The 107,722-nt window shown below is 43.8% G+C and overlaps 2 protein-coding genes, 1 non-coding gene and 2 pseudogenes across 31 annotated transcripts; 2 read left to right on the top strand and 3 right to left on the bottom strand.

The window, feature by feature from the left end:
• Positions 1 to 309: 309 nt before the first annotated feature.
• On the bottom strand, positions 310 to 39,215 carry CASP10 (caspase 10). Of its 6 annotated transcripts, none has more exons than XR_008677429.2 (11): positions 38,805 to 39,215; positions 35,991 to 36,344; positions 34,314 to 34,407; positions 28,987 to 29,122; positions 26,162 to 26,268; positions 18,303 to 18,339; positions 16,098 to 16,189; positions 13,892 to 14,000; positions 12,516 to 13,008; positions 3,657 to 4,515; positions 310 to 3,523 (listed from the first exon to the last, which is right to left on the bottom strand). XR_008677429.2 is itself a non-coding variant. In XM_019021821.3 (10 exons), exons 2-10 carry the CDS (start codon positions 36,335 to 36,337, stop codon positions 4,368 to 4,370), a joined length of 1,563 nt encoding a protein of 520 aa, XP_018877366.1. In that variant the 5' UTR covers positions 36,338 to 36,344; positions 38,805 to 39,133; the 3' UTR covers positions 310 to 4,367. The 6 variants fall into 6 exon arrangements, 3 of the variants coding, with proteins under 3 accessions (XP_018877366.1, XP_063551157.1, XP_055235364.1); XR_008677430.2 differs by having other exon boundaries at positions 18,303 to 18,336; XM_019021821.3 differs by having other exon boundaries at positions 310 to 4,515; positions 38,805 to 39,133.
• Positions 39,216 to 49,522: 10,307 nt separating this feature from the next.
• CFLAR (CASP8 and FADD like apoptosis regulator) lies at positions 49,523 to 106,587 on the bottom strand. Of its 24 annotated transcripts, none has more exons than XR_004069618.3 (11): positions 105,146 to 106,587; positions 91,467 to 91,884; positions 88,449 to 88,554; positions 85,523 to 85,658; positions 81,177 to 81,259; positions 76,206 to 76,260; positions 72,592 to 72,641; positions 71,809 to 71,890; positions 61,154 to 61,664; positions 58,013 to 59,102; positions 49,523 to 55,129 (listed from the first exon to the last, which is right to left on the bottom strand). XR_004069618.3 is itself a non-coding variant. In XM_055379372.2 (10 exons), the coding sequence occupies exons 2-10, from the start codon at positions 91,745 to 91,747 to the stop codon at positions 58,124 to 58,126; spliced, it is 1,443 nt and encodes a 480-aa protein (XP_055235347.1). In that variant the 5' UTR covers positions 91,748 to 91,884; positions 104,668 to 106,587; the 3' UTR covers positions 49,523 to 58,123. The 24 variants fall into 24 exon arrangements, 12 of the variants coding, with proteins under 12 accessions (XP_055235347.1, XP_004033076.1, XP_055235346.1 ...); XR_010129665.1 differs by having other exon boundaries at positions 49,523 to 50,890; XR_010129666.1 differs by having other exon boundaries at positions 58,045 to 59,102.
• On the top strand, positions 59,418 to 59,614 carry LOC101131771 (large ribosomal subunit protein eL38-like; annotated as a pseudogene).
• On the bottom strand, positions 79,678 to 79,740 carry LOC115933839 (U7 small nuclear RNA). Its single transcript, XR_004069687.1, has one exon. It is a non-coding gene; the product is annotated as a U7 small nuclear RNA (small nuclear RNA).
• LOC109025893 (inosine-5'-monophosphate dehydrogenase 1-like) lies at positions 82,665 to 84,108 on the top strand (annotated as a pseudogene).
• Positions 106,588 to 107,722: the final 1,135 nt, after the last annotated feature.

The following is a 107,722-nucleotide window of genomic DNA, read 5'->3' as shown; positions in this document are numbered from 1 at the left end:
TGGAGGGCACACTCTACCAACTGTGTACCCCTCCTACGGAGGAGGAATGAGCCAAGGATGACTATGTTCTGGTGTCTGGGTAGATCCACGACTCACAGCTGTGAACGTCCAGGGACCTCCGAAGCGCTTGCTGAAGGCCCCTAAAAACAACGTTTCCTGATTCTAGAATTTAACCTTGCACAAGCACTAAGTTCTAGCAAAACAGAAATATGAAATACACCAGAGGCCCAAAACTTAAACATCAAACCCCAAATGCTCCTGATGAAGGAGGTTTCACTCGCGTCCGTGTGAAGAGACCACCAAACAGGCTTTGTGTGAGCAATAAAGCTTTTTAATCACCTGGGTGCAGGTGGGCTGAGTCCGAAAAGAAAGTCAGTGAAGGGAGATAGGGGTGGGGCCGTTTTATAGGATTTGGGTAGGTAGTGGAAAATTACAGTCAAAGGGGGTTGTTCTCTGGCTGGCAGGGATGGGGGTCACAAGGTGCTCAGTGGGGGAGCTTTTGAGCCAGGATGAGCCAGGAGAAGGAATTTCACAAGGTAATGTCATCAGTTAAGGCAGGAACAGGCCATTTTCACTTCTTTTGTGATTCTTCAGTTACTTCAGGCCATCTGGATATATATGTGCAGGTCACAAGGGATATGGTGGCTTAACCTGGGCTCAGAGGCCTGACAGGAGGTTTTATCAACAGCATTTTGTCCAACTGAACTCAGAGCCAAGAGCTGGCCTTCTGCTGCGGTAGACATCACGAACCAGTGAGGGAAGAATTAGATCTTACTCAGAGTATGTCAGGGGTAATGCTAGTGCTGAGTTGCCGCTAATAAAGTCGGCTGGAATTACACACAAAGGAACTTAAGTCCTGCTATTTCTGTTGCAGTTACAACCGGAAGACTCTACCACCTAAAGGCATTTATGTGCACCTCAGCACAGTTAGATTTAAATAGATGCACACATAGGATACATTCTTTTTCGTCTTCCCAACAGCTAATGTTTTCTCTACTTTACAGACAAGGCTGAAAAAAGCTAGCTTGATTTAGTTAGTGTCTCTGAGCAAAGGAATCAGGACAAAATGGAAATGCAGAGCTTTGATCTCCAGATCCTTTGCTCTTTCCTCAGTATCTCACCATCCTTCACTTGCCTTCACATGTCAGTTCTGCCAACTGGACAAGGACTGTGACCACTAGCTTTTGGCCCTGATTGTTATGAACATGGTTTTGGGAGATCATCCTGACACATGTGTAAGAATTAAAGAAAGAGGAAAGAAACATGAAAGGTGGCTTGACAGCCAAGGACAGGTTTATTTTAGAGAAAACAAATTTGAAAGGGGCTTCTGGCTGAGTTAGGTCAGAGCCCACTCACTTACAGACTAAGAGTTTTTAAGGATTTAGGGTGGGAGAGTTTATCAGAGGCTTGGATTGCTTCTATGTCTCTTTGCTGTGCTTATCTGGGAGGGAGAGTTGTGTGTCTGTTCCCATACAATATTTCTGCAGCTGTAGGTATACCCCGCCCCCCTCCAGTCTGCTTTTAGCTTCCCCATCTTAGTGCACCTGAAGGGAAAGGAATGTGCTTATTAAGGCCCATTGTTTTACTGGAACCCATTGTATGAAGGCAAAGTTTGGCAGTTACCCAAGAGACTTCCCCCACCCCCCCACCTCCCTCTATGCCAGAGCTGTCTTATCTGTATTTTACTCTCTTCTCCTTCTGGCTGCTCGCTGTTAGAAAAGAAGTGATTTCCTTGAAATGCGTGAGGCTAGAAAGGGAACTGGAACTTAAAGTGGCGGTGTTTGTCCAAGATGACGGTGTTCCTGCCCTGTCAATATAGATTAGACATTCCCTCTGTCAAGCTACATTCAAATCCATGTGACAATCAGAGACATCAGAACAGTGTTCTTGTGAATATTCTTATAACAAATTTACTGTACATGAATTTGACTTTCACATAAATAATTATAAATGCAGGCACCACTGAGAGTTGTTGTTCTTCATTCCTTGACATTTTTTTATGAGCATTCACATATCAAATGAAACACTCCTAATGCCCTTCCACGCCCCAAGGCATTCCAGTTCACCTGGCTGAAGTCAAATCCAGTAAATGAGGACTGTGAGCAGGTTGTTTACATCCCCAGGACTCAGCTGCCTCATCTATAAATGAAGGCGTTAACCACAGGACTTTGGATCTCCCTATGAGGGCTCACCTTTAAGGATTCAAAATACAGTTCCAGGAATTAACAGAGAAAAAGTTCCTCTAGATATTGAAAAAAAAAAGCTCAAGTACGTAAAAATGCTCAAAATCTTAATGAAGAAAGCATCAAGGCGTCCTTACAGAGCCACTCCCTTCAGGCAAGCCAGACATCCCCTCTGCCAAGAAGAGCCCAGTGATCCTGAGAACAGCTTCAGTCTCTGACACAGCCTCTCTCCTCATCCCTTGGGCCAGAGGAGCAAAGCGTAGTAGCAGTAACAAGGTGGGGACTGTCCACTGCAGTCTACTGCATCTGCCAGCCCTGAGGACATCCGGCCAAGAGAAAGGTGCTGGCCTGTAGATTGAGTCCTGATTCAAGCTTTGCCTGAAGCCAGTGCTATCCACTCCTGGGTTTCAATGTGAAAGAGGCAATAAATTCCCATCTTTGCTTCAGTCAATTTGAATTGGGTGTTCTGTCAATGGCACCTGAAATGTTCCAACCCCAATATTGAATTTTTTTTTTTTAAACAAGGTCTCGCCCTGTTGCCCAAGCTGGAGTGCAGTTGTGTGATCTTGGCTCACCACAGCCTCTGCCTCCTGGATTCAAGAGATTCTCCTGTCTCAGCCTCCCGAGTAGCTGGGATTACAGGCGCTCGCCACCACACCTGGCTAATTTTTGTGTTTTTAGTAATGAAGCAGTTTTGCCGTATTGGCCAGGCTGGTCTCGAACTCCTGACCTCAAGTGATCTGCCTGCCTTGGCTCCCCAAAGTACTGGGATTACAGGCATGAGTCACCGCACCCAGTCCAAAATGGAATATGACATCGGGTTGTAAAGTTTCTGCTTGCAGAGCAGCTGAGCGTAAATGAGCCATCATCTTCCTACAGGGAAACCTGTCTCTAACCAAATAAAAACTTCCTATGTGAGCACCTTCCTTACACAAAAGCAGGAAATGGGCCTGGCATAGACCAAATTTTCACCTCACTAGATGTGCAGAAGAGAAGTCTTAGGAAGGGGGAGATCAGAGAGAGGGTGGGTGGACTGTGACCTCATTGTCCAATGTTCAAGGGCATGCAGAGGGGACACAGAATTATAACTAAGGGGTAGTTGTCTAGAGAGGCAATCTAGGCTCAATCTAGGCTAAGAACGTGGTTTTTGAACACCAAGGAACCTTAAAATGCACCTGGTCCCCAGGCCAGGCACAGTATTTCATGCCTGTAGTCCCAGAACTTTGAGAAGCTGAGGTGGGAGGATTGCTTGAGCCCAGGAGTTTGAGACCAGCTTAGGCAACATAGTGAAACCCCATCTCCACAAAAAAATAAAAAGTTAGCTGTGCATGGACACACACCTGTAGTCTCAGCTACTTGGGAGGCTGAGGTGGGAGGATCGCTTGAGCCCAGGAGTTTGAGACCAGCTTAGGCAACATAGTGAAACCCCATCTCCACAAAAAAATAAAAAGTTAGCTGTGCATGGACACACACCTGTAGTCTCAGCTACTTGGGAGGCTGAGGTGGGAGGATCGCTTGAACCTGGGAGGTCAAGGCTGCAGTGAACAGTGATCCCACCACTGCACTCCAGCCCAGGTGACGGAGCGACTCTGTCTCAAAGAAAAAGTACCTGCACAAACCAAAGCCAATTACTCTGTCTTCAGAGTAGACATCCAAAACCAAGGCTACAATCCAAGTCTTCAATAATGAAAGTTTTCTGGCCAGGTGTGGTGGCTCGTGCCTATAATCCCAGTATTTTGGGGACAGAGGTGGGAGGATCACTTGGGCCTAGGAGTTTGAAACCAGCCTGTGCAACAAAGTGAGATCCCTCCATCTCTACAAAAAATAAAGAATAAAAAAAATCCGGGCATGGTGGTACACACCTGTGGTCCCAGCTACCTGGGAAGCTGAGGTGGGAGGATAGCTTGAGCCTGGGAGGTCGAGACTACAGTGAGCCGTGATTGCCCCCCTGCACTCCAGTCTGGGTGACAGAATGAGACTATCTCCAAAAAAAAGAAAGTTTTCTAACATTTAGACTTGTCAAAAGAAAAAGAAAATCAGAATTGACTGTGTCGGAAAACACGGTGTTTCCTGTTTCTAGAATGACAGGTGGTGACCACCGATTCCTGTGCTGGGCAGGAGGCTGGAGGTTATAGCCAATGATTCGTTTGAGGTCTAAGAACCAACAAAAACTCTCTGCTATAATCAAAGTGCATCCAGGGGCACAGGGAATACTAGTTTTTTCCTTAGTGTGAAAGCAGGCTGGGGCATCTGTTTCTTTGTTCCCTGTTTGTCCACTCTTCGACTCACATCATCGTTGACAGCAGTGAGGATGGATAAGATGTCTTCATGTCTGCAACAAAGAAGAAAACAAAATTTTTTTTTACGGAGTCTCACTGTTGCCCAGGCTGGAGTGCAGTGGTGTGATCTCAGCTCGCTGCAGCCTCCACCTCCTGGATTCAAGTGATTCTCATGCCTCAGCCTCCCGAGTAGCTGGGATTACAGGCGCCTGTCACCACAATCGGCTAATTAGTAAAGATGGGGTTTCACCATATTGCTTGCCCAGGCTGGTCTCGAACCCCTGACCTCAGGTGATCAACACACCTCGGCCTCCCAAAGTGCTGGGATTACAGGCATGAGCCACTGTGCCTGGCCCAGAGGAGAAACTTTTTTCAGTCAGGAGGTAGAAACCACATACCAGGTCTTAGAAAAGACACCAGGTACCATGTACCAGGTCTTAGATCAACAAATATGCAGCAGATGCCACAGATACCAACAATGCCCTCTCTATCTGTAGTCTTGGGAGAGATACAAAGATAAACATGACACAATTCCTGAAGTTAACCACTTAGAATGCAGATATGAAACATTTACCGAGGATGGTATATACACAATATTCATAACACAAGGCAGAATGTGGTCAACACCAAATGAAAGGTCAAGGTTCCACTGCAAGTTCAGAGGAAAATGCATTTCTGGTTGGGGGGAGAGAGAAGGCTTCATGCAGATGGTAGCATTTGAGCCTGGGCTTGCAGGACATATAGCATTTAGCAGAACGTTCTCAGGGTGGGCAATACATATCACTGGAAGCAAGCACAGGTTCTGAAAACACATTCAATTTTAAATTGTGGCTCCATCATTCATTCATTGTGTGCTCTTAGGCTGGTTACTCACTGCTCCATGCCTCGGTTTTCCCAGCTCTAAAATAGGAATCATAACAGTCCCCATCTTAGGGGTTGCCGAGAGCATTAAAGGATGTATACTGGGTCAAGCACTTAGAACACTGGCTACACTGTTCTGCTGACCATCATTTTTAGTATTAGTATGACTACTCTCATCCCCTCATCCTTAACTATCACTATTTTTCAGGGAAGGGATGCAGGCCCTTACCTGCTCTCAATCCCTGCATCTTGCTTTGCACCTGCTCTCTATTCCTAAATCGTCCTGTGTCTGTTTCCTTCTTATCATTTAGTCTCACCTGAAATATTACCTCCACCAAGAAACTACCATTATCCTGTTTTGATTTGTTCATGGCAGGGATCACTTCCTGAAATTGCCTCTTTTTGTTAGAGACAGGATCTCGCTCTGTTGCCCAGGCTAGAATGCGGTAATGCAATTGTAGTTCACTACAGCCTCAAACTTCTGGGCTTAAGCAATCCTCCCACTTCAGACTCCCTAATAGCTAGGACTACAGGTGCATGCCACCACACCTGGCTAATTTTTTCTTATTAATTTAAACATTATTTAAATTAATATTAAATAATAATTGAATAATAAAATTATTAAATAAATATTAAACAATTAAAATATTATTAATTTAAATATTAAACACTGAAAACTATAAAACATTGATGAAAGAAAGTGAAGAGGACACAAATAAATGGAAAGATATCTCGTGTTCATGGGTTAGAAGAATTAATCTTGTTAAAATGACCATACTACCCAAGGTGCCCTACAGATTTAATGCAGTCCCTATCAAAATACCAGTGACAAGCCAAGTGCAGTGGCAAATGCCTGTAGTCCTAGCTACTCAGAAGTCTGAGGTGGGAGGATTGCTTGAGCCCAGGAGTTCAAGTCTAGCCTGGACAACATAACAAGACCCCATCTCTAAAACGAAACAAAACAAAAACAAACAAAAAAATTACATTCTTCACATAAATAGGGAAAAAAACCCTAAAATGTATATGGAACCACAAAAGACCCCAAATAGTGAAAGCAATGCTGAGCAAAAAGAACAAAACTGGAGGCATCCCACCACCTGACTTCAAAATATACTACAAATCTAGAGTTACCAAAACAGCATGGTACTGGTATAAAAACAGACACACAGATCAATAGAACAGAATATAGAGCCCAGAAATAAATTCACACACCTACAGCCAACTGATTTTTGACAAAGGTGCCCAGAACACACAATAGGTAAAAGAAAATCTCTTCAAAAAACGGTGCTGGGAAAATTGGATATCCATACGCAGAAAAATGAGACTAACCACTTACCTCTCACCATAAACAAAAACCGACTCAAAATGTGTAAGACTTAAATGTAAAACCTGAAACTATGAAGCTGCTGCAAGAAAACAGGGCAAACATATCATGACATTGGGTTGGGCAAGGATTTTTAAAATAAGACTTCAAAAGCACAGACAACAAAAGCAAAAATAGACAAATGAGATTACATCAAATTAAAACCCTTTTGCACGGCAAAAAAAAACAAAAAACAAAAAAAACCAAGTGAAGAGACAACCTACAAAATAGGAAAAAAATTTGCAAATTATACATCTCACAAGGAGTTAATATCTAGAATACATAAGGAACTTAAATAACTCAACAGCAAAAAAACAAATAACCCCATTTAAAAATGGGCAAAAGACTTTAATAGACATTTCTCAAAAGAAGACATACAAATGGTCCACAGGTATAAGAAAAAAATAAGTAGTTTAAGACAAAATAAATGACTTCATTAGATTATGATAGAACATACTTACCAAATGCCCTCTATTTACATAAGTATCATATTAGCATTTATCATATCACTTCTGGGGGTATTAATCTATCGGTCCCACCTAATATCATCCCTCCTATGCCTAGAAGGAATAATATTATCATTATTCATAGTAAATACCCTTATAGCTTTAAATATACACTTCACCCTAGCAAATGTAATACCCATTACTCTACCAGTATTTGCTGCCTGCAAAGCCAGGGTAGGCCTTGCTTTGCTACTTTCAATTTCCAACACATATGGCTTAGACTACGTACATAACCTAAATTTACTTCAATGCTAAAAATAACTATTCCTACAATTATACTACTACCAATAACATGACTCTCTAAAAATTATATAATTTGAATCAATATGGCTACCTACCCACAGCCTAATCACCAGCTTCATTGCCCTATTATTCTTTAACTAATTCAACGACAATCTATTCAACTTCTCATTAACTTTCTCCTCTGATCCGCTAACATCACCCCTTCTAATCTTAACAGCCTGACTACTACCTCTTGTAACTATAGCAAGCCAGTACCACCTCTCCAATGAATCACCCCTATGGAAAAAACTCTGTATTTCCATATTAATTTCCCTACAAATTTTTCTAATCATAGCATTTACAGCCACAGAACTAATTATATTTTATATTATCTTTGAAGCTACACTTATCCCTATCTTAATTATTATCACCCGATGGGGTAACCAACCAGAACACCTCAATGGAGGTACATATCTCTTATTTTACACACTAGTGGGATCCCTCCCCCTACTTATTACACTTATTTATGCCCAAAATATCCTAGGCTCACTGAGCATGATAATAATAACATTTAATATCAAGAACTACCAATCTCCTGATCCAACAATCTCATGTGATTGGCATGTATAATGGCCTTCATAGTAAAAATACCCCTATACCGACTTCACCTACGACTTCCCAAAGCCCATGTATAAGCACCTAAGGCTGGCTCAATAGTACTTGCAGCAGTGCTCCTAAAATTGGGCGGCTACACAAAATGCGACTTACCCTCATCCTCAGCCCTCTGACAGAACATATAGTCTATCCTTTCCTGATATTATCCTTATGAGGCATATTATGACAAGCTCCATCTGTCTACGACAAACTGATCTAAAGTCACTTATTGCATATTCCTCCGTAAGCCACATAGTACTTGTTATTGTGGCTATCCTCATTCAAACCCCCTGAAGTTTTTTTACCAGTGCGATTATCCTCATAATTCCCCATGGACTTACTTCGTCCCTACTATTCTGCCTAGCAAATTCAAACTACAAGTGAATCCACAGCTGAATCATATTCCTCTCTCGAGGACGTCAAACATTACTTCCACTAGTAACCTTTTGATGACTTACAGCAAATCTCACCAACCTTGCCCTACCCCCCACTATTAATCTAGTAGGAGAACTTGTAACAACGGCTTCATTCTCCTGATCAAACACTACCATCATGCTTATAGGACTTAATATATTAATCACAGCCCTTTATTCCCTCTATATACTTGTCACAACACAACAAGGAACACTAACATACTATGTTAACAGCATTAAACCTTCCTTTACATGAGAAAACATACTAATACTTATACACCTTTCACCAATTCTCTTACTATCTCTAAATCCTAAAATTATTATAGGACTTATACCTTGTAAATATAGTTTAATCAAAATGTTAGATTGTGGGTCTAATAATAGAAGTCCGCAACTTCTTATTTACCGATAAAGTTTGCAAGAACTGCTAACTCATGCCTCCATGCCTAACAACATAGTTTTCTCAACTTTTAGAGGATGAGAGTTATCCATTGGTCTTAGGAACCAAAAATATTGGTGCAACTCCAAATAAAAGTAATAATCATGTATTTTTCCATTACTATAATAACCTTAATCTCCTTAACCTTACCAATTATTATTACCTTTATCAACCCTCACAAAAAGAACTCATATCCATACTACGTAAAAATAGCTGTCGCATGCACTTTCACCATTAGCCTCATTCCCACAACATTTATGTGTACAGACCAAGAAACCATCATCTCAAACTGATATTGAATAACGATCCAAACCCTAAAACTCTCATTAAGCTTCAAACTAGACTAATTCTCCATAATGTTTATTCCAGTAGCACTATTTATCACTTGATCTATTATAGAATTCTCAATATGATATATGAAGGCAGATCTGAACATTAATCAGTTTTTCAAATACCTACTTATTTTCCTCACCACGATATTAATTCCAGTTACCGCCAACAACCTTTTCCAACTTTTTATCAGATGAGAGGGTGTAGGAATTATATCTTTTCTACTAATTGGCTGATGACATGGCCAAGCAGATGCTAACACAGCAGCCCTCCAAGCAATTCTATACAATCGCATTGGTGACATTGGCTTTATTTTAGCTATAGCATGATTCCTCTCATCATCCAATGCATGAGAGCCTCAACAAATACTTATCCTTAACCCTACCCCCAACCTTCTTCCATTAATTGGTTTTCTCTTAGCAGCAGCAGGAAAATCAGCCCAACTTGGCCTCCACCCCTGACTTCCTTCCGCCTTGGAAGGCCCAACCCCAGTCTCAGCCCTACTTCACTCTAGCACTATAGTTGTGGTGGGAGTTTTCCTACTTACCCGCTTCCACCCCTCAACATCACTAATCATCACGGAAATGCAAATCAAAACCACAGTGACAGCTGGGCGCCGTGGCTGACGCCTGTAATACCAGCACTTTGGGAGGCTGAGGTGGGTGGATCACTTGAGATCAGGAGTTCCAGACCAGCCTGGCCAACGTGGTAAAACCCTGTCTCTACTAAAAATACAAAAATTAGCCAGGCGTGGTGGCACATGCCTGTAATCCCAGCTACTCGGGAGACTGAGGCAGAAGAATTGCTTGAACGTAGGAGGCAGAGGCTGCAGTGAGCTGAGGTTGCGCCACTGCACTCCAGCCTGACAGAGCAAGATGTTGTCTAAAAAAAAATAAAAATTAAAATTAAAAACCCACAGTGAGATGCTACTTCACTCAAGTTAGAATGGCTATTATCGAAGAAACAAAAGAAAACACATATTGGCAAAGATCTGGAGAAAAGGGAACACTTACACACTGTTGGTGGTATTGAAAATTAGTACAGCCATTATGGAAAATAGTATGCCAGTTCCTCATAAAATTAAAAATAAAAATACTATATGATCCAGCAATCCCCATACTAAGTATATAGACAAAGAAAATGCAATCAATATGTCAGAGGGATATCTGCACTCCCAGTTTACTGCAGCATTATTTACAATAGCCAAGATATGGAATCAACCTAAGGGTCCAAAAATGGATATATGGATAAAGAAAATGTGATATTTATACACGACAGAATACCATTCAGCCATAAAAAAAGAAAATCCTGACATGTCTGACAACATGAATGAGCCCAGAGTGAAATAAGCAAGACACAGAAAAAATCTGCATGTTCTCACTCATGTGGAATCTTTGTTTAAAAAGTTGATGTCATAGAAGCAGTGATTAGAACAGCAATTACAGAGATGAGAGAGGGAAGGAGGGAAGGAAAGATGGGAGGTTAGTCAATGGGTACAAAGTTACAATTAGATAGGAGAAATAACCTCTGGTGTTCTGTTGCACAGTGGGGTGACTATGGTTAACAGTAAGGCATTCTGAGCTGGGCACTGTGGTTTGAGCATATAATCCTAGCTACTTACAAGGCTAAGGCAGGAAGATTGCTTGAGCCTAGGAGTTCAAGGCCAGCCTGGGCAACATGGTGAGATCCCATATTTAAATCAATCGATCAATCAGTAAGGTGTTGTATATTACAAAATAGCTACAAGAGAGGCTTTTAGAGGTTCTCACCACAAAGAAATGATAAATGCATGAGGTGATGGATACACTAACTACCCTGATTTGATCATTATACAACACATATATGTATTGAAACATCAAATTATAACCCTGAAATATGTAGTTATGAAGTATCAATTAAAAATAACAGAAATTTCTGGAGTACCAAAAAAAACCATACATTGCTTAATCATGCATGTATACTGTCTCCTTTTAATATTGTTGAATTTTTAAAATAATAATAATTTAAATATTCACTTATATTTTTATTATCTGTCCTTCCTTCACTGGACTTTTAGCTCCCTGGAGAGCAGATTTTGTCTCTCTTGTACACAGTTGCACCCCCTGTCCCCAGTTCGGCACCCAGTACAGTAAGCACATAGTACGCTCTCAATAAATATTGCCTTGTTCCTGAAGCCATAGACATTAGCCTCTGATGTCTGTGATGAGAATGGAGGGGCTGGTAAAGAAGAGAGAAAAGCAAAGTTGACTCAAGGTTCCAATCCTGAATTCCCAGAAGAGCACTATGGCCATTCCTTCAAATGGAAATTCAGGAGTAGGAGCTCCTGGAGAGAGCTGGGAAGATGAGCTCAGAAACATGCATGCTGAATGTGAGGTCCAAGGGCTAAACAGAGGTAGGATATCTAGCGGGATGTCAATGAGACAGGCTCAAGCAAGTCATTCATTGGCCCAGCAAATGTTTAACAAGCTCACAATATATCAGGTCAGGGGCTGAGGATATAAAGTTGAATGAAACAGGGTCTCTGCCCCCATGAATTCAGAGATGAGTGGGCCAGAGATGGCAACTTTGGAGACGTTTTCATGGAGGAGCCCATGGCCTCTAGGTATGGCTAAAGCTGCCAAGAGGACAGCATGTGGCAGAGACAGAAGGGAAGCTGTCAGAGCAGTGGCAAATAGAAGTCCAAAGATAGCACATAGGTGCTCAGGACATAGGAGTGAGTGATAAATAAACGAACAAATAAAAGGCCCCCATGCTTTTGTTCATGCTATTCCCTCTGCCCAGCACATCTTTCACCTGATTCTTTACCTAACATCTATTTGTCATTTCTAGAAGCCTCCTCTGATCCTTCAAATCTGGGCAAGGTACTCATTCTGCATGTTCCCATAACACCTATACTTCACAATGTGCACTTACCAGCTGGGGATGCCCTTCCCCATCTATTTGTTTGTCTATCCCTCTAGCTTGTAAGCAACCTGAGGGCAAGGACTCTGTCTTTTTTTAACTCTGTATCTTCCTTTCCAGGTCCAGGCTGGTACTCAATACAAGGTTGCTGGATGGATGGATGGATGGACAGATGGATGGATGGATAGATGAATGGGTGGATAGATGGATAAATAGATAAACAGGAGGGTAGGCAGATGGATGAACAGGTACATGGATAGAACAACTTAGAACTCTCACCCTTACCAAAGGTGTTGAATGAGAGTAAAATAAAAAATAAATAAAACTAATTAATTACAAATGGAAGAAAAAAAAGAGCTCTCACCTTGGGACCAATTTCTTCAGATGATTACACAGAGACTGAATATACCAGCTGCCTTCCTCCACATGCCGAAAGGATACATAGCCTGGGACAGTGGCCAGACCAAGTAGGAAGTCAGCCTCGGCAGGAATACTGTCCTGCAGGGAAGTGGGTGCCTGCTCAGGGTTCAGAGCATCTGCTTCGATGGATACGGAAGGCTGTATCTCTTCACCTTGGCAGGCCTGGATGAAAAAGAGTTTAGGTTTTTCAGCCAGTCTAGGGCACTGCAGGGCTGTGAAGTGAGACATGATCTCCCGAATGGGAATGAGGGCCTCATCCGAAGAGTAGACAGCTCCAAATCTCCCATGGGTCAGAATACAGAACACGAAGCAGTCCCCGTCGGCATGGGCTGGATTGCACTTCTGCTTCTGCAGGACCTCCTCCATTTCCACTTTCGTCACATTATTGTGTATATGCACTGTGAACCCAAGCCACTGGAACACATGACTCAGGATCTCTGTTTAACAACAAACAAAAAAAAGAGAGAGAGAGAGAGAAAGGGGAAATAATAAAATGATGCAAAACAAAATGAAGAACTGAAACAAGGCCGGGCGCAGTGGCTCACACCTATAATCTCAGCACTTTGGAAGGCCGAGACAGGCGGATCACTTGAGGTCAGGAGTTTGAGAACAGTCTGGCCAGATGGCAAAACCCCATCTCTACTGAAAACACAAAAAATAGCCAGGTGTGGTGGCTCACGCCTGTAATCCCTGCTACTCGGGAGGCTGAGGCACGAGAATGGCTTGAGCCTGGGAGGCAGAGGTTGCAGTGAGCTGGGACTGCACCACTGCACTCCAGCCTGGGCAACAGAGCAAGACTCTGTCTCAAAGAAAAAAAAAAACTGAAACAATGCTAATAGTTACAAAATTTGCACAGCAAATGGCCTAAAGCTTTGGATGATTTTTATTTTCATAACCATAAAATCTTACAATGAATCTCCTATCACGTAATACCCAGTGTTGTCACAACAGTCCTGAGAATCGGCAGTGGCCAGTGTTTCATCCTGTTTCACAGTTGAACAAGCCAAGGTCTCTTGACTCTCCCATGATCACACACCTAGTTAGTGGTGGAGCTGGAGCTCACGCCCAGGTTGTCTCGTGCCAATCCAGCAGGCTCTCCCCCAGTACATGCTCTCCTCTATTCAGAACTGTGAATGGTCAAAGATTCTTGCCACTCTTTAGCAGACTGATGACTCCCCAGGGATATATAAGAGGCTCAGAAACATGATATCATCCTTACACGTATATGGAAGATAAAAGTCACAGAAAGAAAATGTGAAAATAAAAAATAATTTTAAGATCCCCAATTTGCATTTGATAAACTATTCCAGACGTTCTTACCAGCATCTTTATGGGTTCCTTGTCTGTCCTTCAGGGAGGTAAAGCTGTGGTTGTTGACAATGACACAGAGGCCTCTGTGGTTCCGATTCATCCTGTACACAGCTGCCCTCTTGAAGAATAGATAGAGCCACTTAGTAGGAATCCTTATCTTAGGGCCTTAAGTGTTTCTAACCAACCACTCCAATGAATCCACTGTGAGGAAGAGCAGGATGTATCTCCCCATGCCAGTTGTTTAAACCATGTTTTTGTGGTTGTTGTTATTTTGTTGTTGCTGTTGTTGTTGTTTTGAGATGGAGTCTCACTCTTGTTGCCCACGCTGGAGTGAGTGACGCGATCTCGGCTCATTGCAACCTCTGCCTCCCGGATTCAAGGGATCCACCTGCCTCAGGTGCCCACCAACACCCCCAGATAATTTTTTTTTTTTTGAGACAGCGTCTCGCTCTGTCACCCAGGCTGGAATGCAATGGCGTGATCTCCGCTCACTGCAACCTCCGCCTCCTGGGTTCAAGCGAGTCTTCTGCCTCAGCCTCCCGAGTAGCTGGGACTACAGGCGCCCGCCACCACGCCCAGGTAATTTTTATACTTTTAATAGAGACGGGGTTTCACCATGTTGGCCAGGATGGTCTTGATCTCTTGACCTTGTGATCTGCCCACCTCGGCCTCCCAAAGTGCTGGGATTACAGGCATGAGCCACCGCGCCCAGCCGATAATTTTTGTATTTTTGGTTGAGGTAGAGTTTCACCATGTTGGCCAGGCTGGTCTTGAACTCCTGACCTCAAGTGATTCACCCACCTCAGCCTCCCAAAGTGCTAGGATTACAGGCATGAGCCACCATGCCTGTCCAAAACCATGTTTTTATACTCTAGTCTAAACCCCTTGGGGTATTTATGCCACATTATTTCTGAAGTCACATATTGAAAAACTGGGGATTCTGACTACTCTGCAACTCACTTTTACTGCACAATTGTGATCTGAATAAAATTTCAAAGATTCTTTTTTAAGTCCTAGAGCCCAGGACAAAGGATAAATCTCATTTGCACTAAAGATTAGACAGTTCCTTTCTTTCAAGATGCCACTCCCAGTATCAGAGGCAGAGAGTTCTCAAGATCCTGGCCCTAGTGTGGAATTAGCTAATTAATTCCAAGGTGAAATGCTAGATCCTGATTAAAATTCAGACTTCACCTGGTTTGGCTGGAGAAGCTCAATCATGACAGTTAAGAAAATGGAATATATATTTTAATATTGTCAAACCCAGGGTTTATGCAAAAGCATCTTCACTTTCATATTAGCAACATGAATGAAGAAAGCATACACAAGGATTTCATGAGACAACATAAATATCAAAGATTTTTGTCAGATGGTTCCTTTCTGGAGTGATCTAATGCCTTCAAAAAAGGGAAATCTCTTTTGTAATTTTATTTCTGAATATAAAAATAATATACAAGCTGGCATGGTGGTACTTGGGTGGCTGAGGCAGGAGAATTCCTTGAGCCTGAGAGTTCAGGACAAGCCTGGGCAACATAGTGAGACCGCCATCTTTATATATATATATGAATATATATATGTGTGTGTGTGTATATATATACACTTACTATATAAGTATATATATAAAGTATACTTATAAATAAAGTATATATATACACATATATATTCATATATATATAAAGATGGCTGACATATATTCATATGTATATAAAGATGGCTGTATATTCAATTTTTAAAATTCAGTATATATATTTTCACAGTAGGATTTTAAAAATATGTGCAATTATTTGTTAAGGCTATTGTAAACAGCATGTGATTGCAAATTAGCTGAGCTGGCTTTAGCAGAGCTTCTGTGCAGCTAAAATCATCCTTGAAATCGTGGTACATCTTTATCCAAGCAGAAAACAAGTGGCTTCAATGGATAAGAAAAGAAACTACCCCTCTCCAGAAATAACCCAAAGGGTATGCATGACTCAAAGTGCAACAGCATTTCCTCCATAGTCAAAGGGATCAATCACTTCTGATTGATACAGAAAAAGGTGGGAAGAACAGAGATAATTACAGAGAGAGGGAGAAACAAGTCGGAAACAAACAGCTCGGAGCCCTTAAAATCATCGAAGGCCAGACCCTAGGGAGAGAGCCCCTAAAGAAACCATCCTTTTGATTAAATTTGGGAAAAAAAATTTTTTATTAAAAAAGGAAAAAAAGAAACCATCCAGACCTTTGTGCTGGTTTCAGAGTTTAGAGTGTTAGCAGATGCTCCTTGCATCCCCCTGGAGACCAGGCTTGGTGCACCATTTGTGGCTCTGTTACCTAGAAAGAGAGGTACTCAGACTCCAAATATCTTCCCCAAGCACTTAGATTTCTTCACTGATAATTTTCGCATCTAATTCTGGAGAATTATGCTTCTCTCAAGGCCCTCCTGAGACAAATTCAGCCACCATGCCCTTCCTGATGGGAGAGACTGATGTGTCTTCGCATTCTTCTTTGCTTTGTCTGGGTTGGAGACTATGCTGCTGGCAGGGATTGGATGGGGAATTAATTAAGATCCCTTGGATCAGCTCAAGGGTTCCAGCTCAAGTATGGTTGGATTGAGTCAGCATTTATGTCACTGGATATAAAGAGGCTAGGTGGACCTCTTCCCTAGAGAAGGAAAAAGAGGGAGGCCGGGCGTTGTGGCTCATGCCTGTAATCCCAGCACTTTGGGAGGCCAAGACGGGCTGATTGCTTGAGCCCAGGAGTTCAAGACCAGCCTGGACAACTTAGTGAGACCCCCATCTCTAGAAAAAAAAATACAAAAAATTAGCTGGGCATGGTGACACATGCCTATAGCCCCAGCTTCCTGGGACGTTCAGGTGGGAGGATCACCTGAGTCCGAGAGGTCAAGGCTGCAGTGAGCTGTGAGTACACCACTGCACTCCAGCCTAGGCAACAGAGTGAGGCCCTGTCTCAAAAAAAAAAAAAAAGAAAAGAAAAGAAAAAAGAGGGGAAAAAGAAAGTTCTAGTTGGGCATCGACTGAGGATCACACTGCTTTGAAGTGTTCCTGCCAACTCCCTGATTCCTCTGGAAAAGACTCTATCACAGAGAGAAAGTCAGCAATGCATTATTTGTCACATGGCACTAACAGGAAAATGTAACATCAAACAGTTTTCTTTTTCCACTCACAGGAAGTTTGTAGTAGAACCCACCAAACTCTGTCCTTGTCTCTGGGGCATGAGTTAGTTATTAACTACTGCTAAGGGTCAGTCCTCAGGCTGAGCAAGTCCATATTCCCCAGACCAGAAAATACAGCAAAAGGGATCCAAGCTTCAGTGGCTCAGAGCACCTATAAATTCCTCCTCACCATGGGAGAAGGTAATGCTCCACGGGAAGTCACGTCTAAATGTTGGAACCGCAGAATTGTAAAGCTGAAAGAAACTGCTTTATTCTTCAGAGGGGTGAAGCAGTCACCCGAGCTCACATAAATAGACAGTGGGAGAGCCTGGCCTTAGGAGAGTAAGCTCTGGAATCAGACAGCTGCGTTCAAATCCCAGCTTCACTTCTTTTTAGCTGCGGTGCCTTTTAGCTGCAGTGCAAAGCACTAGATTTCATGGGTCTCGGTTTCCTCATCATTAGTGAGAATAACAGTATTACCTACCTCCAGTGAATGGAGGAATAAATGATATAATCCCTGAAATCTCTCTGAACAGTGCCTAGTACGTGACAAGTGCTTAATAATGGTGACCTGGTCAATGTCACCAACATCATAGCACACAACCTCCGTGTTAGGCAAAAAGACAAATTGCTAGCAAAGCTGTGTGTCTTGGACTCTGAAGGATAATTTTCCAGAAAAAAAAAAATGAGGAATGGTCTGTGACAAACTTTACATACCAGAGAAAGACTTCGCCAAAGCCTGTTTGTTCATAAGCAGTTTAACCTGATGGCAGATTCTGGAATATTTTCCTAAGGTTATGGTTTCTGGGCAGGGATTCAGGGAACTAAACACACCATCCTCAAGTCCCTCCTCTTGCTTCTTCTCTCCCTCTGAAGCAACATCTGGAACCACTCCATAGAGGACACGCACCCAGACTGCACATTCTGCTGTCACTACTGGCCTGAAGGCTTCAGCCCTGCTGGGGGCTGTTTCTGCTGCACAGAGGGTGGCCTAATTCTGAAGGGTGGAGGGAGAACAGCCGCCTGCAGTCCCTAGAATCTGCTATACTAGGCATTCAGAGCAGAAACCACCCAGCCCTCTCCATACTGCCATAGAAAAGCCTAGTACAATCCATGCATTCAATGTCTTGCCTTGAATTGGAATAAAAAATGAATTATTCATTATTTATAAAGCTTCTCTTCCAAGTCACCTTGAATTCCTTGGTATATATCAAATATGTCTATCCCTACCATACCGATCTAAGTTGTAAAAAGTATATTAGAAATACCTACCATTACTACCTGCATGCTTATTTTGCCAGGACTCCTGCTGAGAAAAAAGAAAGGAGGGCATGAAACATAGGAAATTCACATAGTTAGGATGAGGAACAAAAACTAGACTTGATGCAGGGAAGGACAGATGTCTAATCCACAGCCACAGAAAAGGTCATTGGGCCGGTTGCGGTGGCTCATGCCTGTAATCCCAGCACTTTGGGAGGCCAAGGCAGGTGGATCACCTGAGGTCAGGAGTTCAAGACCAGCCTGACTAACATGGTGAAACCCCACCTCTACTAAAAATAAAAAAATTAGCCGGGTGTGGTAGCACATGCTAGTAATCCCAGCTACTCAGGAGGCTGAGGCAGGAGAATCACTTGAACCTGGGAGGCAGAGTTTGCAGTGGGCCGAGATTGCGCAACTGCACTCCAGCCTGGGTGACAGAGCAAGACTCTGTCTCAAAAAAAAAAAAAAAAAAGAAAAAAAAAGAAAAGTTCATTGGCAGGAAATGGGAAGAGAACCACCTCTCTCCATCCAAAGGAGAAGGTTCACAAAGACGCACTGGCAAAAATACAGTGTGACATATGCTCAAGGGTACTTACTCATTGCAGCATTATTTACACTAAGGACTGGAAATAGCCTAATGTCCACCAATAGGAAGTGATTGAAAAAGCTGTGGTATGTCCACATAGTGGAGTAAGATGCCAAGGACAGCCTCTATACCCTTCTCCAGGGGATGCTGTCATATGGAGAAAGTAAAGTGAAATGGTATTTGAGTGCACTACCTCTTTTATAATAAAGGGAAGATACACGTTGGATTTTTTTCAAAAGTAATAAGATAAATCAAAAAACAAATAAAAATGGTAATCGAGGTGGGGAGGAGAGGCAAGGATGCACTACCTTGGGCATACATTAATGTTTTATATAATTAAATACAAAATTAAAACAAAGTCTAAGACCCTGTCTTTTCTGTACCCTCCTCCCCATTCACCATCACCCCCTTCCCCCTATGACTCTCAGCTGTCAGCCTTCAGCAGAAAGCCCCCAAGGGGACCTGACCAAGGTGTTGGGGAAGAGCTGTTCCCCCAGCTCTGCGGGAACAAATGCAAAGGAGGCTTAGCTTCACTTTCCAAAAGGCTTCCTGCCTTTCTTTTCATAAGCCACTGTTCCTTTCCTGTAGAATCCTAGATTTCTTCTAAGCGGCAGACAAGGGCCTGGCCAGACTGCCTTCTGGTTTTGTCCAGCAGTTGAGTGAGTCTTCTGGGACTAGGGGCAATGCAGACACAGCAGCAGGCTCTGCCCAGCCCCTCCAGGCCCTGGCTTTCCTTGATTTGTTCTTCCCTTGGCTGATAAAGTCAGCCAGAACAGGGACTAGAAAAAAGCTTTAAGGTCTAATCTGCCTTTCTTCTCCTGAGAATGTTGCATCCTCTGTTGACACCTCTCAAGTCTCTATGTCAGAGAGGAATGAATGAATGAGTGAATGTCCCACAGCCTGGCCACACTGAATCATCTTTCAACTTCTTTTGATTGTTTTCAAGAGGGGTCCAATAAGGCCTTATAAAGAAGCAGGTGTTAAGTCTCCTCCATAGAGAGACATGCCTCTCCTTAAGAAAACCTTATGCCACACTCAAAAAAATCGATTTGGCCGGGTACGGTGGCTCACGCCTGTAATCCCAGCACTTTGGGAGCCGAAGCAGGTGGATCACCTGAGGTCAGGACTTCGAGACCAGCCTGGCCAACATGGCGAAACCCCATCTCTACTAAAAATACAAAAAATTTGCTGGGTGCGGTGGCACATGCCTGTAATCCCAGCTACTCAGGAGGCTGAGGCAGGAAAATCACTTGAACCTGGGAGGCTGAAGTTGCAGGGGGCTGAGAAAAAAATCAACTTAATTTTTAAACATATTAGGAGATGTTGCTTAAAATTCAATGAGAGTTCCTTCTCATTGAGTCCAATTATTGGCAGTGTTCTTTTAAATTAAAAAAAAAAATCCTCAGGTGCTTAAGAAACATGAGATGTTTCACCAAGTTTTATTTTATTCATCACTTGATGGAGAGGGAAAGGGCTGCCCAGATAACTTTCAAGACACCTTCCAACCTTAAAAGTCTCTGAAAACACGTGAGATGCTGTGCCCCAGTCCCCCTTGCACTTCTAGTACTGCCACAACTATCCCCCTACTGCATGTGGCCGTGGCCAAGTTATCATCCCATGTCAGCGGAACCACAGCGCTTCAGAGGCCACAGCTGAGCCATGCCCCTTTAGAAACCACTGAATTTCTCAAAGACAACGAGCAGAATCGTGTGTGTGTGTGTGTGTGTGTGTGTGTGTGTGTTTCTACATGCATGTCAGTATCTGAGCACAAAACAAGTTGAAAAAGTGGGTGGGAAGAGTTATATTTAGCTGACAATTTAACTTAGAATTAGGGAATCCTAAAATGTCAGTGCTGGAAAACCACATTTTAAAGAGCTTCTGGGATGGCCAGGCACAATAGCTCATGCCTGTAATCCCAGCACTTTGGGAGACTCAGGAGGGTGGATCACCTTAAGTCAACATGGTGAAATCCTGTCTCTACTAAAAATACAAAAAAAATTAGCCAGGCATGGTGGCGGGTGCCTGTAATCCCAGCTACTAGGGAAGCTGAGGCATGAGAATCATTTGAACCCGGGAGGCTGAGGTTGCATCGAGCCGAGATTGCACTCCAGCCTGGGTGACAGAGCGAGACTCCATCTCAAAAAAATAAATAAATAAAATAAAATAATAAAGAGCTTCTGGGGGAGCGGGGAGGTGGGAATGGATTTGCAACTCTCTAAACAAAGCTGTGCCCATGGCCAGGGAGTTGGCCCATAAATGTTGCTTTAATTGGATTACAGTAAAAGAATCAAGGGGAGCAGCCTCTCTCCCTCAATACCTCAATCAGATATCTAGGCGCTTTTCTAGGATTGGAATTAATTGAATCAAGGGCTATTTTCCTAGAGAAAAGAAGCCAATTTAAGATTTTATAATCTTTTATAATTCTGTGTTATATATAACACAGATTTTATAATTCTGTGTTATTTCCCATTGGGGGAGATGGGGAATCCAAATGAATAAACTCACAGCAAGCAGGCGGAGGTGTTACCATTTATTTTAATTAAGGATGTACTTAATCTCTTAAGATCACTTACAAAGTGGCCTCCCAAAGCTGAGATTCCCTCAAATGCCTAAATACCTCCACCTGCTGAATGAGGTTCAGGGAAGAGCCGCAGAGCAGGCCTCTCCCGGCTCTGTCATGTCCTGATTGCCTGCATAGTCTTCAGGTGGGCGTTTGCCCAGCCTTTGCCAAGCTCCAGGAGCTACAGGTCATCTGGCGAGTTTCCACGGTCTCCTTCATTTAAAAAAACAAAAACACCTTCCTTGGGAGAAAGGAGGGTGCTTCTTTACAGTAGAATGCTGAGAGCCAACTTACGAATGTGGAGAGAATACTGGAGTCAGAAAAGCATTGTTTTACAACCAACGTAGTAAATGCTGGATCACACAAGAATCATCAGCGGACGCTCAATCTAGGGGGAAACTTTTCATGTGCAGCAGGATATTTACAGAATCTTAAAATGTCTCTCCAGCACTTGCTTATTAATTGTGTGGGGAAAAAATAGTAACTATATAAAATTAACTGCAGAGTGATAATATCAGAAAATATATTGACCAAATAATCAAAATTAGCATCACGAATAGGGGGGCAGATGGACATGATGTATTTCCAGATGGGATGCCCTGAGAAAGACACAACATCACTTCTGTGATATTCTGGCCAGAACGTACGGCTTGAATCTAATTATGAGGAAACACCACATGTACCAAAGATAAGGAAAATTCTATTTAATGAAAGGTGGGAGGAGTGACTGCATTCTTCAAAAGTCTCAATGGCATAAAAGAGGAAATTAAATGTCATAAAAGTTGTAGAAATGTTCAAGATTAAAGGAGACTATGCCAAGCATGGTGGCTCACACCTGTAATCCCAGCACTTTGGGAGGCTGAGGCAGGCAGATAACTCAGGTCAGGAGTACGAGACCAGCCTGGCCAACATGGTGAAACGCCATCTCTACTAAAAATACAAAAATTAGCCGAATGTGGTGGTGCACGCCTGTAATCTCAGATACTTGGGAGGCTGAGGCACAAGAATTGCTTTAACCTGGGAGGTGGAGGTTATAGTGAGCCGAGATCATGCCACTGTACTTCAGCCTGGGTGACAGGGTGAGACTCAGTTTCAAAAAAAAAGATTAAAGGAGACTAAAGGATCATGACAACTAAATACAATATTGTATTGTATTATATTGTATTTTTAATTTTTATTATTTTCTTTTAGAGAGGGTCTCACTATGTTGCCCAGGCTCACCTTGAACTCCTGGCCTCAAGTGGTCTTCCCACCTTGGCCTCCCAAAGTGCTGGGATTACAGGTGTGAGCCACCGTACCCAGCCTTGTGTTGCATTTATATAGGATCCTATGTGGAATTTTGTACTAGATGGTTTAAAAACTGTCAAGGACATTATTGGGTTCAACAGACAAACTTGGAATATGGACCATTGATTTGATAAAAGTATTATATTAACATAACTTTACTGGCATTGATAATTGTGTTATAGTTCTGTAAAAGAATATCCTTATTATTAGGAAATACACACCAAAATATTTAGGAGTGAAAGGCCATGATGTATGCAACTTACTCTCAAAAAGTTCAGACAAAAATTATGTGTGTGTGGAGAGAAAGGGAGAAAGAGAGCAAGTGTGAGTAAATGCACAAAAATAATAAAGCAAATGGGGTAAAACATCAACAACAGGTAGGTAAATCTAGGAAAACAGTACATAGGTATTCTTTGTATTATTCACATTCTTGCAACTTTTCTATAAAATTGAAATTATTTTTAAATCTAAAAATTGTAACTGTAAAAATATCACACCATGACAATAGTAAAGAAGCCATAAAGGAATTTTTAAGAATAAAATATAGGCCGGGCGCGGTGGCTCACGCCTGTAATCCCAGCACTTTGGGAGGCTGAGGCGGGTGGATCCCGAGGTCAGGAGACTGAGACCATCCTGGCTAACACGGTGAAACCCCGTCTCTACTAAAAATACAAAAAATTAGCCAGGCGTGGTGGCGGGCGCCTGTGGTCCCAGCTACTTGGGAGGATGAGGCAGGAGAATGGTGTGAACCTGGGAGGCGGAGCTTGCAGTGAGCTGAGATTGAGCCACTGCACTCCAGCCTGGGGGACAGAGCAAGACTCAGTCTCAAAAAAAAAAAAAAAAAAAAGAATTAAAAAATAAAGGCCGGGCACAGTGGCTCACACCTGTAATCCCAGCACTTTGGGAGGCCAAAGTAGGCAGATCACTTGGGGTCAGGAGTTCGAGATCAGCCTGGCCAACATAGTGAAACCCTGTCTCTATTAAAAAATACAAAAATTAGCCAGGTGTGTTGATGCGCGCCTGTAATCCCAGCTACTTGGGAGGCTGAGGCAGGAGAATCGCTTGAACCTGGGAGTTAGAGGTTGCAGTGAGCCATGACCCTGCCACTGCACTCCAGCCTGGGCGACAGAGTGAGACTCCGTTTCAAAAAAAAAAAAAAAAGAATTAAAAATAAAACTTCTACAAACAACCGAATTAGAAAATGAACAAAGGACTTGGACAGACATTTCTCTAAAGAAGATATACGAATGGCCAAAAGCACATGAGAAGATGCTCGACAGCCCTAGTCATTAAAGAAAGCAAATCAAAACCACAGTGAAATAGGACCTCACTTCCATTAGGATGCCTACTATCAAAAATGAAAGAGAATAATACGTCTTGGTGAGGAAGTGTTGCTGAGGATGTGTGCACAGTTGGTGGAAATGTAAAATGGTACAGTCACTGTGGAAAATAGAATGAAGGTTCCTCAAAAAATTGAAAATAGAATGACTATATAATCCACCATTTCCACTTATGGGTACAAACCCAAAAGAATTGAAAGCAGCATTTCAAAGAGATATTTTTACACCAACATTCACAGCAGCGTTATTAAAAATAGTCAAAAGGTGGCAGCAGCCCAAGAGTCCATCAATGGATGAGTGGACAACAAAATGTAATACAGTGAGTCCTCACTCAGAGTCATCAGTAGGTTCTTGGTAACTCCGCCTTTAAGTGAAACAACGAACTGTATGCTATAGAAACTTAACTCTTAGGGCTTTTTGTTATCGTTTTTTGAGACAGGGTCTCACTCTGTTGCCCAAGCTGGAGTGCAGTGATGCAATCTCAGCTCACTGCAACCTCCACCTCCCAGGTTCAAGCTATTCTTGTGCCTCAGCCTCCCGAGTAGCTGGGATTATAGGCGTGCACCACCACACCTGGCTAATTTTTGTATTTTTAGTAGAGATGGGGTTTCGCTATGTTGGCCAGGCTGGTCTTGAACTCCTGGCCTCAAGTAAGCCGCCTGCCTTGGCCTCTCAAAGTGCTGGGATTGGAGGTGTGGGCCACCACGCCCGGCCAACTCTTGTTTATATCAATTAGCCTATGGTAAAATTGGTTTCATTATATGGTATGTGGCTGGGCGTGGTGGTACATGGATGTAATCTCAGCACTTTGGGAGGATAAGGCGGGAGGATTGCTTGAGTCCAAGAATTTGAGAACAGCCTGGGCAACATAGCAAAACCCTATCTCTATAAAAAAAAATTTTAAATAAAAATAAATACATTATACAGTATGCTATCACTTAAATTCAGTTTCCAAAAATCTATCAACCTTTTCAGTGAGGACTTACTGTATATACACACAGTGGTATATTATTCAGCCTTTAAAAAGGAAGGAAATTCTGAGATATGCGAAAACTTGGATGAACCCTGAAGACTTCACACTAAGTGAAATAAGCTAGTCACAAAAGAACAAATATTGTATGGTTCTACTTATATGAGGTACCCTGAAAAGTCAAATTTATAGAGAGAGAAAGTAGAATGGTGGTTTCCAGGGGTTGGAGGGAAGGAGAAAATGAGAAGTTATTGTTTAATGGGTACAAAGTTTTACTAAAAGAAGATGAAAAAGTTCTGGAGATGGATGGTGGTAATGTCTGCACAACAATGTGAAGGTATTTAACATTACTGAACTGTATACTTAAAATTGATTAAGATGGTAAATTTTGTTATGTGTATTTTATCACAGTTGAAAACAAAAACAAAACATTTCCCAGACCAAGCTAACTTCATTGATGCTGACAGATGTTGGCAAAGAAATTACCCAAGTCTGCTGGAAGAACCACAAATCCCAGGGAAGACTGTCACATATCTCCCAAGGATCATGATCGCATGGTGAGGAACAGACTGCAAATTCTCCCAACGTTTCCCCTTCCACCCATCCTTTCAGAGCTGAGCACCACAGAAACCAGAAACCCTTGCCCTCTGGGTTGGCCAGCTACATGCTTGGCAAACCTCTTGTTCAATACATTAAGAATTTCAAAACAGTAACAGCAGAGCATTAAACAAAAGCTCTGTACTTGAACTCTGGAATTACTATCAGACGCCCTGTGCTCCATAGATTATATGTCCCTAAAGCTGGCTCTAATTGCATCCCACAGATAAGAACAGAGGAACCATTTCAGAGCAACTCAGGGGTGTGTGGAGTCAGCTCAAACTAACTAGCGAGAACTCAAACTAACTAGCTCTCACTAGTCAGCTAATGTCAGCCAATTGTTAAATTTTCAGAAAATGTGCACTCTGGTTGATATCATGTTGTTTACTTGCAATCACCATGGTGAGAGCATTTACAGTAAATGGTACAAACCGGGGCCTCTCTCTCTTTTTCTTTTTTGGGGTAGGGGGGAGGGGAGGTTGGAGGGTGGAGCCGGTTATTAAGCATTGACCAGCACACCACTGAACCTACCGGTAAGGCTTCCAAGAATGTCTTAACGTCTGTTTGGGAAACTAGTTCTTCCTCTCCTTGATACGACTCGGCTTCCTTGTCTACAGGAGGTGTCATTATCTGGACAGCTGAAAATAAAATCACAGACAGAAAAATAAAAATCACCTTCTGACTAGCAGCAGGAGAATTGCTTGAACCCAGGAGGCGGAGGTTGCAGTGAGCCAAGATTGCCCCACTGCACTGCAGCCTGGGGACAGAGTAAGAGTCCGTCTCAAAAAAAAAAAAAAAAAAAATACTGAAGCAAACACCAAGGCTCAAGACAACTTAGAAAGTTAGCCAGGTGGTCCTTAAATAAAACCAGTATCCTAGCTTGGACTTTGGATCACACACACTTACAGAAAAGTCTAAAGTCTGCACACCTACTCTTTTTAGTCCTTTAGTCTTTCATCTTAACAGCAGAATTAGGCTCAAACTTTTAGAATTAAAGAAAGTCAATATTAAAATATCAATAATGACTGACACCCAAAAGAGATCACACACAGGTAGGTTGTAGAAAAGAAAAATCAAAACTAGAACTCTGCTGATATAAAGCTCAGTCCTGGACCAGGCGCAGTGGCTCACGCCTGTAATCCCCGCACAGATCACTTGAGGTCAAGAGTTTGAGACCAGCCTGGCCAAAGTGGTGAAACCCCATCTCTACTAAAAATACAAAAATTAGCTGGGCATGGTGGCGGGCGTCTGTAATCCCAGCTACTCAGGAGGCTGAGGCAGAAGAATCGCTTGAACTCGGGAGGCGGAGGTTTCAGTGAGCCAAGATCATGCCACTGCACTCCAGCCTGGGTGACAGAGCAAGACTCCAGCTCAAATAAAAATAAAAATAAAAATAACAAAGCTCAAGACGGGCGTGGTAGCTCACACCTGTAATCCCAGCACTTTGGGAGGCCGAGGCAGGCTGATCATGAGGTCAGGTGATCGAGACCATCCTGGCTAACATGGTGAAATGCCATCTCTACTAAAAATACAAAAATTAGCCGAGCGTGGTGGCAGGCACTTGTAGTCCCAGCTACTTGGGAGGCTGAGGCAGGAGAATGGTGTGAACCTGGGAGGCAGAGCTTGCAGTGAGCCAAGATCACACTACTGCACTCCAGCCTGGGCAACAGAGAGAGATTCCGTCTCAAAAAATAAAAATAAAAAAAACAAAGCTCAGTCTTCAAGACTCACTGAGGCAAATGTAATCAACTACATAGAAACTAGTGTGTCTTCTTTAGAATTTAAATATCCAGAATAATATGACCACTTGCCCTATGTTTATTTTATATGGGATATGGCATTACAGAAAAATGACAATGTGTTTAGAAAAAAACTCAGAGCTCATGTGAGGATTTCAAATATTCTTTCCATATCAACCTTCTGCTTTTTATTTCTCATTTGATAATTTGATGATAGAAAGAACTGTTTTTATTCTTCATAACTTAAATTATGCATTTATTCATCATTTTATTGTTTGAGATTTTATCAATTTGACAACAGTATATTTTGCTCCTCAACTCATTCTGTGTTAACCAAATTCTTAGACAGACATTTCCTCTTAGCTAGTTTCATTTTCAACCAAGAAATTTGCACACTAGAGTCACTCACTGAACTAAATTAAGGGTGTGGCATAAAAGTTTCATGAATACACTCATGAGTTTTTATGTATAGCGCTTGTTTAACGGTGGAGAAATGAACTCAGAAAAACACAGATATTTAGCGTATTGACATGTGGTAAGGCAGCCAGGTTTGACTTTTGCCTTGTGCTTCTACCTGTATAAAATATCACAGCAGAACTACCTTTATCAGACAGACTTAAAACACACACACACACACACACACACACACACACAAGAAAATAAAGTTCTTTTTTGATAGTAGTTTCTGAGAATGTGAAGTCTTTATGACTTTTCTCTCTGAGAGAGCCATAATAGCCACATGTATAGAATGCTTACTCCATGCCAGACATGCATTTTACAGAAATTATCTCATTCAATCCTCACAAAAACCTAGGAGGTAGGTACAATTATTATGACCACTTTACAGATAGGGAAAGTGAGACATAGAAAAGCCAAAAAAGTACCACTGCACCACTAGTAAGTGGAGTCCTGGCAATCCGACTCTATAAAGTCCACTCTCACCCCATGCTATCCTGCCTTCTTTTTCATGTTATTTAAAACAATTCCCTGTACTCTCACTCCCATATTAGAATCAGAAAAAGACATTTGTCTAAAACTACTTCCCTGCACTGGAATATAAGTTGCAAGAGGGCAGGAGCTTTGCTCTGTACTTTGCTATATCCCCAACTTCTAAAACAGTGCCTGGTACAAAATATGAACTCAACCAATATGTGTTGAATGAACAAAGGGGAAGATTTCTGGCTTTCCTAGCAGAATATTATCAGAATGATGAGTAAACATCATGCACGGGCCAGGCATGGTGGCTCACACCTATAATCCCAGCATTTTGAAAGGCCGAGGTGGGTGGATCACTTGAGGTCAGGAGTTCGAGACCAGCCTGGCCAACATGGTGAAACCCTGTCTCTACTAAAAATACAAAAATTAGCCAGGCGTGGTGGCAGGCTCCTGTAATCCCAGCTACTCGGGAGGTTGAGGCAGAAGAATCACTTGAACCCGGGAGGCGGAGGTTTCAGTGAGCCAAGATCACACCACTGCACTCCAGCCTGGGTGACAGAGTGAGTGAGACTCTGCCTCAAAACAAAACAAAACAAAACAAATAAACAAAACATCATGCATGGCCAATTGGTTTAAGAATTTCCATGGTCTGGTCCAAGTTAGCAATCACAAGCTACTTACCTTTCTCTCTTTTGTATTTCTCTATGTTTCTCAAAAGTTTAGGTACAACTGTTTTGCAGAGGTCCTCCAGGCATGTCAGATTATCTTCATCTATTTTACCTTGTTTCTCTAGAAATGCCAGGAAACTTAGGGAAGTCTACAAGAGAATCAATAGAGTTACATTTACTTGCCTATTGATTATCCACTCACTCAAATGTTATCTGCATGGCCAGTAGGCACTAGGTTTTGCACTGATAAATAAGATATAACAGTATCTGCCCTCAAGTTGCTCAGAAATGTAGGGGAAGAGGCATTACCAAGCAAATCTGTATACAATCTATATTAATACCAGATACCAAATATATATATAACTCTATGCAACAGGGACAGTGCTTGCTGTATATTAACAGCACAACAACTGAATAAGTAGATACTATTATAATCCCCATTTTAAAGATGAAATAATTGAGGCACAAAGAAATTCCAGTAACTTGCCGAAGGTCACAAAGCTAATTAATGGCAGAGCTGGTACAATCTGATGCCAAAGTCTATGTTATTAACCACTGAACTCTAAGTCACAGCTTTAAATGATACTGATTAGGAAGTCAGCAAAAGAGGGACAACAAAGAAATGAGGGGAAAATGTTTCAAAAGAATTTTGTATTTGGTATTTTAAAAGAAAAAGAATTTTCTGAAACAAAAAATCACAATTCAGCCATTATTATTATTATTATTATTATTGTTATTATTATTATTATTTTGAGATGGAGTCTCTCACTCTGTCTCCCAGGCTAGAGTGCAGTAGTGCAATCTCAGCTCAAAGCAACCTCCACCTCCATTCAATCCATTCTCCTGCCTCAGCCTCCTGAGTAGCTGGGATTACAGGCTCATGCCACCACATCCAGCTAATTTTTGTATTTTTAACAGAGATGGGTTTCACCATGTTGGCCAGGCTGGTCTCAAACTCCTGACCTCAGGTGATCTGCTTGCCTTGGCCTCCCAAAGTGCTGGGATTACAGGCATGAGCCACCCTGCCAGGCCAGAAACTCATGTCTTGACAGCATCCTACCAGGAGGAATAAAGGGCTAAGATGTGATTCCAGAAGCAATTACGGAAATTCATTATATTTTCTAAAAGTTTATTAGATGTTTAGTACATCACACACATACACACGCACATACTTAAATGGGACCTGGACATTAGTTTAACACCACTCTGGCAAATACTAGCAGCAAACCTCTGAAAGCTCTTTTTTTGCTTTTTTGTTAAAGAGTAAGTTCAGGTGTGGTTTCCTTTAGACTCAATGTTGTATGCTGATTGCTGTGCTGAGAACGGATTTCCTGACAGTTGTGAGATCTCTCAGGATATGTGTAGGCCAGCTATACTGCTTACATTTCTATGAAAGCTATCAAAGAGAAAGCCCAGAATGCCCCTCAAAGGCAAGGTTATTTGTGTTTCCCCAGAGAGACCGTAAGAATTTAGAACCTTTCCGTTTTGGCTGAGGGGTGTTCAGGCCCTTTTCCAATGGCGGGTAAGTAATTTATTTCTGTGATAAGGTCTTTTGCAATTGCAGTTGCAGATAATGCAGCCTCACTGAGCCTTGGTGTGGAAACATCTGTGTTGCTTAGAGACTGTCCTTTACACACTTCCAAAGGCTGGTCTGATTGCAAAATCCAATACAGATCAACCTGGATTATCTGAGGTGTGTAACTCAGCCACAATTCTGACACGAAAAATGAGATCTCCCCACCCCGCCCCCAACAAAAAAAAGCTGAGATCATTTGGAATCCAAAGAGGAAATATGGTTTTCCTGAATTTGACCTGGTAATATCACAATTCCATGCCACAGTTAAGCACAGTTATGTTTCCTTTTACTGTTGTACTGAGAAAAACAAGATCATTTGGCCACATGAACATGTGCATTTGATCATTTAAAAGCTATTTTAGTAGAGGGGAAATGTTTGGAATGCTTCTGACCATAAAAATAATTCTGGCCAGGCACAGTGGCTCATACCTGTAATCCCAACACTTTGGGAGGCTGAGGCAGGTGGATCACCTGAGGTCAGGAGTTCAAGACCAGCCTGGCCAACATGGTGAAACCCCACCTCTACTAAAAATACAAAAATTAGCTGGGTGTGGTGGCGGGCACCTGTAATCCCAGCTACTCGGGAGGCTGAGGCAGGAGGATCACTTGAACCCAGGAGGCAGAGGTTGCAGTGAGCCGAGATGGCACCATTGCACTCCAGACTGGGCAGCAAGAGTGAAACTCTGTCTAAAAATAATAATAATAATAATAATAATAATAATAATAATTCTGCAGCCACAGATGCCTTCAAGTAGAGTTCTAGAACCTGTGCAAACAAAAGAGGAAAAAAAAAACATTTTCCAGCTTTTCTTGTTTGAAAACTAACACTCAGTGTTTCGAATATCAGAGATTGCTTTAACAAACGACCTTTCTCTCGTCCCTCACCCGCCACCTCATATTGTTCAGAGAGTCCCTAACATAGGACGGGGTATAACAATAAAAAGTGGTCTCATTTTATGTATAAACCTAGACACTGGAAAATTTGTGAGCGGATGCCCCAACTTGGGAGAGAACGTTATCAAAACCACCTGGAGCGCTTGTCAAACTACAGGAATCTCCTCTGACTTTGAGAAATTCTGTATTTAAGGTATAATGCTACCATTTGAGCAGGTAATTGCTTTGTACCACTGCAAATGTGGGCACTGAAATTTTACGGCAAAAGCAGAAGATCCTTACAATGTTTTATAAAAAAGAATTCCCTAAAACAAAATCGCCTGATTTTTAAAATTCTCCAAGAATTACTGAACCTTTAGGTCGTGTGTGTGTGTGTGTGTATACATATGTGTATATATGTAGTGTGTGTATATATATTTACCCAAAAGCAATGAGCATGCCAGCATCGAGTTTGTGGTCTTGAAACGACATCTCTCATTAAAAGAAGTCAGGGTTTTTGGGAGAAATGAGAGATTCCAGGACTGGGTAGAAAATATACAAGATGAACCTGGGATATTTTTGCCAGATAGTAAAGAAGCCATCAAAGACTACTAAGGTCATGTCAAAATGACTTAGGAACCAAACTGAAGATGTATCCCCTGGGAAAAAATGGGACAATTGAACTATTTTTTTGAGACAGGGTCTCACTCTGTTACCCAGGCTGGAGTGCAATGGCACAGCCATTGCTCACTGCAGCCTTGACTTCTCTGGGCTCGAGCGATCCTCCCATGTCAGCCTCCTGAGGAGCTGGGACTACAGGTGCACGCCACCACACCCAGCTAATTTTTGTAGAGACCGGGTTTTGTCATGTTGCCCAGTCTAGTCTCAAACTCCTGAGGCTCAAGTGACCTGTCCACCTCAGACTCCCAAAGTGCTGGGATTACGGGCATGAGCCACCATGCCCAGCCTCAGTTTGAACTTCAGTAAGGATAATAATTGCAGTAGATTGAAACACCTCACATATGTTTAAATCCATGAGTTTAAATTTATATATATTTTGTAATGGGTCACCTTCAGAGAATGATAAGAAACCAATTAACTTAAAAACTGGATAACTAGGCAAAGCACAGTGGTTCATGCCTGTAATCCCCAGCACTTTGGGAGGCTGAGGCAGGTAGATCACTTGAGGTCAAGAATTTGAGACCAGCCTGGCCAAATGAAACCCTGTCTCTACTAAAAATACAAAAATTAGACAGGCATGGTGGTGCCTGCTTGTAATCCCAGATATTCAGGAGGCTGAGGCAGGAGAATCACCTGAACCTGGGAGGCAGAGGTTGCAGTGAGCCAAGATCACACCACTGAACTCCAGCCTGGATGACCAAGTGAGACACCGTCTCAAAAAAAAAAAAAAAAAAATAGATAACTGAAAGAAAAGAATCAAGGATTCACATATAAGCTGTATCACTGGGTAACCAAATAATGGATGAAGGGAAAACGAAATGATACAATTCTAATATGTGGCCGGGTATGGTGGCTCACACTTGTAATCTCAGCACTTTGGGAGGCCGAGACGGGTGGATGACCTAAAGTCAGGAGTTCCAGACCAGCCTAGCCAATATGGTGAAACCCCATCTCTACTAAAAATACAAAAAGTTAGCCAGGCGTAGTGGCAGGCTGCTGTAATCCCAGCTACTCAGGAGGCTGAGGCAGGAGAATTGCTTGAACCCAGGAGGCAGAGGTTGTAGTGAGCTGAAATTGTGCCATTGCACTTCAGCCTGGGTGACAAGAGTGAGACTCCATCTCAAAAAAAAAAAAAAATTCTAATATCTCCATTTTTGCAACCCCTCAAAATTCAATATATAAAATGGTTGAACATCAACAGTTGCTAATATCAAAGAAAAAGAGAGAGAAAATCAGGTACCTCCTGATGAAAAAACAAGACTACCTATAGTCTTGCCAAATGGATCTGACCTGAGTCTGATGAAGCCTCTGGATTCAGCTGCCAGTCTGCAGGAAATGCAGAGGACAGAGGAACATGCCAAACTGCACCACGAGTGTGCAATCAGCAAAACTCAGCCTGTGAGAAACTCCACAGGCCAACCGCCCAGAGATTCTTCAACAGATACATTTTAAGAAAAAGAAAGAGATTTGGGGGCAGGGAGGAAATCTAACCTACAGATTAAAAGGCACTTGAAATAAAAAACTGGACAAGGCCAGGTGCGGTGACTCACACCTGTAATCCCAACACTTTGGGAGGCCAAGGCAGGCAGATCACTTGAAGTCAGGAGTTCTAGACCAGCCTGGCCAACAGGGTGAAACCCTGTCTGTACTAAAAATACAAAAATTAGCTGGGCATGGTGGTGCATGCCTGTAATCCCAGCTACTAGGGAGGCTGAGGTAGGAGAATGGCTTGAACCCAGGAGGTGGAGGTTGCAGTGAGCTGAGATCATGCCACTTCACTCCAGCCTGGGCAACAAAGCAAGACTTCGTCTCAAAAAAAACCGAAAACAAAAACAAAACACAGCAGATTCCAACAGAAGTGAGCATTTACTGCATGCTATACCAAATATTGGCCTCATGCTAATGCTTCATGAACATTATTTCAGCTAATTCTCCCAACAATCCTAGAAGGAAGTCATACGATTGCCCACAATTTTACATCTAAGAAAATAGAGACTCAGAAAAGTTCAATCACTGGCCTCACAGCATGGTTTTAGAATTAGAATCAGGACCAGAATCTAGGCTCATCCAGCACCAAAGCCAATGTTCCTAACCATTGTATGATACTGTCTCCCACAAAAAATAAATCTCCCTAAAAACCATTTCCAGCATCTTTCTAATCATTGATTAAGACAGTGCTCACACAGACCCATTCTGTATGACCCACTCACCATTTCAGTTTTGGGAAGCGAGTCTTTCAGAAGGAAGATCATGTCCTTTAAGTTCTCTGAGTCAATGCCTTCTGACAGTTCGTAGAGCAGGTTTCTAAGACACACACCCAAAATGACAAATAAAGCCTTACACTTGTGGAGGACACCATAATCAATCAAGTGCTTTCATAAATGTTTTCTGTCATTTGAATGATCAACTCTATGTGTAGACAATTATTAATCCCATTTACAGTTTCAAAAAATGAAAACTTTCAGTTTCTAAGTGACTTGTTTAAATAAAGATAACGCAGTAACTGGTAGAAGCAGGCCTTCTGACTCCAAGTCTAGTGCTGTTTTTCACCACACTAAGAAGGCATATTTTTTTTGAAAAAAGGCATAAAACACAATTCTGACATGCCTTCCCATCTCCTGATTCCATCAAGAAATTCAGACTTACTTTACAGGCCCTTGGTAGAGAGGACCCCAGGCCAGCCAAGGTACAGTCGGTTGTATATTGAAAAGGGAAGAAAACTATCCCAGCTTTGAGATATAATCCACAACCAGAAACAGTGAGGATTTCATCCACATACTAACACCCCTATGTGTCAGAGACTGTCCCTCAGATGTTTAGCCAGCAGGATGGAAATATGGATTTCTGGAATTCATCATTCCTTCCACTGACTCAAGGGCAACTCAGGTTCTGGAAGCCAGTTCCACCGCTAAGGCTTAATGTGTTCTAATCGCACAGACCATAAAACACCCTCCAAAGGCTCCTCTTCGTGAGGTTCTCTGATGTGGACACTATGTCAGTGAACAATTTTAAACACTGTCATCAGCCTGGCACAGTGGCTCACACCTGTAATCCCAGCACTTTGGGAGGCCGAGGTGTGTGGATCACTTGAGGCTAGGAGTTCCAGACCAGCCTGGCCAACATGTTGGAAACCCTGTCTCTACTAAAAATACAAAAATTAGCCAGGTGTGGTGGTGGGTGCCTGTAGTCCCAGCTACTCAGGAGGCTGAGGCAGGAGAATCGCTCGAACCCAGGAAGCGGAGGTTGCAGTGAGCTGAGATGGTGCCACTTCACTCCAGCCTGAGTGACAGAGCGAGACTCTGTCTCAAAATAAAAATAAAACACTGTCATCCATGATAAAACCAATGCCTAAATTTTACCTCTTTGGGCAAAATGCCTATTTTTACCTTTCTGGATTTCCACCCAAAAATATAGAAATTTCTATAACTAGACATGGCATAAATGACATCCCTCCCTACCCCAGAAACACATCTCTTTTTTCATCTTGCTTATTTCACTCCAAGTATGCATTACTCTCTTCTCAAGACCCCGGGAAACAGGTAGACAGACTAGTGGATCCCAGGAGGGAGAAGATCTTGCACGTGTGGCAGCTGGTAAGCAGGGAAAACACGGGCTCTGCCACACTGAGGTGGGCTTCACTGCTAGTGAGAAGCAAAACAAAGGGAAGCCACCTCTGGGCCCAGAGCTTGGTCTTGAAGCTTTGCTGACCTCCCAACTCTCATCTCATTAGCATCAGAAGCTGAGAAGGAGGTTTAGAATCTCCTGGTTTATCATCCAAGGAGGTAGATAACCAAAAGATCTTAACTGCAGCTTCCTTTCAAAGCCCAATGGCCAGAATGAACACTAGATGGGAGATCCTCCCATCTCCACCACAGACCCGTCCTCACCTAAACAGAGAAACACTTTGTCGGGTGGGCAGCAGTCGCTCCACTTCCTCTTTGGTATAGTTGAGGTGCTGCAGCAGCTTCTTCTGCCGTATGATATAGAGGAGTTCCGCCAGGAAGAAAGGGTCTTCCTCACTCAGCAGATCCTCTGCCAAGAGATGTTCAAAAACATCCGAGGCTGAGCTGGACTTCTCCAGTTTCTTGTTGGGGACCAATCCTATGCAGAGAAACTTGAGGTTCTCCACATCTTGGACCCCCAGGTTTGAATCAATAATCAGAAGCTTCTCACGAAAGCTCACTTTACAGTTTTTATCTGAACTGGAACACCAGTGTTGACCTTGAGATTTCATGGCCAGCCTGAAAGGGACAGAGAGGTGGGGCAGGGAGTTAGAGAGTGAGGACATATGGCCCCCTGACTTCCCAGGCCCTCCCCTCACCACAACCTCCTCCGTTCTGGGCATTAGACTTTCCTAGAAGTGCTGAAAAATAAAAATTACTGCGAGGCTACTTCAAAAAGCAACAGCCCAGAAAACTTTTCCCCAACACTTGCAAGTTACTTTTTAGGAAACTTGGAGGGTGCTTATATTGGAATTCAATTCACCTTGATTTCTCCCAAATCAAAATGTTCCCAGAGAGAGAAAGAAAGTTAAGATGGAGGGACACAGCACAATTTTTCTCAAGCCTGGTAGCCTGATTGGAGCCCTTACATTCATTTCCAGCACGTGGCAGAAATAGCACTTGGATCTATGCTTTAAGTTTTAGACACAAAGCAATCTGGGGGAGGCAGGGTTATCCTTATGAGCTATCAACCCAAAGACAGCGAGGTACCATGAGGTATGTGTGTTACATCTTAACTTCAGACTGCAACCTGTAAGAGGGCAGGCCTTTATCTTACAGAAAGGGAAGGCATAATCCTAGACCTCAAGCCTGAGCAACATGGCGAGACCTGGTCTCTACTAAAAATACAAAAAATTATCAGGGCATGGTGGCACATGCCTGTGGTCCCAACTACTCAGGAGGCCGAGGATGGAAGGATCATTTGAGCCTGGGGAGCAGAGGTTGCAGTGAGCCATGATCATGCCACTGCACTTCACCCTGGGTGACAGAGTGAGACCCTGTTTCAAAAAGAAAAATAAATAAATAAAATATCCTAGACCTCAGGAGGAAAGGGTGGTTTTAGACAAGAGTTGCTCAAATCAGTGTAGGAAGTTAAAAATTACATGAGTCGGCTGCTCTGTCTATGGAGTAGCCATTCTTTTGTTTCTTTACTTCTCTAATAAACTTGTTTTCACTAAAAAAAAACAAATTACATGAGTCAATGTTTCCATCTGATCAGTTTATAAACTACGCTATTCTCTATACTAAATTTCATCATAATCAGAGGAGCAATGCAGTGATAAAATTTTCATTGTAATACTATTTATAAGCACTTGAGGTATGTAGTCAATATGCAGAACTTGGCTATTTTTAGAAACAAGAAAATACTTTATAAAGGAAGGAACAGGTGGGGTGTCATGGCTTACGCCTATAATCCCAGCACTTTGGGAAGCCAAGGCGGGTGGATCACTTGAGGCCAGGAGTTCAAGACCAGACTGGGCAACGTGGTAAAACCCCATCTCTACAAAAAATACAAAAATTAGCCAGGCATGGTGGTGCACGCCTGTGGTCCCAACTACTCAGAGGGCTGAAGCAGAAGGATCATTTGAGCCCCGGGGATGGAGGTTCCAATGAGCCATGATTGTGCCACTGCACTCCACCCTGGGTGACAGAGCGAGACCCTGCCTCAAAAATAAAACAAAACAACAAAAAAAAAACCTCCTAGACCTCAGAAGGAAAGGGTGATTTTAGACAAGAGTTGCTCAAATCAGCGAAGGAAGATAAAAATTACATGAGTCAATGTTTCCATCTGACTAGTCTATAAACTATGGTATTCTACATACTAAATTTCATTATAATCAGAGAAGCACTTCAGGAGACCGAGGCAGGTGGATCACTTGAGGCCAGGAATTCGGGACAAGCCTGGGCAACACGGTGAAACCCCGTCTCTACAAAAAATACAAAAATTAGCTGGGCTTGGTGGTGTATGCCTGTGGTCCCAGCTCCATAGGAAGCTGAGATGGAAGGATTGCTTGAATCTGGGAGGCGGAAGTTGCAGTAAGCCAAGACTGTGCCACTGCACTCCAGCTTGAGTGCTGGAGGGTGAAAGAGGGAGACTCCGTCTCAAATAAATAAATAGATAAATAAATAAATAAATAAATAAATAAATAAAGGAAGGAAGACACAGCAAAAATCAAAACCTCCATAACAAACAGTGGTGATATCGAGGTGACATAACTATAGATAATACAAATTTCCTTCTGGGCTTCCAATTGAATTTCTCAAATTTTATGCATATGTGAGCATACACGTTACTTTTGGTGTTAAAAGAAACAAAAAAATGTCATTTTTAATGTGATAATCCAGGGGATCTTCCCTGCTACTAGCCCTGAGGTCAAATGAGTGGTTTATTGGAGACACCTTTCTATTCTACCGCATCTTGCATTTGCCTTGTGGTTTCTTGACAGTTCTGATCTCTAGTTTTAGTGAGTCTACCAAACTTTGTCTCTGTGAGCTAACATATTTCTGCCCCAGTAAAAGGCTATGTTGGAGGCTTCTGGATTTTTTAACTTTTGTTTTCCCAGGCATGACAAAGAAATCTAAGAAAAAATAGTGCCATTGCTGACAAGTTTTTGCAAGTTTCTACAACACGAAGCCATGAAGCAAAGGAAAAGATTCAAGCATGAGACTCTGGAGTAAGAAGGGTTGTTAATTACATACCTTCAGATCAAGCTCCACCAATCTTCTGGAAGTAAACGGTTCTCAGGGAAATTGCCTGAAAACAAAGTTTTAAAGAAAGTAGAATCCTCTGTGTGCTCCAAGGTCCAAAGAAGCTCCCATTTGCTTGGGAAGAGACTTCAAGACTTGCTGGTTGTTTAAGTGAAAACTGAATCTTCAGGACTGGGTAGCCTGATACTAATTTCCTGCTGATGTCATCACTGCTTATCTGCCTTTTTCCCTCCCCTTTTCCAGGGTTAAGATATCTTTGACAAACAGCGTCTCCTAAAGGCTAATTTACAACTTTCTCACTGTAGAGCTTGGGGTTTCCCCAGGTAGAGCAAAAGCTTCCTAGAAACGAACCCGTGGAAGCCACAAAGTGCTTCAGGCTTTCCTTTGGATCTCCGTTTCCTTGGTAAGTCAAAAAGGGAAGCATCTGTTTTCCTAACCATCTCCTTCCCCAAACACACTTCACTTTTCAAATAAAGCCAAAAAGCTCAGGAAATAGTTGTCGGCCATGTTAACCCTTTCTTATGTCCACATGCAAATAAACAAATAACTTTTTTTTTTTTGAGGTGGAGTCTTGCTCTGTCACCCAGGCTGGAATGCAATGGAGCGATCTCCACTTACCGCAACCTCTGCCTCCTGTGTTCAAGTGATTCTCCTGCCTCAACCTCCCGAGTAGCTGGGATTACAAACATGCGCCACCACGCCCGGCTAATTTTTTGTATTTTTAGTAGAGATGAGGTTTCACTATGTTGGCCAGGCTGGTCTCGAACTCCTGACCTTGTGATCCACCCTCCTTGGCCTCCCAAAGTGCTGGGATTACAGGCATGGAGCCACCATGCCCGGCCCACAAATAAAATTTTTAAAAGATAAAAGAAAAGTGGGGATTCACTTTCAGTCTTTGTGGGAGAAATTAAGAAATAAAAAGAAAAAGAAAGGAAAAAAAAAAAGAAAAGTGGGGATGGTGAATTACAAGCCCATTTGGAGGTACCTGCAAGAGACTCAACAAATTTGTGGTAGGCAAAACTGACAGTATGTGTTCTCACAGCACATTCAAACCAGCAGGAAAGTGAGACTTTGAAGACATTATTTCTAATCATAAAAACAATACTGCACACTAATATTGCAACTACCATGTGCCAGGGCATTTACAAATATTTACTCATTTCACCATGCCAACAACACTGTAAGATAAATACTATTACCATGACTGCTGCTTTAACATGTGAAAACTAAGGCACAGAAAGGTTAATTAATTTGCCCAAGGTCACACAGTGAGCGGCTGGAAGAGCCAAGATTTAAACCAGCAAGTTTGGATCAAAGTCACTACACTATAATTAAGCTAACTCAAATGTGCAGCACTCTGGAAAGAGGTACAGAGTCTTAGAAAGATGTTTTATCTATGGGGAAAAAAAACAAGATTTATGATGCTTTGATTAGCAAATGTATTAAAATGTCCTTTCCATGTCCTAGGCATCATTCAGAGAACTTCTGTGCTTAAGAAAGACAAGTCCTGGGGCCAGGTGCGGTGGCTCCCGCCTGTAATCCCAGCACTTTGGGAGGCTGAGGCAGGCGGATCACGAGACCAGCTTGGCTAAGATGGTGAAACGCTGTCTCTACTACAAATACAAAAAATTAGCTGGGCGTGGTGGCACACACCTGTAATCCTAGCTGCTCGGGAGGTTGAGGCAGGAGAATCGCTTGAAGGCAGGAGGTGGAGGTTGCGGAGATCACGCCATCACACTCCAGCCTGGGCTACAGAGCAAGACTCCTTCTCAAAAAAAAAAACAAAAGAAAAAGAAAGACAAGTCCTGGCCGGGCACAGTAGCTCACACCTGTAATCCCAGCACTTTGGGAGGCTGAGGTGGGCAGATTGTTTGAGGTCAGGAGTTCAAGACCAGCCTGGCCATCATGGTGAAATCACATCTCAACTAAAAACATAAAATTCACCAGGCTTGGTGGCACACGCCTGTAATCCCAGCTACTAGGAGGCTGAGGCTGGAGAATCGCTTGAACCCGGGAGGCAGAGGTTGCAGTGAGCCAAAATCGTGCCATTGCACTCCAGCCTGGGTGACAGAGAAAGACTCTGTCTCAAAAAAAAAACAAAAAACAAACAAAAAAAAAACCTTCTTGGGAAAGGGGGGCCGGAGCACAGCAGGCTGGGTTACTCACTACCCCAGTTCCAGGGAAGGTGGGGCCCTGACCCTAGAATGCTGCAGCAGAGTGAGGAGGGGGCCCCAACTGACCATAAAGAGTGTAGGGACCACCTTCTTTGCCTGTTCTGTTGGGACCAGGCTAGTCATTATTTGTCCCAGCCTGGGGCTTCCCCTGTGGTTTCCAATTTGCAGTTACTTTAACTTAAAATATAAATATTATTTTCTGGAAAATAACTTAAAAAAGAAAGAAAGACAAGCCGTAAGTCTTGGTCTTCTATTTAGTTGTTTTATTATAAATATTAAATTTATTGGGCCATTTAGGGAGGCAACTTATTGAAACTATCACTTTCTCTCACTCTGTTCATAAAGTATATTAACTCTTTCAAATTTGATTCAATAATATTAAATATTTAGCAGGCAATTCAAAGCCCTGAATTGGGCACAATTGGAAAGCAAAGTGACCTGCTTTCCATAGTAACTATGGCGACCGGTACTACCATTTCTAAACTTCTCTGATGAACTCATAACAACTCCCAGCCTTAGCTGGCATTATTATCCACATTCAATAGATGAGGAAACCCAGATTCAGAGAGGCAAGGAATCTTGCCACCATCCCAAAGCTATGAACAAGAATTCAGGGCTCAAACGTGGGTCTCTCTGACTCCGAACCCCTTGCTCTTGATCCCCGGGCTACCACTGCCCGAATCTCAGTATGACATCGTGTAGCATCTGTAACTGCGGGCAGGGGGTGGTGATGCCACAGCGAGGCTTCACCTTGGTGCCACAGGGGCTTTAAGAAGGGACAATCAGTCAGACATTCCTTGGAGGAGGAAGTATTTGATCTAGGTCTGGAAGGTAAAGGTAGAATAAAGACCCAGGAAGTAAAACTGTAACTTTTATCCTACTGCTCCAGGGAAACATTTGAGTCAGGTTACAGAGGGGAGATGGTGTGCAGTGCAGATATTTGTACTCAGCATTTTCTACTTCCTCCTACACACAGTTACTGAGGGCATGTTGATGGTGGTAGAATAAACACGTCTTACAATCTCTTTCCTGATTGGTTGCAGTCTACTGAGTACACGTGAAGGGCCAATCAAAACCTTCATGGCCTTTTGTAGAGGTGGATGTCAACGACTGCTTTAGTTCCACATTAGTAGGGGGTAGTGGTAGCAGTTGTTGGCTTTCCTTGACATACAATCTCTGGTCCAAGTTCCCCACCCTCTGTTTGGGTAGACTAAAGGGTAATGACTCCTGGCTGGGCACGGTGGCTCACACCTGTTATCTCAGCACTTTGTGAGGCCGAGGTGGGTGAATCACCTGAGGTCGGGAGTTTGAGACCAGCCTGACCAACATGGAGAAAGCCCATCTCTACTAAAAATACAAAATTAGCCGGGCATGGTGGCACATGCCTGTAATCCCAGATACTCAGGAGGCTGAGGCAGGAGAATCACTTGAACCTGAGAGGCAGAGGTTGCAGTGAGCCGGATCATGCCATTGCACTGCAGCCTGCATAACAAGAGCGAAACTCCATCCAAAAAAAAAAGAGTCATGACTCCTAAAGGATTGGCATAAGCCATGGGGGAGGAGGAAGGGATATACTGGCTAGAGAAGAGCTCAGAGCACTGAAACCTCCACTCCAACCTATGAGGGTCCTCAGAAGGTCTTGAAGTAGCAAGTTCTCTAGATTTGACACCCCCAACCTCCAAGACCTCCTTACCCCCACTTTGCTCCATACCTTTGTTATGGGATCTTTGGGGTATCAATTTTCTGGCTGGAAACCTCTCTGACTGCAGCACCTTTGCCCGAGTTCTGGCCTGTGTCCAGGAAGAATGAGGTACACAGACAAGTGAAGGGTGAACAAGATGAAGAAGAGCTTTATTTAGTGTTAGAACAGCTCAGAGGAGGCCCACAGTGGGTAGCTCCTCTCTGTAGGCAGGTCATCTATCCAGTGCTCAATTCTCAGTGGAGTGGAGGCCCTGGAGAGGGTGGCTTCTCTCTGCTGGCAGGTTGTCTCTGCAGCTCTCAGTGGAGAAGGTAGCTCTTCTCTGCAGCCAGCCATCCCATTGTCTCCAGCTATCAGCAGAGAGTACTCCTCTCTGCAGCTGGTCATCCCACCACCTCTCTGCCCTCTTTGTCCTCTGGCCATCCTCTGTCCTGCTCTGGCTGAGCCCAGGGCTTTTATGGACCTCAGAGAGGAGGAAGTGGCTGCCAATTTGTCCACAGGCACCCAGAAGAGGCACCATGAGTCCCTACTACAATCTGCAGGACTGGCAGCCCCACCCCCAGCCTTCAGGCCCTCCCTGGCCTGAAGGCAGGGCCTTACTGGGGACCTGCCCCCTTCTGCCTCCCATTGCCATTCAAGGCCCCAGGACTTGGCCCCAACCCCACTTCAAGATTGGAGAAGGTGCCAGGAGTGAAGAGAGGCCAGGCAGTGGGAGCAGACACCCCCAAGCCTGCAGGGATGGGGTGGGAGGGGGTCCTTCCTGGGGCCCGCAGGGTGCAGGCTGCAGAGATGCCCAGGTCCTGCACCTAGGAGGGTGGCTGCTGCCACACCCTGGTGTTGGGAACAGTCCCCCAAATCTGGCCATAAACTGACCTGAAAACTGGCCATAAACAAAATCTCTGCAGCACTGTGACATGTTCTTGATGGCCATGACGGCCACGCTGAAGGCTGTTGTTTTACCGGAATGAGGGCAAGGAACACCTGGCCCACCCAGGGCGGAAAACTGCAAAAAGGCATTCCTAAACCACAAACAATAGCATGAGTGATATGATAAGGACATGTTCCTGCTGCAGATAACTAGCCAGAACCCATCCCTTTGTTTCGGCCCATCCCTTTGTTTCCCATAAGGGATACTTTTAATTAATCTATAATCTATAGAAACAGTGCTTATCACTGGCTTGCTGTCAATAAATATGCGGGTAAATCTCTGTTCGGAGCTGTCAGCTCTAAAGGCTGTCAGCCCCCTGATTTCCCACTCCACACTCTATATTTCTGTATGTGTGTCTAATTCCTCTAGCACCACTGGGTTAGGGTCTCCATGACCAAGCTGGTCTCTGCACCCAGGAAGGCAGATCCTGCCTGCTCCCAGCCCTCCTCCAAGAGCACAGGGGGGCTCAGATCCACAGCCACAGTCTGGGTGGCTGGGTTTGGGCAGCTGCAGCAGCACCCGAGGAGCTCCCGCTCCAACTCAGAAGGTGGGGGGCACCCACCAGCTCCATGGAGTGTGCACCCAGAGCCATGCCTCCCTGCTGCAGCCAGCATGATGGCAGCAGCCACTGCCATCACCTTTATCCACACATTCCAGACCTTCCCAGAACTGTCATATGTGGTATATGGTGTGAAACTAAGGTCTGAAGGAGTAGACTTTTTCTGTTAAAGACCCCATCAGAGATTTCCAGATAGTCAACAGGAAAGAGACGATAGCTAGACAAGTAAAATGCAACCAGGCCCGGGCAGTGTGGTGCTGTCTCCTATAGTACCAGCTACTGAGGAGGCTGAGGTAGGAAGATCACTTGAGCCTAGGAGTTGGGAGACCAGCCTGGGCAACATAGCAAGATCCCATCTCCAAAGAAAAAAAGTGACCCATTTTGTGTTTGCTATGCCACATAATAGAAGAACAGAGCAGCTAGGAAATTCTGGGGTGGCAAAACCTCAAAGTTCCGCAAGATGGCAGTAGTTCCTAAAAGTTAAATTAGCAATAGTTTGTCTAGGGAACTAGGTGGACGTGGTTAAATTGAGTAAAGTAGGCTGGGCATGGTGGCTCATGCCTGTAATCCCAGCACTTTGGGAGGCTGATGCAGGCGGATCACCTGAGGTTAGGAGTTTGAGACCAGCCTGGCCAAATGATGAAACCCTGTCTCTACTGAAAATACAAAAAAATTAGCCGGGCATGGTGGTGGGCGCCTGTAATCCCAGCTACTCAGGAGGCTGAGGCAGGAGAATCTCTTGAACCTGGGAGGCGGAGGCGGAGGCGGAGGCGGAGGTTGCAGTGGGCCATTGCGCTCCAGCCTGGGCAACAAGAGTGAAACTCTGTCTCAAAAAAAAAAAAAGAAAAAGAAAAATTGAGTAATGTGTACTATATATATTTATATATAATATATATTTATAAATATATTTAAATTTAAAATATATTATATAAATATATTATAAAAATAATTTTATATAACATAGATTGTATAGTATATAAATTTAAAATACATATTTTATATATCAATAAATGTAAAATGTTGTATATAAGAAACCACTATATATGTTTATATATTTGTGGGATTTTCTTAAGACAGGGTCTTGCTCTGTCGCACAGGCTGGAGTGCAGTGGCAAGATCATAGTTCACTGCAGCCTCAACCTCCAGGGCTCAAGTGATCCTCCCACCTCAACCTCCAGAGTAGCCGGAATTAAAGGCATGTCCCACCATGCCCAGCAAATTTTTAAAAATGTTTTTGTAGAAACTGGCTCTCACTTCATTGCCCAACCTGATCTCGAGCTCCTGGGCTCAAGCAATCCTCCCATGTCAACTTCCCAAAGTGCTGGGATTACAGGCATGAGCCACGGCACTTGGTCTGAGTAAAACAGTTTTAATGCTGCTCAAAAAAGATAAGACAAACGCAGAAAGGCCTTTCACTTCGAGGTTAGTTTGTTGTTTCTAGGACAAAAAACAGTGAGAAACTGCTAGTATTTGACATAATTTTTCAGAAGGAAGCATATGACTTAGCCACATCTATAAAAATTCACAATGAGGCAAGTGACAAGAAATGTCACCATATCAAAGTATACAAAGAAGGGGTTTGTTACAGTGGGTACATTCAGGTCTGAGCAAGGCAGGAGAGGGCTCCCGCGACACACACCAAGAGTGCTGGGCAACCATCAGGTGATGGTCAGGCGGTTGTTAAATGTTTCTGTAAAGTAATAATTGGTCACAGGTGGTGCCAGGGACAGGCAGTCCCCTAATAGAAAACACCTAAGACTGATCATCAGCTTCTCAAAAAGATCTCAGGAGTGGGGAGAAGTAATGCAAGATCCCGGAAGTATGCCAGCATATAAAACCCCAAGTCAAGAGGGCAAGCCCTGCACCTGGTTTCTCAGGTCACCTGCTTGGCCCTCTTCCAAGTTATACTTTCCTTCTTTTCTTTCCTTACTGTTCTAAAGCTTAATAAACTTTCTTGGCTCACTGCCACCTCCGCCTCCCAGGTTCAAGTGATTCGCCTGCCTCAGCCTCCCGAGTAGCTGGGACTAGAGGCATGTACCACCATGCCCAGCTGATTTTTCTATTTTTAGTAGAGATGAGGTTTCATCATCATGATGGCCAGGCTGGTCTCGAACTACTGACCTCAAGTAATCCACCCGCCTCAGCCTCCCAAAATGCTGGGATTACAGAAATGAGCCACTGTGCCCAGCCTAAAGCGTAATAAACTTTCACTGTTGCTCTGAAACTTGCCTCGGTCCCTCCTTCTGCCTTATGCCCCTCAGTCAAATTCTTTCTTCTGAGGAGGAAAGAATTGAGGTTGCTGCAGATTTGCCACCAGTAACTTGGATACCTTCCACCAGTAACAACTTCCGTTAAGATGGCAATACACCTCAAATTTATTTTTATTTTGAGACAGGGTCTCACTCTGTTCCCCAGGCTGGAGTACAGTGGCACAATCTCAACTCACTGAAACCTCCACCTCCCGGGCTCAAGTGATCCTCCCACCTCAGCCTTCCGAGTAGCTGGTACTACAGGCGCATGGTACCATACCCATCTAATTTTTGTATTTTTAGTAGAGACAGGGTTTTGCCGTGTTGCCCAAGGTGGCCTCAAATTCCTTGGCTCAAGCGATCCACCATCCTCAGCCTCCCAAAGTGTTGGGATTACAGGCATGAGCCACTGCACCCAGCCAAACTTATCTTTGTATGTTTGTTATAGGCAAAAGTACCCCAAGGTTAAGGCTCAGCCCAAGAGGTCAAGTGGGTTCAGGAAAGAATTCAAGAGCATGCTGACAGAATAAAGTGAAAGCAAGTTCATTAAGAAAGTAAAGGAATAAAAGAACGACTACCCCATAGGAAGAGTAGCCCTGATGGGCTGCTGACTGGCTATATTTATGGTTGCTTCTTGACTATACGCTAAACAAGAGGTGGCTTATTCGTGAGTTTTCCAGGAAAGAGGTGGGGAGGTCTGGACCTTTTAGACCATACAGGGTAACTTCTGAAAGTTGCTATGGCATTTGTAAACTATCATGGTGCTGTAGGAGTTTCTTTTAGCGTGCTAATGTATTATAATTACCATAGAATGGGCAGCAAAGGTAACCAGAGGTCTCTTCTGTCACCATCATGGTTTTGGCTGGTTTGGGTTGGCCTTTCTACCACATCCTGTCTTAGCAGCAGGGTCTTACAGGGTCTTGTGGTCTTGGGAAACCAGTCCTGCCAAACTCCTCTCATTCAGTGTAATCACTATCAAAATTCCAGAGGCCCTTTTTACATAAATTTGCAAGCGAATCCTAATAGTTATATGAAAATTTAGGGAAAGGTAAACCCAATACAGCCCTAACAATTTTGAAAAAGAACAGGCCAGTTGCAGTGGCTCACCCCTCAGCACTTTGGGAGGTGGAGGTGGGAGGATTGTTTGAGGCCAGGAGTTTGAGACCAGCCTGGGCAACATAGCAAGGCCTCATCTCTACAAAGAAAAAAAAAAAGAAGAAGAACAACAACAACAAAGTTAGAGGACTACATTTCTGGATTCCAAAACTTACTACGAAGTTACAATAATCAAGACAGTGTGGTACTAGCATAGGATAGAGCAACAGAATTGAGTCCAGAAATAAACCCTTATAGTTAGTTGATTTGTGATAAGTATAAAATAATTCTATAGGGAAAAAATAGTATTTTCAATAAGTAATGCTAAGACAAGTGAACATTTATGTGCAAAAGAATGAGGCTGGATGATTATCTCGCACTGCATACACAAAAATAACTCAAAATGGGTCAAAGAGCTAAAATCATAAAACTTTAGAAGAAAACATAGGTGTAACACCTCATAGGCAATTGATTTAGACAATGGTTTTTTAGGTATGACACCAAAAGCATAAGCAATAACATAAAAAACAGAAATCAAGTGAACTTCATCAAAATTTAAAACTTGTACTGTATAGTATCCAGAAAGTGAGAAGACAATCCATGGAATGGGAGAATATATTTGCAAAGATTGTACCTGATAAGAAACTAGTATCCAGAATATTAAAAAGAATGCTTACAACTCAACAATAAAAAGACAACCCACCGGGTGTGGTGGCTCACGCCTGTAATCCTAGCATTTTGGGAGGCCGAGGCAGGCAGATCACCTGAGTTCAGGAGTTCAAGACCAGCCTGGCCAACATGGCGAAACCCTGTCTCTACTAAAAATACAAAAATTAGCCAGGCGTGATGGTGGGTGCCTATAATCCCAGTTACTACGGAGGCCAAGGCAGGAGAGTCGCTTGAACTCAGGAGGTGGAGGTTGCAGTGAGCCGAGATTGGACCACTGCACTCCAACCTGGGCGACAGAGTGAGATTCCATCTCAGAAAAATAAAATAAAATAAAATAAAATAAAATAAAATAAATAACCCAATTTTAAAATGAGAAAGGATTTGAGGCCAGGCACAGTAGCTAATGTCTGTAATCCCAGCACTTTGGGAAGCCAAGGCAGTCAGATCACCTGAGGTCAGGAGTTCGAGACCAGCCTGGCCAACATGGTGAAACCCTGTCTCTACTAAAAATACAAAAATTAGTTGGGCGCGGTGGCTCACGCCTGTAATCCCAGCACTTTGGGAGGCCAAGGCAGGCGGATCACGAGGTCAGGAGATAGAGACCATCCTGGCTAACACTGTGAAACCCTGTCTCTACTAAAAATACAAAAAATTAGCCGGGCGTGGTGGAGGGCGCCTGTAGTCCCAGATACTTGGAAGGCTGAGGCAGGAGAATGGCATGAACCCAGGAGGCGGAGCTTGCAGTGAGCTGAGATTGCACCACTGCACTCCAGCCTGGGCCACAGAGCGAGAATCCGCCTCGAAAAACAATACAAAAATTAGCTGGGCATGGTGGCGAGCTCCTGTAAACCCAGCTACTCCCAAGTACTAGGGAGGCTGAGGCAGGAGAATGGCTTGAACCCGGAAGGCAGAGGTTACAGTGAATCAAGATAACGCCACTGCACTCCACCCTGGGCGACAGAGTGAGACTCCGTCTCAAAAACAAAAAAATAAAAAAAACCTCATACACTGCTGGTGGGAATATAAAATGATGCTACTACTTTGAAAAGCAGTTTGGCAGTTCCTCAAAAGGCTAAACATAGAGTTACTATATGATGAGCACTCTCACTTCTAAGGTATATGCCCAGAAGAACTGAAAACATATATCCATATAAAAATTCATATACGAATATTCATAGCAGCATCATCCATAATAGCAAAAAAGTGGAAAGTCTAAATTTCGATCAACTGATGAATAAACTAAATGTGGTATATCCACACAATAGAGTATTATTCAGCCATAAAATGTAATGAAGCACTGGTACACTCCATAGCACAGATGAACCTTGAAACATGCTAAGTGAAGGAAGTCAGACACGAAAGGCCACATGTTTATTTTTATAAAATATCCAGAATAGGCAAATCGTAGAGACAGAAAATGGATTATTGTTTCTAGAGGCTGGGGGAAGAGGAGGATTAGAGTGGCAGCTCACTGGTATGGAGTTCCTTTCTAGGTAGATGGAAATGTTCTGGAATTAGATAGTGGTGATGATTGCACAACTCTGTAAATATACTAAAATCCACTGCATCATTTACTTTAAAGGGGCAAATTTTATGGCTTGTGAATTACATTTCAATAAAAAGAAGACGAGGAAACCTAGGATACGTCACAATCCCATGCCACAAACTACTTACACTTCCAATATAAAAACTATATCAACAATAGTTTACATCATGTTCAGTACATTGCTTGCTAAAGTAAGGTCATGAATGTATCAAAATATTTTATAAAAGTTAAAATTTAGGAGATCCATCATTTCTCTTTTCAATCCATCACTGACTCATTCAATATATATTTATGTGTATGCCAGGCTCTTCATCAGGTAAAGTGTTTAGGAGAGATATAAAGATAAAACTGATGAGAATTCTGCACTTGAGCTACAGCATACTCTCCAAGAACTACAGCATGAGATATAAAATGAAAAGAAGGCTTGGAGGAGATTCACACGAAATAGTACTGTTCAGGAGAGGGGGCGATAATTCCAATGGAAGAGATAACTGACTTCATGGAGGATAGAAGGAGACAGTATTTGAACTGCCCTTGAAGTATGGTTATATTTTGGGGATGTGGAGATGTGGGGTAGGGTGATATGCTGGGGTTCCAGATGGTCCAGAAATATACAATCACCAGAACCAAAGATCCAGAGGTAGGAGATATGAGCTGTTCAATTTGGCTGAGCTAACAGTGTTTGGAGTGGGATCTTGAAGAAGCTGAAAATGAAGATACCAACTAGACAGTTAGAGAAAGACTTCCAATGTTTGACTGAACTGCATTTTATTGTGTATGCATTTAAGAATCTTTTTTTTTTGTATTCTCTAAAGATTTTTAAAATATTTTATTTTAAGTTCTGGATACAAGTGCAGGATGTGCGGGTTTGTTAATAGGTAAACGTGTCCCATGGTGGTTTGCTGCACCTATCAACCTATCACCTAGGTATTAAGCCCCACATACATTAGCTAGTTATCCTGATGCTCTCCCCGCTACGGCCCCTGCATCAGGCCCCAGTGTGTGTTGATCTCATCCCTGTGTCCGTGTGTTCTCATTGTTCAGCTTCTGCTTACAAGTGAGAACACGTGGTGTTTGGTTTCCTGCTCCTCTGTTAGTTTGCTGAGGATAATGGCTTCCAGCTTCATCCATGTCCCTGCAAAGGACATGATCTCATTCCTTTTTTAAAAAAAAAAAACAAAATTATTTCCATAGGTGTTCGGGGAACAGATGGTATCTGGTTACATGCATAAGTAATCTGGTTACATGGATAAGTAATCTGGTATCTGGTTACATGCATGAGTAAGTGGTTACTTGTGAGATTCTGGTGCACCCATCACTTGAGCAGTATACACTGAACCCAGTTTGTATTCTTTTATCCTTCACCCCCTCCCACCCTTTCCCCTGAGTCCCCAAAGTCCATTGTATCCTTCTTATGCCTTTGCATCCTCATAGCTTATCTCCCACTTATGAGTGAGAACATAAAATGTTTGGTTTTCCATTCCTGAGTTACTTCCTTTAGAGTAATAGTCTCCAGGTTGCTGTGAATGTCATTAATTCATTCCTTTTTATGGCTGAGTAGTGTTTAGGTGAGGTTATTTGTAAGTAATTAATATTGAGTAAATAAGATTCATCCATAGTGGCAAAGCCACATAACTTCTAACTATCTTAAACTATATCTAAATGGTACCAAAACATGCAGTCAATTCTAAAAGCTCAGCTAATGATATTTCATAATATAGGAAAATATTCACAACATATTTTTGTGTAAAAAAAAGCAGACTTCAAAATGGAATATGCATTATGATTCCAATCATGTAAAAGCTATACATGAACACATACAAAGATTAACAGATATAAACAAATGGAAGAATGAATGGAGAGATAGATGATAGACAGATTGAGTGGTGGTGGAGAATAACAGATTTAAAAAAAAATTGTGCCTTTCTATATTTTCAAAACCATTTAAATAAGTATTACCTTTGGAGTTAGAAAATGATATGTATTTTAAATCCATAATTCAACTACTTATCTATATGATGTCAAACTGGATTAGGCTGAATTATCAGCAAGTGAATAAAACAGTTCCTTCATCCATGGAGAAACATCCATTTATGACATTCTTTGAATTCCTCTTCTGTTAGAATTCTTTATGAATTTAAAATAGAAACATGGCCAGACTCAAGATTTCAATACAAAGATTACTTTTTCATGTTCAGTAATAACCAATTAAAAGAATTAATGAAAAATCTGATTCACTGTATCACCAAAAGCTGTAACGGCTGCACTGCACAGTATTCCATGGTGTATATGTACCACATTTTCTTTATCCAGTCTATCTTTGATGGGCATTTGCTATTGTGTCTTTGCTATTGTGAAGAGTGCTGCAATGAACAAAAATGTGCATGTATCTTTATAATAAAATGGTTTATATTCCTTTGGGTATATACCCAGTAATGGGATTGCTGGGACAAATAGTATTTCTAGTTCTAGATCTTTGAGGAATAGCCACACACACTTCCACAATGGTTGAACTAATTTACATTCCCACCAACAATGTAAAAGTGTTCCTACTTCTCCACAGCCTCGCCAGCATCTGTTGTTTTTTGACTTTTTAATAATCACCATTCTGACCGGCATGAGATGGTATCTCATTGTGGTTCTCCTTTGCATTTCTCTAATGATCAGTAAGGTTGAGCTTTTTTTTAATGTTTGTTGGCCACATAAATGTCTTCTTTTGAGAAGTGTCTGTTCATGTCCTTTGTCCACTTTTTGATGGGGTTGTTTTTTTCCTTGTAAATTTGTTTTAAGTTCCTTGTAGGTTCTGGATATTAGACCTTTGTCAGATGGATAGATTGCAAAAATTTTCTCCCATTCTGTAGGTTGCCTGTTCACTCTAATGATAGTTTCTTTTGCTGTGCAGGAGCTCTTTAGTTTAATTAGATCCCATTTGTAATTTCTGCTTTTGTTGCAATTGCTTTTGATGTTTTTGTCATGAAACCTTTGCTTGTGCCTATGTCTTGAATGGTATTAAATAGATTTTCTTCTAGGGTTTTTATAGTTTTAGGTTTTACATTAAGTCTTTAATCTTGAGTTAATTTTTGTATAAGGTGTAAGGAAGGGGTCAGTTTCAATTTTCTGCATATGGCTAGCCAGTTTTCCCAGCACCATTTATTAAATAGGGAATCTTTCCCCATTGCTTGTTTTTGTCAGGTTTGTCGATGATCAGATGGCTGTAGATGTGTGGTCTTCTTTCTCTGGTCTCTATTCTGTTCCATTGGTCTATGTGTCTGTTTTTGTACCAGTACCATGCCATTTTGGCTACTGTAGCCTTGCAGTATACTTTGAAGTTGGGTAGTGTGATGCTTCCAGCTTTGTTCTTTTTGCTTATTGTTGTCTTGGTTATACGGGCTCTTTTTTGGTTCCATTTGAATTTTAAAGTAGTTTTTTTCTAATTCTGTGAAGAATGTCAATAGTAGTTTAATGGGAATAGCAACGAACCTACAAATTACTTTGGGTAGTATGGCCATTTTCATGATATTGATTCTTCCTATCCACGAGAATGGAATGTTTTTTCATTTGTGTCCTCTCTTATTTCCTTGAGCAGTGGTTTGTAGTTCTCCTTGAAGAGATCCTTCACATCTTATTAGCTGTATTCCTAGGTATTTTATTCTTTCTAGCAACTGTGAATGGGAGTTCATTCATGATTTGGCTCTCTGCTTGTGTATTGTTGGTGTATAGAATGCTTGTGATTTCTGCACATTGATTTTGTATCCTGAGACTTTGCTGAAGTTGCTTATCAGCTTAAGGAACTTTTGGGCAGAGATAATGGGGTTTTCTAGATATAGTATCATGTCATCTGCAAACAGACAGTTTTACTTCCTCTTTTCCTATTTGAATACCCCTTATTTGTTTCTCTTGCCTGATTTTCTTGGCCAGAACTTCCAATACTATGTTAAATAGGAGTGGTGAGAGACGGCATCCCTGTCTTGTGCCAGTTTTCAAGGGGAATGCTTCCAGCTTTTGCCCATTCAGTATGATATTGGCTGTGGGTTTGTCATAAATGGTTATTATTTTGAGATATTTTCCATCAATACCTAGTTTATTGAGAGTTTTTAACATGAAGCAACGTTGAATTTTATTGAAGGCCTTTTCTGTATCTATTGAGATAATCATGTGGTTTTTGTCTTTAGTTCTGTTTATGTGATGAATTATGTTTCTTGATTTGCGTATGTTGAACCAGCCTTGCATCCCAGGGATGAAGCCAACATTCCAAACATTTTATTTATTTATTTATTTATTTATTTATTTATTTATTTATTTATTTATTTTTGAGACAGAGTCTCGCACTGTCGCCCAGGCTGGGGTGCAGTGGCAAGATCTCAGCTCGCTGCAAGCTCCACCTCCCAGGTTCATGCCATTCTCCTGCCTCGGCCTCCCAAATAGCTGGGACTACAGGCTCCCGCCACAACGCCTGGCTAATTTTTTGTATTTTTAGTAGAGACGGGGTTTTACATGTTAGCCAGGATGGTCTTGATCTCCTGACCTCGTGATCCGCCCGCCTTGGCCTCCCAAAGGGCTGGGATTATAGGCGTGAGCCACTGCGCCCGGCCTCCAAACATTTTAATCTCATAACAATGCATCACTTGGGTTAACTAGGTTGAGATAAATATAAACTGTCAATTTTTTCCCCTCACATAAAAGTCCAGAGGTAGGTAATTAGGGCTGACACAGTGATTCCAGTGATTCTGCTCCTTCATGCCCTCATCCAACAAGGCTTCTTGCTGCTCACTACCCAGCTACCCCTACGTGTGGCCCTTATCTTCATGGTTCAAGATGGCAGCTAGAGCTGCTAAGTAGTTAAGATCCCTTTCACACACTTTCCTTCTGTCATAATTAACACAGGGTTTTAGCTCATGAGGCCAAGCATACACATTACTTCCCACTGGCACCCCTATGCAATATTAAATGCAAAGATACCCTCAGGAGTCCTGTGCTCAAAACAAGTACAAAATAACTTTTTGTTGTTGTTTGTGGTGCTGGTGGTTTTATTTATTTATTTTTTCTGAGACAGGGTCTCACTCTGTCTCCCATGCTGAAGTGCAGTGGTGTGATCACAGGTCACCACAACCTTGACCTCTCTGGGCTCGAGGATCCACCCACTTCAGCCTCCCAAGTAGCTGGGACTACAGGAACACGCCAACACATCCAGCTAAATTTTGTATTTTTTTGTAGAGATGGAGTCTTGCTATGTTGCCCAGGCTGGTCTCAAACTCCTGGGCTCAAGTGATCAGTCCACCTCAGCCTCCCAAAGTACTCAGATTATAGGTATGAGCCACCATGGCATCAAAATAACTTGGAAAGTAGGAATAATTGCTTGTTGTTCCTGAAAACTGTCTCTTCGACACTTTTCAGCCTCTGTTGCATGATCATGACAAAATATACACAAATAGACATACAGATACACATCAGTTAAAACTAACCTCAAGAAATAGAAAAATAAATAAATCATAAAATATTTAAAAAGTGGTATTCTGACACACTGCCCAGAGGTACCCCTGTTCAGCAATTTTAAAAAATTTTAAAAATAGCCCTCTCCCTCTCCCCACGGTCTCCCTCTGCCTCTCTTTCCACGGTCTCCCTCTGATGCCGAGCCGAAGCTGGACTGTACTGCTGCCATCTCGGCTCACTGCAGCCTCCCTGCCTGATTCTCCTGCCTCGGCCTGCCGAGTGCCTGCGATTGCGGGCGCCGCCACACCTGACTGGTTTTCGTATTTTTTTGGTGGAGACGGGGTTTCACTGTGTTGGCCGGGCTGGTCTCCAGCTCCTGACCGCGAGTGATCTACCAGCCTCGGCCTCCCGAGGTGCTGGGATTGCGGGCGGAGTCTCGCTCACTCAGTGCTCAATGTTGCCCAGGCTGGAGTGCAGTGGCGTGATCTCAGCTGGCTACAACCTCCGCCTCCCAGCCGCCTGCCTTGGCCCCCCAAAGTGCCGAGATTGCAGCTTCTGCCCGGCCACCACCCCATCTGGGAAGAAGTGAGGAGCGTCTCTGCCCGGCCGCCCCGTCTGAGAAGTGAGGAGCCCCTCTGCCCGGCAGCCACCCCGTCTGAGAAGTGAGGAGCCCCTCCGCCCGGCAACAGCCCCATCCGGGAGGGAGGTGGGGGGTCAGCCCCCGCCCGGCCAGCCGCCCCGTCCGGGAGGGAGGTGGGGGGCGCCTCCGCCCGGCCGCCCCGTCTGGGAAGTGAGGAGCCCCTCTGCCCGGCCACCACCCCATCTGGGAGGTGTACCCAACAGCTCATTGAGAACGGGCCATGATGACCATGGCGGTTTTGTGGAATAGAAAAGGGGGAAATGTGGGGAAAAGATAGAGAAATCAGATTGTTGCTGTGTCTGTGTAAAAAGAAGTAGACATGGGAGACTTCATTTTGTTCTGTACTAAGAAAAATTCTTCTGCCTTAGGATGCTGTTGATCTATGACCTTACCCCCAACCCTGTGCTCTCTGAAACATGTGCTGTGTCCACTCAGGGTTAAATGGATTAAGGGCGGTGCAAGATGTGCTTTGTTAAACAGATGCTTGGAGGCAGCATGCTCGTTAAGAGTCATCACCACTCCCTAATCTCAAGTACCCAGGGACACAAACACTGCGGAAGGCCGCAGGGTCCTCTGCCTAGGAAAACCAGAGACCTTTGTTCACTTGTTTATCTGCTGACCTTCCCTCCACTATTGTCCTATGACCCTGCCAAATCCCCCTCTGTGAGAAACACCCAAGAATGATCAATAAAAAAAAAAAAAAAAAAAAATTAAAAATAATAATAGGCCATGTGCAGTGGCTCACACCTGTAATCCCAGCACTTTGGGAGGCCGAGGCTGGTGAATCGCCTGAGGTCAGGAGTTCAAGACCACCCTGGCCAACATGGTGAAACCCTGTCTCTACTAAAAACACAAAAATTAGCCGGGTGTGGTGGCAGGAGCCTGTAATCCCAGCTACTCGGGAGGCTGAGGCAGGAAAATCGCTTGAACCCAGAAGGCAGAGGTTGCAATGAGCCAAGATCATGCCACTGCACTCCAGCCTGGGCAGCAGAATGAAACTATGTCTCAATAATAATAATAATAATAATAATAATAATAATAATAATAATAGTAAGCAACTCTAATGATATTTCAAACAATGGTCCCCTTTTAGGTCACACTATCAAATCAGAGAAAGATATACTTGATTAGCTGTAAAATGCAATTTGAGGTCTAGGTGAATGAACAAGTAACCTCTAAATCATAAGGCTATTGTTACAAACTGAATGTTTGTATCCCCCCCAGAATTCAAAGGGGAGACAGTATCCCCAAAGTGACAGTATCAGAACGTGGGGCCTTTGGGAGGTAATTAGGTGATGAGGGTAGAGCCCTCATGAATGGAATTTGTGCCCTTAAAGAAGATACACTTGAGAGTTTGCATCCTCTTTTTCTGCCATGTGAGAACATCAAAAGACTGACATCTGGTAAGATCTGGAAGCATGCCTTACCAGACACCAGATATGCTACCACTTAGATGTTGGATTTCCCAGCCTCCGGAACTGTGAGAAATAACTGCTGTTTAAGTCACCTGGTCTATGGTAATTTGGTATAGTTGCCCAAATGGACTGTGATGGTTAATACTGAGTATTAACTTGATTGAATAGAAGGATGCAAAGTGTTCCTGGGTACATCTGTGAGGGTGCTGCCAAAGGAGATTTAACATTTGAGTCAGTGGACTGGGAAAGGCAGACCATCCTCAATCTGGGTGGGCACTATCTAATCAGCTGCCAGCACTGCCAGAATAAAAGCAGGCAAAACATGGAAAGACTAGACTGGTGTAGTCTTCTGGCCTCCATCTTTCTCTCATGCTGAATGCTTCCTGCCCTCAAACATTGGACTCCAAGTTCTTCAGCTTTGGGACTTGAATTGGCTTCCTTGCTTGCAGATGACCTATTGTGGGACCTAACCCTGTGATCATGTGAGTCAATTCTCCTTAATAAACTCCCCTTTTTATATACATGTATCCTATTAGTTCTGTCCCTCTAGAGAAACATGACTAATACATTGAGTAAGATAGTTCCTGTCCTTTTTTTTTTTAAAGAGATGGGATCTTGCTATATTGCCCAGGTTGGTATGCAGTGGCTATTTGTAGGCACAATCACAGCATGCTATGACCCTGAACTCCTGGGTTCAAAAGATCCTCCCACCTCAGCCTCCCAAGTAACTGGGAATACAGGTACCCACACCCACACCCAGCTAATTTTTGTATTTTTACTAGGGACAGCGTTTACCATGTTGGCCAGGCTGGTCTCGAACTCCTGACCTGAAGTGATCTGCCCTCCTTGGCCTCCCAAAGTGCTGGGATTACACGTGTGAGCCACTACGCCCAGCCTTTTGGATTCTTATGTGTAGGAGAGGATAAGTTTCTTTCTCAGAGTGTGCTGCAGCCAGACATAATATTTCTCCTTGGCAGAAACTCTGCTGTTCCAATCATACATGTAGCCATTGAGTTCAATGTGAAGATCCAGGAGTGGGCGTTTTCTGGAGAAAACAAGAAAGGCAAAATTTAATGCCATGCAAATATCAAAGAGAAGACTGTCGTTAGGGCGAAATGAGGCAACAGATGTGAAAGTTCTTTGAAACTGTTCCTTTCTGAAGGCACCACAAGCTGCTTAGCAAATGATCCAAACTAACTTGCAATACTCTGGCCTGATGGCCACCATCCCCTCCCTCAAGGGGCTGCTGAGTTTCACTCTGGGAACATACCAGCCAGATGATAACCCACGTGGATCATCTATGCAAATGGGGATGGGCTTAAAAGGCCAGTAATACCACCGGCCCATGGAGTATCTATCTTGGAAGGCTGAGTGGCTCCTGCTCTAACCCCCGCTTCCTGCTGGGCCACCACTAAGGAGGCCAGGTAAAGAAGGCCATGAGATTTATTCCTGGGGTACGCAGAGGTACAGCCCAGAATGCATTTGACAGGTGGCTCAGAAACATCATTCTAAATTGTAATTAGAGTGCAACTGAAAAAGGCCAGTTAATCTTATACTTGAGGTACATTGTGGCTTCATTCAGCTTAAATGGAAACCAGCTCACTGATGTTTCTCTTAGAAAAGTATTCTTGCCAATAAACATTAAAAAAATGTTTATATAACAAAGCCTTCCAGATCTGAACAGTCAGATACCACTTTTCACCCATCAAATTGTCAAAACTTGAGGAAATATAAGAGCATGCAGTGTCAGGGAGAATTCAGGGACACAGCTACTCTCCTATAAAGCTGATATGACCATCCTATAGGACATCTAGTAAGATGCATCCAAGGCTTGAAAAAATGCGTGTCCTTTGACTCTGTAATTCCACTTCCGGGAATTGTCCCCCTAGAAAACAATTAAGGATAAGAACAAATACTAAGTTACAAGGATGTTTAATACTTACTTTGTATGAACGCAAACACTGTGCAACAACTGAAGATTGATCAAGTAAATTAAGCTATGGCCATATTATGGGCTATTGTGCATACATTAAACTGATGCTGTAGAAATGTGAATACTGACATGCAAAAATGTTTGTGATCTACTGTTAAACAAACTAAAAGCAGGTTATAAAGTGATGGCAGGCTGTGAGTGTCTTTCGGGTGATACATGGGATAGAGGGGTGCCTGTCCTTGTCCTCTCCCTGTATGCCTCATCGCCATGCCTTGCAAAATTGAGGAAATCAAGGACTTTCTGCTCACAGCCAGGTGAAAGGATACCAAATCTGTCAAGATCAAGAAAAATAAGGATAATGTGAACTTTCAAGTTCAATGCAGCAGATACCTTCAGAGAAAGAGAAGGCAGAGAAACTGAAGCAGTCCTTGTCCCCTGCTTTGGCAGTAAAGGAGCTGAAATGAGCCAGACATGGGGATTTGAACTGTATTAAAATTTTTTTAATTAAAAAAAAAGAAACAATAGATGATGATTCCATCTGGGCTTACAAACATACTTCCAGGCTGGGTGCAGTGGCTCACTTTTGGGAGGCCGAGGCAGGAGGATCACTTGAGGTCAGGAGTTCGGGACCAGCCTGGCCAACATGGTGAAACCCCATCTCTACTAAAAATAAAAAAATTAGCAAAGCCGTGGTGGTGTGCGCCTGTAGTCCCAGCTATTCAGGAGACTGAGGCAGGAGAATTGCCTGAACCCGGGAGGTGGACGTTGCAGTAAGCCGAGGTGTGCCACTGCACTCCAGCCTGGACAACAGAGTGAGATGTCATCTCAAAAAACAAACAAAACAAAAAAGATATACTTCTACATGACTGTGTGGGTATCAAATAAAAAAAGATCTGGAAGGTGGCTGAGCATGGTGGCTCATGCCTATAATCCCAGCACTTTGGCAGGCCGAGGTACGTGGATCACTTGAGGCCAGGAGTTCCAGACCAGCCTGGCCAACATGGTGGGAACCCTGTCTCCACTAAAAATACAAAAATTAGCCAGGTGTGATGGCAGGCGCCTGTAATCCCAGCTACTCGGGAAGCTGAGGCAGGAGAATCACTGGAACCCAGGAGGCGGAGGTTGCAGTGAGCCAAGATCATGCCACTGTACTCCAGCCTGGGCAACAAGAGTGAAACTCTGTCTCAAAAAAAAAAAAAAAAAGGAAAATTAAAAATAAAAATTTGTGGCCAGGCGCAGTGGCTCACGCTTGTAATCCTAGCACTTTGGGAGGCTGAGGCAGGCAGATCACCTGAGGTCAGGAGTTCAAGACTGGCCTGGTCAACATGGTGAAACCCAGTCTCTACTAAAAATACAAAAATTAGCCAGGACGTGGTGGCACATGCCTGTAATCCCAGCTACTTGGGAGGGTACGGCAGGAGAACTGCTTGAACCTGGGAGGCGGAGGTTGCAGTGAGCCAAGATTGCGCCAATGCACTCCAGCCTGGGCAACAGAGCAAGACTCCATCTCAAAAAAAAAATTAAAAATAAATAAATAAATAAATTTGTTATTTGTATTTATTTATTTATTTATTGGAGACAAGGTCTCCCTCTGTTGCTCAGGCTGCAGTGCAGTAGTGCAATCATGACTCACTGCAGCCTCAAACTCCTGGGCTCAAGCAATCCTCCTACCTTAGCCTCCCAAGCATTTGGGACTATAAGCGCACACCACCACAGCCAACTAATTTTAAAAATTTTTATAGAGCAAGTTCTCACTTTGTTGCCCAGGCTGAAAATTTCTTAATTTTAAAGAAAAGTATTCAAACTACAAACTAACTAACTACAAAGTATTTATAAATCATGCCGGGTCTATACTGTAGTCCTAGGGCAAGCCCAATGCAGGAGGGAAAATCTCTTTTCCTCCCGGAAGAGAAGGGCAGCAAATGTGGCACAGTGGTAATTCCCATCCTGGTGGCACGAAAATAAGCAGGTGGTCCGGAACTGACCACCTCCTGGGGGCTCACCTTTCTTGTCTCAGTTTCTGGGAGAGGCACTGCAGGTACAGGGACGGTGACCTGTGGGACCGCTCCAGCAGGGACATGTCCGCAGTACACAGGCTCCAGAAGAAGTCAGCTTCTCGGTGAACTGTGCACAGCCCTCGCTTCTGAGCCTTGAATTCCACATTCTTCATGGCTGGCCCATCCACCTCCAAGAGGCTGCTGTCCTCCAGCTGGCCCTCTGACACCACATAGTTCTGAATAAAAAACATCTTTGGCTTCCCTGCTAGATAAGGGCATGAATCTCCCATGAACATCCTCCTGATGTGATGCAGGGGGAGCCCTGAGTGAGTCTGATCCACACCATACACACTCTGGGAGCCTCCTCGGCTCACCAGGACACACACAAAGCTGTCGTAGTCTCGGTGCTCGGGCATACAGGCAAATTGGCCAAGAATCTGGGATATACCACGCATACTGAGATGCAAGAATTTCTGGACTTCATAGCCCAGGGAAGCGAAGGTGTCTCGAAGAAGCTCTGGGGAAAACAAAAAACAAACATGGAAAACAACACTGGAGTGAGGAGAGCTCAAGAGGACTGGGTAGGAATCCTAGACATGGTCTAATCTCCATTATGAAAAGCTTCTGCTTTTGTGTCATATTTTGATGTGCCTGAGTCCTGGGCAGTTGGAACAAGAACCACATGAATCATGAAAGATGTGATTTTAGGTCCCTAAATATGGTCCATACATTGCTATACCACTGTTCCTGCCTGATGCCAGCCACAGGCACAGACTGAGCCCACTCTAGTCCAATCAAACCAAGGGGGGACAAACCTTTTTTTCTTCAACAGTCTTCTTATTGAAGTCCAGACCTCACAATCTTTCTCTCTTCTGAGTGGCTCACTCTGGGAGAAGCCCACCACCACATCATGAAAGTACTCAAGCAGTCCCTCAGAGAGGCCCACATGAAGAACAGGCTTCCTGCCAACAGCTAGCACCAACTTCCCAGTCATGTGAGTGACCACCATAGAAGTGGATCCTCCAATCCCAATCAAGCATTCAGATGACCCAGCTGACAACTGACCACAACTTCACTAGACTCTGGGCCAGAACAGCCCAGCTAAGCTGCTCCTAAATTCCTCACCCACAGGTGAGGATATAATTAAATTAGTAACTGTGAAGATATAATTAAATTAGTACTGTTGTTTTTAGCCACTAAATTTTGGAGTGATTTGTATACATTTTTAGGTAAATAATTCACTAGGTAAGTCCTTTGACCTTTCCTATCAGTAAAAGGAAAAGGCTTCTTACTTTTCTCCTTTGCTTGGCCCACAACTAAGGATTAAACAATGAATTATTGGCTGGGCGCAGTGGCTCACCTGTAATCCCAGCACTTTGGGAGGCCGAGATGGGCGGATCACCCGAGGTCAGGAGTTCGAGACCAGTCTGGCCAATATGGTGAAACCCCGTCTCTACTAAAAATACAAAAATTAGCCAGGCGTGGTGGTGCTCACCTGTAATCCCAGCTACTAGGGAGGCTGAGACAGGAGAATTGCTTGAACCCGGGAGGCAGAGGTTGCAGTGAGCCAAGATTGTGCCACTGCACTCCAGCCTGGGCAACAGAGCAGAACTCCGTCTCAAATTCAAATAATAATAATAATAATAATAATAATAATGAGGGCAAATGCCGCTACAGGATCTCTGGGTAGCTGTTATCAGGACTGTAATTTTGCACAGCCTTTTTGAAGAGCAATTTGGGAGTATCATTAAATTTTAAATGTGTATACCCTTTATAAAAAAAAGAAAACTCTGTGTGGTAGAAGAGGCCTGGATGCACTGTCCCCTAGCCATCTCCTCTGAGGGTGCAGGCTTGTTTCGATACCCAGTGCTGAATCCAGGCTGAACAAGGAGAGAACCTGGACTAGGACTCCAGTTCCATCACTGCTATTCTATTCCAAAGGACTCACACGTCTCTAATCATGGAGTATTTGCTCCTCCAGGGGGCAGAAGCAAACAGGGAAACACCAGACTCAAAGCTCTTTTGTTTACTTATCTCAAGATTGGTTCACTTCCCTCAAAACCTCTCTTCACTGATAAATGTCCTTCCTTATCAAACAAAGTCCTTGAAAGAAAGAAAGAAAACTTCACCACGTTCTCCCTGCCCATGCTGATATGTAAGGCTTGGACAGAACAAATGCTGTACTGTGCCTTCCAGCTCTTTCCTTTATTTGTGCTCCCTGGAGGTTCTGGGTGGGGAAGCCCCTGTCACATGACTGTGAGCAGACAGCTGCGTGGTGCAGGGCAAAAGAGGAACCAGTCTTGGAATCACAAGATGTGGGTTTAAGTCCTAGTTCCTCCATCTCCTCCTACTAGGGTCTGAATCTTGCATGGTCTTGGAAGAGACTGAGCTATAACAGCAGAGAAGCTAGGAAGGAAATGGGAATCTGAGGTCTGGGGCAGAAAATCCTTACCTAAAAGAACAGAAGAAAAATGGCTAAAGCTGGAGGTGAAGCCAAAAACCATGCAGGTCCCAAGTGCCAATAAGAATAGCAGGTCTGAGCCTCAGACAAGACACAGCATTGCTTAAATATCTTGTGGCAAGGGAGTCACTCCACAGGCCCAGCCTGAGGACATCACCGCTGACATTTCCCATTAACATCACAATTTTCATCTATGCGGTGGTGAGGTGGAGTGGGAAGGGCTGTTAGCTGGCACTTGCAACTTTATTGGGCCAGCAAGAACATGCATACAGCCCAGTCTAATGTACAGGATCAAAAAGGTAATGACAGTGTGACTTTGAGTCAGTTTGAGTCAGCCCCAGTTTATTCATCTATAAAACAAGATTAAAACTAATGCTTGGCCAGGTGCAGTGGCTCACACCTACAATCCCAGCACTTTGGGAGGCTGAGGTGGGAGGATGGCTTGAGCTCAGGAGTTTGAGACCACCCTGGGCGTCACAGGGAACCCCGTCTCTACAAAAAATAAAAAAATTAGCCAGGCATGGTAGTGCAAGCCTGTAGGCATCACAGCTACTCAGGAGGCTGAGGCAGGAGGATCTCTTGAGCAGGAGGTTCTTCAAAAGGTGACTGTGAGGGCAGGGTACGGTGGCTCATACCTGTAATCCCAGCACTTTGGGAGGCCAAGGCGGGTGGATTGCTTGAGCTGCAGAGTTTGAGATCAGCCTGGGCAACATGGCGAAACCCCATCTCTACCAAAAATACAAAAATTGGCTGGGCATGGTGGCACACATCTGTGGTCCCAGCTACTTGGGAGGCTAAGGAAGGAGGATCACTTGAGCCCAGGAAGTGGAGGAGCCAAGATTGCTCCACTGCACTCCAGCATGGGTGAAAGAGTGAGACTCTGTCTCAGAAAAAAGGTGACCGTGAGGATCCAATGAGATTTCTGTAAAGATGCTTTGCAAACTGTGTTTATTCAAATATAAGATATTGACTTTAAAGGAATAAAGGCAGCCATTTCAAAGTACAAATCACCAACCTTATGGTGTTGCACATCTCTCATGGAATCTCTCTCTTAGGACCTGGAGGGAGGTCTCTATATTCTAAACTAAAATGGGCTCAGAGTAGACAGAGTCCATATCCTATGTAGGTAGGACAGTAACTGTTTTGTCCTTGCACATAAATAGAGGAAGAAAAACTTGGGGGCTGGGTTTGGAAAATAAAATTTCAACAAACTACAGAAGTCCCACTTCTCCTTCTAGAACCCACCCTGGAAATCCAACACTCAACCCAGTCTGATCTCCATAAATTTCAACTGCTCTTTAGAACTTCTGGAAATGATGTGGGGGGGTGGGGAGGGGAAGGGCGGGGGTTCTTCTGGCCTTGCAGTTAGTACAGGGCTGTTCATTCAAGGCCAGGGTCAGCACTACTCACAGGTTTGAGGACTTCACAGATAAACCAAAAAAACCAAAATACAGTAAAATGTCATGACTTCATTAATTTAGAATTTGTTTTGATCTAATGAGGATACATTTATCTTGACAATTTCTATGAAAAGGGCTTCATTAAATAAATGTACAAAATAAACAAGAATGAGGGAATGCTTCACCAGTTAATTTACAATCACATACTGAGTACCTTTAATAAGCCCAGTGTTAACTGCTATAGAGCACATGGGTAAAACATAAGATGGGCAAAACATTCTTAGTGAAAAAGGGAGTTCTGAGGTCAAACGTGTTTGGGAAATGCAAGGTGGACAAGGCTAAAATAGGTTTCTTTGCAGGAAGAATTCTCAGAGAGCCTTTAATAGGTCAATATGCATTGCAAATCTCTGAGGGGGAAGAGATTAGGCAGCGCTTCTCAAATTTACTTGACCGGAAAACTCTTGTTTTACAAAGTTCCCCTTATTGCCTACAGAAACACTTGGACAAGAGAATACATATCAAATATATGATGTACTTCAATCAAAGAGCTTATAATCTTGTTGGGGAAGCAAAGCTTATAAATGCGCATAAAACAAAGATTACGTGGTGGCTCATGACCATAATCCCAGTGCTTTGGGAGGCCAAGGCAGGAAGATCACTTGAAGCCAGGAGTTCAAGACCGCCCTGGGCAATACAGCAAAAGACCCTGTCTCTATAAAAAACAAAGTTAGCCGACATGATAGCATGTGCCTGTAGTCCCAGCCACTCAGGAGGCTGAAGTGGGAGGATTGCTTGAGCCCAGAAGTTTGAGACCAGCCTGGGCAACATAGTGAGACCCTGTCTCTACAGAATATTTTCAAAATTAGATGGATGTGGTGGCACCTGTGTGTAGTTCCAGCTACTTGGGAGGGTGAGGTGAGAGGATTGCTTGAGCCCGGGAGGTTAAGGCTGCAGTGAGCCATGATTGTACCACTGTGCTCCATTCTGGGTGATAGAGCAAGACTCTGTCTCAAAAAAGAAAAGGAAAGTACAGAAAAATGTTCAAGCTTTTCAGAAAGAGCAGGATAGAAAGAAAAATACTTCCTCTTGGCCAGGTGTGATGGCTCATCCCTGTGATCCCAGCACTTTGGGAGGCCGAGGCGGGCGGATCACCTGAGGTCAGGAGTTCAAGACTAGCCTGGCCAACATGGTGAAACCCCATCTTTACAAAGATACAAAAATTAGCCGGGCATGATGGCGGGTGCCTGTAATCCCAGCTACTCAGGAGGCTGAGGCGGAGAATCGCTTGAACCCGGGAGACAGAGGTTGCAGCGAGCCAAGATAACGCCATTGCACTCCAGTAGCCTGGGTGACAGAGCGAGACTCTGTCTCAAAAAAAAAAAAAACTTCCTCTTAAAATCTGCAAACATCGTCTTTTATTTTTATTCAAGGGCCTTAAAAACAACCAGAGCTTTAGGCCAAGCCGTAAAGCCCATCTGTCAGAGATGTGAGACGTTTGCTTCTATATTCCTAACAAGATAAAAAAGTCCAGTGCTTAAAGATGACCCACCAGGGCCTAGCACAGGTCCAGCTTTGCTGTCACTGACACAGATGACACAACACCAAAGACTTATTTTTCAATTTTACCAAACTGAGATAATTAGTTCCCAAATCCCTGAGCATTTACTTCTGCCTCAAGAAGAGGTTACTGAACTCCATAAGAATTCTTCTCAAGAATGAACTACCAAAGAATAACCTTATTTCATGCACAACACAGCTCTGAGATCAGACTCCACCTCATTGCCTTAATATTTGCTTCACACAGGGCCAAGCATGGTGCTTTGCACATAGTAGGCCCTCAACGAACATTTACTGGACAAACAAAGAAATAAAGCTTTAAATACTTGGGGGACTTGCATGCTCTTTGGATAAAAGTCTGGTTTTTTGAGGAGAGAAGGGAAGATAGGTAGAAGAGAGTCTGCTAAACTCTAAAGATAAAAAGGAATGGCTTTTAGAAACACACTGACACTGGGAGAGCTTATTCCTTCATTCATTCACCCAACAATTATTTATTGAACACCTACATACCAGGTATTGTTCCAGGTACTGGAGACCCATAGTAGGAGATAGATAAACTCCCTCACCTTCATGGAAATTATATTGAGGCAAAGTAGTTAAAAGCATAGGCTTTGGAGTCCAGCTTTTGAATCCCAGCTCAATTAGTACTAGAGAAGGTAGGAGTGTAGTTCACTGCTCAGCTTCCTCACCTCGAAAATGGAGAGACTAGGCCAGGCATGATGGCTCACGCCTGTAATCCTAGCACTTTGGGAGGCTGAGGTGGGCAGATCACGAGGTCAGGAGATCGAGACCAGCCTGGCCGACATGGTGAAACCTTGTCTCTACTAAAAATACAAAATTAGCTGGGCATGGTGGCACATGCCTGTAATCCCAGTTACTCAGGAGGCTGAGGCAGGAGAATCGCTTGAACCTGGGAGGTGGAGGTTGCGGTGAGCTGAGATCGCGCCATTGCACTCCAACCTGGGCCAACAAAAGTGAAACTCCGTCTTAAAAATAAATTAAAAAAATAAAAAGAAAAAAGAAAAATTAGCTGGGCGTGGTGGCACATGCCTGTAATCCCAGCTACTCAGGAGGCTGAGGCAGAAGAATCGCTTGAACTTGGGAGGGAGAGGTTGCAGTGAGCCGAGATTGCACCACTGCACTCCAGCCTGGCGACAGAGCAAGACTGTCAAAAAAGAAAAGAAAATAGAATATTCCTAGCAAATTAGTTCTAAGTAGAACAAAAAAAATTTAATAGAGAGAATAGTACCTATATTATGGTATTATTTATGAGGATTAAGCAAGAATCCGTGTAAAGCAATTAGCAAAGTACCTGGCACGTAGTAGATTTTTCATAAATTATATACTCCGAGCACAGCTATGCCTAGGTTAGTCCTATCATGTTCTTGTTTCTTTCTTTCAGAGCCCTTATTTCGGCTGGCAATTACCTTACCTGCCTGTTCATTATCTGACTCCTGCACTCCTCCCAAGTGTTCAATGTTAACCAGATGGCAAAGTTAACTAGACAGAGGAAATCCACGTAATTACTCTAGATGAAGCCCCCTAACTGCGGATTAGAAGGAAAAGAGATGAAGGGTGCTGCACTAATAATAACAACCATTTTCAACCAAGGCAGGATTCTGGGCCTAGAATCTTCAGTGACAAATTACCAGGAGAGGAGGAGGGAAATGAAGAGCTGGAGGCCTAGAGAGATGGTGTGAGGAGAGGAGACTGTGCCTTTCCACTTCTTAATAATTAATGTTCTCCTGCTGCTCTGAGTCTGCATGTAAGTGGATTTGTGACCTCTCAGCTGATGAAAACCATAGCACAAGAAGAGTAAAAGTGTGCTGCCTTGTTTCTTACTTGCTAATTAGCCACCTGAGCCCAGGGGGGTTTATAAGTGGCCTCAAGCCCAATTACTGATTTTGTTCCCAGAGGCAGGGAAGGCTTGAGTCAAATCACCCTGATTCTCAGGGGAAAGGCAGCACCGAGCATCCAGGGTACCCTCTAATGGCCCAGGCCTACTCTTGTCCAGCAATGCACCACCAAGATGTTGAACTTTAAAGGACTATGTCTGACCAGGAAGGACCTGCTGTCTAGAGCTGCCATTCTGATTCTTGGAGCTCGTATACAGATACATCCGCAGCCATGGGGCAGGAAACAGATGTACCAATGCAGTCAAGACCAATACCTGCTCATACCTGTGGCCAAAAACACGATGCCCCAGGCTCTGCCTCCAATTCTACCATCTTCTTCCATCTTTCTCTTTTATCAGGTCTCTGCCCTCCTGTACTTTGTACTTAGATTCTCCTCTGCCAAGCCCATTCAGACTGTGACTGGTAGGAGTGTTGTGATCAGCTTTCCACTTGAGTGTTTATCCAAGAAGTTGGATAACCCTCTCAGGTTATGGCCTCCATTCCAGTGCGCCTCAGTCTATGGGGATGCATTCCACTCACCCTTGGGCCTAGAGCAGGCCTCAGTGCCCTGGTCTCTCACTTGTCTGAGATCAGACTCTATGTACCAAGTGCAAAACCATGGTGAGCTCTTGCTTAGGTGGTTTATGGCTAGAATTGAACAAGCAAATGAGGAAATAATGCTAGTTGGCATCTAGTACATGCTCACACTGTGCCAGGCATTATTCTAAGCCCTTTCCAAGTATGAACTCACTCATTCTGCCCAACCTCCCTATGAGGTAGGTCCTGTTATTAACCCACTTTACAGAAAAGAAACTGGGACTTAAGGAGGCCGAGAACTCAGCACTACAGGAAAAATAAAAATAAAATTTAAATAAAAAAAAATTAGAAGCCAGGCGTGGTGGCTCATGCCTGTAATCCCAGCACTTTGGGAGGCCGAGGTGGGTGGATCACTTGAGGTCAGGAAGTTCGAGACCAGCCTGGCCAGCATGGTGAAACCCCGTCTCTACTAAAAATACAAAAAATTAGCCAGGCATGGTGGCGGGCGCCTGTATTCCCGGGAGGGATGTACTCGGGAGGCTGAGGCAGGAGAATTGCTTGAACCCAGGAGGAAGAGGTTGCAGTGAGCCAAGATCGCACCATGGCCCTCCAGCATGGGCAACAAGAGTGAGATTCTCTCTCAAGAAAGAAAAAAAAAAATTAAAAAAAATAAAGAGGCCAGGGACATTGCCCAAGGTCACACGCTAGAACATGGCATAGCCATGATTCAAACCCACACTGTCATATTCCATTTCTCAACTCTGATCATGCTCCTATAATGCAGAAAAATTCGAATATACATTCAGCCCCTGCCCCCAAGAGGCCCATAACCCAGCAACAGAAGCAAGCACAGACATTGAGTTTTAGCCAAAAAACTTGGTTTTTCAATTCACAGCAGGTCATGGCTTTTTTTTTTATGATTCTCTCATACAACAGATATACGTACAACATCTGCTGATGAATGAAACAAAACTGACCAAAACCAGAAGTACAGGACAATTACATAATCTCTTAAAACAGGAAGTGACTCATTAAGAAAATATTTTCTCATTCTTATATGGGTACTAATGGCTGAAAAGGAGAAGACACTTATCTTTCTCACATCTAACCAAAAATAGGACATGACCAAGCAGGATCATATCTGAAATCCTGGAAAATATAGTATTATATTTGCTAATTTGACCTTCTCTTAGCCTTTCTTCCCATAAAACTCCCCATGGTAACATTTTAAGTGAGCCTAAAAGATAGTTCTGACTCATTTTAAGAGAATGTTGAGAAGCTCTAAAACTGGAAATACAATGATCGATCCTCTTAAGGAAGAGCTAAATAATTAAACAGAACGTCATTCCACTTATCTAGGCTCTTCTCATTCTCTTTTGATGCAGCACCAGTGATTCAGTTTGAGTCAGACATCCAACAACAACTGAGCAAAAGAATCATCTCAGATCCAAGCAATGGTAACGCACAGATAGAAGAGACTGAGGCCAACGACCAAAGCAAAGGACAGCAGAACTGACTGACACATTGCTCAGAAAATATCCAAAGCTCTGTAAGTAAACACACATTTATTATGTCTTTAATGTTCCCAGGAAAGCTTTTGTCGTCTATCTAGGTGAAATGATGGGGCATGTGATAATATGTGAAGCCAGAATGCCTTCCATTAATATTAATGCCCCTCTGGGTTCCAGGACTCCTCCCTGCTTCAGCATCCAAAAGAAAAGGCAAGACTAAGGCTCACCAACTACCGTAAATGATCTTTGTGCCAGAGACACTGTTACGGGTTCCCCAAATCCATTTCATTTTCCTCCTGACACACAGCGAGACTAATTTCTCCATGTCCACTACAGTTAGATGGAGCCACATGACTGAGTTCTGACCAATCTAATGGGGTGGAAATGATGCATATTATCACTTTTAGGCCTGGTCCCTAAAATCTCTTGTGAGATCCTTCACACATTCTCTCTTCCCTTATCTGCTAGCCAGATGCAAAGGACTCTGTAGAAAACTCCAAGACCTCAGAAGATAATGGAGCCAGTGAATAGCCACATGAACAAAGCTCCCCCAGCCCGATCCACACTAGCCTGTGACATGAATGAGAAACAAGTCTCTATTGTGTTGAAACACATATTCATTTTTTTTTCTTTTTTTGAGACAGGGTCTTGCTCTGTCACCCACACTGGAGTGCAATGCCACCATCTTGGCTCACTGCAGCCTTGACCTCCTTGGGCTCAAGTGATCCTCCTGCTTCAGCCTCCCATGTAGCTGGGACTACAGGTGTGCACCACCACACCAGCTATTTTTTTTTTTTTTTTGAGACAGAATCTTGCTCTGTCACCCAGGCTACAGTGCAGTGGTGCGATCTCGGCTCACTGCAAGCTCTGCCTCCCAGGTTCAAGCAATTCTTCTGCCTCAGCCTCCCAAGTAGCTGGGACTACAGGAACCCACCACCATGCCCAGATAATTTTTTTATTTTTAGTAGAGACGGGGTTTCACCATACTGGCCAGGCTGGTCTTGAACTCCTGACCTCAATGATCCGCCCACCTCCGCCTCCCAAAGTGCTGGGATTACAGGTGTGAGCCACCGTGCCCGGGCCCACACCAGCTAATTTTTAACTGGGCTCAAGTGATCCTCCCATCTCAGCCTCACAAAGTGCTGGAATTCCAGGCATGAGCCACCGCACCCAGCATGAAGCACAGATTCTTGAGCTGGTTTGTCACGGCAGTTGGTGCTGATCAATCTAATGAATACAGCTTGCCTGTGCCATTATCTCAATCTGGGGGCACCAGTTAATCTGCAGCTTCCACACCTACCTGTCTCATTGCCAATGCAATCGATTATCAGGCAGATTCCTAGGGGCTTGCTCTTCATCTTGTATCTCTCTTCAGGTATGCTCTGGAAAGGAAGGCAAGAAATGCTAAAGACTCTGGATATTGCTCTGTTTCTATAAGGTCCCACCCATATACCATCTCTTCTTTTGGATTTCCTTTGGCAGGTGAGTCACTCAACAGACACAGCCTGAAGTTTCCCATTACGGCAAATGTTTCCCATTAATATCAAATTTTTCCTCTATTAGGGTAATGTGCTTAAGACAAATTATTTTCATTTTTATTTAATTTTAATGAAAATCCCAGTCTCTTTATTGGCTTTGTGGAATAAAGATAATTTGAAAAAGAGAGAAAACACGAGTCATTTGTCTCCACAGTAACCTGAAGTTATATAAGTGGCATGTTCCCAAGTACAAAGGGAGCCCTTCTATTGCTTCTGCTTACAAAGAGGTGTCAACCTAAGAAAAAGCCAGAACAAGCCAAAGTTCAGGGAAGTATCACTGCTGACTAACATGTTCAGCAGTCACTGAGTTGAGATGAGGAGTGCTGCTTTGGAACTTCCCTGCATTCCAAAGTTCACTAATGCAATCCACTTTAACATCTTTCTCTTTGTTATTCAGGGTTCCCTTGTATGGAAGTTCTCAGGAGAACAACACTCTCAGAGTCCCATTGTCTCAAAGAATTCTTAATGGACAGGTATTTTTAAAGAAGTCAGGGTTATCCACAGCTATGTACATATAATACCAAATCAGATCATTTATTCTGTACCTGAGGCAAAAAAGCTTCTGATTCCTGAATGGATTTCTTCACTGGTTCTTCTGGGGGATGAGAGAGAGAAACCATTTACAAAGCTGAAGGAGAGCTAAGTCCACCCCTACACTGGCTGAGTTTCTTTGTATAACAACTGTTCTCCCTTCCTATTTTCTTCAGTTATCTCTTCTTTCCCCAGCTATACTTGGCCCCAAGGTTTCCACCTCACACTGAAGAAAGTGACATAAGAAAACGCAAGTCCCAGTGCTATCAGGGGCTATCTGGAAAAGCTGCTTAAACAGCACGTGAAAGAAGGCTCTCCCCTACCCCATTCTAGGTGAGGAACAGGTGGCTGGTGAGTTTTTAACTTGATAGGAGAATCTAATAACCTCACCACCCAACAATACTGATAGCTTTCCTATATGTGCTGAAACTGTTGACAATACCTAAAGGGAACAGCCTTAGAGAGTGCAGAGCAGGGAAAGTTTATATGTGTTTGCTAGTTATAAAACAGATGACACTGTTTTCATAGTCCAGTGATACTGGGAGATCATAAAATAAAATGTCAATGGCAAGACAGTGACAATGGGGGCAGTGAGCCTGGCAGATGGAGATGAGCCTAAAGCTAATTTGCTAGAAAAAAATGACTTGATTAGGTCAGGGAGGTGGAAGAACAACCAGTTTTGAGCCGAGATTGTGCCACTGCACTCCAACCTGGGCAACAGAGCGAGACTCTGTGTCCAAAACAAAAGAAAAAAATTAAAAAAAGATACACAGGATATATTAAGTGAAAAATGGATTATTAAAAATATGTATAATATTGATTCTGTATACTTAAAAATGTATATTTGTGCACATATACTTATATATGTATTAATATATGCTTAAATATAAAAGAATCTGGAGGCATAAAAATCAAACATTAATAGCAGCTATCTCTGATACTTGAAAGAGGAAATTTCATTTTATATTTTTTGTATTTTAGCAATTATATATTAACAGAACAAACAAACACAAAGAAAACCCACAAAATAATCTATGTGATATATCTATCTCAGTTTAAGGCATTTAGCAAGAACTTACTAAATTGAAGTTATCACCATCCTCATCAAATTCAATGATGGCTGAACAGTTCAAATCTATTTGGAAGCCCAAATTAATATAAATATTTGGTTTGATTATTATTATTTATTTATTTATTTAGATGGAGTCTCGCTCTGTCACCCAGGCTGGAGTGCAATGGCACGATCTCAGCTCACTGCAACCTCCGCCTCCCAGGTTGAAGCAATTCTCCTGCCTCAGCCTCCTGAGTAGCTGGGATTACAGGTGTGTGCCACCACACCTGGCTAATTTTTATATTTTCAGTAGAGACAGGGTTTCACCATGTTGGTCAGGCTGGTCTCCAACTCCTGACCTCGTGATCCGCCTGTCTCGGCCTCCCAAAGTGCTGGGATTACAGGCGTTAGCCACCATGCCTGGCCGAGTATTTTAAACTTCTATTAAATTAAGCCCAAGTTATTAGAAAGCTTTTCTGGGGTGGGGGGCAGGGTCTTGCTCTGTCGCCCAGGCTAGAATGCAGTGGCAAGATCTCGGCTCGCTGCAAACTCTACCTCCCAGGTTCAAGCAATTCTCCTGCCTCAGCCTCCCAAGTATCTGGGACTACAGGCATGCACCACCACGACCAGATAATTTTTGTATTTTTAGTAGAGACAGGGTTTCACCATGTTGCCTAGGTTGGTCTCGAACTCCTGACCTCAGGTGATGCACCCACCTCGACCTCCCAAAGTGCTGGGACTACAGGCATGAGCTACCATGCCCAGCCCAGAAACCTTTTGCTTTTATTAGCAAATAAACCAAGTCCAAGCAAGAACAAGTAAGGAGCTCTCCTAACAGGATCATAGGGATATTTGGATTCTCACTTACCTCATCTGTACAATTATGACCAAGGATAAAATTGCCATCAGGGAGCAAATGGAAAGAACACCAATTGTTTTTAACTCCTATGCAAATCTACTAGGTCTCCTATTTTCCCTTTAAACAGGCTTCGGAATACTAATTCTCATCAACTCACCAGTGTTTTAAGAAACATGCTATCATTTCAGGAATTAATTCGCTTCTCAGTAGTTTTTGCTGGAGAGCACAATATTAGGTAGAGAATGACAGACATGAGCTACACCATCTGACTAATCCGGGCAAAATAAGTTTCCAGGTGCACATAGCACAAAGACTGAGTCGTAAGATATCCATAAGGGGACTGCCACACAAAGAGGGCTTCTATTAGGCCACTGCCCTACTCAAAACATTCATGATGTCCCGCCACACACAGGACAGATTCCAAGCCTCTTGGATAAAACTGAAGCCCTCCATCACTGCCCATCAGTCCGTTTCCTGGAGTTCGGAACCACAGCCATGTGCCTCATCAGTGTAAGGCTGAGTCTCAGCTCTCACTTCAAGGAGGACTCAAGACAAGCAAAAGAAGTAAACTTTTGCTGGGTGCAGTGGCTCACGCCTGTAATCCCGGCACTTTGGGAGGCCAAGGTGGTGGATTACTTGAGGTCAGCAGTTTGAGACCAGCCTGACCAACATGATGAAACGTTGTCTGTACTAAAAATACAAAAATTAGGCTGGGCGCCATGGCTCATCCCTGTAATCCCAGCACTTTGGGAGACCGAGGCGGGTGGATCACCTGAGGTCAGAAGTTTGAGACCAGCCTGGGCAACAGAATGAAACCCCATCTCTACTAAAAATACAAAAATAAACTGGGTGTGGTGGCGCAAGCCTGTAATCCCAGCTACTCGGGAGGCTGAGGCATAAGAATCACCTGAACCCAGGAGGCGGAGGTTGCAGTGAGCCGAGATTGCACCACTGCATGCCAGCCTGGGTGACAGAGCAAGACTCTGTCTCAAAAAAAAAAAAAAAGAAAATAAAAAAATTAGCTGGGTGTGGTGGTGCGTGCCTTTAATCCCAGCTACTCAGGAGGCTGAGGCATGAGAATTACTTGAATTCAGGAGGTGGAGGCTGTAGTAAGCCAAAAGTGTACCACTGCACTCTGGCCTGGGTGACAGAGTGAGACTCCGTCTCCAAAAAAAAAAGAAGTAATCTTTTAAAAAATGATCTATGGGATCAAGTGCTAATGTTTTAAGAGAGAAAACAGCTCATGTGGGTTGAAATGACCCATCTTTAAATTGCACGTTTTCTTTCTTAGGAAAGGGGGGATATCATCTGTAGAGTATCCAGATTTATTAAATAGGCTGTAAGACAAGAACTTATCTACCATTCCTCTTCCTGCTGCTAGATATTTGGTTTAACATGGTTCATTATCATGGTTGGATGAATGTTTAACATGGCCCGGTTAGAGCTCCATTCCATTTCAGTTATAAACATCACATCTCTTAACATACAGCCAAGATGATGAAGCTGATGGAGTACGATGGTGTTCAAACTTAGATAAGCTAATTCAATAGACAACTAGAAATGCCAATGAGTCTATCGTAAGAGTTTAACCAGTTTTTATTTTGAAAGCTTACTTAGATTATGTAGATAAAGGAAATGACCAACTCTAAAAATGCAATATTTGTACTAGAATTATCAAGCATTTATAAATAATGAATATTTAAAAAAGGTGGTCTTACGTTGAGTGCCAAGCTGTTCCTTAAGTCTTTGTTCTTTACTTCTCCCATTATGGAGCTTCAAATACAAAGAATAAGGTCATACTTCCTGTTAGTTATTTCAGAGGTACACTATACATTACACCTCTTTAAATGTCTCAATAGGATTCTTAACTCAGGAAAAAAATAAAAATATCGTCCCAACAGTTAAATTATCTAAATAATAGCAAGAGCTGTTAACTCCATAAATCCCATATCATATTACCAAAGAACAGGGAAATTCTGCTTTTAAAAGATGAAAATAGGCCGGGAGCGATGGCTGACACCTGTAATCCCAACACCTTGGGATGCCAAGGTGGGTGGATCATCTGAGGCCAGGAGTTCCAGACCGGCCTGGCCAACATGGTAAAACCCCATCTCTACTAAAAATACAAAAATTTGCTGGGCATGGTGGCGTGCCCCTGTAATCCCAGCTTCTCAGGAGGCTGAGGCAGGAGAATTGCTTGAACCTGAGAGGCAGAGGTTGCAGTGAGCTGAGATGGTGCCATTGCACTCCAGCCTGGGCGACAAGAGTGAAAAGTGAAACTCTGTCACAAAAATTAAAAAAAAAAGAAAAATATGCTAAGCTAGCATATTAGAATGTTTCAAAACAGCCCAATAAAATCTGATGTTACAGTATAGTATAGTTGCTAGCATAGCTCCAGGTTAGGATAAGCTGTTGGAACATGAGATTGACATTCCACCTGTTCCTTCAACACAGGGGCAAAGTACAGCATGGTTAAGAGTGAGATTTCTAGGCCAGACAGGCCTGGCTAGGAATCCTAATTCTGCCACTTATTAGCTATGTAACCTCGAGCAAGTTATTTAACTTCTGTATGTGTGCTTCTTCACATGCTAAATGAGGATAATAATAGATACCTTACAGATTTTGTATGAAGATTAAATGCACACAAAGCACTCAGCACAGTGCCAAGCACATGGAAGTACATAATAAATGTCCAGTTATTGCTTTTCTATCATTGCCTAGCTACACATAAGCAACATATGGTCCTGATTCTTGATAATCAAATATTCTTGATAAACCACTTCTGAGGGCTAGAGTAAGAGTAATCAGAGAATGAAAGATTAAACCGACCCTTTCTCTTCTCAGATGACAGGTCCTATGTAAGATACACATACCACATGCTGTCAACCCATCTGAGACACTCAGCTTTCAAATGACAGTTCTTCTCTGAAGCTAACCTAGCCAAAAGAGTGAAGTACACTCTCCGTTAAGCTGTGTCAGTAGCTAAGTCTGTGTGTCTAAATTAAAAACATGTAAGTTGCCTTTTTCACTAATAATTAGTAACTTAGCCAGAGGCTGATCATATCAGATAGAAATTGGCCACGTCCATAGATGTGTATTCGCTTTTACATATTATTAGAGGTAACATATCAAATCAAAGATGGATTTTAAAAGCATTGTATTGTAGCCATGTAATTTTTAAATTCTTTTTTTTTTTTTTTGAGACAGAGTCTCACTCTGTCGCCCAGGCTGGAGTGCAGTGGCGCCTGCAACCTCTGCCGCCCGGGTTCAAGTGATTCTCCTCCCTCGGCCTCCAGAGTAGCTGGGATTATAGGCGCCTGCCACTGCGCCTGGTTAATTTTTGTAGTTTTAGTAGAGACAGGGTTTCACCATCTTGGCCAGGCTGGTCTTGAACTCCTGACCTCATGATCCACCTGCCTCGGCCTCCCAAAGTGCTGGGATTACAGGTGTGAGCCACCATGCCCAGCCATAATTTTTTAATTCTATACTATCTTGTGGTATCCTGTGGCATTTAATCATACAGTAATTTATGAAGCACTTCTGCAGCCTCATATGAATTAACTTCTAGGTATTCGGCTCCTAAACCTTTTAAGAAAGTCACTGCATTCGTATGCCATAGTGCCTGCTTACTAAATGAATGAATGAATAATCAGGGTCACTTTTTTTTTTTTTTTTTTGAGACGGAGTTCCACTCTTGTTGCCCAAACTGGAGTGCAATGGCACAATCTCAGCTCACGACAACCTCCGCCTCTCAGGTTCAAGTGATTCTCCTGCCTCAGCCTCGCAAGTAGCTGGGATTACAGGCATGCACCACCACACCCGGAAAATTTTGTATTTTTAGTAGAGACAGGGTTTCTCCATGTTGGTCTCAAACTCCCGACCTCAGGTGATCCACCTGCCTCGGCCTCCCAACGTGCTGAGATTACAGGTGTGAGCCACTGCGCCTGGCCTTAGGGTCACATATTAAATATAGAAAGTTTAAGGAGAAACTAATATGCAAAGCATATGGGCTCACAACAGGCTACATAGCAATGAATATGCTTCATTTACAAAATAGAAACACAATAGTAAAAATATGGCAGGTTTTTAACTAAGAATGACAATATAATTTATATTAGACAGACAATAGCAGAGAAAGCTCAGAAAACCTGGATCTGAATCCTAAATCTGCTTTTTCTCATTATTTGGTATTACAGAGACTCAGAAGGACAAAACAAAGCACATTTCATTCTTTTAAAAAATATATGCTAGGCCAAGTGCAGTAGCTCATGTCTGTAATCTCAGCACTTTGCGAGGCTGAGGCGGGCAGATCATCTGAGGTCGGGAGTTCAAGACCAGCCTGACCAACATGGAGAAACCCCATCTCTACTAAAAATATAAAATTACCCGGGCATGGTGGCACATGCCTGTAATCCCAGCTACTTGGGAGGCTGAGGTGGGAGAATCACTTGAACCCGGGAGGCGGAGGTTGCGGTGAGCCAAGATCGCGCCATTGCACTCCAGCCTGGGCAACAAGAACGAAACTCTGTCTCAAAAAAACAAAAAGTATGCTCTAAGATATGGTAATGACAAGTATATAGTTTATTATATACATCACAGTGCAGTGAAAGGAGTATGGGCTGGGCCCAGCTCTGCTAGTAGTTAGAAGTAGACAATCAGTTAATGTTCTTTAGGGCTAAGTTTCCTTATTTTGTTCATTAAGGGAGTTGGATAATATTATCCGTAAATCCATTTTAGCTCTGAAAGTGCATTGCTCAGTAGTGTCTCTTACAGACATATTCTCCAAGAAACCATTTATATTACAAGAGTGGTTAACGTTTTCATTACATATTTTAACGAAAGCATTTATATATATATATATAATTTTTTTTTTTTTCTTTTAGAGACAAGGTCTCACTCTGTCACCGGGGCTGGAGTGCAGTGGCACACTCACACCTCACTGCAGCCTCAACCTCCCAGGCTCAAGCAATTTCTCCCACCTCAGCCTCCCAAGTAGCTGAGACTAAAGGCACACCATCATGCCCAGCTAATTTTTCTATTTTTTGTAGAAATGGGGTTTTGACATATTGCCCAGGTTTGTCTCGAACTCCTGGGCTTAAGCGATCCGCTTGCCTCGGCCTCCCAAAGTGCTGGGATTACAGGCGTGAGCCACCACACTCAGCCAAAAGCATTTTTTTCCTTCTTTTTTTTTAGGGCTTTCTGTCAAAAACTGAAAAGCCTGCTAGACAAATTCTAAAAGAGCTGTTAACACTGCCAAAGCATTTCTAATTTAACCATGAAATTGTACCCGGGTCTAAGTCCTCACTACAAACTCCACATATCTTTATATGAACATGAGGATAAGATTACACCAAGATTTAACTTCTCAAGATAAAAGATTAACTAAAGAACAATTCCGATACCTTGTACTAAGTACTACAAACACAACAACCATAAGTGACTATATGATACTTATGCTCATGAACACCCTCAAAAATCTTTTGTTTCATCACTCAATAACAAAATAACTTTTGCTGAAATCATTAAAATTAGCTCAGTAAAAAAACAAATGCACAAAGAAGTACAAGGATATTTATTTTATAGCATTATTAGTAGTAACAAAAGATTGGAAAGCACCTAAACATACAGCAACAAGAAAGGGCTAAACACATTATAACACATTTAGAAAATGAAACGATTTAATCATTCAGAATAATGATTAAGTAGAGGCAGTTCCATGTTAATCACATGGAACAATTTCCAAGAATTTTCAGATCAGGACAATGGGCATAGGGTGCTATCATTTGTAGAAGAGAAAAAAGCAAAAATGAAATATATGTGTAGACTATCTCTGGATAGTTACAGAATGAACTAGTTCACAACAGCTGCCTTTAGGAAAAATAATTGGAGGTCAGTATTATAGGGGTAGGAAGAAAACATTTTTTTTTGAGACAGAGTTTTGCTCTTGTCACCCAGGCTGGAGTACAATGGCGCGATTTGGCTACTGCAACCTCCACTTCCTGGGTTCATATGATTCTCCTGCCTCAGCCTCCCAAGTAGCTGGGATTATAGGCACCTGCCACCATACCTGGCTAATTTTTGTATTTTTAGTAGAGATGGAGTTTCACCATGTTGGCCAGGCCAGTCTCGAACTCCTGACCTCAGGTGATCCTTCTGGCTCGGCCTCCCAAAGTGCTGGGATTACATGCGTGAGCCACCGCACCCGGGCGAAAAAATACTTTTAAAACCTCTTGTAGTACATTTAAATTTTTTTCCATAGGCATGGTGCATCTATTTTTATTTTTAAAGTTACATTTTCTTTTTTTAAGTTACAATTTCAAGTGAATAAATGAACAGTGAAAAAAATGTCCAATTGTCCAACTGTATATATATATATACAGATACAGATGCAAACCCACATAAAAAAGAGTCTAGAAGGAAATATACCAAAATACTAACAGTGGTTGTCTTTGGGTAGTGGAATATAGGTGATTTATTTTCTTTTATCTTTCTCTATAGTCTCCAAATATCTCAATGAACATGTATTAGCTTTGAAATATAAGAAGTTACACGTTTTTAAAACAAATACACATTTCTATCACAATTTTTTCAGATATTAAATAAAGTACATGCTGTGAGAATATGCATATTTTTATTAGAACTCTGAAACGGTTTCATGCTGGGATTCCACATGTTTTCTCCAGACTCACCCTGAAGTTATTTGAAGGATCCTTGAGACTCTTTTGGATTGCTGCTTGGAGAACATTCCTGTAACTTGTCCCTGCTCCTTGAACTATAAAAGCAGAAGGGAGGTACTGAGTTAAAACTTATAAATTATTATCAAATAAATCTTCAATAGTGGTTCAGTCCAAGGTCAATCACCATCTTTCAAAATACCCTAAACTTTCCAACCACCTTACTGAATTCAAAATTTCAGCATCTTCGACCAAACATCATTAAGAATGGAGTATAGGGCGCCCTGGCCTGCCCCGCCGCGCCGCAGCCCCCGCCCCCGGCCCACCCAGCCCACCCGGCACCTGGCTGCAGCGTGGCAGCGGCGCGGCCTCGGCGTCGCAGCAGCTGCAGCGTTTATGTCGGGTCGCGGGGTCTCGCGGCAGCATGAGGGACTACCTATCAGCAGCGGCACCGGCTACGTGGTCGAGGACGGGTTCACCGCACTGAAGGGGTGGGTTGCCCCTCCACACCTGTGGGTTTTTCTCGTTAGGTGGAACGAGAGACTTGGAAAAAAAAGACACAGAGGCAAAGTATAGAGAAAGAAAAAAGGGGGCCCAGGGGACCGGCGTTCAGCATACGGAGGATCCCGCCGGCCTCTTAGTTCCCTTAGTATTTATTGATCATTTTTAGGTGTTTCTCGGAGAGGGGGATGTGGCAGAGTCATAGGATAATAGTGGAGAGAAGGTCAGCAGATAAACACGTGAACAAAGGTCTCTGCATCAAGAACAAGGTAAAGAATTAAGTGCTGTGCTTCAGATATGCATACACATAAACATCTCAACGACTTAAAGAGCAGTAGTGCTGCCCGCAGGTCCCACCTCCAGCCCTAAGGCGGTTTTCCCCTATCTCAGCAGATGGAACATACAATCGGGTTTTATACCGAGACATTCCATTGCCCAGGGACAGGCAGGAGACAGATGCCTTCCTCTTGTCTCAACTGCAAAGAGGCGTTCCTTCCTCTTATACTAATCCTCCTCAGCACAGACCCTTTACGGGTGTCAGGCTGGGGGACGGTCAGGTCCTTCCCTTCCCATGAGGCCATATTTCAGACTATCACATGGGGAGAAACCTTGGACAATACCTCGCTTTCCTAGGCAGAGGTCCCTGCGGCCTTCCGCAGTGTTTGTGTCCCTGGGTACTTGAGATTAGGGAGTGGTGATGACTCTTAACGAGCATGCTGCCTTCAAGCATTTGTTTAACAAAGCACATCTTGCACAGCCCTTAATCCACTTAACCCTGAGTTGACACAGCACATGTTTCAGGGAGCACAGGGTTGGGGGTAAGGTTACAGATTAACAGCATCTCGAGGCAGAAGAATTTTTCTTAGTACAGAACAAAATGGAGTCTCCTATGTCCACTTCTTTCTACAAAGACACAGTAACAATCTGATCTCTCTTTCTTTTCCCCACACCGCGCAGCAGCTCTTCGCCAGCGACGAGGGACTCACCTACAACGACTTCTTGATGCTCCCAGGATTCATAGACTTCATAGCTGATGAGGTGGACCTGACCTCAGCCCTGACCCAATGGTCACGCTGAAGACGCTGCTGATCTCCTCCCCCATGGACACTGTGACAGAGGCCGACGTGGCCATCGTGATGGCTCTGATGGGAGGTACTGGTTTCATTCACCACAACTGCACCCCAGAGTTCCAGGCCAGTGAGGTGCAGAAGCTCAAGAAGTTTGAACAGGGCTTTATCACACACCCCGTGGTGCTGAGCCCCTTGCACACTGTGGGTGATGTGCTGGAGGCCAAGATGCATCATGGCTTCTCTGGCATCCCCATCACTGAGACGGGCACCATGGGCAGCAAGCTGGTGGGCATCGTCACCTCCCGAGACATCGACTTTCTTGCTGAGAAGGACCGTACCACCCTCCTCAGTGAGGCGATGATGCCAAGGATCAAGCTAGTGGTGGCTCCAGCAGTGTGAGGTTTAAAGAGGCAAATGAGATCCTGCAGCTTAGCAAGAAAGGAAGCTGCCTATCGTCAATGATCGCGATGAGCTGGTGGCCATTATCACCTGTACCGCCCTGAAGAACCGAGACTACCCTGTGGCCTCCAAGGATTCCCACGAGCAGCTGCTGGGCGGGGCAGCTGTGGGTACCCATGAGGATAACAAATACCGCCTGGACCTGCTCACCCAGGTGGGCATCGATGTCGTAGGCTTGGACTCGTCCCAAGGGAACTCGGTGTATCAGGTCGCCATGGTGCATTACATCAAACAAAAGTAACCCCACCTCCAGGTGGTTGGGGGGAACGTGGTGAGAGCAGCCCAGGCCAACAACCTGATTGATGCTGGTGTGGATGGGCTGGGCAGGGGCATGGACTGCGCGGCTCCATCTACATCAACCAGGAAGTGATAGCCTGCAGTCGGCCCCAGAGCACTGCTGTGTACAAGGTGGCCAAGCATACCCAAAGCTTTGGTGTGCCCATCATAGCCGATGGCGGCATCCAGACCGTGGGGCATGTGGTCAAGGCCCTGGCCCTAGGAGCCTCCACAGTGATGATGGGCTCCCTGCTGGCCGCCACCATGGAGGCCCCCGGCGAGTACTTCTTCTCAGACGGAATGCAGCTCAAGAAGTACCAGGGCATGGGCTCACTGGATGCCATGGAGAAGAGCAGCAGCAGCTAGAAACAATACTTCAACGACGGGGATAAGGTGAAGATCACGCAGGGTGTCTTGGGCTCCATCCAGGAGAAAGAGTCCATTCAGAAGTTCGTGCCCTACCTCATAGTGGGCATCCAGCATGGCTGCCAGGATATCGGGGCCTGCAGCCTGTCTGTCCTTCGGTCCATGATGTACTCAGGGGAGCTCAAGTTTGAGAAGCAGACCATGTCAGCCCAGATCGAGGGTGGCATCCATGGCCTGCACTCTTACGAGAAGTGGCTGTACTGAGGACAACGGTGCAGGGCGAGGTGGTGGAGGGAGTGCACCCCAGTGTCCACCTTCGGGCACAGCCTCCCTCCATAACTGAGTGGTCCACAGATTTGCACTATGGGTTCCCCAGCTCCTTTCCAGGGAGAGAGGAGGGGAGGCTCTGAGGGGTCTGCAGCCCTCCTCGCTGGGCATCCCCTGCAGAGTCAGGACTGCTCCCTGGGCCAGGCTGCCCTGGGAGCCCCCGTGAACCCAGGCAGCTGGGCTCTCAGGCCCTGCGCCTGCCTCAGGTCTTTCTTGCTGCAGCCTGCTCCAGCCCAGCCCCCACCCCAGGGGCAGACGGCCCCTCCTGGCTTCTCCTATAGGGCACCTCCCTGTCCCCAGCCCCCCAGGAAATGGTGCTCTCCTGGCCCTGCCTCTGGCCCTTCCCAGGCCGCTGCCCCCTCAGGCATGTGGCACTTCTGAGCTCCAGACCTAGGCCAAGGGGAGGTCTCTGCCCCCTTCCCCAGCTCTGGGCTACCCTTGGGTCCTGCTCCTCAGGCCACTCCCCAGTCCCTGGCCCTGGGGAGGAGGCTGCCCTGGTCATGGCTGCCTGCCTGTCATTCCTGACTCACCACCGTCCCCAAGTGTACCATTCCTGCCCTCTCCTCAGCTGCAGTTGAAGGCTTTAACTTTACACACTTTGGGATCACTGTTGCGTCCCTGTGTGTTAAATAATCGGAATAAATCAAGCAGGTCTCAAAAAACAAAAAACAAGAATGGAGTATAAATGCTACTTCTGTTTTCGATCTTTGATCAGTCATTTAGAGTACGTTGGGGTAAAAGAGTGCTCTATAAATCAATGAGTCTCAGCCATGCCCTTTAGGCTGTGATGCTATGGTGGCAGTGAACTTGCTAACAAAGCCCAAGCTGAGGCTGAGTCTAAAAGACAATGAGGAATGCAAGTAAAGCAGAAGGCCAATGTGAATCTGGTCCCTTTTATCAAGGAAGAAATCGAATGTGCTCTTTTCCATAAGGAGGTTTTGTGAAACTTGGGACACATGCAAGGAAGGTATGAGACCCAAGTGACATCACCCGAAGTTGGATAGTGGTTGTGAGGCCAAATACCAGAGCAAGGCAGTAGGGTTCAGCATACATGCAAAACCCCTGAATGTCCATAGCTCTGCCAGCCTGTGCAGATCCCAGATTCTTTCTTGAAGACTGAAATGTTAAGAACTGCTTGGCAGCATTTTGCAGAGATCATGAATATACAGGGCAATGGAGTTGACAGATCTGGGATATGAAGAATATAAAGGGACGTGATTTCTAGCCACAAGCTAAAGGAGGCTTTGGTCATCCAGGTTCCATTCCATCCACCTATCCAACAAATGAATATTTATCAGTCATGATGCCCACCCCCATGCACAGAGTACTTCCTCTAGACCACTGAGAGGCCAAAATTCTTACCAGACTGCTTGTACTTCTGGATTTTTGTCTTCAGGTCTATTCTGTGGATGTTCTTTAGGCATTTTTCTAATAAATCCAGTTGATCTGGGGCAACCAGATTTAGTTTCTCCAACTCAACCACAAGGTCCAAGAAACTCTAAGAGAACCACCAACAAAAAACAAATGTCAATAGAGCTAGCTAGGCCAGGTGCAGAAGTTCATACCTGTAATCCCAGCACTTTGGGAGGCTGAGGCGGGAAGACTGCTTGAGCCCAAGAGTTTGAGACCAGCCTGAGCAAAATAGTGAGACCCCCATCTCTACAAAAAATAAAAAAAATAAGCTGAGTGTGTTGGCACACACCTGTGGTCCCAGCTACTCAGGAGGCAGAGGTGGAGGATCACTTGAACTCAGAGGTCAAGGCTGTAGTGAGCAGTGATTGCACCACGGCACTCCAGCCTGGGCAGCAGAGCGAGACCCTGTCTCAAAAAAAAAAAAAAAATAGAGCTGACTAATAAGCCCCAAATGCAAACCTCAGTCCATGTGATTTATAGCAGTAAGAAACTGTGACAAGATGAGCCCTTTCAGTGACCTTCAGTGATCTTAAACCAGACATCTCTGTCATGAGCAACTTAGACTCCTGATTTTTACTCAGAACAGAGGTGGTGGTAAGTCTTTTGGTCATCAATCTGCTCCTTGGTTGCAGACAGACACGTGTGCCATGTTGTGTCATTGAGAAGGACCGTGAAAGAGCAGGGCTGTAAATACAATCCTCCTAAGTTTATTATTTTCCAAAAGGCCAGGCTGGTGTCATAGTGAAAAACTCTAAGGGCTTCTCTGAAAAAGGAGAAGAAAGGTAGCTGGGGAAAGACTTTATGAGAAAAATCACGTTATAGTTTTAAAGTTTCCAAAATATTTGAATCAATGTTGGGCCTTCCAACTCATTCTGACGTTCTGACTCAGGGGGTTATAAAAAAGTGAAATTACAACAAGGTTTGAATATTCTGCTATTCATTTACCTTGGGCCACAGTGATTATGAACGAACGATATTTCAGAAACAGGCATTGGTTTGGGATCTATTTCCTTTGCATTTAACATTTAGTTACTGAAGTGCTATCTTTATTTTTGAAAATAATAATCATAATTTAGATGTATATAAATGGCTGGGAGAGACAATTACTAGGAGAAACCAAAAAGGGAGTTCTAGTTTCATTTTCCTTCCCATTTTGCATTTGATGGGACTTAAGAAACAAAACTATAATCATTAGGAACATGAGGAAATTCTCAAGCAATGACTTATCTGAATCGTTACAGGCAGGCACTGGCCTGCCTATTTTGAGGACCTATTGTCATATTTTAGAAACAATAGGTTCTCAAACATTTCCTGGCCTATCCTTAGGTCAACAGTACCATGTAGGGCCAACTGGAATGTTGTTTTATTTTATTTTATTTTATTTTATTTTTGAGATGGAGTCCAGGCTGGAGTGCAATAGCACAATCTTGGCTTACTGCAACCTCTGCCTCCCGGGTTCTAGCAATTCTCCTGCCTCAGCCTCCCAAGTAGCTGGGATTACAGGCACCCACCACTACGTCCAGCTAATTTTTGTACTTTTAGTAGAGATGGTGTTTTGCCATGTTGGCCAGGCTGGTCTCGAACTCCTGACCTCAAGTGATCTGCCCGGCTCAGCCTCCCAAAGTGCTGGGATTACAGGCATGAGCCACTATGCCCATGAGCCATTGTGGTAGGCCAACTGGAGTTTAAAAAAATTTTTTTTTTTTTGAGACAGAGTCTTGCTCCATCGCCCAGGCTGGAGTGCAATGGTGCAATCTCGGCTCACTGCAACCTCCGCCTCCTGGGTTCAAGTGATTCTCCTGCCTCCACCTCCTGTAGCTGGGATTATAGGTGCCTACCACCATGCCCGGCTAATTTTTTGTATTTTTAGTAGAGACGGAGTTTCACCAGGTTGGCCAGGTTGGTCTCAAACTCTTGACCTCAGGTGATCTGCCCACCTCAGTCTCCCAAAGTGCTAGGATTACAGGCGTGAGCCACCGTGCCTGGCCATGGATTTTAAATATTTTTCTAGCAATCATGACATCCCCGAGATCTTCACCACTACCTGGTCTTCTTTTCTTCCTTTTTTTTTTTTTTTTTTGAGATGGAGTCTTGCTGTCACCCAGGCTGGAGTGCAGTGGTGCCATCTCAGCTCACCGCAAGCTCCGCCTCCCGGCTTCACACCATTCTCTTGCCTCAGCCTCCTGAGTAGCTGGGACTACAGGCGCCCGCCACCACACGCGGCTACTTTTTTTTGTATTTTTAGTAGAGATAGGGTTTCACCGTGTTAGCCAGGTTGGTCTCGATCTCCTGACCTCGTGATCCACCCACCTTGGCCCCCCAAAGTGCTGGGATTACAGGTGTGAGCCACTGCGCCCGGCCTCCTGGTTTTTAACTCTAAATCTCTACTTTTACCATTTCCCAGATACACCAGTCACAAGAACCTCCCCCCACCCCACTCCTACATGCAGCCTAGACCCCACAATGACCTTGAGTCAGCTGAGGAGAAATAGATGGCAGGAGGAGAGCCATACTATAGTGGACTAGCACCTCCTTCCTGTTTCCACCCAGCACAAGCAGATGGGATGTCTTCCCCACACCCCCATCAAACCAGGGAGGGAAACACATATGAGCCAGACCTATGAATTTTACAGAAACAAGGATAAAATCCAAGGATGAAAGAAACATCCAAGACCACACCAGAAGATGTTATAATCCTGTTTCTTCAATTCATAAACCAATTCTCTTCCCATTCATGTTGTTTAAAAGCCACCTGAGATGTCTGACTCCCACTATAGTGGCGGCAGACTGCCTGCTTCCCTCTCTCTGTATCAAAAAGAGTAGCTCCCACTTCTGATAGGCTCCTGGGACCATGAACCAAAAGAAGAAAACTCACCTTCTCCTTGCTTATCTTGCCTCGGCCCATATAATCCTTCATGAGGAAAATTAATGAGGACACATCAGATTTATCCAAATCCTCACCAATCTCTGCCATCAGCACTCTGCAAACCAGACAAGTTCATTTAGTTAATTCAGATATCAGTCCTAAGACAACTCCAAATGCCCACGCCTCCCCTATGCAACAATGGATTAAAAGACTAGTTCTTGCCCCTGGGTAAATGTGTCCCTCCCTCATAAAACAGCAAGCCTAGATCACCCCAGGAAGAGATCTTAAGGGACCTCAAAAAAGGGAACTTGTCCTTGCCCGTTTAATAGGAGATGGTACATCCTTTGCCAACTAACAGTTTCTGAAAACAACTCAGAGAATGGAAACTTCCTTAAAGAATCCCCTAGCACCCCCAGAGGTTACAGTGAAATGACTTAAGAACCCAAATGACTAACACAAAAGACAGAAATAGAATTTGAAGTAGCCTTCTCTGTTTAACAAGCTCTCAGGTGATGTTGATTCAAGGACCATATTTTGAATTGCAAGATGCTAAAAGAAAGAAATACCTGAGATATCCTGGCCCACCTCTGAACTCAAAGGGTACAGGCATCTGGATCACAAGGATTCTGAACTTAGATGTCTTTGCCTAGAAAGCCTCTCCTGACTCACTGGTGGCTGGAGCTAACACTATACATATATATATGTGTATATATATATATATATATATATATATATATTTTTTTTTTTTTTTCCCCCTAGGAAATAGACTTTGAGAACCAACAACCACACTTTTCTGGGGCTCCTAAGGACACCTTGTGGTTAGTATTGTTACCATGACATTGTCATCAAGGTCATTTCCCCAATTAGGCTCTCAGATTCTTGAGGATGGCAGACTTTTCATTTTGTCCTAGAGCTTACCAAAACACTTAGCACATGCCAATACACAATGAAGCCCACTCACCAGATGAATAAATCAATCTAGCGCTCCTCTTCACCTGCACCCCCTCTCTTCCCAGAGGGCCTGAAGAATCTCCACTCATCATAGCAAGGAAATGGGAAATAGAGAGATTGCCCTATTCACTGAAACTCAGCCTCCCGGAAAGTCTGAAGATTACTGACATTAAAACTGATGGCTGAATAGGTGGAAGATTAAAAAAAAAATAATAATAATAATGATAATAATCCCTTCTATCTGTAGAGTGCTTCACAGTTTAAAAAGTACTTCACATAGTAAATTATTACAACTGATGCTCACAACAACCCTGTGAAGTCGGGTATTATCATTTTTCGCTTTACAAGTAGGAAAACAGAGGCCCAACAAGGTTAGTGATTGGCCCAGCCTGCCTGGCCCATAATTGGTAGATCTGAGGCTTGAAACAGGTCTTCCAGATACAGTGAGCTACGATCATGCCACTGCACTCCAGCCTGGATGACAGAGCAAGACCCTGTCTCAAAAACAAACAAACAAACAAAAAAACAAAAACCAAAAAAACAGGCTTTCCAAGTTCAAATCTCATATACTTTCCAAAGCCCACACTGCTTTCAGCTCTCTTTAGTATAGTTCTTGATAATAATTATCATCTCCAAATTCACATTATCAACACAATAAAAGGCTGGTGGTCGAGAGAAAAAACACCGGCTGGGCATGGTGGCTCACACCTATAATCCCAGCACTTTAAGAGGCCAAGGAGGGCAGATCACTTGAGGCTGAGAGTTCAAGACCAGCCTGGCCAACATGGCAAAACCCTGTTTCTAGTAAAAATACAATAATTAGCCGGACATAGTGGTGCGTGCCTGTAATCCCAGCTACTCAGGAGGCTAAGGCAGGAGAATCACTTGAACCCAGAGGCAGAGGTTACAGTGAGCCAAGATCGCAGCACTGCACTCCAGCCTGGGCTGCAGAGCGAGACTTTGTCTCAAAAAAAAAAAAGAAAACACCAACTTAAGGTTACAAGTTATCTTCCTTTCCCCAGGAACTCAGTCTCTCAGTAGCTTCCATGCTGCTCTGAACCTCTAAAGACATTAACATGTAAACAGGAGGAAGGAGCAACCCAAAGCTTGTGGGAACTAAAGCAGACTCCAGTGGCCATTTCCTCTTTGGACTGAAGGGACTTAGATGTGGTTAACTGAAGAGATTTTCAATTTGGGCTCTCCAATGTCTCCAAGGCCAGGAAGTGCAGGAAGGGAGCCCACCCTGATAAACTTCCTCAGCAGGGGTAGGGCCAACAGGGATTCAGAAGGGATGATGGAGTTTCTACAAAGGTAGGAAGATTACTGTCAGACTTGTTATTTCCTTTCTTTGTACCACAAATTATCAAGGACTGACTTCACAGAAAATGAACTAGTAAACACCGCTGCAGATCTCACACTGTCAGAGGCTGGCAAGAATGACTAGCTCTTAGTCATTCCTATCTTTCTTCACGTCTTGTCATTCTATCCTTCAGGCAAACACATACCAGCTGTCCCTTCTACCTGCATATGATCCCAATTCCTTTGAGAAAGTATGTTTCAGCTGGAGGCAATGGCTCACGTCTGTTATCCCAGCACTTTGGGAAGCCAAGGCAGGTGGATCACTTGAGGTCAGGAGTTCAAGACCAGCCTGGCCAACATGGTGAAACCCCGTCTCCACTAAAGATACAAAAAAAAATTAGCCAGGCATGGTGGCGCACGCCTGTAGTCCCAACTACTTGGGAGGCTGAGGCAGGAGAATCGCTTGAACCCAGAAGGTGGAGGTTGCAGTGAGCCAAGATCACGCCACTGCACTCCAGCCTGGGCAACAGGGTGAGACTCTGTCTCAAAAAAAAAAAAAAAAAAAAAAAAGGAAGCAAGAAAAAGAAAGCAAGAAAACAAGTTTCAAGAATTTAAAGGGCTCACAGGAATGAAGTGACATCATCTGGCAGTTGGATAAGTGGGCAGAGACAGTAAAGTGGCTGCACTTCTTATTATGCTCGTTTCTGCCATTCAGTAGAGTCTGAGACACTTCACTCCCTCCCACCCACCCAGCCTCAGGAAGAGTTGATGAATTACCTATAGTCCGAAACAAGGTGAGGGTTCCTGAGCAGGTGGGTCTCCACGGCTTTTCTGTCCATCTTCAAGATACGTTTGAGCAGGTCAAATCGCCTCACTCTGTAGAGCAGTTCAGCCAAGTCCCCGACAGACAGCTTACCTCTTTCCCGTAAAATATCCAGAAGGTCCCTGACATTAGGTGGAACCACATCGATAGCAACATCCCGGCACAAAAAGAGCAGCATCTCCTTCTCATCTGTATCAAGTGCTTCTTCAACCTGATGGATGACCTCAGCAGACATCCTACTCTTAGACTAGGGAAGCTCACAAGGGTCTTGCAGTACAGCTCCGGCCCAGTCAACAGAAAGCCAGCAGGCAGTCAACTTCATTTCTGAGGGCTGACTTCATTTCTTTCAGAATCCTTTCCAGTGGGGGAGTTCTGTGGTTAAAAGGGAATTTTTCTGAAAATCTTATCAAGCTAACTTATGCTTAAGATTGAAAGTATGGGCTCTTTCTTTCTGGGTGGTCTCCCTGACCTAAGTAGATTAAGTTCTATAGAAAGGGATCTATAGAAGTCTAAAGAAAGGGATCCTTGGTAGACAGAACCAAAAACAGACTAATCCAAAAAGACAGAGAAGAAAACCTGCATTGTAAAGGAAATGAAACAACAGATGAACTCATCTGCAAGGAAACCCCACATTCTTTTTCAGAATTCATCAGAATGTAAAGCATGTTCAGGGAAAATTACAACTAAGGGTTTAATGGCCTCAGTAGGAGGAATAGGGAAGAAGTACGTAGTAGAAGGAAGTGGGAAAAGCCCAATGACAGACAGCCTGACTAAATCAGGGAAACTTGTGTCACAGAGTTAAACCTCCACCTCAATGACTCCATCCACGTGGCCTTGAACAAACAATGGAGAAAAGAAGTTTCTGTCCCTGTGCCACTCCTTTTTTCTAGTTGCTCTCCTACTTCAAAAGCCCCTCACTCATACCTGGAGGCAGAAACCTCTGCTGCCATCCTCCTAGACCCCAAGCCCTTTTCACAACTTCATCATGAATGCTCACAGAACCTGCCACCAAGTTGTCAGGTTTGGATCACGTCTTCAGACCCTGAGCCCCATGGAGGTGCCAGAGGCCCTGACTCTCAATGCACTGCTACATGGCAGCAATTGCCATCAGTGCTTCTGATGTTCTAAGTGGAACATCAGGAAGTTACAGAGGATCTGGGGAAAGATCTCACTCCTGGGAGGGGGCTGGGTAGGAGGGGTAAGGAGCTCATGCAATGGGTGTGTTCTTAACTTCTTCCATTGAAACTCATCCTATTTTCTTTCAAAATTTAAGTTGCTAACCTATCTACTCTAAGTTTCACAGCTAAAACTTATGTTAAATCACCTCTTGTGTTCTTTATCTGTTCCTACAAGACAATATTTCAGGTTAAAATCAAATTTATTAACAAAAAATAAGTGGAAACACAACCCAACTCTAAATTGCCAATGGTTGCTTTGTATTTGTGTTCAAGTATATTTATATATTTATCTAGCTGTATTTAGTGAAAGAAGCACTGAATCCATTTATTTATATACATACAGTATCAGTCCACAAAAGATTTGAGCTATCTTAAAATAAAAACACATAAATAGAAAAATTTTATATGAATACAAGGGGAAAAATTAGTTTAGAAATTTGAAATGGGCTTGCCCATTCATCCAAACTTCACTTAAATATGATTATTTGTAAATAACTGGAGAAATTAAATTTGCTAAGTTAAATTTACTAAAATTAAATGTGCTTAATGAAAGTGGAAAAATTGGCACTCAGACTATTTTACTTTTTTTTATCAGAAAGATAAATACAAATTTTATGTGTTCTGGACAGCCCAAATCTATACTCCACTCGCAGGCCAACACTGCTTTAATCTCATCATCAGCTTCGATGAAAAGGAGGCCAAGTTCTTTTCTACTGTATTCATTAATAGTCACAATTTTGTCAACAGTTGTTACTATAAATTAAACTATAAAATATATGCAGTAGAAGGAATTATAAAAACACAAAAATAAAATCATTAAACACAAGACTAAGAAATGAGATATTATACAAATTCACTGACATATTTGAAAAAGAACCAAACAGAACTACTAGAAATGAAATGCTTAATTCTCTATTTTTTTACAGTCATCTAACTTTTGTAATTCATAAGTATCGACAATATAACAATGCCACCAAGAGTTAACAAAATGAGATAATCATTTTAAAAAACATGATCTGCTCAGTTTGTTTCTTCCAACCATCACACCCATGACTGTTTTCTGCCAGTCACGCACACTCAGCAAGAGCACTGGCATACTGTCTTCCCTCTGTGCTAACGGGGGTAGAGTTTGGCAGCAAAATCTAGATTACTCAGTGGTAGCATCTGGCACACTGAAAGAAAATATCAAAAGGAAACTACAGATCCCGTGTGGAGCCAGCCCACTCAGATGCAACAAAATATCAGCGTGTGTGTATGCTGGAGGCAGTTCACCGTGGCTAGAGGTGGTGAGCACTTGAGAAAGGAGAGCATACTAGGGAGAGGTAGGGCTGGGGTCCGAATAATCACCACTTTGTTGGGGTTTAAGCCCAAGCCAAGAAATTAACATAAAAATTACTCTTAGACTAGGGAAGCTCATAAGGTCTTCAGTTTTTTGTAGGGAAAGGGTCCCACTGTGTTTCTCGGGCTGGTCTCAAACTCCTGGGCTCAAGTGATTCTCCTACCTCAGCCTTCCGAAATGCTGAGATTACAGGTGTAAGCCACCACACCCAGATGAATGAGTTCTTTAGAGCCCAGTAAAAGGACTTGTGCCCATCAGTTACCAACTCCACCCTGCCTGAGCTGCTGGACTCAGTGTCCCATTCACCTCTTCTGAAGAGTCACTTGCTTTCACCTTACTCAGATGAAGGGGCAAAGGAATATCCAAGTCCAATTATTTTTCTTCCCTGCTTTCAAATACCCAATCCTCCTGACTGATCAAGATACCATTAGCTTCATTTCTCCCCCCCAGTGTTTTCAGCAGTTTACTTTCCCTAGCCAGACAAAATTGGCACCTATGTGTGTTTTCTAGAATTTTAAAGGAATTCCCCTTAACTCCCCTCACAGGCATATTCTAATTTAATGACTATATCTCCCCTTCTTTTCCACACCCACACCCTGGTACAAACTGTCCCTGACCTTCACAAGAGCAACTAAAACTTGAGACCAATTTCTGTTTCATTTCTCTTGCAGAAGTCAAGAGACTATCGCCAATTATTATTCAAAACGTCAACAAAGCTTAGGCAAGTCAGAGTTATCTTTCACACAGTAGCTAACAGGAGCATCCGGTTCTGCAAACAGAAATACTCCAGGCATTTTTTGTAGAAATTACACTTAATACTGGAACTAACAAAACTGCTGAGAGGACTGGAGGAAGGAGCTCTGGGGTGGGATTCTAACAAAGACTCCTGGGGCTGCTGCAACAACCTTACCTCAGCCAGGGAAGTGAGGATCAGGAGGCTGCCACTAGAACTGAGCTCAAAGACCCTCTGACAGTGGAGACCCAGTGATCATGTAATGCCCAACCTTGTTTTTACTAACGCTGTTTTTAGACTCTCCCTTTCCTTTAATCACTTAGCCTTGTTTTCACCTGAATTGACTCTCCCTTAGCTAAGAGAGCCAGACAGACTCCATCTTGGCTGTTTCACTGGCAGCCCCTTCCTCAAGGACTTAACTTGTGCAAGCTGACTCCCAGCACATCCAAGAATGCAATTAACTGATAAGATACTGTGGCCAGCAATATCCGCAGTTCCCAGGAATTCGTCAGATTGGTAACGCCCAAAGCCCCGCGTCTATCACCTTGTAATAGTCTTAAAGCCCCTACACCTGGAACTGTTTACTTTCCTGTAACCATTTATCCTTTTAACTTTTTTGCCTACTTTACTTCTGTAAAATTGTTTTAACTAGACCCCCCCTCCCCTTTCTAAACCAAAGTATAAAAGAAAATCTAGCCCCTTCTTCGAGGCTGAGAGAACTTTGAGCTTTAGCCGTCTCTTGGCCGCTGGCTAAATAAACGGACTCTTAATTCATCTCAAAGTGTGGCGTTTTCTCTAACTCGCTCAGGTACAACAATCAGACAGCGCATGCTACAAACTCTGGCCAGCATTTTCAATTATCTGGCCTTTTTCCCTCCTGACTCCCAGCCCTGCAACATCTAGGGTGACCGAGTCCCAGGAAACCCCTCAGTCCCAGGCAAACAGGGATGGTTGATCACTCCAGCACCCCTGCCTTAATGAGGAAGCCTCTACCACTCCTACACCTCCAGTAGCAAGTTCCGAAGGAAGGGAGAAGAGATAACACAATCTGAAAACTACTTACCACCACACCCTGGTGGTTTCCTGAGCTGGGCCCCTACGGCTGCTCAACAGTTTCATTTACAGGAAGACTCTGTTCAGCTCCTTTCCCACACCCTTCAAGGAGTGTGGGAAACCTCCAACACTCCACAACTCTCTTCCATCCCAACACCACCCCCAGTGCCATTTCTCATCCATGTATCAGGCACAAACTCCTGCCACCTTCCACCTTTCCACTGCCCCAGCTGGTCCCTCCTGTCCCTCTGCTTGCCTAGGGCCAAGCCTCCCTGCGTGCCCTCCTGTCTCTACTAAGCCCCTATGTCTACTCTCTTCATCCTCTCTACCTCCAGAGACGGCTCCTCCCAGCTTGTAAACATGTGCAAGTCTCTTCCATCTTAAAAAATAAAGCCAAACCCTCAAAAAAGCCTGAGGGTCCCCTAGACCGACCATCCTTTCACTTTACTCCCTTTCACATAAAGCTGGGACCTCATGAAGGAATAGTCTGTACTCAGTGCTTCAGTTTCTTCAACCACAATTCACTTCTCAACATGCCTCCACCTGGATCCCCTCACCACCATCTCCTCTACACAGCCACACTCAGTCCTGAGCCATACTGGAATCTGAGGCAAAAGGGACAATCAGCAATACTGACGCTGTCTTTATTTAAAATGTTGGTATTTTGTTCATCATAGATTTTTTGCATTTATGTCTGTTTTTTAAAATATTGCATTAAAATATTATCTATCTTGATGACTGACTTTTTGAGCACCCCCTCACATGTTGTCCTGAAGCCAGTGCCTCGTTTGCCCCTGCTAGTTTCCCAGCCCTGATGACACAGCTCTTGTTGAGGCCCTGGTGACCTCCTGGTTGCCACATCCAAAAACTTGGAAGTCCTCTTTCATCTGACTGCTCAACTCCAGCTGACACTGCTAATTCATCCCTCCTTGAAACTCTTCTCCCTTGGCTGAGCTCACACCACTATATTCTACACAGACCCTTCTCTAACTTTCTTCTACTCCTCAGCATACTCTTTCTGCACCTGACCCTTAAATGCTGGTGCCTACCATCCATCTCTCATCCAAACTCATTCCCCTAGCCATTCTGTTCCCCCTGCTTCAGACCTTACCCTCTCCAAATCTACCTTCCATCTAAGTGAACTTTCTAAAGTTCATGCCTGAACTGGCCAGGCGCGGTGGCTCACACCTGCAATCCCAGCACTTTGGGAGGCCAAGGCGGGCGGATCACTTGAGGCAAGGAGTTCAAGACCAGCCTGGCCAACATGGCAAAACCCTGTCTCTACTAAAAATACAAAAACTAGCTGGCTGTGGTGCTGCATGTCTGTAATCCCAGCTACTCGAGGGGTTGAGGCACAAAAATCTCTTGAGCCTGGGAGGTGGAGGTTGCCAGTGAGCTAAGATTGCACCACTGCATTCCAGCCTGGGCAACAAGAGTAAAACTCCGTCTCCAAAAACAAAACAAAACAAAACAAAACACCTCTATTGAAGCACTTAACACACTTCCCTGGTACCCACATTAGCCCTAACCAGGTGTCAGCAAATGTGGTTAAGTTTAGTCAGGCCTCTCAACCTTTCTCACAGAACACCAACGCTGCCCCCAAACTATCTGGTAACAAAGGCACATATTGTTCCCTGTAATCAGTAGCAAAGCATGCAGCATGACCAGCTAAGCCATCCAAAGACGTACTTAACATTCCCTTCTTTCTACTGCTTCTCTAGTGAAGCAAGGTCATCGTATGGCATGAAAGCAATGTCATGTCCAGTGAGCCACGGCGTGAATGCAAATGTAATTTCTTAGCAACCCCACAAACTGGGCGGCAATGGAGAAACCTGTCTTGCCAGCTGCAGAAAGCAGCATGCAAACCTCAACTTTCAGGTGTCTGGGAAGCCCCAGTGGAGATATGAACATGAAACAAAGTGTCATCCAGAAGTTTCTAAAAGCAGAAGAGGTTGCACAATTCTGGGTAAAGTAGAATGTGGCCATCTCACAGAAGTTTTGTGCATTCATCTTGAACATAACAAAATTCACCTTCCCCCTCCATTGCGTGCAGAACAACAGATGATCCCAGTTATAAAATGACATAAAATTAGAAGTCATATTTTATAAAATTCTTTGATGAGGCTGCTATGGTTTGAATGTGTCCCCTCCAAAGTTCAGGTATTGCCAATATGATAGGATTAAGAAGTGGGGCCTTTAAGAGGTGATCATTCCCTGGAGGCGCCTCCCTCCTGAATGGGATTAGATGCCCTTACAAAGGGAGCTGATAAAGGGAGTTTATTTCTTTTTTTGCCCTTCCACCTTTTGCCATGTTAAGACACAGCATTCCTCCCCTCCATAGAATGCAGTGTTCAAGGCACCAGATTGGAAGCGGGGAGCAGCCCTCACCAGATGTCAGCACCTTGATCTTGGACTTCCCAGCCTCCAGACTGTGAGAAATAAATTTCTGTTTTTTATAAATTACCTGGTTGTGGGTATTTTGTTATAGCAGCACAAAACAGACTAAGAACAGACTTTTCATGACTCTCAGGGAAGCTCCCACAAATTCCAACCAGACATTATCGCCAATAACTTCCGTGGTTCCTAACACTTACATGTAGGCTGCAGAAAATGAGAATGAATCAGAAATGAGAAAGCATCTAAATCAAAAGATCATAAATCATCATCTAATTGGATATAGAAACATGGGTAAAGAAACCAGGAGCAAGGGAGCTAAATCAGTTGATGTAGTGCCCTTAACTAAACTTAAATTTTCACTTTGGCAGGTATACTTGCTCAGCTTACACAACGGATTGCCCAATGTAACTAATGGGCCAAGAGTGGCCCTGCAGGAGATAGCTCTGTTCAAAATCAGAAATTGTGCATAATACTACAGACAAACTTCTGATACATAGCTCAAGCACTAAGAGTATCATCCCCACTTCAGCCCAACCCATAATCTAACTGCGAACCAAAAATATCTCAATGTTCCCTGGACAGTATTTTTCTGTCCCAGCAACTTCACTCAAGCATTTGCCTCCATTTGGAAAGCCCCTTCCCTCCTCTCAGTCTGTACCTGAAATTATATCTTATCTCTCAAGATGTCTCTTCTATAAGCTTCTCTTGATCCCCAAATCAAGTCTCTCTTCCTGCTTTGTAGCACTATTTGTGTTCTCTTCCAGCATTTTATCTTATTCTATCCTATGTGAGACTCAGTTGAGTACTGTCATATGTGGAGGTCCTTGGGGATAGATAGGCTTTTACTCATCTTCATTAGGCTGTGGTAAACAATGGCCAAGGCTGCCAATCTCAGCCCTCTTGGGTCTTGAACAGACTGGTCATCACTGGACCATTGCAGCCCATGTGTAACGCTTACTCATCCCTTCGTAACATACAATGAAGCAAGATGGAGCTGGTGGTGTAGTTAAGATACCATACTTGGAATCTGGTTGTTGGATCCAGAAGAGCTTGTGAAAGGAAGCTTTTGCAGCTACATGAGATAACAATGCTAATGCTTTAGAGTGACTTGCAATGTGATTCTAAAAGGATGGGTAAGCCCCCATGCAAAACTTTCTGGAAACTGGCAGGACCTCATTGTGAGTGGGGAGAATACAATGTCTCCAACCAAGGGGATGTTTGGAACTCATCATCAATTTATTACCAGGCTTCAATTTATTTGATAGAGAAAAATGAGAACAGGTCAAGCTGCCTGAGTTTAAGCAAGATATAAGATTTTAATGCTTCAGCAATAACTGAGTTCAGAGACCAGGTCTCAACTTCAGGTAGTACGAAGAAGACCTATGGCTTAGCCTCACTTCTTTTTAGGTATCTAAACCATCTGATGTCACCTTTAGAGGAACTGCATGTCTAACTTCATGCAACAGCAGTCGGGAAAACAGGCATTCCTTCTCCTCAAGGTTTTGATCAAAGGAATAAAAAGTGGCTCAAGAAACAACCCCATCTATTCAAGAGAATGGCATACTATCAATCATGCTACACTACTGCAATAAAATATTTAGGAGACATTCTCTTAAGTTCATCTAGACAAGATTGGCTTAAATTAAATTTCAACTTGGCAGGTGTATTTGCTCAGTTTACACAACAGATTCTCCATTGTAACTAAAGGGCCAAACTTGGCCCTTTGGGAGATAGCTCTATTCAAAGTCAGAAATTGTACATAATACTAGGGATATATAAAGTTCTTAAAATTACTTTTATATAGCATTCATTTTCTGTAAAAAGCACTACCTGCTTTTTGCTCTAAGAAAATCTGGAAAATAGAGAAAAGCAGAGAAGAAAATAAAAATTCCCCACTTGCTTCAGTCTCATCACCATCCCTGGTACCTACTCATCTGTCCCCTAGTTTCTCATCTCTTGCCTGGGTCCTCGTTCTAGGTTCCTTTACATTCCTGGTTGGATGACGGCCCAGGTTAAAGGGATAGACTCATTCTACATTTAGGCTGAATGATAGCCAGCATGTTTACAGAAAGCCTAGGCAGACAGCAACTGATATAGTGTCTCCTCTGGGGGTATAGCTTTGTGCTATATACAACTTGCCTGTGCTACCACATATTTTATTAATAGCTCCATCACGGAGCACAACCTTATAATTACTTGCCAGATTAAAATAATCCAGCTTTATAATTATTTGCCAGATTAATATAATCCAGCCATGGCTTAGAAAAGAACTCAAGTCAAGTATAAAATCTGAACTGTGGGGTTTCAATAGCATACCACGGCCAAGGTTTTGGGCGAAACTTTTGCGCTGCTTCTATGTTTTCCAACCAGAAAGGGAGCTCCAGACAGCAGAGGGAGATCTACACGCTCTCATTCCTCAGCCCCAGCAGGTGCTCAGTAAATGCTGAAGGAGTTACTTTTTTCATTTAACTCTTGATTCAAAGTTGTGGTTATTGTTGCAGGGAATTTGGTTCACTCACCAGATAGTATTCAAGCAAGAGACTGTCAGGTACCTACTCTTTTAAACAATCTCATTGACTTCGAAAACTACTTTTGAAAGCTGCAAGTAAAAACAAACAAAAAAACACAGATATATAAGCCAAAGGGAAGATAAAAAGGAAGTTCAAGGAAAAAACTCAAGAATTTCACAAGTAGATAAGGAAGCTTTGGTTCCCATTTCTAAAGTCACATGACTAAAGAAACTCATTACCCTGGGAAGCATTTTTAAACCTTGGAGTAAGTAACTATGAGAGGATTTTTCAAGTACATTTTTAAAAGTATATAAATATACATATAAATGATTCATTTCTTCAACTGAAGAGTTCACTGCAGAAGATACAAATTATCATGAGTATGCAGATGAAAGTGTATCAAGTGGTGTAGCTTCTCTCTTTCATAGTAAGTACTAAATCACCAAAGATGGCAACCCAGTATCGAGAATAAGAGAAAAATAATGTATAAGATGTTTATCTATTTGGGCCAAAAACTTAAATCGCCGAAAAAAGAAAGTGGCTAGAAGTGGAGACCATCAGAGGAACATAAATACAGAACAAGTGTAGAAAAGGAAGCAATTTTTGCAGGAGAATCACTTGAACCCAGGAGGCAGAGGCTGCAGTGAGCAGATAGCACCACTGCACTCCAGCCTGGGTGACAGAGTGAGACTCTGTCTCAAAAAAAAAAAAAAAAAATGTAGCTGGGTGTGGTGGCAAACACCTGTAGTTCCAGCTACTCCAGAGGCTGATGTGAGATGACTGCTTGAGTCTAGAGTTAGAGGCTGAAGTGAGCTATGATCACCACTGCACTCCAGCCTGGGCAACAAGCAAGACCTCATCTCAAAAAAAAAAAAAAAAAGAAACGAAAAGAAAAGAAGGCCCCACCTTGAATCTTTTTTAGAAAAAAGCAGGTTGTAAATAAACACAATTTTAAAAAATGAAATATCTTGCAAACTAGAAAATAAACCAAAAAAATTATGTGTTTATTTTTAAAAATATGTAAAAGACTGTATTTGAGAGCACACATGAGTGGAAAAAAAAAAACATTAAACTGAAACCTTTGGTTATCTCTAGGGAATGAACCCCTGGAGGTTTTCTCTATTTACTTTGCATGTATTTTAACTCATAATTATAATACAACTTGACTGAAGAGTGTCTGAAGAAAATGCATTACAGTACAGAATGTTAGGTACAATCCTGAAGCAAGTGCAAAGACAGCCGCTGAGCATATGAAAGTACAGAGAAAGGGCACCAGGGTGGGGTGTCAAGTCTTCTGAGGGGAGAGGACAGGAGGAGAGTATAAGGGAGAGACAGGGCATTCCAATAATGATAGTGCTTTTCACCTCACTGATCTATAGTAAGAAAGAACGACCGGGTTCTGCAAGTTACCTGGGCATACTAAAAGAAAAGACAAAACAAATAAACAAATAAACAAAAAGAACCCATGGTGTCATAACTGCCCCACCATGGCCCACAGGCTTCCTCCAGTCAGGCTGTCAGTGGATCTTGTCTAAACTGCCTTGACTCGAAGTTACCTGTGTAGGTAACTGCTGAGTCTTCCTCAACCACATTGTGAAGTTATGGGGACAAGAACCAAGTTTAGATCCATTTCTATGTCCTCGGCACCCAGAACTCTGCCTGGCCCAGAGAAGCTCAATAAATGTTGGTAGGATTATACTGAATTAAAGGCAAGGAGGCATTGGAGTCCATAAACACGAGTTTAATTAGCCCCTGGGGCTCTACAGGGAAGAAATAATCAGACTTCAAGGGTGCCCCATTCCCCAGAGTCCATTCCTGGTATTTGAAAGAGCAACATGCCCCGGAGTGTTGTGAGTCCTCTGGAGGCTCAAGGAGACCTAGGGCCAAAAGCGAGGACTCAATCCTTTTCTGCCAGTATCGGGGGACAGTGCCCCGACGTCCCAGGAGCCCAGGGCGACACCAGCCCAGGGGCTGGGATCGGGCAGGATTCTCGGTCTACTCACGCCCGGGCAGCCGCCGGCTCTTCCCACTGGATCTCCGCCGGGACCAACTCCCACCCTCGCCGGACAAGCTCAGACCTGCTGCTCCGCAAAACCAGAATTGGAAATGCTCCAGATGGGACGAGGAACAAGGACAGAAAGTCAAAAGCATCAACAGGTGGCTTCGCCGGAGGGCGTCCGAGAACCTCTGCCTGCTGAACCGCTTCACGCCTAATCCCCGCCACCCACCGGCTGAAATGTTACCACACAAGACATAAATTCTCGAATCCTGTCTGCGGAATTCCCCGCCCCCGCGCAGTTGAAACTTGCACAGGGCCACTCGCGTGTCTCTGGGTGGTAAAATTCTCCATGCGTGGTCAAACGGCTTATGCATAGCTCAGGACAGTTACGTGCGACCCCACCAGGACTGAGTGGGGACAGCCGCTGCGCCCCCACCACCTACTAGGAGCTGCGGTAGGACCTCCAATGCCCCAGGGGCCTAGGCAATTTCCGCTTCAACTTCTTGGAGGTCCCCAGCCCAAGGCTCAAAAAACTGCACGCTATCCGGCCCACCCCGGGTCAAGCAAGACTTTCGGGGGGAGGGGGAAACCCAGCGACCCTGCAAATGGCTTCACCTTGGAAACCGGTATAAGGAAGCAAGTAATACCGTGTTAAAAGAAGGTCAAATGTCAGTTACAAACAGAAACGTAAAACATAAAGTCGCTAGAGAAAGCCATTTTAACGAGGACATTTGACCCAAAAGCTTAAGTAAAGCAAGTATTAACAAAACAAGAAAATGGATGTAAAGCAAACAGTAAACATTAAAAACTCCCTTTCAACCCAGTCTTTTTTGTTTAGATCTTGGAGTTGGGCCGGGCACGGTGGCTCACGCCTGTAATCCCAGCACTTTGGGAGGCCGAGGCGGGCGGATCACCTAAGGTCAGGAGTTCGAGACCAGACTGACCAACATGGAGAAACCCCGTCTCTATTAAAACTACAAAACTAGCCGGGCATGGTGGTGCATGCCTGTAATCTCAGCTACTTGAGAGGCTGAGGCACGAGAATCGCTTGAACCCGACAGGCGGAGGTTGCGGTGAGCAGAGATCCTGCCATTGCATTCCAGCCTGGGCAACAAGAGTGAAATGATGTCTCAAAAAAAAAAAAAAAAGATCTTGGAGCTCGAGCCAGGTTTTTTGTTCAACGAAACTTTTGTAAGGTTATTTAGGGGAATCACCAAACCGAAAAGTGCGAAAAACTCCGTTCCTCTGATCGGAAATCTCTCTTTAAAGCAGGTCAGACCTTCCAGAGCCCGCTGTCTGTTGTAGATTATCGCAGTTTGTTGATGTCCAAAAAGCTTTACTTATGCTATACGCTATCCCCCTACTGGTTTCACCCCTCATTGCTTAAGAACAAATTTCAAATGTCAACCAATTAAAATATTCGCAAGACCTCTGGCGTCCTTGAATTTACTTCCTGCTCCGTGGAGCCAAAAACTGATTCTGAATTTCAGTGGCCTTTGTTCTACTGCGTGCCACTGTTAATATTAAAAGAACATGGCCTTCTGTCCAAATCCGGACACCCTCAAGCAAGAACACCTTGAAGCCAGTTTACATTTCCCAGTCCTTTTGAGGCGGTGGAAAAGTGGCAGAAACAGTTTCATTTTAAAAGGCTCTAAAAACTTTTCATCAGCCAAGCATTCCCAGCTTTCCCAAGGCAACCTTTCCTTGCACTTGGGCAAAATAGACATTAAACTGCTCTGGAAAATAACCGCCCTGACCAGGCTATTGTGAAATTCCCTCCAGGGCGGCGGCTCCCACTGAGTGAGATCGAGCGCACACACAATTGTTGGGAAAGTCCACGTTCCCAACAACTTTCGAAAGGAAAAATGCCAGATCTTCTCAACAGTTCACCCCAAGAATTGAACTCTCAAGATCATTTTAAGCAAAGTTTACACGACGCTGAGGACCTGCCACTGAAGCTCGCGGGTTGGCCTCTGGGGCTGCGGCTGCAGCTGCAGGGGACGGCCAGAGTTGGCCAAGGGTTACTTCCGGTCTCTCAGGTCCATCGGGGTGCAGCTTGTACCGCTGTGGCCCAGGTCGCCCCTTTCTGGGAATCCGGGGCGGAGTTGCGGGTAGAAGGGGTTCGGGGGTTCGGAGCCGGGCGGAAGCGGAAGCGGGGGCATTCCGCAAAGCCCGCGGTAAACAACCGAGATAAGGAATCTACAAAACTGAGTCAGGTTCCAGAAGCGCCCCCGCCATCCCCTGGCCACTGCCGGCCACCTGCAGTTTCCCGGAGCGCAGGGCTGTGAGGAGCGGCGCGGGGTGGGACGCGGGGCGCGGCGGCGCAGGGCCTGCTGCAACGCTGACTCAGGGCCGGGCGTCGGGGCTTGGGGCCTGGGACAGCTCCGGCGCCGCCAGCGCGGGGGTCGAGCGCGGGGCACGTACCGTCCTGTCGCGGCCGGACTCTCCTGCCGCTGCCACCTCAGCCTTCGCTCCCCTAGACGCCGGGAAGGCGCACCCAAGATGGAGGCAAAGAAACCGAAAGCCTGGAAGCGGACTTGGTGCTGGGCGATCGCTGTTCGCGGCGCTTCTCTCCCACACCTCCTCCCGTGGTCCTTGTTGTCTCAGCTGTCACTGGACAAAAGTCCAATAGCCGGCACTCACTGTGTTAGGCCGAGTCCCCACCCCTAGCTCCGGGAGTCCCTTTTAGTTGAGACTCGTCGGTGAGGCTGCCAGCTCGTCGGTGAGGCTGCAAGCTTGCTGTTTCCTGCTATGGCTTGTGTGACTGAGTATGCAGTAACCGAGGGTGGATGTCGACACAAGTTCCACGAGTTAGGAGTAAACACTGCGAGTGTTTTTTTTTTTTCTTTCTTTCCTTCTTTTTTGAGGCAGAGTCTCGCTCTGTGGCCCAGGTTGGAGTGCAGTGGCGCAATTTCAGCTCACTGCAACCTCCGCCTTCCTAGTTCAAGAGATTCTCTTGCCTCAGCCTCCCGGGTAGCTGGGACTACAGGCATGCGCCAGCACGCCCGGCTAATTTTTGTGTTTAGTAGAGACGGGGTTTCACTGTTGGCCAGAATGGTCTCGAACTCCTGACCTCGTGATCCGCCCGCCTCGGCCTCCCAAAGTGCTGGGATTACAGGCGTGAGCCACCACGCCCGGCGCGAGTGTTTACGATTGATGTCTGGGAGTCACAGCAAACGTGAACACACTTTGTGGTTTTTTGTGTGTATGTTTTTGTTTGTTTTTTGTTTTCCTTCTTGAGACAGGGTCTCGCGCTGTCGCCCAGGCTAGAAGGCAGTGGCGCCATCACAGCTCACTGCAGCCTGGATTTCCCCCTCTCAAACCATCCAGCCCTCTCAGCCTCCCAAGTAGCGGGGACCACAGGTGCAGGCCACCATGCCCGACTAATTTTTTTTTTTTTTTTTTTTTTTGTATTTTTAGTAGAGATGGGGTTTCACCATGTTGGCAAGGCTGGTCTCCAACTGCTGGCCTCAAGTGATCCTTGCCCCCGCCTCGGCCTCCCAAAGTGCTGGGATCACAGGCGTGAGCCACCGCGCCCCGCTATGTTTTTATTTATTCCTAATAACTACTTTATTGTGATTCTTAAAGAGCTTTAACTTTTCTTGAGATAATTTTAAACTCACAGGAAAGGTGAAGAATAATACCAAGAGAGACTAACAGCAGGACGGCATGAAGAGCTCGGGATTCACCCCTAGTGAAACTGAACATTATTTAAAACAACAAACAACCATTAACCATTTAAAGCCTCTGAAATGGTCCTAAGGGCAAACAGCAAATGAAGAAACATCTGTTCCAAAAAATCTATGAAAACTCTTGGATCAGAATGTGAGAGTCAGTCTGTGGTATTTAAACCAAACCTCTCCCTTTGTTCAGCAAGAGACTCCACTCCAGACTGCTGCAACTAAGAACCTCTCTCTTCCCACAGCTTCCAGTCAGAGACCAGCATATCAGCATTTCTCATCTTGCCCCTAGCTACCTGATGCTGAAGGTAAATCCTGGGGGAATGTGGTGGAGAGGTGGGAGATTCCTTCTTCCATCCAGAGACTCTACCTTGGGTGGAGTGCTGAGACACCAGAGGAGACTTTAGCTCTTTTTCTCCATCACTTTCACTCCATATTCACCCCCAACCTTTTTTTTTTAATCTCTCCATCTTCCCAAGATAGTTATATTCTCTTTGATTAATCTTCAGTATATATGCTATTATAATCATGTAAACGGTAGTCACAGCCAAGTTATGTACAAAACTATGATTACTTTTCCTTTCCCACACAACTTTTAGTTTTTTCTGGAGTTAATAATTGTCTTGTTTTGTTGGTTTTTCCATGTAATTCTATCCTAAACTCTGTCAGTTATCCAAGTTTGGTTTTTTGTTTGTTTTTGAGACAGGGTCTCACTCCAGGCTGGAGTGCAGTGAGCCGATCACAGCTCACTGCAGCCTTAACCTCCCGGGTTCAAGTGATCCTTCTGCCTCAGCCTCCTGAGTAGCTAGGACTACAGGTCCTAGCATGCCACCATGCTAGGTGTGCCACTACAGGTGCCACCATACCCAGCTAATTCTTTAAAAAAAATTTTGTGGCCCGGCGCAATGGCTTATGCCTGTAATCGCAGCACTTTGGGAGGCCGAGGCGGGTGGATCACGAGGTCAGGAGTTCAAGACCAGCCTGGCCAAGATAGTGAAACCCCATCTCTACTAAAAATACAAAAAATTAACCGGGTGTGATGGCGGGCGCCTGTAATCCCAGCTACTCAGGAGGCTAAGGCAGAGAATTGCTTGAACCCGGGAGGCGGAGGTTGCAGTGAGCCTAGATTATGCCAGTGCACTCTAGCCTGGAAGACAGAGTAAGACTCCATCTCAAAAAAAAAAAAAAAAAAAATATATATATATATAGTAGAAGCGGGGGTCATGGGTGGCAGGGAGTCTTGCTATGTTGCCCAGGCTGGTTTTGAACTTGCCTCAAGCGATCTTCCTGCCTAGGTCTTCCAAAGCACTGGGATTACAGG

The sequence above is a fragment of the Gorilla gorilla genome, chromosome 11 (assembly GCF_029281585.2).
Source record: "Gorilla gorilla gorilla isolate KB3781 chromosome 11, NHGRI_mGorGor1-v2.1_pri, whole genome shotgun sequence".
NCBI lineage: Eukaryota > Metazoa > Chordata > Mammalia > Primates > Hominidae > Gorilla > Gorilla gorilla.
This window is presented reverse-complemented; position numbering and strand designations above follow the sequence as displayed.

What these genes read in the sequence shown, in the direction of transcription:
- CASP10 (XM_019021821.3), bottom strand. Translation starts at nt 36,337, where the DNA reads ATGAAATCTCAAGGTCAACACTGGTGTTCCAGTTCAGATAAAAACTGT. An exon ending in CATTCTTGGAAGCCTTACCG is followed by an intron (nt 18,340 to 26,161) that starts GTAGGTTCAGTG and finishes CTTTTTTCTCAG; the next exon opens with CAGGAGTCCTGGCAAAATAA. An exon ending in CTGAAGAAATTGGTCCCAAG is followed by an intron (nt 4,516 to 12,515) that starts GTGAGAGCTCTT and finishes TCTTTGTTGCAG; the next exon opens with ACATGAAGACATCTTATCCA.
- CFLAR (XM_055379372.2), bottom strand. Translation starts at nt 91,747, where the DNA reads ATGTCTGCTGAGGTCATCCATCAGGTTGAAGAAGCACTTGATACAGAT. An exon ending in TTGCATTGGCAATGAGACAG is followed by an intron (nt 61,665 to 71,808) that starts GTAGGTGTGGAA and finishes TGTTTTCCCCAG; the next exon opens with AGCTTCTTCGAGACACCTTC. An exon ending in CAGAAACTGAGACAAGAAAG is followed by an intron (nt 58,263 to 61,153) that starts GTGAGCCCCCAG and finishes TGTTTTCTCCAG; the next exon opens with AAAACGCCCACTCCTGGATC.